Source organism: Anarhichas minor, unplaced genomic scaffold (assembly GCF_050575085.1).
Source record: "Anarhichas minor isolate MPS153535 unplaced genomic scaffold, ASM5057508v1 ptg000010l, whole genome shotgun sequence".
NCBI classification, from domain to species: domain Eukaryota; kingdom Metazoa; phylum Chordata; class Actinopteri; order Perciformes; family Anarhichadidae; genus Anarhichas; species Anarhichas minor.
Genome location: NW_027466456.1, coordinates 3,134,685 through 3,278,863, shown reverse-complemented (window position 1 = coordinate 3,278,863; position 144,179 = coordinate 3,134,685). Strand labels below are relative to the sequence as shown.

At 42.7% G+C, this 144,179-nt stretch overlaps 6 protein-coding genes across 11 annotated transcripts; 2 read left to right on the top strand and 4 right to left on the bottom strand.

The window, feature by feature from the left end:
* Positions 1 to 5,070: 5,070 nt before the first annotated feature.
* LOC142946926 (Rieske domain-containing protein) lies at positions 5,071 to 9,372 on the top strand. The gene is made up of 3 exons (XM_076088556.1): positions 5,071 to 5,491; positions 6,468 to 6,583; positions 7,066 to 9,372. Exons 1-3 carry the CDS (start codon positions 5,302 to 5,304, stop codon positions 7,162 to 7,164), a joined length of 405 nt encoding a protein of 134 aa, XP_075944671.1. The 5' UTR covers positions 5,071 to 5,301; the 3' UTR covers positions 7,165 to 9,372.
* A 4,867-nt stretch (positions 9,373 to 14,239) lies between these two features.
* Positions 14,240 to 33,515, bottom strand: cilp2 (cartilage intermediate layer protein 2). The gene is made up of 9 exons (XM_076087293.1): positions 33,452 to 33,515; positions 22,343 to 22,420; positions 21,369 to 21,638; positions 20,940 to 21,122; positions 20,149 to 20,304; positions 19,739 to 20,056; positions 19,114 to 19,222; positions 18,525 to 18,682; positions 14,240 to 16,653 (listed from the first exon to the last, which is right to left on the bottom strand). The coding sequence occupies exons 1-9, from the start codon at positions 33,513 to 33,515 to the stop codon at positions 14,240 to 14,242; spliced, it is 3,750 nt and encodes a 1,249-aa protein (XP_075943408.1).
* A 4,316-nt stretch (positions 33,516 to 37,831) lies between these two features.
* On the bottom strand, positions 37,832 to 79,892 carry yjefn3 (YjeF N-terminal domain containing 3). The gene is made up of 6 exons (XM_076088555.1): positions 79,825 to 79,892; positions 52,451 to 52,559; positions 44,201 to 44,311; positions 39,309 to 39,422; positions 38,314 to 38,464; positions 37,832 to 38,028 (listed from the first exon to the last, which is right to left on the bottom strand). The coding sequence occupies exons 1-6, from the start codon at positions 79,890 to 79,892 to the stop codon at positions 37,832 to 37,834; spliced, it is 750 nt and encodes a 249-aa protein (XP_075944670.1).
* Positions 79,893 to 82,470: 2,578 nt separating this feature from the next.
* Positions 82,471 to 105,027, bottom strand: gatad2ab (GATA zinc finger domain containing 2Ab). 4 transcript variants are annotated; one of them, XM_076087578.1, is made up of 11 exons: positions 104,894 to 105,027; positions 91,844 to 92,152; positions 88,237 to 88,360; positions 88,026 to 88,157; positions 87,754 to 87,822; positions 87,427 to 87,543; positions 87,117 to 87,317; positions 86,194 to 86,443; positions 85,696 to 86,084; positions 85,370 to 85,595; positions 82,471 to 85,132 (listed from the first exon to the last, which is right to left on the bottom strand). In XM_076087578.1, exons 2-11 carry the CDS (start codon positions 92,137 to 92,139, stop codon positions 84,999 to 85,001), a joined length of 1,938 nt encoding a protein of 645 aa, XP_075943693.1. In that variant the 5' UTR covers positions 92,140 to 92,152; positions 104,894 to 105,027; the 3' UTR covers positions 82,471 to 84,998. The 4 variants fall into 4 exon arrangements, with proteins under 4 accessions (XP_075943693.1, XP_075943692.1, XP_075943691.1 ...); XM_076087577.1 differs by lacking the exon at positions 104,894 to 105,027 and adding an exon at positions 104,630 to 104,809 and having other exon boundaries at positions 88,026 to 88,154; XM_076087576.1 differs by lacking the exon at positions 104,894 to 105,027 and adding an exon at positions 104,630 to 104,800.
* Positions 105,028 to 107,509: 2,482 nt separating this feature from the next.
* mau2 (MAU2 sister chromatid cohesion factor) lies at positions 107,510 to 116,692 on the bottom strand. Of its 2 annotated transcripts, none has more exons than XM_076087574.1 (18): positions 116,420 to 116,692; positions 116,014 to 116,097; positions 115,773 to 115,868; positions 115,420 to 115,514; positions 114,474 to 114,501; positions 114,211 to 114,366; positions 113,982 to 114,128; positions 113,381 to 113,471; positions 113,133 to 113,236; positions 112,916 to 112,993; positions 112,247 to 112,312; positions 112,012 to 112,104; positions 111,505 to 111,554; positions 111,296 to 111,373; positions 111,088 to 111,199; positions 109,951 to 110,041; positions 109,678 to 109,805; positions 107,510 to 108,766 (listed from the first exon to the last, which is right to left on the bottom strand). In XM_076087574.1, exons 1-18 carry the CDS (start codon positions 116,651 to 116,653, stop codon positions 108,692 to 108,694), a joined length of 1,806 nt encoding a protein of 601 aa, XP_075943689.1. In that variant the 5' UTR covers positions 116,654 to 116,692; the 3' UTR covers positions 107,510 to 108,691. The 2 variants fall into 2 exon arrangements, with proteins under 2 accessions (XP_075943689.1, XP_075943688.1); XM_076087573.1 differs by having other exon boundaries at positions 112,021 to 112,104; positions 116,420 to 116,691.
* Positions 116,693 to 117,272: 580 nt separating this feature from the next.
* On the top strand, positions 117,273 to 123,040 carry LOC142946388 (mitochondrial coenzyme A transporter SLC25A42-like). 2 transcript variants are annotated; one of them, XM_076087572.1, is made up of 8 exons: positions 117,273 to 117,517; positions 118,016 to 118,152; positions 119,495 to 119,606; positions 119,825 to 119,850; positions 120,463 to 120,629; positions 120,834 to 120,950; positions 121,147 to 121,298; positions 121,919 to 123,040. In XM_076087572.1, the coding sequence occupies exons 2-8, from the start codon at positions 118,066 to 118,068 to the stop codon at positions 122,242 to 122,244; spliced, it is 987 nt and encodes a 328-aa protein (XP_075943687.1). In that variant the 5' UTR covers positions 117,273 to 117,517; positions 118,016 to 118,065; the 3' UTR covers positions 122,245 to 123,040. The 2 variants fall into 2 exon arrangements, with proteins under 2 accessions (XP_075943687.1, XP_075943686.1); XM_076087571.1 differs by having other exon boundaries at positions 117,274 to 117,643.
* Positions 123,041 to 144,179: the final 21,139 nt, after the last annotated feature.

Below are 144,179 nucleotides of genomic sequence, written 5' to 3'. Positions count from 1 at the left end.
AGCTAACGAGGGACAGGTGAAACTAATCAGACAATCAAAACTGGCAGGAAAACACTTAAAGGCACGAAGCAAAGTGAAATGTGAGAAGTGAGTAACAAAATAAAAAATGGAAACTTGAATGGTATGAATGAAATAAGGCAAAACCGAGGAGCAACACAGATTATGTATGACAGCAGTGCTTCACATAAAAAAAAAACATCACAAAAGCAACATAAAAACCTCTAAACATAAGAGACATTTGACAACATTTTGACAACAAAAGAGACAAGAAGAAAAGAAAAGTGTATTTATTGCACTACGCTCGATTGCAGATTTAGCGTCAGAGTTCAGCGGCTTGATGGAGGCTGGAACAAGCGAGAGCTTCAAGCTGTTTGATTTGCCCTTTGGCCCACAAAGTCTTCTTCCTGATGGAAGAGGTTCGTATTCAGAGAAGAGGGGATGTTGAGAGTCCGCAATGATTTCCGTTTTTGTTTTATGACTGCCCACTCAGGGTACAGGGTCTGCACGGGCTCGTGGTCTTTCTTCTTGGTTTCCTTAAATAACTGTTTAGGGAAGCCTGCTTTTCAGTCAGGCTGCATAGACTGTGTGTCATATATATATATATATATATATATATAGTGATGGACGACGCATCCCCACTGCCTCCCACTGTGCAGAGGTGAAGCCAAAAATATTCCTCTGCAAGAACGCAAATAAATGTTGTATTATTGCGTTACCATCACTGGTGTGATCAGTACGAGTGCAAGACGGTGTAAGGGCTTACAATTAGTTTGAGTACTTTACCAGGTGTCTATATGTCTGTCTGTGGACAGATTTTCTCAGTGTGATAGCGTTGCAACCGTACGTGATGCAACCATGAAACTTTACACATGTGTAGTTCAGCTCAAAATGAAGGCCATATGTGAAGATGGGCAAGGTCAGAGCAGGGGGGGGGGGGGGCTAGTTTATTTAAGTTTGCTGCTCACTTTCCAGATCGAATAAGTCCATATGGTACTATGTTTAATCAGAGTAGATTAATACAAATCAACAGGATAGAGACTTCATAAAATGAAGAACTAGACCTCGTGCTTGCTGTTGGGTAAATTGTTCTTGATTTTTGGACCTCCTGTTTTGCCCATTTTTAACATGAGAATGCTTTGAATTGTGGGTTAGTCCCTGAAGCAAAGTCAGCAGCATTGCAGACTTGTATAAAATGTGCATAAAGAGCTTCAACGTTTATTAAAGTGCCCTTGACCACTTATCGTTTTCACAGTGGATCCATGCAGAGCCTTGGGGCTTTTTGGGAATGCTGGTGTGTGTGAGGGCAGACATCGGGAATGGGCCCAGGAGTCAGATGTGGGTTCAGTTCCCTGTCCACTAAACGTCAAAATTGAGTCTGGATTTGCATTTGAAGTGACATAACGACATTATGGCTATTCACGTTCCACAGTTATTAAAAAAAGGACATCAGGTACTGAGCAAAAAACTGACTTTATGCTTATATGAGCTCCTTGTGGGAGCTTTAAATCACGCCGCCCTCACATCGGTACATGAAACAAGAAGCGCTTGAATGACAAGATCTATTGGAACAAGGAGCAAAGCAAGCAGGTAGCGGCGTTTTGAGCTTGGCTGAAACATTTGCTGGGCTAATAAAAAAAGCACATTGGCTGGAGAGTTTGTCTTCCATCCATCCTTGGCGGATGAGTTAGGAGACATTTGAAGGTGGTTTGCTGGGTTGTGGACAAGATGAGGCTAATGATGGATGAGTTTGGGCTTCGCTCACGGTCTAATATCTCATCTGAGCCAGACTTTCTCTATACCAAATTTTGCCTGACACAAATAACTGCACTGTCCAGTAGTCGAAGCAGAAGTCAAAGAAATTTATGGACAGCGCTATCCTCATTTTGGCCCGTCTCTCGCTGTCTGCACCTTTGTTTACTCATCCAGCCCACTGATTCAAATTTTCCACAGTACATCATTTCGATGTCTGTAATTACTTTTTTTCTCCCCCTCTCTCCCTAAAAAAACCTCAAATCATTTGGAGCTCATTTAATTTGATTCACAACGTGTGCCTCGCCGTTTTCTCACCTTTCAGCGTGCCAAAGCGGAGCTGTTGGCAATGACTTGTCAGTTTGTCAGTGGCACCTCAAACCTGCAGACATGCCCACTTCACTGCACAGCTGTTTGGCTGAAATACTCTGAAGTCCGTTTCCTAACCTCAGGACCCCACCCTCTCATCAGTAATACTTGGCCACATTGTCAAAAATCAACACCTTTGGTGATTTTCCAATTAAACCCTGCTGTGTGATTGGAGGCGGCATGATTCAAGCCTACCTGTGCTAATCAGCACGCCAAAATATCCCCATCTGTGTCTCCCTGCTGCTTGTTATTTGGGTTTTATTCTGGGTATTTACATAGAAACGCTATGATGATATGCTGATAAACACTCATTGTAGGTAACTTAATTATTTAAGTTTGTTACATTTTTGTTTGGTATTGTTTCATTTTCGTTGTAATTTTAAGCCAAACCATAATATTTTTTACAAAACCTAACAAAGTACATTTGTTGCCTAAACTTAATGAGGTAGTTTTGCTGCCTAAACCTAACAGAGTACATTTGTTACCTAAACTTAATGAGGTAGTTTTGTTGCCTAAACCTAACAAAGTAAATTTGTTGTGTTTTTGTTTAGTTTTGTTTCAATGTCTTGGTCATGTTAAGCTAAATCATGTTTTCTACTAAACCTAACAAGGAACATTTGTTGCCTAAGCATATAAGCAGGTACTTTTATCGCATTTTTGTTTAGTTTGTTTCCTTGTCGTAGTTATTTTCAGCCAAACCATGATTTTTATGATAGTTTTGTCGTGTTTTCCGCTTTATTTCAATTTACAACAAAAACCACGTGTTTCAAACTGTGACCGCGATGCGCGAGAAAATAAGTTTGCCTCAAAACGCAACTTAGTTATATGGGAACTTAATTTTATCAGAGACAGAGTTACACAGTTATGACTTAGCACACAATAACCTATTTAAGGTTATACAAAGTGATGCTGAGCAATGGTCAAGGCAGAACCAAAGACTCAAAGCAGCCAAACAAAGATGAGCACCATACTATTACATGACATGTTAGTCCATAATATTTAGTACCTAATCCAAACTCTTGGCATGTAGAAGTCTTTAGTCAGCATTCACACTTAACAGAACACATCAGGACGTGTGTAGCATGAGTTATAATGATGATAACCTGTCGGTCTGCGGAGGCTGTTAGAGGCCTAGAACACAACATATTTGAGAATTTGTTCTCTCAGCTCAGGTTTCTTTACACTGGCTCTCCTCATCCTTCTGAGATTTTACTTCACATTTGCTCTCGCTGAGATCCAACTTCTGACGAGACGCAGTGCACATTCCCTCTTCCTGCCCGTGACACGCTTTCTCGTCCTTCCTCCTGCTGTAAGGGCGCCTTACATGAGTCAGTTTCTCAAAGTCAGGAATCAGAACAAGCGGCCTCTGTTATGCATCACTCCGGTCTAGACAGTAACTCGCATTACTTCTACCGCCAGCGGCATTATTACTGGCACAATGAAGCGATGGAGACAAAGTGAATAAAAGTTGAAGAAATACAGATCAGTTTTGTCTTTTTTTTTTTTTTGCAATTTGCCAATTGGATACATTTATATGTGGCAAGAAATCTCAACTTCAATGCTACTGGAAAGGTCAGTTTTATACTCTGACGATAATTATGAGTAATAAATCTACTTTGTCATAGTCATATGGCACAAATATAAAAGGTTGAGGTTAAACTGATTGACAGAAGTTGGAGATCCTGTTTATTGACGTATGTCTCTGAGGTTAGATTTTATCTGTTCCATCGACTTTTATTTGATAAAGTTCTGCTGACTGTAATGGATTTTGTTGTTGTTGTTGCAGCAAGTGAAAACATTACACCGTTGACATGCAAGCTCGACAACTAATAACCTGGCTCACAAACAACTTGTAATAATGTTAAGAACCTGCACTGTGGAAACATGAATCAATCAGCCAAATACCTGTATGGAGCACCTATGGAGTCTGCCATGTAAGAACAATAGCAGGCTTTATAGCTGATAGTTAAGAAATGGTTTTGAACTACTTGCACAGTACATAAAAAAAGTAACGATCCTCATTCACCGCACTCTTTGGGAAGAAGTACAACGCTCTGTGTATTAAAGGGCTCCCAGTGAACTCAATAGGTCCACCAAGAACGCCCGGAGGATTGGTATGTTTGCAGAGTTTTATTGTTTGAACATAAAACAGAAATGTGTGTCTGGGTGTGTTCATGTAGCCTGTTTATTATGATGGACAGAAGTCCCCAAATTAAGGGGAAACACCTCATGTAAATAAGGGAAAAAATGTAACTAACAGATATCACCATGAAAATTCCCCAGTTGATTAATTATATTAAGACAATTGTTTTTTGCATCACACGTTTTCTTACAAGTTCGTATTTAAATATGTGCTAATTTGCTCCCTCCGTAAAAACCTTTAGAATATAGAGAGCAATGCAACTGGAAAGGTTGCTGTATTTAAGTGCTGCTGAAGTGCAGACTTCTGGATCAGTGTGAATACAAAAGAGGCCTTTAAAGATATGTTTTGTAAAATTGCATACATTATGAAGGCACTACAGGGGAATAGGGTGAATAAATGAACTATTCGATGAAACTTCAGTTGATTACTTACATTAAGACAATACATTTTTTTTGTTACAATTTTTCTAAAAAAGGAATGTTGAATTATCAAAGGCATTATCTAATGTTAACTTTAGGTGAATTTAGGGGAAATAAAATGACAAAGTAGTAAAATAAACACCTAAATGTATATATTTTGGATGTTTTCGCTCCACTAGTCTGAAAGAACACATGTTCTGTATTTAAGACGCAGTATTGTTTACCCGAGGTGTCTCTAAAGCTCTTTGATTTAACACGAAAGGCCAATTTCTGCAAGCTGGATCTAGCTGCTGCCTCAGCTTTGTGATTATTTTAGGGGCAGCTGTATATTAAAGCGATACAACTAAGAGAATAAGGCTGTGCTGCTCGTTAGCTGTTAGCAGCCGTGCTCGTGCCTCTCGGTGTGACAGCGTCACGGCTCGCCGGCAGCAGGCTGCAGTCAGCCCGGATGGATGCAGCTCAGTCCCGCACCGCTGACCGTCGCACCGCTCGGCCCGGTGGATAAAAACGGAATATATTCTCCACCGAGATAAACTGCCAAATTGCATTTGGTAGCGCGTACTCCTACCCGAGTAGTAGCGCAAATTAGAAAGACAACCTCGGCTCATTTCGCTGTTCTTTATGGCGTCTGGCTCCGGAGATGAAGAGGGAACCACGGAGGGCGTCTCATGGAGACTCATAGGCCCGGTAGCGGGGCTCTCCACGAAGCGCTGCCGCCTCATGTACTCCTCGCTCGGCCGCGACTCTGACGTCTGCCTCTTCTACGTGAAGGAGGAGTTCTTCGCCATGGACGCTCGCTGTTCACATTCGGGTAAAAAAAAAAAGAGCATCAACCTTATCAACCTCTAAAAATACAGGGTAGTGCACAAGAGGCTACAACACATTTAAAAAAAATTATAAATAATAAGCGAATTCACTGTAATGCGCCGACAGTACATCTGTGCGTCACTTCCTCTCACAGAGTATGAGGTTCTGGTTAATTTATCTCTCAGCTGGTACTGAAAGCTCTATAAAAAGTGGCAGCCTGCTGTCCTCTCATAGGTTTATCAGCTCCACACATACAGTATATAGGAGCTTCCACACCATGTTAACAGGGCCGTGCCTATACAGAGTGAGGGCAGAGTGGTTGCTTTGGGGCCCCTGGAGCAGAGGGGGGGGGAGGAGGCCCTCTAACGATGTGTTATATTGGGTACACTCAGATATATGCCTGTGTTTGAGAAATAACTGTTAATATTACTGTTATTTGCTATATACAATAAAAAAAAAAAGAAAAAAAAACATCTCCATGGTTTTAATTTAATTTTTTGGTTAAAAAAAAAAAGAAGTCAGTGGCAATCTAAAATGTAATGACATGCTTATTCTACATAAACTATTAAATCTAGGAATAAATTATTTAAAAATATACTATTTTCATATTTTTGTCATATACAGATATACAATAATGATTGCTCGTTGTCCAAAGTCAAATCTCTATTTCATCATGTGACGATACTCTCCATATAACGTATCACAGCTGAGGACATCTGCAAGCCGAGCCGGCAGTCGTGCATTTTAAATATGAACGATGCAGTGAGTAAAGACGAGAGAGAAAAGAAGAGGAGACGGTAACAAAGCTCCCTAAATTAGAGTCCAGCCCTCGGTGTGTGTTTGTGCGTCATAACGACCCTACACCACTGCTTGTTATGCAAACCTCACAACACAATCACATTATCTCTAGAAGGACGACAGCAAAAGTCATTTGTTTTGAGAAGACGGTGATTAACAATTTCCTGTCTTGCGTGTCCCAGGCGGTCCTCTGTGTGAGGGGGACATCGAGGAGGCCGACGGAGTCCTGCAGGTCTTCTGTCCCTGGCACGACTACGACTTTGACCTCAGGACGGGGAAGTCAGGGACGTCCTTACAGGTCAGTGAAAACATCAGTTGGCCCCAAAAAGATGCCCAAAATATCATCATTAAGTACATCATAATCGTCCACTTCTATCAGAAGTAGGAAGTTCCATTTATTGACACGGCATGAAAAAAAAGAAATCGCAGCTCATGAGTCAGAGTCAAGATTATATTTCCCCTTTTTGTTCTGTCGAACATCTTTTCTGTTCCCACCGTTCTCTTGTTTGGTTGCAGTGAACGGTCCCAAACAAGAGCTTTACTTTCCGTAAACATCTTGTTCTCTTTTCCATTAATCACTTTCATAAACTGATGTTTCTCTCGTACATAACAAGCAGCAGAAGAAACATAAAAACAAACGGTTTTCGCAGCAGGGTTCGCTACATTGTTTAACATTAAATGCACTGTAAGCTCACTTCTGTTGACGCATTAAGGCGTGAGTTCTTACTCGTGTTGTTATCAGCTCCTTTGTCTTCCTTTTTTTTTCTTTTTTTTTTACAGCAACAAGTGTATGAAGTCAAGCTGGAGGATGGCAACGTGTACGTGAAGCACGCCAGTCGTCTCTCCCTGGAGCCTTTTCCTGCGGAGCCGAAGAGTTGAACAACCTCGGCGTCTATTTTTAAGACTTGTTCTACAAACCCAAGCAATCTGAAACATTCCTCGGCCTTATCTGTCTTTTTCACACACCGCTTCTACTTTGATTTCTGTAAGCTCAGGATGACGTCGAAGAGGATCGTCTCGAAGAGGATCGTCTCGAAGAGGACGTGACATCATGAAATTTAGTTTTTCCTGCTTCCATTCCAGGTAGATTCTTCATCACAGACGCTGAACATGGAGAGCACCAGACGGTAGCAAATATGCAGATATGCAACATGAAAACACTAAATGTTATTTTTCCTCACTAGATGTTGAGAGAACTCACCAGCATATAGTATTTTATTATTGGAAGGATAAAACAATTTGCCACTTGATCATTCTAGATTTTTAAGGATTCCTAAAGATATTATTTCTGATGAAAATATAACCGAGTCTATTTATTGCCCGTGTTGTTGCGCTTGTATTGCAGATCATTTCTGTTTTTGGAGTACAGAAAATGCTCCCAAATCTTTAATTTAAAGCTACTGCAAGGAACTTTTATTTTGTGTTGATTTTGGCGGTCCTTGTGGACAAAAGCGGCAGTGTTCCCGAGAGCCAGATTCCCTTAAGAAAACCTAATTTTACCGCAATAGGGTCTGACAGTCGGCTTCCGACTGCAGGTCGAAGGCGCCAGCGAAGCCGGATCTGTCGGCGGTGGGCCGGTCGCTGCTGGAGGCACCGCTTGAGTCTGAGCTGAAGGAGCTTTTGGGTGAACCTATCGGACCAGATAACGGGTATTATATCTATAAAGAAATAGCCGATCTTCTCGCTGAAGGCCTCGTTTACTTACGTAGGTCATATAGTGGCATCAGTATTAAATTAAGACAGTTAAAAGTTTCTCACGGTAACTTTAATACAAAATCAAACCATAATTGCAATGAGGGGATGAATTCACAATGCAGTCAGACATGAAGCCTTTGTGTCATTAGAGGTGATATTAGAAGTCATTACAATACATGCAAAAAGCAGAGATAATCTAGTGATTTGTAACTGCAGTTCAATTGGACAACATGCCAAAAAGCAATAGTACAGATGAGTGAAAAACTATCTTTTTACAAAACAAGTAGATTTGAATAATCAGTTATGTTTTAATGTTGAGCTCCTAACAGACTGCCAGTGTATTTCAACAAGTATTACATCCATGAGTATAAAGCTTCCACTCATTTCAGTGGAAGAATCGGTACAATCATGTAACAGCGGAGACGTAACAGCAGCTAATGTCCAACTAAACTAAACAGTCTCATTACCATCAATAACCCTCTTCCATGTTTTCAACTCACTCGCTGAGTTGTGGCCTTTGGATACATTTAGACACTTATTCCAGTGATGTCGCGCAACAGAAACAGAATTTGTATTTCTGAACAGGTTTAAAAAAAGAATAAATAAAACAAAAACAAATAAAGTTCCAGCAAGTAGAACACACATGAAGGGCACTGCAATTAGGATTGGTGGCGGTCCCGGAGTCAAGACGTCTCCATCAGCGTTTCCCTCCGTTCGTGGTCTGTGCACTGACAGGTTTGTCTGTTACTGACGCAATGGGACTCAAAAGAAATGGTTAGTAAGGCGCCGGAGGAAGGTTCACGACCTGAAATGCACCATTGACTCAAGAAAAGTGTGTTTTTCTAGCTTTGTGTGTGTGTGTGTGTGTGTGTGTTTCTCTTGATGTCTCAGCGGTGTGGGCACTCACTCACTATATTTTCTGGCAGAGGCACAGCACCCAGTCACGAAGGTGTCAGTAACGGTGTGACATAACGCTCTCATTTTCCTCCCTGCTGTGATTCCTGCTGTGCAACTTTATTACAATAATAATTCCACTGGCTAAAAATATCTGTTGTGTGCAGCATAACTCATCACCTGCAGGGTAATGGGCGTACACAACGGGGATGCAGCTATTTTGTGTCGGTAGAAAAGTGAAAGTAAAGATTGTTCAGGATGCTGCACAGGTCGGGAAGCTGCTTCGTACATTCTTACCTCTTGAGATCTTGAGTCTCGCTGAGAAACAGACAGCGTTCAGTTTAGCCTTTCGCTACATTTCCTTAAAGGTTTTACTGCATTTTGCTTCTTGTTTATGTGAATTATGTATCTGGTCTTTATGTTAATTTTAACAACCTTATCACTTGTACTGTAAACTGCTGTTTGTTGTTCACTATATTTATTGTTGTGACTCATGCAAAGCTGAATATTTATCTGTGTTGTTTAATTCACAAAATTATAATATCTTGTATTTCAAAGAAAAAAAACATTTTCATCAGAAATGTGAAATTGTTTATTTTTTTGTGTCCTTAATACATAAAACACAACTCAGAAAATATGAATCAGAAGTTTACACAAAATCATTTATTTACAGTTTCTTGTTCGTACAATAATAGTAGATTTAATACAATACACAATTTACACATAAAAACTCGGAGAGAAACAAGATCGGCAACACCATGCAATAGTTGAGAGTATTATCAGGAGAACATTTATGTAATTCTTTAACTGGAAGTTAGGAAGTCTTCCTAGAGAACAGTGGACAAAATCAAACTCCAGAAAGTGGTGGAAAAGGTTCAAAGACCACCTCCTGAATAAATTAGGATCTCTCTGGACTGTACAGAAGAGAAAATGGATGAATCTGATCATGCTTAAGTTACGGATAAATTGTTGGTGGATTGAGAGTAATTTCTGCATTTCAAAGTATTTCAAAAGCAATTAACTTCATCAGATTTTTAGTTTCAAATTCTCTTCATAGCAACAACAATCTAAGTTTAGCTCGTAGATCTACGGGATTGAAAATACAAATCAAGACTTCAGTCCGGCTGTAATCGGTGTTGGGCACGTTACTCAGGAAGTGTAATCTACTTTTCACTCCTTTAAAAAGTAATATTTCTTTAAAGTAATTAGTTACGTTAATCATTAAATTACTTTGGCTCACTTGATTTTTGCCAGGAGTTAGGTGAGTAGTTCGATACCACTTTCATGTCTGTACGGTAAATATGAAGCTACAGCAAGCAGCCGGTTAGCTTAGCTTAGCATTAACGCAGCTAAAAAGAGCCTGGCTTTGTCCAAATGTCACAAAATGTACCTGTCAGCACCTTTAAAGCTCACTAATGAACATGTTATATTGTTTGTTTTCATCTGCAATTTCAGAACCCATCAAATCTGAGGGCGAGGGGCTTTATATCTGGGGATCCGTTGAAGTCGGAGGATATCCAGGACAAGACTCTTCATTGTTTACACGACGATTAGCAACTTGAGATGAGACTGGAGTAGAGGGATTACATCAACTAATAACGAACAACAAGCTTATTTTAAACCATTAAAAAGCTAAAGATTGCATTTTGGCTCGTTCTACCTCCTTTGCTCTCCACACGGATTATTTACCCGCATTCAACCACAGCCTGCTCGAACGTGATTGGTCAATACTACCCGGACTATAAACGAAAACCAGAATGCTTCAGATGCCGAAATCTTGTCCCATCGCCAACAGATTCTGCATGTATGGAGATTATTTTATCTGTACAACCAGTTGTGCTTTTACAGTGACTTCCCAGAGTCCTGTTGTCACCATTAAGTTGCCAGGCTGGCTGTTCCCAGTCTTTATGCTAAGCTAAGCGGCTGCTGGCTATGACCTCATACCTAACAGACAGAAAAGAGAGTGCAAGAAGACTCTCTGCAAGAAAGCGCATGAGCTTATTTCCCAAAATGTCAAACTATTCCTTTAAAAGGTATAAAACTAATGTACATGAAGCTCCATTAAGCCGTATTCATAATATTGACACTGAATGATTCCTCAGTGAGATAAAACGGTTGCTACTTCTACTGCCAGTTCAACAAGACAAACATTTTCTTTTCCATTGAACGTGTTTTATCTTTTGGACTCAGGCTTAAACTCCCTTTTCTTTGATTCTAAAGACTTTGGAGACTTGTTCTTAAGTCATTAAAGCAAACTTTGCAGAGGTTGTTTAATCTCCTTTTGAACTTCCCCAGAAGACGGAGTAAGTGTCTGGAGAGCCCCGCTTACTTTCCCATGCAAAGCCTTACATAATGGTTTACTCAGCCTATTATTGTTACCTTGTCCTTCAAACTCCCCTGATAACTTCTCCTCATGAATAAGCCAATTCTCCTGTCAAAGCATTCTCCTCACAAAAACCCTGCATTCTTCCACGTGCAACCACTTTTGAAGCCCGAGATTCGGTAAGTGATGGACTGCGAGGCCAAAGACCACAAATATTTTCCCTTCCCTTTTTCTACTTTACCAAACAGTTCCCCTAAAAATGATTAAATCCATCACTTGATAATCTCGCTCTTATTGCTCTTGATGTCTTTGCTCTAACATTTCCTCCAGTTGCTCTCCAGCTGCTGGGCCTCCTCAGCTGACCTCACACAACCACTGCATTTGTATGGGACTTATCTCTTCCAACACCTGGATTCAATCATCTTTCTTTTGTTTACAGGGTGGATGCTATGCGTCTGCTGCAGGGAGAGGTTTGTTTTCATCTGTTGAGTGGCGGGCAGCACTCAGGCCTGTGATTAGAGAAGTCAGTGATAATAGCGATGGTATCACATGTTGTCACCCTATATTACTCCGGTTTAATGAGTGTTTTTCTGGAGTGTGCTGCTCCTACTACATAATGGAAAAAAGATTGTTTTTTTCCGATGTGGAGTCCAGTACAACTGTTGGGTTACAGTTCTCTTTTGGTGGCCCACCATGGGACCTTACTTCAGGAACAAATAGGTACGGTAGTCAACGACGAGAGACAATAATTCTATGATCCTGTTTGAATTGTGCCATGAATTACACGTAGGACCAGTCACAGGATTGTCGTGGAGTCATTTAGTTTTGTGTGATGTTCGGGCAGCTTTGTTGTAAAACTGTATAAGTATATGACTGACGATATGTAATTAGAAGACTACGTTCCCAAAAGTCGCGTACCGGGATGTACTCACACTGGTCTTGCTTGTTCTTTTGCTTCCCAGCTGGAAATTACATTTTCAAATTGACAAACGTGGAATTCATCTAAAAAAAAATTTGTCTCCCGTTAACTACCGGATTTTTTTCCTTCTAAAATTAGAGCCCATGGGGGTCACAAGAAGAGGAAGAACTTTGCCTCTCCATATATGGTTTTCATTTTATACATACAACTTTACATTGTTAACTTTTAGGCACACATTTAAATAATGAATCTGTGGCACATTGTACAATAATAAATGTAATCAGGCTTAAATGGAGTTGCCTGTACAGTGGGCTGGGTGCCATTTTAATTGTAAATATGTTTGACCACAATCCTCCTGGGCTCAGTATATTGTTGATGACATAAGTTAATTTTGCAGGATGAAGTTGTTTGTCTGTTTGTGAAAGTCAGGGTCAAACTATTTTAATAGTTCTCAAGGGGATATGTAATTTATTTTCTAATTAACAGCAGGCTTATATTTACCTGTAAGCCTCTCCTGGTTTCTCCATGGACCACGGCCCCCCTTACAGTACATGATTTTGGATTAGTTCAGCTTGAAGAGCTCTTCCCATGGGTCTGCAAGTTCACATTTTGCAGATAAACAAGTTTGGCAAACAGATGGAAGTTTCTTCCAATCACCAACCTCAATTAAATTGCCTAATATTTGTTATCCAAGTCTAATAATCTGTCTCAATATCTTTAGTATCAAGTTGATGTTTTAAATTGACAGTAGAATTTCTTAAAACGTGGCCAGTAAATTCACAGGTGTGTCACTTTTTAATTACCGCTCTCATGTGTAAGAATCATACAGTGGGTTTTGTTAATGAAGAGAAGTCTCCGCTGAGAGTTTTAACTCCCTCTAAGAAGATTGCTCTCTAAAGTAAAAAAGATTACTGGGATGTACAAGTTGTAAAAAAATCAACTGAGTCATGCAGCAAAGTATGAAAAGGTTAATAAACTCTTGACAGTTCAGAGACTTGAAGAGTGATTACGTAGTTAAATTATTTGCTTAAAATGAGTCCTGGGCCAGGCCTCGTTGGAAACACCTTAACCACACTATCTGCCACACGTACTGAAGGAGTTGTTGCTTCATTGTACTGTAATAGTTGGTTAGATGCTGATCTTTAAGAATTCTTAAGTTAAATTATATAGTTATTGCACTTCAAGATACAAAACGCAGCTCACAAAGCACATTACCCAACAACAAAAACAAAGTTAGACCCTAAATGACTGTCCGAAAGGTTTTCTGAGAAAGTGACATATTTGGGGTAATTGACTTTTAAGAAATGTTTCTCTGGTGATGCTAATTTGGAATGTGCAGAGGACAGAAGGAAACTATGTCATACCTCTCAATCAGCTATCCTCATTTTGGACTGCCTGCCTCTCGTGAGATCCCTGCTTTTCTTGGCGGAGGCCTCGGTCTTGCACCTTCTAAGTGTGAAAGGACGTTTGGCTGATTCACAGATGGCAATGTGGCATGCTAATGAAAAACATTAGGAAGCATGACAGAAAACATCCTCTGTTCCCTGGGTGGCATGCCTCATCCCGCTGCATGTGTCTCTTTTGGTGGAGAGGGATGGATTCAAGTTGTTTCTGATCTTTAAGAAAAGTTATGTGGAAGGGAATGGCTAATTATGAAGTGTTTGGGGCCTGGCGTAGTATTTACAGTTTTTAAATGTTTCAACTCGTGGGGGAAAGTGGAATGCCACTAATTATAACTATAAAAGTTACATTCTCAAACGTCAATTTAGTCTATTCATACATAAAATTAGACCAAAGCTAATTAAGTAAATGCCAGTCACCTTCAGAGGGAAGGAAGAAATGAATATACCAAACCCTTCAAGTAAATCGAATGAATATCTTCAACCACTCATCGATGTCGCTGAATTGCCGTCTGCCTCTGTTTTGTGGTTTCGATAGTCAAGAGGGAGTTCATACTCATCAACAGACGGGCAACTTTTACTTCCTTGATTCGACGGCATCATATCAGTCTTGATGGAAGAGCTAGAAATTAAAAAGAAAAGGACATTTAAATCATTCCACTATTACTGTCAATGTAAAGACACTTCAAATGATCTATATTAAACCTGCCTACCTTGGAACATCTATTGCCGTTGCTGTGTGCGCATGGACACTCTTCTTCTGGTTGTAGAGGTGACTCTGCGACCCTGGGTCCTGCCCTGCTGGTCTGAAGGATAGGCCACAATCCGGGTGGGTAACCTCTGCACCTGCATACCATCCGACTCCCTCATGCTCCTCCCCATCTGTGACAGAGTCTGAGCCGGGTTGGTCTGCAGGCGTTGGAAAAGGCTTTCTCTGTTAATTTTCCTCTCTGGACAGCTGAAGGTCAGCGCCACACCGGAGTCCGTCTTCATCTCCCTGGAGAAACCATCCGAGGTGCCGTCAAAGCAGCGGCCGATAGCGATCTCCTTGGCCACCCTGGGGTTCTGGTCTGTGACTGTGTAGATGCCATAGTTGTGTCCCAAAGGATCAACGGGGGCCAGCATGGTGAATCCATGGGACTCGTTGTTTTGAGCGACTGGTGGATGTTTGAGGAGATACTCTTGGAGGAGGCTGTTGGTGCTGGTCCTGCGACAGTTCCCCTGTGGAAGCACCGAAATGATGGATCTGTCCACCTCGGCTTGATCGAACAACATGCCGCTGCATTTGAACTCTAAACAGGCCGCGGAGGTGTTGGCCTCTCGCATGTCCCGGGTGCTGCGGATGTCTCTTATGCCATAAAGTTTGCCCTTCGTTTCTCGGTGTGTTCCTCCGAGATTCTTTGACCTGACCATCACTTCCTTCTGTCCATGGATCTTGATCTTAATGAAGCATGCTCTGAACTCCTGGGGGTTGGGCCACCAGGAGAGGTAGTCTCCCATCCAGGTCGTCAAATCGTTCTCCTCAAAGGGAACAACATTGTACTCATACTTGTCCTTTTCCACTCTGAAGAATCTGAAATGATTCGCATCAATAGGGGCATTTTCACAACCTATTAAATTCTGATACGGATATATTGGCCCATTCGTCTCATCGAGATTATTTTGGTTAGGCTTTGCTAAATTGATTTTGAAGGCCGTTTTCTTCAGAGCCGGATCCTCGTGGTCGGAGCGCTGGTAGTCTAGTTTATCCAGATACGGCTGGGACACGCCAATGATGTTTGGATTCATTTTGGGGGAGGACGGAGCTGCCTCAAGTTCTTCCCCACCCATCATTGCTGTGACATAAGCTGTGTAAGCATCGGACCTTTGGGCATCGCAGAAAGCTGGTAAACAGGCCCCATTGTGTCCAGTTATGACGCTGTCGAAGCGGCCCCACGCCCTTGGATTAGAGGAAAATCCAGGTTTAGGTTCCAAATTTATCAAGCTGATCACAACGCCCTCCAGCTGTTCACTAGATAGGAACTTGTCGCTCATGTAGGCACGTACTTTGACGTAGCAGCGTCTGTTTTCAGGCACGTCTAGATTGAAGAGCCTACGTTCTCTGATCTCCATGTTGCCTATGAGGAATGTGCGCTCCTCTCGTTTGCTTCGCCCATGACCACCAGTTGTCGTGGTGTAGGAGAAGTCACTCTCCTCCTCCCAGACTCCCGTGTCTGGGTTTAGAGACCACAGTTTCATTTTGGGGATGTGCTCTGGCATTTTGACGTGCTGCGTGTCGAGAAGGACCTGAACAGCTCCAGCTCCAAGCACCTCCTTGTTGGTCTCATCTCTAAAGTCCACAGAGAACATGCCATAGGTCCTCAGAGGGAGCATGTCACCCTCACTGTCCACAAAGGTGAGATCACCAGGCGCTGCGGCCGCCATGGTGATATTTCTTGGGTCAATGAATGTGACGCTGGCTTTCACGGTTCCCTCATAGATTTCTCCATTGTCCTTGTGGAAGGAGTTGGGAGGAATAACCAACTGACCAATGGGGTCTTCGCCTTCAATTTCCCCTAGGTTAATAGAGTTGGTCTCTCCTGCATTGATGTCAATTGGTGTCTGCTTTCTCATCACCTTCACATTGTGGTAGATGGACCCACCTTTCTTATCGAGGATGAACACTTTAGGAGTGTCAAGAAACTTCTGAGTGGGGTCAACAAAATTGACCACTAATCTCTGTGTGTCAGGAGGAATTTGCAGTGTGAACCCTCCTTGGTATCCAGTGGTGCCCATCCTCTCTTTACCAATATAGATGTGCCCAAAACGCAGAGGCTCATCATTGTCAGCTGTGACCACTCTGCCACGGACCAGCACAGTTGGCTGCAAACACTTCTGACAGCCGCAGTGAGTCACAGCCTGGATTGGGAGGCTGTAGCTCCCACAGTCGATGATTCGACTTTCCGTATTTTGGACCCCGCAGCAGAACCCGGCTTCGTCTCTGCAGCGCATATCAAAGTCTAGGGAGCCAGAGCATTTGTTGTAAGGGCAGCGGCCGGTGTTGTAGTGCATGGAGTCAGTCCCATGTTGAACACAGTCCATCGGCAGTCTGATGAAGTGCGTCTCAGGGGTGGAATTGCACGCTGGCTTTCCTTTCGCTGTGAATAAGACGATAAATTACATTAGGCTGGTGTTGAGACGACACATATGAAAGATAAAATCAGTTATCTGATGTACATAAAACATGAAAGGCTTTTACTCAGTGCAAAAATTAACAGACTTGCCATGTTGAATACTGAACTGTTTAAGTTGTACTTTCTCTAAGATCTTAAAAGCCTGTCAAATCAGTTTGATTGTAATTATATTAATTGTATGTCAATGCATGAGTGGAATAGGACATGTGTATAGGGAATAAATTGGAACCTGCCAATTGGGTATTTGAAAGATATTATTTCTGCCCTTTTCACACATAGATTTTATACAATGTATTCATACACACACACACCGAGTCTCCATGGCCTGAAAGTACCTTTGAGTGGCCAAGTTGAACGGTGAAAGGTGCATGAAACAGTAATTAGACATGAAGTTGAAGAGAACATTTATTTACCAACCATCCAGTGGGAGTTGGAAAGAAAGAATTAGTGTTCACCCAGACATTGGCAGAATAATGAATGTGCATGATATCATGGTTGACTTTATAGTCAAGTAGCCTTGTTAAGCTCCCAATCTCCCAAGTAAGTCCATAATTGCAGACACATGGAGCAGAGCGATTCCTATGAACCATTACTGTACTGCTGATGACTTTACCAAAAAGGCTTAGAGTTTCCTTTGATGACAAATTATGTAACTGTTAGTCATCTGTATGAACTGTGATTAAAACATTTTATGAGAAATCAACTTAAACTTCTGCATAATGTAAAATAAGAGAAGAAATTCTGTGTTAGAAGGAGTAAAGGTTTTTCATCCTGCTCTGAGGTACAGGTGACTTTTGGAGTGCAGGGATTTGTCTGTGGCCTGGGATAGATTACTTTAGCACTCTTCCATGAAAGCCCTGTTTGTTAACCTTGTCTTAGCTAACAAGCACCTGAAGGATATAAGCAATGTGTAGCTCGCCCACGCGGGTGTGGACACGCATACTCTATGCGTCATCATAGACTCCGAGAGAGAAAAGAAACAGGATTTATTGACAAGCTTGGATTTCGCCTCAACACCGGGTGTTCTGGAGAAATTGTGTTTGAGGTTTTACGGTGTCCAGAGTCATCTCACACAATAAAGCATCCCAGCTTAGGAAGTTGTGGCTTCAACCAACGTCAACATAATAAAAACGTACTCCAAGACGCCACAGTGTGCCAGCCCTGATATTTTTATTATCCTTTTTTTTTTTGTCTGTAATAAAATGTTTTTTCCCGCCAATGACCGACATTCTATCAATTGACTTTTCTCTCTCCCTCAAGTTGTAGCACACTGTGGTTTTGTTTGAATCCTCTTTATGCATGGACATGGCTCATGGATGATTTGGCGCTGACATTCCTCTTGCAAGCTCAGAGGCAGCTGCTTTTTATCCAGTAAAGTAAATTGTGGTTGTTTGCTTTTTGTCAGCGGTTTTACTTGAATCTTGTGTCGAACTTTGACTTAACACGTCATTGTCAAATGCACTGGGATAGCAGCCATCCTGAGCGATGATCCCCGTGTGCCGCTATCATCACACTAAATGGTTTTCTGTCCAGGCCGATGATGATGAATTACAGTTGACATTACATCATTGTGCCACTGACTAGAAGGGAGCTTTTGTGTCGTTTTGACTGTGAGAACAAATTAGACCAAATAGAAAGGATACCCCCTCTCCCCTTTTCGCCGCAACTTTTGTGCGTTTACTTGTACTGATATGTGTCATCAAAGCGGCCCTCAAACCAGCAGATTAAAGAGGTAAATACTGTCCTATGTGAAGGGGTTTATGTTTAAGTGGAAACATCCTAACTACGGTGAAGTCGAGACACAATTGCTTTCAGTGAGAGATCCAAGACTTTACCGATTACAGTGAGGAGGGCTGGAGAGGACTTGATGCTGCCTGCAGAGCTGCTGGTCTTGCAGTAGTACTGCCCTGACTGCTCCGGCTTCAGGCTCCACAGTACAAGGTCCTCTTCATACTTGTACAACTTCCTGTCCAGAAGAGTCCCATTGTGGTACCTTGAAAAATAGTTACAGAAATTAAAACTTTGTTTAAAAAACTTTTGATTTTTCGATTTATACCATTAATATATCAAAAAGATATGTATAAAATGTTGATGATGGTACCACTCAAATCTAAAAATATGCAGATTGTTGTAATAATTGATGATTTCAGCCAAAAAAGGCTTTGATAAACCTTCTATATGCTACCTGCCCAGCACCAAATAGCAGATTGGATAAAGGCTCTAACTGGTGAACATAACGGAGTATTTAGCAGCTACAGAGACATTATTCTCAAGACCGATTAAAGAACAAACAAACTGATTAATGCCACTTTAATAAAAAGGAACCTCCAAATATAAATTTCCCAATATGTCAAAGTAATCACTCCGCTCTGTTGCTAGCTATTTCTGTGATTAATAATGCACCAGCACAATAATTCCTCTCACCAATAGTATTTGTCAGGTGTTGGTGATCCCGTTGCCTTGCAGCACAACATCACCCGTCCTCCCTCAAAACGCACTTTGTCCTCCGGGTGCTTCACAATGTACGGCTTTTCTGTGGAAAGAGGAATAAGGGCAAACCCTCAAGACCTTCCTCTGACTGTTGCGAATGTTACCGCAGAGATTTGAGACCTCATAAAACTCAGTCAGACATTGCTTTGTTCTGAGATTGGTCCCTGTGCTTATGAAAAATGATTGTTGGGGGGGATTACTTTTTCAAAAGCAGCACTGGGTTATTTTGATTTGGTTTCCATGCAACCAAACAAGTAAATGCTCCAGACAATGTGAAGTCTTACAATAGGCCAGACTGTTTATGTTGCAGCTTTGACAATTTCCTGTTTTCTACAGTCTGCGAATATGACTGGAGGATTTACTGGCTCTGTAGAATGATAACAAAGGAAATCAAGAAACTATTTCTTGAAAGTGAAAATTGTTATTTTAAGAAATAGCCAACAATATCTTCAATTAATGCTAAATTATACTTGCTTTGTGTTTGGTTTGATTGAAAGCAACAGACATCAATAGAAAAAGATTCTTTTTTTCATTAATAATCTTTTTTATTAGCACTCACCGGCTGATTTGAGGACCACTCGTACCCAGGACAACCCTGTGGCGTTACTGGAGCTGGAGACGGTGATCGGGGCAAACTTATCCTTCCTGATGGAGATCAAGGTGGAGCTGGAGGAGCAGATTCCTGTGAGCCTGAACTGACCTTTGGCATCTGTAAGGGCACGGATCACCTTGGGCTGGCTGTCCAGAGCCACCCAGGCTTCTGCCACGGGGACACCGGTCACACCGTGGACTTCTCCGTGCATCACGTGGTCCTCACACGTACACTGGCTGCAGTCCTCATTGGGGCGGCCCTCGGAGCACACAAGCTGACATTTGGCTGTTGGGGGACAGACAGAGACATGAGCACAAACACACACACATATAAAGGAAGATTTCACAATTTAAAAGCCTTGACTTTGCATACAGTACCTTGGCATGGACTCTTCCCACACTTCTGTATTTCAACAGGCCGCCCGGTACACTGAACTGTCTCTGAGGTCCTCACACAGGTCCGTCTCCTAATCCTGCGACCACCACCACAGGTCGCCGAACACGTCCCCCACCGACCCCACGGACCCCACTTGGCTGATCACACACAGAGAGAGACAGGAATGACGTGAGTTTGGAATTCAACAAGTAATGCATTCATATTTTCTGTTATTTCGTGATTAATCTATTCATTAACTCCATCATTCAAACTTTAAACAAAGTGGTCTAATGAGAGTCGTTAACTCTCTTGTGTATAGGGCATATATGATCAGTTAATAAATAGTGCAATTATACAGTATTGCCGGCATAAAAAGCACAAGAAAGCAGATTAAGTAGCTGCAATTGAAAGATCGCTGATTACAAGAAGCACAAAATTCTGCTCCAGAGGGTGCTGAATGAGACCATACAACAGAAAATGGTATTTAGGCATTTTCAATGTCAGAATGAATACCAAAACATAAGTTTTTATATAATAATCTCTGATGTAACAATTATATATAAAGGGAGAATGTATTCCCAATTAAATGTTATTTCTCATGTAAGAATATTTTATTCAGATTGACATTTATTCTACAGTACACTAGATTTATTTTACATTGCTGTACAAAGCAACATGGTATTTTATTCACCTCCATAAGCCTTCTGATTATTCTTTCACATGCAATTCAATGGCATTGTACAATTTAAAAGGAACCGGCAAGTTAGGTTCTGGCAAATCCTGTTATTCTCACCGGTACACGGCGGGTTGGAGCACTCCCTCCTCTCTGAGTGGTGCCCGAGGCACGCCGGCACCAGCAGGAGAGGCATGGGCTGAGTGTTCACACATTTCCTCTGGCGGACCTGGATGCCCACGTCGTTACAGACTGTTGTTGAACACGGACCCCACTCACTCCAATCAGTCCAGTAGCTCTGCACTAAACACACACATTGAAGAAGGAAGTGAGACATCCTGAGCTAAAGCTGCTATTATGTGCTGCTGTTTGCAAGCAGAATCAGGAAATAAATACATTATTTAACATTATTCAAGAGCATTTATTGAGGGTGAGTCCTCCAGTGCTTTCATGCATGTGTAAATGTGTATTCATGCATGTGTTTGGTTGTATGCTCATGTCTGTGAAGTGACAGCTTGAACAACCCTTAGCTGCTGTTGTCAGAGCTACCTGGAGGACACTGGAAGCGGACATGATAGTTGGAACAGATGCGGCCCTGAGGCTGTTCCCTGTTGATGCACCAGAAGCCCTTCTCCAGACTGGAGTGGACCACTTCCCCGGTGTCTGCCGCTGCCACCCAGTCTGTAGTGCGAGCCTCCATGGCGGCGGGCCGAACGCAAACCCTCTCCCTGTAATAGAAACGGATCGCCTCCAGGCGCTCATAGTCTCCATTCCCTCCAGGATGGTCGATGTTGAACCAAGACGTCCACTCTGTCACGCCTGGAGGCACATGGAAGGGAGACATGAAGGAAAACCAAAAGAATGTACGGTTAGAAAATGCATAAAAAAATCTCAGGATACAGAAATAAAGGGGGGGGGGGTTGGAGGTAGTTTTACATGTAAAGGGGACATGGGTCAGAACCTAGAAAAAGCAAGAGGGAGGAAAAGAGAAAGGATGGGTTACAAACTTTAAGAGGAGGTCTGCTACCGCGATTTGAAACTGACTTCATACACCCAAGGGAGCTTTGCATGGTCCAGGTTATTTCCCAAGCCCCGTGCCTTGACTGATGAGGAATATTGTCTCGTTTTTTAGTCTGCTGCATGCACTGAAACCTGAGCTCTTCCTCAGGAGAAATACGAGTGATTCAGAACAAAAGAATGTATTAGCAACAAACTGATTATTTATTTTGTTTCCAAAGTAATGCATAACTCTGATGAAGCTATTTGGTGATGGGACAACAATCTGGCCAGACCAACACTGCTGCTCTTTTGTTCCAATAACAAATGTTAAGTCATCACAAACCTCCGCCAACAGATGACCGTATTGATAAGCGAGACAAACTACAATAACCAAATTCCTGTTTTAAACACAGATGTACACCTGTCCCTTTCATCTCACACACTCGACCCCCCTTCGACTCCCACAGATTGAGAACCACTGCCATACACACAGGTCTGAATGTCACTGCTGATGGATTCGGTACCTGTTGTCTGCGTGTCAGTGAACGCGTTGAAGGCCCCTCTCCTGCTCCTGTCTGACGGGCTCCTGGTCCTCACAGGTCCTGCAAACAGGGAGAAAAACATCTGGATATAAAGCAACACGCACATAAGCTATTCAATGGAATCCTACAGCTTATAGGATGTCCTTGAATGTATGCATGAAGTAACACTAATAAATTGGAAGTTGGTTAAACTTCAAAAACAAAAGCTCATCTGCTGCCTTAAAAACTAAACTCAATTTGAAGATACGTTTTGTTTTAACTCAAAAAGTTAAGTTATACAAGTTTAACTAATGATCATTTGTTGTTTGCACTTGATAATCTGAGTTAAAACAACCACATTACATTATCCATTTAAAAGAAACATTTTATTATCTTGTCAAACATAGAATTTCCCACAATATCAACTCACAATTTCAAGTTAAGATCATTTCAACTACAATCATACAAATTGCCATTTCAAGCTAAGTGGACTAATGTTTTGAAATAGTTTCATCTTTATTCCATATTTTGACTAATAATGGTAAGTTTGCTAGGTTCATTAAACTTCACACCGAGTCAACGTACAATTCATCTTTTATATACAGAACAATATATTTGAACACGATCAATGACTTTAACACAGTTTTTTTGTTAATATTTTTTACAAATGTCCAGAATTCCTAATACACAATAAAAACTAAAAACATTTCCATCCTTTTTTGTCTATTTTTTTCATAATTGCTCATCAATTACTCCAAAGCTTCACGTGTCCTTTTCCGATGAACCAGCTTACGTACCTTTCTGACCACTGAATGGTTTGGAAAATGAATTTAGTGGCGTTACGAATATTCTGAACACTACCCAAGTAGTAAACACTTTTCTAAGAACAAACATGAGTAACGTTTCTGCCTCTAGTCAATGCCCAACAGTGCAAAATGAGAATGGTTTCCTCAAAGTAAATGCTTGAGGTGTTAATATAAATCTTGCCCAACATTCAGCCTTGAGAGGTCAGGAGGAACAATCGTCTCCACCACCACAGCCACGTTGAAGATTTCAAGATGAAAAGCATCACGCAGGACGCCTTCATGTCCAATCACCAGTCCAAGGTTTCACCATGAACCTAAAACATATGGACAGATTTAATCATGACCTACAGAGCTTGTGCAGAGCTTATTATTCATAATTTGGAGTAAAAGAAGAAGGAAAAACATAGAATATAGAAATTGTAAATATTCTTTAAAAAACAACAACTAAGGTTTTAGTGAAAAGAAAGGTTCTGTGATTATTCCAACAAAAATGGACGTGGAAAACATTTGCTTCAGTTACTTTGAAAATGAATACCAGTGAACCCAGTGTGATCATTATCTTATCAATGTGTCAATAATATTTCCTTACATCATACATCCGGATTATCTCAGAAGTATCCTCGCAGCAGCTGTTCTTCTGTCCTCGTTTGTGTCCTGTACAATTTAAGAGACAAGAGTGAGTGAATGCAATATTATACTGTGGTAGAAATAATGGCTGCCCCCTCTTAGTCGACTAATCGCTCGTTTTGGTCTCAGTCGACTAAGATTGTTTTAGTCTATTAGCTGTTTTTAATGCTTTTTTCAGGCTGAATGACATATTTCCAAGACACTTGTGAGCACATCTCTGGTAAATTAAAGATTTAGTGTGGTGCTTCTTTTTTTTTTTTTTTTTTTTTTTTACAGATCTGTCGATTTGACAAACGAATCGCTTCGTCGACAAAATCATGAGAGTTGGTTTAGTAAGAATTTCTTTGGTCGAGGACAGTCCCCATAAAAATCCTTATTTTAGTAAACATTGCTAAGTTTATTTCGATACATGGCTGCTTATGATGAAGTCACTGCAGAACATTGCTAAAGGTCAACCTCCTCCTTGATGAAACGGCTGCTTTGTACAGTTCTCAAGAGACTCGGCACCAAGGCATCTAGTCCGTTTAGCTGCAGATGCATGATGTGGTGGCCGTCGCTGTATGACATTATATAAATCCATATAAAGACCAAGGAAAAAGTGAAATGGAATGAATTCATCTGTAATGTTGAAAACACTTTGAACACATATTTGACACACATGCAGCACAAGTCCTCCGAGTAAATAAAATAAGTGCAGGCCAAGCCTCTATTGAGACAAAAGCAAAACTATTTACATCTTAGCTTTTTCCATGATTAGTGTCCACTCCTTTGTTTTATTGGTGCCAGATAGAGGAAGGGGCATGCCATGAAACAAACACAAATACAAATCCTCAGCAAAACTCTGGGCAGCATCACCATGTGTGTTGACTAAAAAGTAAATCACTTCTCTAATATTAAACATAACAGTGAGGGGAGACAGTTAAACAGCAGCTATGGTGATGAATCAGATGTTTGCGCGTGCATGCACGTCATGTCCAGTAACGCTACTCGCAATGAATGCAATGAATTAGCACGGATATAATGCAGTGGTAATGCAGTCACATTGGCAGAGCACGGAGAGCTTCAATGTTATTGAACAACACATATTTATTAAAAGAAATAAAGCACACTCACCTCCTCCTTGTCTTTGGGTAAACTTTTGAAAACTTCATGTAACGTTCACGTTACTCCTGTTTGCATTTGCGCTTAATCCGCCGAGTCCGCCTCAACTTGCAACTGTCCTCCGTAGTCTGACAAAACCCCTCCGCCGCTGGAAGTAGTCCACTGTTGTTTTCTATAGTGTCAATATTTTAGCTTGTTGTTGCAAAATTATCACCGTATCCTTTTTTATTACAGTTTAACTTTCTAACTCACTTGACTTTCTGTCAAACCCCACAATGGTGGCCACATCTCCATTCCTGTTTCCATTTTCAACGAATAATTTAAGGTTCAAGGATTATTTATTGTCAATATGCAACAGAGGGATGGACAACGACAGTCCGTTTTTAGCCCATTTGTAACACAACAAACACATGACAAACAAAACAAAAACAGTACTATACATTCCTGTGGTGCATTTTTTTAATTAGCATCATAAGGAATGTAAACAGCAGCAACAAAAAAAACCTCTCTGGGCAGATAATATGGCCGACATCTTCACATTAAAAACTCAACATGAGGAAAACATTGCCCATCAACGTTGACTGTGTTTGAGCACCAAGCATCTGTAAACACAGAGTCCACGTCCTCTCGTCCTACTGGAGTCCTGCTCTCTGTCCTGCTGTCCGCCCGTCAAGTGTAGGCATGAGTTACATGAATGGTAATAATTAGTAGACAATGGATAACTTTATGTCAAGAAAACGTATAAACTTTAACTAATTATCAAAACCTTCATCACGGTGATGGAGTTATAGTGAAGAAATAAGTTCACATAACTTAATGTGATGTAAGATGTGACTGTATTTTATGTTAAAAAGTTATTGAAAATTAGTTTTTTTTCACCACCACAATTGGAAAAGAAGGTAACTCAACCAAATCAATTGGTTTTGCTTTCTTAGACTCTGTGTTATGTTTTGCAGAAACGTATTACAATGTGCACACACACACACACACACACACACTCACACAGTCTGAGCACGTTTGGCTTTTTCCTCACGGCATGAAAGCTTTTCTAATGACACACCTTCCCTCTATTTTTTACTCTCTCCATTTTTTCCACTTTGTTCATTTTAGTCAGACCTTCATGCGCTGAAACAAAGATTATATGAATAACTCAAAGATGGCAAGAAATCTTTTTCTTCGTTGTCCATTTTTTTCTGTATTTCTTCTCTTGCAAGCTTCCATCGTTCTAATGTCTCCACTTCCATCTTCTCTCCCTTCTCGTCCTCTATCTGCTCCTTTTCCATGTCTTTGTGTAGATTTCTCCTCCTGCTTCGGCGACACCTCCCACTCTTCATCCAAACTGTGGAACATCCTCTCCATCCATCATCTCCCCCATGCTCTTCGTCATACGTCTTCCCATCCGTCAGTCCTCCCTTCTCCTCTTGATCCATCACCAAGCAGCTGCTGTTGAGGATGCTAATCAAGCTCCAGCTGTGATAAATCAGGGCATGCAGTCATCTGTTCACCAGCGGCCGAACCAGAGAGCTTCACTTTAACTCGCTCCATCACCTCTCTCACACACACACACACACACACACACACACATTCACACACTTAATGCAGCAATTTGTTGTCGATTTCTTTTTTTGAGCTTAATGATGTATGATTATAATGTATACACATACCATGCACACACATACAGCATGCCTGTATCACTGAGTCATTCTTACATCATCTTCCCTTTTCATGCACACAGCAGCAGTGAGGATCTTGAAGAAGGCAAATGTTGCCGTATTAGAACGAGAAAGATATTCAACCTGACTCGTCAATGTAAATGTGTCTCTTTGAATTATTAAACGTGCAGTATGATGTGTTTTCCCTCCTGCTTTGAAGCTTAATGATTCATTTTCCTACAGTTTTTTGTTGTTGTTGCTGTTTTCAAAAAACGTCAGTTGTTTGCTTGACATTTCATCTCTGAGTTTAACTTGGGCCGAATAAAATTCATGGTGCGTGACAGAAACAAAAAGTAGCTTGTGTAGCCTCCCAGTGTGTGTGTATGTGTGTGTGTGTGTGTGTGTGTGTGCAATAGGTGCAAGCAGTTAGCACTTTCGGAGAGACACTGCTGAGTTTACGAGCAGAGACTCCCAGCACAGAGGCCAGTATTGATCCCAGTCCCCACTGGTTTTACGGCTCACTTGGAGTCTTTATTGTCCTGCCAGCACATTTCTTCTCAACCCTTTTGATAGATTTAGCAAAAGAAGGCTAGCAGCTCAACAGAACAAAGATCCTCTGTCCAAAAAATGTATTATAAGTTGTAGGGGCAACATCGACAGTCAGCTGACCGTCATAACTTTTTTTATGCCCCTGCCTTTAAAAACCATTGATAGGTGTACATGTCGGCTTTGACTCTCTGATACGCTGGAATAGTTGGGTAAACAGAAGCAAATGCTTTCACACTGATCTGCTAGGCAGATGTGTCTCTGCTTGCAGGTTCACTTTAGTAAATCAGATCAAATAGTTTTTCCACCCTTCTCCTTTTGTCTCCTGAATTCTGTCTTGATTACATTTTGACAGTTTTTCTGCCAGTTTTTCTCTCTGAGAATTTAAAAAAAAACTTTTCTCAGGGTGAGTATGTGGTGAGGGAACACAAACAACCCTTTTCTTTCACTTAATTAACACTGACTTCCAAACGTGTGGCTAATTAATTACCCTCCACACTCTTAAAGGGCATCCATTTATTTCCAAGCCATTATAAACCCGTTTTCCTGCCCTTGTCAAACAACATTTCGTCTTCGCTCACACCAAAAACAAAGCACAACCATTCGGCTCCTGATTATCATTTCAAGATGTTTGACTACGAAAACAAAATAGCAAACGATTCTTAAAGTTTTAGGAGGCGATTAACGGTTTTAGAAAGTCAAAAGAGGAAACCCAAATGTTGGGGTAGTGACCTCAGTCGTGATCGGTGTGAACTGGCGCGGTTCCCGTGACGGACTCACTGAGCTTATTGTGCTTCTGAGTGGCTTGTTAACACTTTATGATTTTATTGGGGCACTGCTTCATGCAGCTGGTATGTGAGGAAATTTACCTCATCAAGAAGCAAGTTTTTCAAGCCAGAGGGAGCGAGGTTAGAATTTATGATTTCCTTAATAATCCACCCTAAAGTGCTCCACTGGTACACTTTATCTTGTTTGTCCTTGTTCATGTGCTCTCTGTGGGTTTGGTTTTGTGCTTTGGTGACACAGCTCTCTTTACAATTACTGACTTTTCACAGCTAATGTGAACAAGTCCTCCACAGAATATGTCATGACGGTGTTTGTCTGTGCCAGCTGTTACAAATTACGGTTGAAAAGTAAATCCGTTTTATGACGCGAGCGTGCTTCAGTAAAGGTTAGGTTAGGTTTTGCCGCAGACACAACTTGGTTAACGAAACATTGTGGTTTAGGTTCGAATGTGAGACTGTCCCGCATCATTTCAGCAAATGCCCCAAAACAACATACTTTCAAGTAAAAAAGCCCTCTACCGTAGCATCCGTGGGAGTTACAGTATGACAAGAGCAAAGGAGGAAGTCAGGTGTGAAGAGGAGGTCAGTGTGGTTTAGAACAACGGGTCAACAAAAAATTGAACTTTAACACGAGGGACTGCTGTTTGTTTCCTGTTTCTAACCATGGGTCAGCATTGGCATTTTCTGTGAAGGCTTGACTACAATCGTTCCTTCATCTTAATAACCTCGTGTTTATGACTTCGTCAAGCTCCCCTGACCTTAACGAAGTACGTATTCAAACACAAAACATGATCTTTCCCTAAACCTAACCCTCAGATCTGAAAAAAGCTTTCATGAGTTGTTCTAGAAGGCAGAGACAACATCTTTCAATTTGTAGGACTTGTTAGACAATGAGTCAGGTTGGGGGACGCTGTAGGCACCGTGTATGAGACACGCCTGGCTTTCGTGTAACAATACAATAAAATAGTACAGTTTAAACCCATCCACATCATTATTAGACGTAGGACTTCCCACGTTGGGGGTTTCAGCCAAAGGGGTAAAATGTGACAAATAGGGATGAGATCCCGTTCAATAAAGAGGTGGTTAGGGTTATGGAACGATCTTGGCCAAAACAATGTTGACTGTCAGTTAGAAACGTCAAGCGAACATTCGTCTTTTTTGTATCCGATATTTAGTTGACATATCAATTCTCCATCCCAATCTCCTCCCTCTGAAGACTTTGTTGCTCCAAACCAACATCACCTGACTTCCTCCTTTGCTCTCGTCATTGCTCTTTTGGCCACTAGAGGGCTTTAAATGTAAACATATGTTGTTTTGGGGCACTTGCTGAAACAACTGATGCTGTCGTTCTTTTATTGAGGACAGTATCCCCTTTGTGGGTTTGGTTTTGTGCTTCGCTCACACAAAACTCTTTACGAGTTTGACTTTTCACAGCAAATGTGATGGAATGCACATGCAGATGTATCCATTTTCTCTCTCAGTTCCACCTTTGACATGAACCCTGCCATTTGACGGTTATTATAAACCTCAGCCAGCATCACCGTGACCCTCATAAACCATGCACACGGTAACAAGATACATTACAGTGGCACTGGTATATTAGAGGAGACCTGCATCTGTGGACTGGTTAGCATCTCGGTTCCACATATAGCCCCATGGCAAGCACCTAAATGACTATGACAGCAACATGTCTGAAACATAAAGCCACTGGACTACTTTGTTTCCTACACTGCAGTCATTGTCATCTCTACCCTCTCTGTTGTGACAACTGCAATTCTTATTTTAGGGGACTATATTTGGATTTAACAAATTACGTCACAGTGGCTCCTTCTGAAATACAGCCGGTGTCCAGTCAGGCATACTTCACACACAAAGGTAAATCCTCAACCAATAATTATCAATGCCTTTACAAAGGACTGCCTCTCTCTGGTTCACTTTACAAACCAGTCGCCATAAAAAAATGTTGGTATTGTACGTTTCTGCAAACTATGGATACGTTGAATGTCGACGTTTCTGAACAAAAAAAACTTACCATCAATATGTTTCATTTCAGCTTCTTATCACGCATGCAGAAACGCACAATGCCACATGGTTAGTGTGAAACGTAGGTTTAGGCAACAAAATTACTTGGTTAAAGTTAGAAAAAAGATCAGCGTTTGTGTTAAAATAATAACGTAACAGCACAATAACATAACAACACAACAACGTAACGTAACAACGTAACAACACAACTTAACGTAACAACTTAACATAACGTAACGTAACAATGTAACGTAACAATGTAACGTAACAATGTAACGTAACAATGTAACGTAACAACGTAACGTAACAACGTAACGTAACAACGTAACAACGTAACAACTTAACATAACGTAACGTAACAACGTAACAACATAACGTAACAACGTAACTAACGTAAATAACTAGCAAATTTCCGATGTAAAGATGAAGTTAAACGTAACAAGTGTAACAATGTTACCTGACCTGCGTAAAGTTAACATTTACCTTTGTTTTTTGATTCACATTGCACATGAACAGCGACCTCCTGGGTGACAGTCTTGTGTTTGTTTGACTGATGCAGACTATTCAGGACTTTCTTGCTTGTTGTATTCGTTATTATACCACTTTCAATAATGGTCGCTCGTTTTACCTCACTTGCTCTGACCGAATGCAAAAATGTTCACGTTCAATGTAGCCGTGGTTTGAAGAAACACTTTTTTCCTGGCGACTGGGCTGCTCTTTCTGAGTGGGAGTTTTCTCCAGAATCTCATAAAAAAGCTGCCGAGGAGAGGAAGAGGAGGAAAAATAAAGGACTTCTTGAAGTTGCACCCAGAAGGGTTTCAGTCAGATTAGAGCGGCACGGTTGTACCAGATGTATGTTGGCAGAGAGACAGGGCTTAAATAGAAAGTCTGGGTCCTGTTTATGATATCCCAGATCCTTACAAGAAGGGAGAAGATTTGAAAACAAATTTGAGAACCAGGTTGTACAGTATTTGGTGTTTAAGTCAGCGGTATTTAATTCGGTGATGTGAGTGTATGTATTTGTGTGTGTGTGTGTGTGTGTGTGTGTGTGTGTGTGTGTGTGTGTGTGTGTGTGTGTGTGTGGGCGGGCTTATGTATGTGATGATCTGTTTGCCATGTCATATGGAAGCTGTTTATGTGTTTGGCCAGATCCTTCGCTGAGGTGTGTGTGGTTGCAGAGGAGTCTGCTTTTTCTCTCTGCATCTATCTCTCTCTTTACTCCGGTGTTCCCAAAAATCCAAGACTGAATCCTAAAACATCTGGAGCTCATTAAGATCGGCAATGTTGTCCTTGACATCAACCACATGATTTAAGGATTTACAAAGGTATAACAAAGGCGTTGTGCGCTCAAGCATTTTCTCCCCGATGCTATTAAAAACACAACTGGGCCGCTTTGAATTATTTCTGTATTAAAAATGTCTGGAAGTCCTCGCATGAACCACCGCACCTGTGCACAGGTACAGAGCCAGGAGCTGGAAATAGCTCAAATGAAAGAAGCTGATTAGTCCTGCAATAAATAACATCTTGGGTCACTCCAATATACACATAAATAGAAGAAAAAAGAGAGATGTGAAATGGCTTGAAGGTTGTTATTAATGGGAGTTTGCGGATTTTCCCTTTGATCCATTGTAATCCCTGTCTCAGTCATTAAAGTCAGCTGGCCAGACAGCTCTGTGTTTGGAGCAGACAGTGGTCAGCATCTGGAGAACTAGCCCCTTCCTTTGACTCACCACAGCCCTCCAGCTGCTGCTCGCATACACCACCTAGCTTTGCCTTTATGCAACAAGAGAAGAAGATTGGAAGTCCTCTGGCTAAAGGCATGGAGCTGGAAGCTTGCACTGAGTGGTGGTAATGCCACGGTGGGCATCCAGCAACAGCTGCCGCCTTCAAATAGGAAAACAGCTCATAAATCTGTAAGCTCTTAGGTGTATGGAGAGAGTGACAGAGAGCAAGGCGAGAGCATTTGACGGAGGAGGGCAGAGAGAGAAATAGACGGAGAGAGGCGATGGAGAGAGGCGATGGAGAGGGGTGTGATGGAGAGGGGTGTGAAAAGTGGGGAAAGTATTTGTGAAAAAATTCCTGAGGGAGGCAGATTAGAAATAAAAGAGGAACAGATGGAGACAGATGGACAGATGGAGACATTACTTAAGTGGTGGACTGAATGCAGCTACGGTGGTGAGACCATCAAGAAAGGATAAACAAATGGAAAGAGCGACATGCTGGCCAAGTAGACGGGGGAAAAGAGGACGGTAAAGTAATTTTACCTGCACCCTTTGCCCCCCCCTTTTATATTCCATTTTCTCATTTAGCACAAACCCAGCAGGTGGGAGAGTGGCTCGCTTGGTTTGCAATTATTGCCTCTTGTTTCCAAGGTGACAGGGTTTATATCTTTAGGGGCGGCTGGCAGCGCGTTTCGAGGGTGAGGCGAGGACAAAACGCTCCACCTTATTGCACGATGTGGGTGTACCGCTTAAGGAGCGTTGGGCAGACTGTAAAATTTTACAATCCGTTTTAAAGGCCGGCATTCACTCTTCACCTGCTCAGAGTCACCATTTGTGCATTTACGTTCTTCCTTCCCTCAAACTGTCTGTGATGTACTCATCGGTAAATGGCACGAAAGCCTTTGCGAGACAGTTACGACTCTGAGGCCTCCAAGTCCAACGAGATATGGAGAGCTCCCCTTCTTTAAAAAAAATAAAAATATGTAAAGTTAATGGGGAGCAGCTGTGATGTGGACGGAAAGTGACAGCTCTGGAAAAACCTGTCGTGTCATTCAAGAAGAGTGATGAGCTTTCAAAGGGTTGTAATTATCTGGGAGAACAGAGCATCATGGGAGCTGACAGGATTCCACAGTAAAAACTGTGAATTAAATTGAGAGAGAAAGTCAGTTTTAATTGGCTCTTTGTGAGATCATAAAAGTCAGTGGAGCACTATGTTTGCGTTGAGATACTCACGCCTTCTCGTTGCTGATAGCGACGGCAACTGTGCTGCAGTTTTTCCATAAGAATACAAAGTGCGTGTGCCATCCGAACCTTTAGTCACCTGCAGCACTTTCACCGTCATCGACAGAGCTTTTTCTACTCTAAAACCACAGGGACCTCCTCCTCTTAACCTCGTCCTCCATCACCACGTGTGGTTGATTAGCTTGGTGCTGAAATGTGCTGCTTATTTTAACAAGAGAGATTATGAACTACAGAGGCGGTCTGTAAAATAACACTCACACACACACACACACACACACACACACAATGCCAAACGCACACCCTTCTTATCACATGAGCTCACCACCAGAGTCCTGCATGCTCTGACATCCTCGGGGAAATGCCGTCAACCCAGAAAACCCTACAGTTGTGTCAGTGGTGCACATGTGTGAGCGGTCATACACTGGCCGTCTGTTCCTACAGTGTGTCATTTACTAAGAATGACAACAGAGATAAAACTCTGAACCAAATTCATGTTAAAATTGGCGGGAATCTCTATATTTACAGTTATTTTCCTGTAAAATAAAAAAGTGTGTTTTTAAAAAAAAAATAGCAATAATATAAATAGGTTGAATTTTCAGTCTTCACTTACCTTGGCCCAGAGCCACTGAAGCCAGGACAGACAGCAGAAGCACCACCTTATTTAATTCCAACATGGTACCACACCTTCAGTCACAGAGGGTTGGTTGCTTTTCTCTGATCCTCTACAGAGTTGACATACAATTAAAAAAATAAATTAAAAAAAGAAAAGTGTTGATTCTTCAGACAGAGCTGAGCGTAGCCGTCAGGTGTGAGTGATGCTGCTGGCCGAGCTGCTCGTTCCTCCTTTGAGTTTAGTTGCTGAGTTGGAGACGGGAGCTTTTTAAAAGAAGGGGCATCGGGAGTGCACACCAATCCAGCCCCTCTCTGCTCGCCATTGGCCAGTGAAATGTAACATCTGGGTCCCCCATATCATCTTCCAAAAATAGGTGAGGGTTTGGTGGGGGTGGACACAGAGAGGGAGGGAGAGACTAGCAGAGAGAGGGAGGGATTGTGAGTGCGAGTGTGTGTGTGTGTGTATGTGTGTGTGTGTGTGTTTGGGTAGGTTTTGTTACTGAAAGGTGTTTTCCTGATCGTCAAAGCTAGAGCTTAGTAGTTTTGACTTGTTTTGCAACAATATTTCCATATTTCTTTGATGTGTAATCCTCTTTGGCTCCAGTGTCGTGGTCTTTATCCACACAGCAGGTGTGTGCGTGCTTCTATGCAAACACAGAGCAGCTTTGTTATTTTATTGCGGTTTATTTCAACATTCAAAATAAAGGAAATTGGTTTGAAAAGTAACATATGATATTCCAATCATCCATGATACCAGTTTGAGGCTTTGTTAACTATTTATTCTGTGTTGAGTAGGGGAAGCAGTTCTAATCCCCCCCCTCCCTCCCTCTATCTCACTCTTTTTTTATCTCCACCAGACACAGGACAGTGCCAGATGCTGCTCTGCCTCTGGTTCGACTTCTGGTTCAGTTTTGTAACTTTTTAACAGTCACTGATTGCGGGGCGATCCACTGCCAAAGAGTGGAAGTGGCGTCATATGGCATGCCATTCAGGAAAAACTCGCCAGACACGCCAGACACGAGAGGCGCTTATGAGGTGCAAAGTACTCGGAATCCTTGAAATATGCCAATTGTTGCAATTTAGCGACTATACGATTGTAAACTAAAAAATCCATGGCAAATAAAAACATTGCCTATCTTCATTTATTTTACAAATTCCTCTGGGTTCAAAATTTGAAAAGATGTTAATAACAACATTTGAAAGATTTTTATTTTTCAAAATAAAGGAACCTCTTGAGGAAGTTGTTCACATATTTATATTTACATGAGTCAGAGACTCAATGTCTTGATAAACGTTGGGGGGGGACAACAATGGAATAAAGTTCAGGATATTAAAGTTCAAACCCTGACAGAGTTTTCACACTTCAGTGGTGGACCAGTTAATGTAACCAATTACATTAACTGAGTACTGTACAATTTTGAGGTACATTACTTGAGCATTTACTTCATATTTTAACTCCACTACAATTTGGAAGGAAACATTTTTATTTTTCCTCCTCTACGTTTACGTGACTGATGTATTTACTGGTTCCGATGCATCTTGTTTAAAATGCCTCCACAAATATATCAGTCACAGGCGACGTTTTAATACAAAGTAAATACTTTGAACGTTGAGACTTTTTGTACATTTTTACTTAGTGCAGGATTTGTACTTCTAATGAAGTACTTTTATACTCTTCAACCACTGTTATTGCGAAGTATCATTTAAAACTCATGTTAAATCCATTTTCAGAGATAGATCATGCAACGTGTGATCACCCGTTCATATTGTTTTTCTCTATATTTGATTGTATTAATGTCTGCGTTTTGTAATGTCTATGTTTTCCTGTAGAATTAAGTGTTCTTGTCCAGCAGCAGGTAATTTAGGAATAACAAATAGCCCACCGGTAGGCTATGAAGACATACTTATCGCGATAGAAATAAAACATTAAGTTGTATAATAGTAAAAAATAAAATGCTGACAATAGGAGCAAAAGTGAAATCTTAAACATGGAATGTTTTGGTTTTTACATGGAATTATGTGTTTGTCTTTAACATTTACCACGAAGACAGACAGCTGGAACCCATTTAGAAAAAGCCTTTGTAAATAGCTTTTGTGTGTTGTACAAATAAAGCACTTTAATAAACTTTCTGCCTCACTCCACTAAGTCTTTTGATCGCATTTCTTCTCCATGTAAGACTCTCCATCTCTCCCATGGATATTACAACAAGCGCCTCTGTCAGATATGATTGTTCAATCCTACGGGCCGCCGCCAACTCTAAAGCTCATCACTCAACGTCTCTGGTGAAAAGTCCAGGCGACAATGCGGTGACAAGTCCTTGTTTCCTGACAGGGATTGGACAGGCATGAAAGACAGGACCACTGAGCGCTCACACATATTTCTACAACCCTCGACAGTTTGCTCCTGACAGATTTAATACCGCCGATCGACATTCCTTTTCACTGACTTCCCTTCACCCACTCACACATGTGCGTTAGTGCATCAGTATTCAGAAGAAGCACCTAAACTTCGTACAAATACACATGACCTCATTCATAAACAGCACAGCAGTCTCTCTTAGTCATTCTCATCGAAGCGCGAAGCCCAGAGCTCAATAACGAGCCGCCGTCCTCTACAGCCGATTATGGCCTGATGATCACACCTGTTTATGGCTGTCATTACCAAATCAAATCCAGTTGAGAACCAGTAAACAGAAGCAACGGCATGCGCTCACCAAGAACACTCAAAACTAACTGCATGAGCAACGTGATCTCATCCCTACTCGTCATATTTTGCCGCTTGAGCAACCTTTTGTTTTGTATCTTGAATTTAACAATAACGTAACGCGTGGTTAACGTTGTCGAGGTTTAGGAACCAAAACTACTTGGTTAGGTTGAGAAAAAAGATCACGGTTTGTGTTGACATGGTAAGAAAATAAAACAAAACCTTTGGTTTCACACGGGACACAAACGGCATGTAATTTACGGTAGTTTGACTGTTTTTTGTGCCCACCCGCATGCTGGGAAGACCCGCCCTACTTTGCCTCCGATTGGCTCGTACATGTTGTCTTCTTTGCAGAATTTCTGAAGTTTATTGCTGATGAACAAGATTATTGGAAGGTTGGTATGTAAATAAATAATAAATAATTACCGATAAGTCCTGATTATGGGAGAGAAATGCATTCTTTAGATAAGATTACAGATCCGTTGGAGATTAAAATTTTGATGTGTCCTGACTAAACTTAATGTTGAAATGGCCCACTGATTAACAAGAAACTGTTAAAATGGCACTTCATTTCAAAAAGGTTGCTGACCCCTGCTTTAAAGCCTTAATTTAGTCTTAGAACGTAAAAAACATAACTTTATCTCCATATAAAGGTGTTTGAGAACATGTTAGCAAACAGTTGCCCATCTACACATCCAGCAAACACGGATCAACAATAGCTTTCATTTGGACCCGTGTTTTTGTACACCACTCTGCTTTTAGCTCCGTTTTAGTCTCCACCAGAAAAATACCGTTATTGCTGAGCAGGTAGAGTACAGTGATTTTATTGGACCTTTCTCGCAGAAAACCGCTGCCTGTGGCGGGCGGACACGTGGTTGATGAGAGCAGAGCTGCGGGCAAGAAAACCAAAACAATGATCCAAAAAAAGAAGTTGAAAAGCTCCATGGAAACTGCAGTTGGTCTGTGATTCTTGGTTGGTTATCACATATAATCGTTTTATAGTCATATAAGTTAATACAAAATATACTGATCACTGCAACTTTACATGAAGGAAAGCAAAACACAAACTGAATCCTTTAAGAGGTTTTTTTTTTTTTTATTATTGGACAACAAAAACTGTCTGGGCCTTTTGTAACAGCTAATGAAGTAACTGAAACAAAAGTAATGCAGAAGTGCAGGCCGACCAAACAAACAGAAAACACTCGAACAGAAAAGTTATAAATGGCCAACCTCCACAACGTCTCATCTCAGCAGCACGTTTCAGTAGAAAGTTAAACATAAAAGCATCCGAACATGAACATTAAAAAAGTTTTGAAGGAAAAAAAACTACAACATTCCAGTGGCGTCATAGAAAATTAATCTCACTGAAGGAATTTCTGTCTTTTGCAAAGTAATCAGTAAACAGTGTAATGCTACAGCTTTTACAAGTTAGACTGACACAAAAACTCATGCCATTCCCTAAAAAGACTCGACTGAAACCACAGCTTCTAAATATCATCCTTCTACAGTAGCTCAACAGCACATTGGGCTAAAGGTGTAGCCTGATCTACACAACTGAGCTGTTAAACATTGAATCACATGAACAATCTATAAAATACAAAACAAGAAAAGGGATCAACCGTACGTTTTTGAAAATGAGGAGTGCTCACTCTGGCTCTTATGTTTCCCCATGTGTTACAATTCTATGAGACAGTCTGTGCCGGGGTAGTCTGGGAGGTTAAGCTCGTATTTTTTCTGGATGTCATAAGGCAGGAAGCGTCCGGCCAAGAAATGCTTCCCCGAGAAACTTATGGCGCACTTCTTTGGTGCTGTGAGTGAGATGAGAACTTCTGGGTTAATGCCATCCTGACTTGGTTCTTCTACGTCCCAACCTGAGGAAGACAGAAAAGAAGGAGGAGGAGGAGAGGAATTTAGGGCGAGGAGGATTGTGATCATTTTCTGCCTGTTGTGCTCACACCCAGCAGGTGGTGTATTCGGGGTATGATGAGCTCACACTGAGTCGGCTGTAGTGTAAGATTTATCCTCCACGTGTGCCTCCAGACTTGGAAAACTCTTGCCTTGGAGCCAAGGCTCCTAGGGAGCTGCCTGGAGGCACATTTATCAAGTTGTGTTTCTGAGCCTGCAGCCTGATATCTACAGTTTGTGCGAACACGTACCTGAGGGCACATCCACACTGGCAATGGGGACCTTGACTTGCTTCAGGGTGACCAGAATACCAGGGTAGGGCTCTTTAATGTTGGCACAGTCTGCATCTGGGCCCAGCATGGCATCAATCACTAGGTTGTAGGCATCGTTTATGAGCTGCACCTGAACAGATTGGATCCCAGCATGAGTAATTGGGGGGTTGCAAGATGAATAACAGCAAAAGGAAAGCAAATCAAGTAATCTGAAAAGACGACGTTTCATTTTCATTCAAAAGGGTCACAAACTAAAACGGTTTTTGGACCTTTTAGAATGATCTAATACAATGCCACACTTTTAATAAGCAGGAGGATTGGGTTACCTTTGGACAGAGCAGGGCTAACAGTTTCCCCCCGTTTCCAGTCTTTGTGCTAAGCTAAGCTACCCAGTATGTTACATATTTACCATAAGAACATATCCCCCTACAACAGATCGTGTGATATCTTACATTCATTGCATTCATTTTTCGTGGGATTGTGCAGCATAAGTCCCTGCTCTGCAGAATCTGTTTGAGCAACACAACTACTTGGTTGTGTTTATCAAAAGATTGTGGTTTAGATTAAATAACTGCGTTTGTACTTCCTCGATGAAAGTCCTGCGTTTGTCCTCCTTCCTGTGTAAACTCTGTCGCTCTTTTTACTACATCACCTGACTTCCTTAGAAGTGGGTTATTCATGGATTACATTGAATTACTTTTCATAGGTTTAACCACGAACAGAGAATGAGAACAGCCGACCACACAGACGTGAGACTGGTATCAATCTTCTCATTTAGCTCTTAAAGACGGCATACGAGCGCATCTCCTAAAATGTTGAACTACTCCGTTAACAAAAGCAACTTTCACTGTTACAAATGATTCAGTGCATGCTTTATAATTAAATGATAGATTGTGTGTTAATTGCTGAGTCAATCAAATGTGACAAGCTGCAACATCGCTGAAAATGTGTTGCTCAGTAGAAATGCTGCTGACCTCTGTGGGGAGATAGGAGAGGGAAGGGATGTCCATCTTCTCACACTGAACCGTGAAGTCCTGGTGTAGACTTTGAGAGGAGCGTTGAGGGTGGTAGATGGTTGGCTCATATTCCTGTGTGTGATGAGGCAACAGAGAAAAACGACGGAGAAGACGTGGGGGTGGCACAAAGGAGGAGAGAAACACAAACATAGAGAAAAGGTTACTCAATATTGACACTATAGCCTGTAATATCGGCCAACAGTGACAATGTGTTTGATACATTTCTCCTGCAGGTCAAGTGAAAATACTGATCAGACGTTGTGGTTTTCTACGGTCTGGCTCCTGAATGAATACTTCCCTTATAAACCGGGAGCTGAGAGGAGTAGAAATCCAGACACTCGCAGTCTGAAAGGTCTGTGATGCTCAGCAGGAAGCACCTGTGACCCTCGACCTTTACATGGTCTCAAAGATAAATCCTAAAACCTAGGAACCACTGTCAGTAGTGTGTTTGATCATGGAAGAGGTCATCTTTGTTCTCAAAAACAGAATCATTGATAAATATCGACATAATGACCTTTAAAAAGGGACAGATTACCCAATATTTTTGTTAAGCAAAGTTTAAGTCAACTTTTGGAAAAATAGCAAAAAAGAAATGTGAATTAGGTGCGTTTCAATCCGATGGGTTGAGGTTATGAGGCTATGCAAGGCTGCAATCCGCCAGTAAACAGAGTAGAAGAAGAAGTAGAGGTTGCGAATCGATAACCAAACAAGTCGCCATGGCCATCTAACTATTTACGATAGAAAAATGGAGAGAGGTCTTCAGGAATTTCTTTAAATTGGGCAAGTTTCATTTTTTTCTTTCATGTCAGCTAGTATTGGCCATTATTCATGCTGACCAGAGACGAAGACAAGCGTTCGAGCATTACGGGAATACCCGGGAGGACGCCGTCAGCAAAAAACAGCTTATCAGACATGTGAGTTAAACGTCATGGGGTGTAATGTTTCAGGAATTCCAGAATCTTAAAGAATTTTGATCAAGTTTATCAAAGTTTATAAAAGTAATCGGGTGTATTAGGTTTTGCTTTATTTGCCCAGGCTTTGAGATATCCATCCATCCATCCATCCATCCATCCCAATACAGTGGAGGTGAATTTGCATTTAATCTGTTGCAGTCAGAAAGTGAGGAACATCTGATTACAATAAAACAGGATTTCACAGGAAGTCATTATTTGATCTGTAATGGTATTATTCGGTACAGTACTCTGTATTGGCTGTACCCACATGTAAGGTATTGGAGCATCTCTACCACAGGGTTCACATTTGTGTTGTTTTAGTGAAAAACACCACATGAAGGTAGAAATAAATAGAAACGGTTTCAAATGTGGCTGAGCTGAGGCTGCCCCACAAAGGAAGTGATCTGTCATGTCAGACAGGCCACTGCTTCCTTGGGGATCCTAAACCAATCAGACCGCCACAGACCTTCATCACCTGACGTCATCTCCATCATGATCTCCACAGAGCGAGCAACCAGGCCGAATACAACCCACCATGTGTGTGTGTGTGTGTGTGTGTGTGTGTGTGTGTGTGTGTGTGTGTGTGTGTGTGTGTGTGTGTGTGTGTGTGTGTGTGTGTGTGTGTGTGCAACCCTCGGGGTTAGCCAGTGGCCCCCTCCATGCCCTTGACCTCATCAACACCATCTAACCGTGTGAAACTAATGAAGGGCTTCGAAATGACTTTCAGTGTCACTGAGCATGAGCCGAAATGAGGCGTGAGACAGAAACAAGCAAAGGGTAACAAACAAGGTTGTTGTTTTTCCCAGTTCTTGCTCACATCTGACAGGGTTACGCTTCTCCTCCCTGAGGGACGATGGTGTCTCGTCTTCACATACAGCCTATTAGGAGGAGGTATATGCAGCAGCACAATAAAGTCTTTAACTAGTGAAACAAGCAACATTTTGACATGCGACAAGACTTTAAAGACGAGTGTCAAAATTAGACTTCACCGTGTGTCGTCCATTCTGTTTGAGTTATTATATGTGACTTAAATTATAGTGGAAACCTCCTGTAGTGATCATGTCCATCGGGGGGAAATTTATCACTATAAGCGGATGATCATTAAAACCAAATTGTTTTTCTTTGTCATTATTTCTCATCTCTACTTAATAATTGTGTAATAAACAGATGGACGTAATGAAATGGATGGCTTAACAATTTAATGAATTTTATTAACCGTTTCAAAACTCTGTACAGCTGTTTCAAACCCTTTTCAAAATACTGTAAAACTTACTGCACTGTGTACACTTTAAATACACTATAATACAGTACAGTACTGTAAACACAGTAACATCAGTAGTGCCAATTAGATACTCGGCCACAGCTAGGTGGTGGATTTAGTGCGTGTCTACATGTTTAACAGGCCTAAAAATAAACTGAAGGCAATCAATACCAAGTAGCAGAACTTGAAAACAGACATAATCATAAAATACAGTACCATGGCAATAAAGTAAAAAAAAATACAATAACCGTGTTTTTAAAAAAATAAACGTGTACGAGAAGACCTCAAATGAACTATCAGCGATGACTTAAATATTATTTGTATATGATTCCGTCTGAAGCGGTTAATCGCTGTAACTGTGATCACTATCAGCGGTTTTCTTTGTAATCTTTTTTTGCTTTAAGGTCGTGTATACAAATAATTATATTGTGACTAGCATCAAGCAGTGATGAGCACAATGTAGTGAGCCAAACGTAACATTTTGTCCGCTTGTTTAATCGGAACAATACACCAGAACTAATGAGGAGAAGACTTGTTTTGTTGTTTTATAATCATCTAACATTAGCTTTGATCAAGGAATATCTGTGCCTTCCGGTATGCAACATTGGTTTGTTTTTTTGTCCCATACCAAGCAGTGGAAATAATCAAACAGTCTCGGACACAACCAGCCTTTGTGAACACGGATGTCCTGGAGTGACGCGAGAAGCAAGTTGGCCCATTTGTCTGCAGCTGATCATTCATTCCTATGCTCTGTCTAATCACATTCACAGCTCTGCATCAGGGGCTGAAGGCTGTGTGTGTGTGTGTGTGTGTGTGTGTGTTAACGTGCGTGTCTCACGTGTATGCTTGCATGTCTTCCTGCTGACAGGGATCACATCGCACCATGAAAAACACACACTCTTTCACAGTCCAAAGTAAGTACTCGAGTTTCTGAAGTTAGAGCAGAGAGTCAGACATGTGTGGTCCCAGTCGGCCTACTGTAGAGCGCAGTCACTTTGAAAATAATAATAATAAAAACGCACAATTTTAAGATCCAGTCAAATGTTTCAGAATAGGCGACAAAAGCAGAGAAAAAGACAGGAGCAGATGGTGAAGACATTAGAAACAAAGACGTGAAATAGTGCAGAAAAGATATATTTAAAAAGACGGAATCAATGCCTAATTGTTTTTGCTTTTTTAACGTTATGGATAAGCTTCGTTTCTGGAATGTCAGGGTAAAATATATATCTCCCTTGGAGCTGACCTCTAACCTCTTGTGCTTGGCCTCAAGAAAGAAAAAGACAGAGGGAAGAGAGAGAGAAGCTCCACAGAGAGCCATCAGAGTCCATCCAACATGGTTTTAATCAGAACTATCAATGCACAGTAAATCAAGCGCGTCAGACACATATGGTAAAGTGCATAGATGCATTCCGCTCTAAACCAAAGATCCCAAAAACACATATCCAATATTTCCCTTCCAACAAAGTCATAGACATGGGCGGGACTACAGCACCGAGTACTGAAATAAACTGTGAGAAAGAGACTCCTTTTTCTTCAGGTCATGTGATCTGTAATGAGTTTCAAGGGGATGAATCTCACGTCCAAAAACAATTAGTCTTCAAATGTCAAAATGTCAGTCAGCATGTGGCCTGAAGGGCAGACATCTTGGTCATGACATCATATTGTGGCTGCTGAGCATAAGAGGCAGACGGCTTTAACGAGAGTAACAATAGCATGATATCATGACTGTCTAAGTGCCCTTGCAGGGGGGGGGGGGGGGGTAATAGGATAACTGCTCCGAGCCGTTTACAGGAGCCGAAATCAAACTGTAAAGCACAGAGGGCCCGTATATGGGGGTCCCCTGTTAGTCCTGATGCAAGTTTGTTTTTTCTAGTGTGATATCATCTAAATGACTCAGACTGTGTTTTCCAATGGATTATTAGTGGTGTGGTTGAATACAATAGCTGGTTTTGTGCACTGAAAGAGTTATTGTTGGCGTTGATGGATTACTGAACAGGCCTACTGGGCACAGGCCAAGAGGCCAAAGTGTCAGGGCCTCCCCTGGACTTCACCGACAATATGTCGCTCAAAGAGACATGGACCAACCAGGAAGAGGCCCAAAATGACCACAAGACAAAAAAACGGCTACAAAGAGACTGGAAAAAAAGAGAAACACAGCTGTGAAAAGGGTCAAAACAACCACAAAGACCCAAAGAAGCAACTACAAATTGACACCAAATGAACACAAAGAGACAAAAAATAACCAAAAACAACTAGAACGATAAAATAAAAGAGCTGCAAAGATACCACAAAGACACTCACAAACAACTGTGAAAAGGGCCAAAACAACCACAAAGATTCACAAAATGACTACAAAGACACACAAAGCAACTACAAACAGACTTTAAATGACCACAGAGAGACTCAAAATGACACACAAAAACACTACATAGACATGAAAAACAACAAAAAGACCACAACAATTATAAAGTGACAAAGAAATACCACAAAGAGAGACGAAACAACAACAAAAAGAGGCTAAACCACTATAACGTGTTCCTACTGTTTGTAGGAGAGGTAGTGCGGCCTTTTTGGGGCCCATTGTCTCACAATCCACTGATGATTGTTGGCTACACTTTGTGCAATAGTTTACTTACATACATGCGCAGGTGTCGGGCACACACCAGGCCAATGGAGCCGTTTTGATCTGGACCACAGATCACCAGCACTGTTGGCTGCTTCTTTGCTAGAGAGCTGAGAGGGAAGGCCTGGTGGAGAGACAGAAGAAGAGGCAGGCTGTTAGAAACGGGAGTGGATTACTGAGGGAAAGGAGAAGCACAGGGATACAAGAGTCAGGGTTACTAATAGAGATCAACAGTGAGACAACAGCAAGGGGGGGAAAAGATGGTCGTAAGGATTCAGCAGAGGTGATTATGACTTGTTTAGCTTCCTAAACAAGTCATAATGCGCTCTTCACCAAATGTAAGGCCATTTTAACAAGAGCAGCAATATATTAACAAAACCGATGAATGCTTTTTAAAATGTCTATTTATTTGATGCGACCGTCCTCCACCACATTCACCTCAAGTCTCCATCATATGCAGTGCCCAGTCCTGCTACTCATCCCCTCACTGGATCTCCAGCATGTGCCTTCATCACCACCACCACCCGTGTCCAGACTCCAGGGGGAATATTCGCCATCCAACCACAGCATCAATACCCCGTTTTAATATACTACGTCACGATGGAGTCGGCAAACACTCCTCACTAATCATTTCATTATGCATGTGTAATAAATTATTGTTCAACTCTAATGAAGTCTCTCCTGATTGAAGTGGTTTGTGTCACACTTTTTAAATAACATACTTGTAATGCTTTTGGGCTTCGGAAAAGGTATCAGGTATTTTAAAGTCAAGAGGCTCAAGTCCAAGTAATCGTCGGTGTTCAAGTCCAAGTCGAGTATAAAGTCATAAAAATTGTGACTCTACTGACTCGAGTCCAAGTCATGTGACCGGAGTCCACCTCTCTGGTATCCAGTGTTCATCCCCGAGAGTCAGGCCTCTTATTCGGCGCAGGTCATCCGATCTCTGCCTCTCCATCACACTCAGAGTGACTGACTGCAGCATTCCAGTCATGCCAGACGAGGGTGGAAATGGCACCAGCTACATTGTCTCTTCTGTCTGCCAGAAAAGGTCCAATCTCATTAAAATAACCCTGGTAGCATGTGGAAAAAATACCAGTGTCCTAGCCACGGGACGCTTCCTCGTATGTAGTACACTTTCCGTCTCGGCCCCGGCTGCAGCGAGCTGCTGGCAACTGCCTCGCTCGCTGGCCGCATAATCCCTTGTAAATCACCCTGCACATTCTTAAACGAGCCCGGTATTCGCCTGAGGAACTGTCAACCTGAGTGGCTAATTTTCCATCTGCAACACCTACCGATGTGCTGAGTGTGTGTGTGTGTGTGTGTGTGTGTGTGTGTGTGTACACGCACTAATGATCATTACTGAAAGCCCCAAAGGTGTCTGCCTTCACTTTCCACAGATTCTTTAAAGCAACGAAGTCGTTCACCGAGAGTTTCTGCAGCGTTATGTTAAACAAGAATGATTGCTCATCATCGTGAAGGTCACAGCAGCATCTCATAGAAGGAGAACTTGAACTGAGGGAGGCGGTTCACGCTGCCTTCTGGAAATCCTGTCCAATTAAATATGTCGGAACACAACTCGTAAAATCAATTAGCTCAGTTTTGTCACCGCCAGAAATAGTCCACGACTGCAGCTGACTTCAGACATGCTTTGGATCACAGCCCTCAAATGCAGGGCAAACAATGAGCTCCTCGTAATAAAGAAAAATATTGCTGGCCTTCTTTCTTGTGGTTTCTCATAACTACATCACTGCACCCTGTAATTATTTTATAAATATCCTGTAATTCATCATCATTTACAAGTTGTTACTCCTTTATTATAAGATGTTCATCCATAAATGTTTTATTGTACCCCTTAATTATTTTTAAATGATTATAGTGTATCAGTAGTAGTATATGAGTGAATTGCAAAATAATTACACTATAATTTTCAGGTTGTCATACGAAGCTAGTGTTACGTTATTGAAATTAAGACTCTCGTCATTGTTGATCCTTGACCTCCAAAGTTTGTAGATTAGCTTAAAATAGGCCGAAATTCTTCCATAAAATCCATTTACTTCCACTAATGTATTCAGTGCAGGAGAAAGTTCTCGTGGCGAAATAGGCCATTACCCACATTGTATAATTGGATGTAACGAGACTCAAGAGTGCATTAACTAGAGCGATGAATCCAGAAGGGGAGACAGCAGCCGTTACCTCCATCATAACAGCTCAGCTGAGAAATCATCACACAGACTCAATGAGATGGATGGGGGGGGGGGGGGGGGGGGGGGGGGGTCGCTGAGGGCCACAGGGCTGATGGCAATATTAGGAGAGGGGAGTGATTGAGTGGAATGGAGAGAGACGGAGAGTGGAAGACAGGACAGTGTCTTTCATTTTCATATCTAATGAGACAGAAGCTCTTAGTGAGTTTCACACCGTGTAATCTGATGTTAATCCCATTGAGTTCATTATAAGTGGCACCCTCTGTGGATATGTGCATATGTGTGTGTGTGTGTGTGTGTGTGTGTGTGTGTGTGTGTGTGTGTGTGTGTGTGTGTGTGGCATAATGCCAAGCACTCTGTTCTGAGCTGCTCCCTAGTGGGAGATGCCAACAGTAATTACTGCAACCAGCTATTAAAGGCTAGCCACCTCCGATGGTGCCGTCCCCCCACTCTGAACTCGCCCATATAAATTATTGACTACAATAAAACATCCACAGATTAAAAAGGAACAGAGGAGTAATAATGATCCAATAATAATAGGATCAAATAACTACTTGGTTGGGCTTCAAATAAGTACGTAAACTAAGTACTAATTTTGCTTTCTCTGTATTTGTTTGACCAATATAAGCGTCCCCCCTCTTCCCCCGTTGGGTTAAAAGAAGTACGTTTGTTGCGTCAAATAAGTATGCTTGTTATGAAACTGACCTTTATGTACAAAACAGAAGTTTGGGAGTCAGCGCGGGTTGAAGCTAATGTTACTCTGCGTCTCCCGGATTTGTGAATGGACAACAACTTGCTAACCCTTGAGCCAATACATCTTTATAAAAGGTGATACAAATAAATAAAATATTGCTTTAAAATGAGCTTGGTTCCTCTTTCTCCGTTTCTTTCTGCCCTTCATGCAACATACAAAGACTCACATCAGTTGGTTTAATGGCCTTTCCTCTAACTGTTAAAGGCCGTCTGGAGGATCAGTGATATCAATGCTGGAGCCATTTCAGGCTGCTGGTGGAAGCATTAGAGCCACACACTGTTGAAAGGTAAGCTGCTATAAAGGGAGCAGGCTGGATCAATGCAGGCAGCGCTCTGATGTCTTCTGAAGCACTCGTCTAATCTTGTTTGGAACAGGAGCTTGGTTCACTCCAACACGTATCTATCCTAACGCATTTACTCCGATATTAAGCCTCCGGATGGATGAAGGAAACGGAGAAAGCAAAAGAGGAGATAGATTTCTAATAGGCTTCAGTCTCACGTGTTGGTGTTAAAAGTGTTCTTCGGCTCGTCCGTTTGTATTTTAAATGAAGAAAAGAGGGAATTCCAAGGCACTCTCCAGGTAGATACTGAATTCCGTAGTTACTTTCATGGGGGGGGGGGGGGGGGGGGGGGGATTTTGGTTGATATTGAGAAGATACGACGTAAAATGGATTTTGTAAATTAAGAGGGTCATATCAAGTTCAAAACTGTTATTAAGCCAAACGCGAAAGAGAGGCCACGATTCAGAGATGTCGGGGTAATTCTCCCACAGCCTCTATTCTGGGAGGATTTGTGTTGACGATTCAGAATGTGATGTAAAGAGGTGGCAGTCGGAGCATAACGTTACAGTTACTGACACAAATGAAGAAGGAAGAGTAGCGAGGAGGGAGCGTGATTCACCAACAAAGACGCCAGAAAAGAAGCTACGCCAGAGAGAAGAGCTCGTCAATGGCATTAGTCCCGCCCCTGGCATTGATTGGCTAATCGCTAGCCCCCCTGCTGCGCTTATCGGTGGATTGCTTTTTAAATGAGATCCGCTGTTTCGACATCTGATGAATCAAAACACTCAAACTCGGTGGAGCGGGCGTATTCAAATGTCTGGACCAGGAAAAAGCACATCATGGCCAAAAAACGCCCTAAAGTTTAATATTAGCAACTTAAATATTGTGATACACTTTATTCCAGAATGACGTCACCGTTTTATATTAATATTCTCAAACGGTTCAAACTGCCTTGGCAACAAATGACATGCTTTCACTGTATAGTTCTAGATAAACAAGGTTTTATGATTCCGTTTTCGGTTAATAAACTTGTTGAAGTGTTTTCCAGTGTTTGAGCTATTTATGATGTTTTTGATCTGGAGGAGATTTCTACAAGTGCAGACAGATGGTTTGTTGCATCTGGTCAGCAGGTTTGTGGTCTGCTTGCTCCTTTTTTTTTTTTATCTTCTCTTCTGTTTGACATTTTCTTAGTTTGCTGAGGACATGACATTTCAGGCCTACGGAGAAGTTTTCCATAGTTCTAAAAATAAAAATGAATTACAGGGAAGAGGGCATACTCTTATTTTTACAATAACTTGTATTAAAAACAAATACTTTGAGTGTGCGATTAAGGAAGGTCAGGATAGTACACACAGTCACACTCAGAGCTACAAAGTATGGCTGTCTTGATTGTAATAACGTCTCCTTGAGAATACTCTTTGAAATAAATGTTATATGCACATGTTCTTTCACCTCCAATCAACCTGAAACACACACTGGGCCTGAGAAAACACGACCGGGGTCCTAGAAACACAAATAAACTCACATATGCAGAGAAACAGTGCCTTTAATATTTGTATTAGAGGAGCGAACTACAGTCCAGGTACAGACTAATTTATTGATGTGTGTGGTAACAAAAACGTCTCCTGTCTCCACTCGGGTGTTGAAAAGCCTCAGACTGACACAGAAACACACACAGACAGTCTGGACCTGGTGGCTGCGGGCTGCTGTTGGAACAGTAAAGGATTTACTTACAATAGACCTATAATCTATCTGGCAACCAGAGGTGTAGCTGTGAGTGTGTGTGTGTCTGAGACTGAGCACATGCTTGTTTGTGTGGTATACTTGGAAGCCAACAGCAGTAGGCCAGCAGTGAAACCAGCAAAATCAGACTGTCTGCATCTCCTTCTACTGTAATTTTCCTTAAATAGCAGTGATGTCATGTAAGCAGTAGCGTGCTGTGGGCAGCCGCGATCCGCAGCGTCCAGGCCTTGTTTGCCTAGTAAGGCTATGCTGCTGGTGGAGGGCCAGGCAAGGGGCCAGCGGTGGCTGATGATAATAGAGGGGAAGTGGATGTGGTGGGTTTAATCACACACTCCCAGGGGAGTCTCTGATGCTGCCACTCTGCCTGTCTCAGCTATTAGTTCTCCTCTTTTCCATTTCACTTTCTTTAAATTGTTTGCTGCGTGTTTCTCACCTCCCAAGAATGCAATAGCTTTATTTGGTTTAACAGTATGCAGTTGTAGTGTTTAATAATAATTCCTATAAAATCAATCACAATAGACTCATAAAATGACTAAAATGTCACACTTAAACACTAGTTAAACCTACATTCATAGTTTTTTGTTTCTTGGACACTTGGTGGCAGCGCAACAAGCTGCAAACACAATATTGACTTATTATCGCCTTATAAAGTTGATATGATGCACATGTTGGCAGACCGTTGCTTATTTACACATCCAGCAGACAAAGAGCAACAAGACGTTACTTTTCGTTTCACACGGGTCACGAACAACGCAGACTTTGATTAGAACGTATTTGTGATACGTCAAAAACAAACAAAATCCAGGAGAAAACACGTTCCCTCAAAACGCGTTTGACAATGCAGTTTTGTAACATGAGAATGTCATTTTTAGTAAACCAGGTTGCCTGGCGATCACTCTTTTTAGCTCTGGTTTGGTCTCCACCAATTGCTGAGGGACATATCTGGCTTATTAGCTCGTTAAATGCTCCATTAGATAGAAAACTTCTTCCTGCGGCAGCTGGAAACAAGTTTGGCAAAGTGTAACGTTAAAGTGTCACTCCTAGTGATGGACCTACAGATATTTATCCCCCGAATCTGCAGCTCTCCTCAGCTTTTCAGAGCTTTATAGAAAGTTTCAGCAACTTTACCGTTTGGGTTCACCCTCACACCTCTCATAGTGTCGTTCCACGTCTCCAATAGAACGCTAACGCTTCTCTGTGACTGCTGGATGCGGAAATAAGCAAATGTTTGGTTCGGCTAAAGTTTTCCATTTCACTTTAAAGCTGGTGATATGTCCATGTTGTGAACTGCATTGTCTTTGTGGTCCAAAAAACAAAACAAAAATAATTGCAGAAAACAAAATGATATTTCTGACATTACTGTGTTCATTTGCATTGCCAAAAACAATGTTTTTGTCTTTGTCTTATAATGCCTATTATTGTAAGTATCTGCATGTCTGTTCCCGTTTCCCTGCTTCTGCTGAGGAGAGATATTTAAGCTATCCGATTAAACTGCTGCCATCACATTTATCATTGTGTTTTCTGTAACTTTTCCTGTAAATCACTCATTCGTTTAACCTCTCTCCTTCTTTTTCTCCTCAGCCTTCCCTCATGACAGCAGCGCAGGGTTTCATGTGTCTTGCAGCTCAGACTCTTATTCATCACAGCCTGTTGAAGAGCCCACTGAGGAAACCAGTGTGCCGTTAAACCAAGCCAGTGGTCTGGTCAAAGGGAACCACATGTGTTCCCAACAGCCCTCCACTGACACACACACACACACTCTTGGCCTGCCACAGTCCAGACCACAGAGAAGAAGAGCTGTGGTGGAGGAGCGCCGCCACAGAGTGAGCTCAGATGTTCTGCCCCGAGGTGTTCTGAGCCGCTTCAAATGTTTGGAGGCTAATGTCACAGAAAGTTAGAACAGTTCCTCCACATAATAGTTAGACATTTTAGTACGGAAGTTAATGCAAATTAGTAAAGTGTAAGTAGCAGCAGCTGTGACTTTTTGCCCTCTTCTACTATCAGACATCACACCAGCATACTGCTGAGTTTTCTCCTGATTACTGAGGCCCACTGTGACAGAATGTGGATAAAAAGTGTGACCTTGACCAAGGATCTGCTGAGTGACACACAGTGTAGGCTATCAAACTGATTTTGCACAGCATTGCGTTGGTTGAGACCACAGTTTGCTTTTATTTGACTTGAGCTTGTAGTGGGTCGGATGACTTCATGCAGAAAAGAACATTAATTGGAAAAAAATTGCATGACTTCCCTTTATTTGACCCTTTTTGTTGATACTTACAGCTATGAGATTGTTGAAAGGACAGAAAGGGACAGAAAGCTTTGTGGGTCATTTTCAAACAGTTATTAATGTTTATAGTGGTTAACTTTCCTGTTTTGTTCCAATACAAAGACAGAGCAGAGCTGGAGATAAATGTCTTCAATTAATGGAAAACATATCACAAAATATAATTGCTGGTTTGTAAGAGCACACACACACACACACACACACACACACACACACACACACACACACACACACACACACACACACACACACACACACACACACACACACACACACACACACACACACACACACACACACACACACACACACACACACACACACACACACACACACACACACACACACACTTCAAATGACAACTGCTGTTCAGTGTGACTGGTTTAATGGTCCAAAGATAAAAGCATTGTGCACATAACATCACATTAAAGCAAAGGTTTATTTCAGAATAAATATTAAATCTGCAATAAAAAAAATGTTGTAATGATGTTATTTTACTCTGCTTTTATTTTTACAGCAACCCTGTTGGCAGAACATTTTCTGTCACGCTTGCTGAAACGCACAATGTCACACGGTTAATGTTGTGAAATGTTTGACAAGGTTTAGGCAACAAAGCTACTTGGATAAGTTTAGAAAAAAGATAGGTTGTGTTCAAATAATACTGTAACAACGTAAGTTAAATCGTTGCTAATGTAAATAAATAACAATCGCCCTTAGTGGACTTTCTTACATAACGTTATGTCACAAGTGTACTAATGTTACCTGACAAGGTCTACTCTTGATTTCACACAGGACACGAACAGCAGTTTCCTGGGTGAAAGTCTTGCGTTGTTATACCCATCATCGTACCACGTAACTTTCAACATACGTCACTCGCTCTGACCAAATGCTAAAATGTCGACACTCAACGTATCCATGATTTAAAGCAAGAAAGACAAAAAACAAAAGACATGCAGGCTAACAATAAAGAAGTTCTGCAAAATAGAAGTGGTGCAGACCTTAGTGATGGCGATGGCGCACGCTTGTCCCCAAATCTCTATCAGCTGCTGTTGTCCAAACCTGTAGTCCCTCAGTAGCTCCGTCTCGATGGCTGCTGCCTCCCCTTTACTGTCAGACACAGAATAAGTCAAGACGTAGTGTTATTCCATATTCATCATCATCACCATCAATAACAACATCAACAACAGGTGTTCAGGGAGAGAATCATGTGGTTGTACAGGTCCCTCGGGCAAGTTTGCCGAAATTTCACATTGTTGTTGTTTTTTTGAATGCAGACCTCATAGTGTGTGAGACGGCAGCTTTAGGGTTGAACACTTGGTGGGAGAGGGCACATGTCAGAGATCGTGTCACAAATGTCTATACCGCACTCAAAACACTAGTTGACTTTAGCTCGTAATACATTTTTTTCCTTTTACAGTGGAAATTCTGGGTTTTTAAAATCAGGCTCGGCCAAAATCTGCTGCTGTGGTTCAAGCTCGGGTCGGGCTCGGACAGAATCTATGCGGGTTCCCTTAGGGTCCGGCCTGATTTGTTTTTAGCTCTATTTGCCACTGGTTCACACATAAGCTTTTAGCCAACCAGCAGAAATGCAGTGAACTCAAAGTGTCTGTAGTGTGGATAAAGTGGCCTTCATGCCTGAATGCAATATACAAACGCAGTGCTGACAGCAGGCCAACACTACAACATACAGCCGGCATTTACAAGGTAACATTCGTCTTTTACAGGACACCAAGATTACACATAATGGAGTGGTTGATTGAACAACACAGTGACCTATGATACACTAAGAAGGTATTTACAGCACAGATTACTTGCTTACATGCTTAAGAGGTCGTCACGTGTCTGCTTAAGCAGCAAGTGTGGCTGTACGTGAGTTTCTAAGACTTTCTATGGGTCAACGTGTACTCATAACAAACATTAACAGCTTCTGGGAAGCACGGTCATGAAACTCAAAACAGAACATGTGGGTGAAGTGAAATGTGGCCTTTACAGTAGCTACGTACATACGACGGGTTGTGCCTGCACAGCAAGACCTTGTCAGATCTAATCAGTAGCTGTCGCAGCCATATCAGCAACTGCTTTTTCAATAGTTACAATCCCAAACATGCATTATGTAATTCTGAACAGTAGCGATTTTAATTAAAGAGATCTACAATTCATTCCTCTCACACGTCAAGATGTTTATTTATGAAGTCCATCATTTCTTACTCGTGGACATTTTCATTGTAGATATCTGTAACCTAATCACAACTAATCAACCTTTACCATTGACTTCTACTCAAACTCAATGGCAGATATCTACATTACAATTTCGATGTGTTATAATTCCAAGTTGACATATCCACAATGTTATTTGACTCAATTCTCACCACTTCGACGTTTATGTTGGTTCTTAAGGTTTACACACCAACCACAACCCGTTGCTGTTCGTACGTAACACGAGCAACCCGGATAACGAGGTGGAGCCTGTTTTTGCAGGGATACAACTTGGAGATGACGCCAAATCATTTGCCCGATTTGAATCTACTGCAGGGCCTGAGCTAAACGCAGCTTCCTCATTAATGTATAGTTTTGGTGTTTTAAATCCCAGCTTAGATACATGTATTTGTTACTTCCTAAGTTGCGAATGTATAATTTTGGATACTGGGAGGCAAGAATCAAACGAAAGATCTGCACACGGCAGTAAAAGCTCCCGGCTATTTTAGTTGTGCAACATTTCTATCCGACAGAGATCTTCGTCAGGCATCATCAATTTACCATCACAAAGCAGAACAAGCAGTATATTGACACAAACACACTCATCACTCAGGTGATGGCGATCTGCATGTTTGAATCACTCTCAAGTTGGTCCAATCAGAGCAGAGTTAAACGACGCTGTGTGGGAGAGAGCAGGTCTCTCTGACAAAGGAACTACAAACATCAAGGTCAATATCAAACAAGCATATATTAAACATAACAAAAATGTCAATTATGTGTAAGAATCACATAAATCATCTGGAAAATATATATAACTATATAGAAAAATACATGTGAAAAAAAGAAAATAATAAATACAAGCAAGTTTAAATCAGCAATAGGCCAAATTTAGTATTAATACCTGCATATCAAATACATAAAGGACGAGTCAAAAAAGTAGCATATTACTCGCCCAAAGTAATATTACTCGTTCAGTAACTCAATCATACAAAATCTTCTATTTTTGATCTTACGTTACACAATCAAAATAGCAAGGAGCTTTTAAATACAGTTTGCAGTTGTTGTTGTTTTATACCAGCAGTTTTTATAAGTCGCTCCTCGTCAGGCTTATTAAATGCTGAAATGGCTCGTTGTGTCTGTGTGTATGTGAACACAACCTGATGTGATTTCAGCATTAGTTATAATATTTGTAATCTAATCTTCCCACATGTTGGTTCAGAACTGATTGTCCCTTTGCTTCCTCTGGCTGCTCTCAGCATGGTGACAGTGTGACTAATTATGCTGTATTGGAGCCTGCTGATGCTGCTTTTAGCATGGAGGTGTGTGTGTGTGTGTGTGTGTGTGTGTGTGTGACAAATGCCATTTTAAAACAGCACAGCAGTGGGCAGCAGAACGGGTCGGTTGAAAGTCTTCATTTAGTGTCCGATTCCGTTTCTTTGAGTACATCCCTTTTACTCTACAGACACCTGGTGGTCTTCCTTGGTACTGCAGCTCAATAAGAGAAACTGCTCTATTTTAAAACCTCTTAGAGAGATGCGAGTCAACTGTACAGCAGAAGGAACAATACAGCAGCTGAAATAGGATTTGGGAGTGATTGTACATTTGTGTCTCCCCTATTAAAGATAATTTATAAGACTATCGCAGTCCAACGGGAGCAGATGAGAAGGATCGATGCACAACATCAATATTATGCTTCTAATTTGCACTAACTTAACAAGGTCTACTCCGCTAAAATCTTTACCTCTTTAAAGAGATCAGGAGCTCTTTGCATGAGTGCACGTAAGTGTGTGTGTGTGTGTGTGTGTGTGATTTTCTTTAGGTTGCATTGTGCTTATACATGATGTACTTTCATGTAGTAATAATACTGTTATTATGCTAGTCGCTCTCGTGTGTGTGTGTGTGTGTGTGTGTGTGTGTATGAACATTCCCTGTCTCTATTCTCTGTGGTGACAGTGTGACTAATGCTAAGCCTGCTTGTGTTCCTTTTAAGACGTAGCAGTGTGTGTGTGTGTGTGTGTGTGTGTGTGTGTGTGTGTGTGTGTGTGTGTGTGTATGTATGTATGTATGTATGTATGTATGTATGTATGTATGTATGTGTGCGCGTGTGTGTGTCTACTTGCGTGTTCACAAGCCAGTGTATATCCAAGGGGGGTTTCTGGCATTTACCTGAGCCAGTGGAGCAGCAGCAGCTGTCACCCACGGCTCACCTCAGGGATGTTTCCTGAGTCACTGTGACAAGGTGATCTTTGGAAAGTTCAGCTGGGTCCACAGGGTTCGCTCTGTGTACCTTGCACCCGGCAGCACTGGAGCTCCTCGCGGTTTTAATTGAGTCAGATTGATTTTACATGGGGACAGGGTGGTTTTCTTTTTATATATGTTGCCTTTAAAACAGAGACGGGAAATCCAATTTGTGTAAAAATCCCAAATATACTGAGCTGTTGTGGGCTGGTGGAGAACTCGGAGTCCAGGACTGCTACTATTGCAGTAACACTACTGGTGCTGAACAGGCACTTACCATTGATCCTTAACACTTCTGACAGAGCAAAGTGGCTGTGGGTGTACAGCTCAGCTGCTAGTTTTAGCCAAGAGGCTCCACCACAAGGGAGCAGCACACAGCGTTCAGGACGACTAAAGACAGATGGCCGTTTCATGCCACATATATTGTGTTTTTTTCAATCACCAGCTCCTATCATAATTCTTAATCCAACATTCACCTAAAACTACTGAAGCACGCTAGAAAAACCATGTGTAACCACCACCAGTCATTTCTTGCATTTAAATGTGCAAGGACCTATAGCTGAAAGCTACAACACCAAATTGCTTCTAAAGGAAAGCAGGTGCGCAGATACAACTCTGCCCTTGATTTTTTTTTAAAGTGTGTGTGTGTGTGTGTGTGTGTGTGTGTGTGTGTGTGTGTGTGTGTGTGTGTGTGTGTGTGTGTCCAAGCATGTACATGGCAGCTGAAGGAAAAAAACAAGGTCTTATGAGCATTAGCTTGTGTTGCACCTGCGGCCACAGCTGTGCAGCAGCAGCAGCCTCTCCCCCCAGAGGGGGGGTTGATTTCCCCATGCTACATGTGACGTGCTCCTGCAGAGTGTTACCTTCATTGCAGTGCTGCTCAACTGTGATCATAACTTGCTTAATGAGTCTGTTTACCTTACATGAGGTAAGATACAATGAAACTTTAATGGTCCCTGAAGGGAAATGAGGACCCTGCAGTAGCAAAGAGGTGAAGGCAATACGGAAAAAAGATTAAAATAATAACTAAAATAATAGATAAGGGTCATACAAACATTACAATGCTAATGTAAACACATGAATAAATCTTGTGTGGATGAAAATGTGAAAAAAGTACAAAATATTCATCCTACCTCCTCATCAGCTCAAGAAATGAATACAACTTATGAACCTGTTAGATATAATGCAATGCAATGCAACAGCCCTGCCACAGATCCAGTGACTGAAAAGTAGCACACAAATGTGCTAAATTTACCCTGTAATGTCAGCCAACGAAAGACTCGTGAACAAGGTGTTACTTTATATAGCCTGCAGCTGTAAAGCATCCTTATTCTCCACTAACATTGGAAGCCAGATTTTCCGCCCCCTCCCTCTCAATTTGCCTCATTTCCACCTTTGCAGCTTGATCTGCTGGTGTGTTAAATGTGATTAAAATAACTGAAAGTGAAATATCGCAGACGACGTCTTTCCAACCTCCCATTGTACACGTCTATGATATGAAGTTAAATCCTATACAGACAGACAGATAATGTCTGTTTTCTTTAAAATACCAACGAACTCTAAACAGATAAGATTAAGAGGACATAAACATAAATCTATTACAAACTCCAAACTTCATTCCAGTTGGTAATGCATCATAACGTTCTTCGCCTGGAGTTCAACGCCATTTTGCTGTCTTTGTACGAGACGCATTGTATAAATGTGGGACAATGGAGCATGCCCAGTCGGCGTGCACGCTACGCTTACAGCCCGCAAAGTCATACGTGGACCTTGAGGACACGCGGACTTGGAGAGAATTAATTGGCCTTAAGCTGTCCCCACTAGTAGCAGGCCATGTGCGTCATGAGAACCGCGCTGCTCTATTCAAGAGCAGGGAATAATTAGTCGAATTCCTGCCTTGGAGTGGACAGAGAAAATGAAAACAGTGTTGATTAGGTCCACAGCCCTTTTCTCTATCCCACTCCCTGCCTGTCCTCTCTCCCATTATCTGTCCAACCCTCCGCTCCATCTAATACTCAACCGATTATACTTCAGGCCTTTTAAACACAAATGAAGTGCTGCATCAAATAACACATATGGATATGTTGACATGTTTTATGTCTGTTTCGGTCCTCTCTACAGTACTAATCTGTGGCATTTACATCCATTTTGTTGCCGTCTATCACATTTAATAGAACACAGATGATGATTCAGCCTGAATGCAGTGCAGTGAAAGCTTTTGTGTTTTCTACCAGTGCAGTCGATCCGTAGTCTGTATTGAGTACGGTACGCCTCTCTCTGGAATAAATCCCTCAGCACACAGAGACTGACGTGTTCTACATTTTTGATGAAGAGACAAAGAGCAATATCTGTAGAAAAACTTCATCATTAAATCTAAGGAAACCAATGTCTTAGCACAAAAAAAAAGGGTCATATTCATCCGGTATCGTGCCTTACTTTAATGCATAACAACATATCAGGTATGGAAATTAATCTGCAGATATGTGCTTCAAAATGAGACCAAACTTTTCTATGGATGTCAGTTTTTGAACCATGACAAAGGCCAAAATGTGGCCTGCAACAAGCTTGTTTTTATCCTAGAAATGTCTTTCGCTACTGAAGCATGTTGTTGATCGCTACTGACTGGTTACAAGGAGCGGCAAGTCGGCAGACAATGGCGGTACATAACAGTCAATAGGATTTTTCAAAAATTGTGAATCACCTCACAAGAGGTCCTTGAACATATAGTCACAAATGAGCAAAGAAAATATCAGACTGCTGGGTCCAGTAGTATGTAAGACTAACTGCGGACAGACAAACACACACGCACACACACACACACACACAGCCAAACACATGATCCCCCAAGGATTGCGCTTGAGATAATTATTCATGGACACTATTTATCAACTCATAGCTGTCAGTTAAAGATGATTTCAAGTCCAATATGTTCCCTTTATAACCACAAATTGAATGGCACAAACTGTACATGCACTTTCTTTGGTGTCAAACAGTGATCAATACATCATCAGACTAGTTATTAAAGCTTCACATATCTTGTTCATCAAGCATTGTATTGCTGATGATTCACTCTCTAATCTGTCAACATGTCAAAAAGAAAATTTCTATTGTGAGATGGAATCCCCAACATAATATTTGTATGAAACAGCGGGCGTCCTCTTTTCACAGATGTTGATTGTGTCTTTTCATGCTTAAGAACAAGGCAACAGCTGTTATTGATACAGCTGCTGATTTAGTATTGTCTTATGTGCAAAGTGTGAGATAGACTGTGACTGTTGATGTATGGACAACGAGTTTCTATGAATTGCAAAGCAACAAGAGGAGCGGTGGGCTGCATGGATTATACGTCTTTTTATTTGTTTTTCTGTATTCATAGAAAAGTAGTTCACAAATAAAAACGTGAAATAAAAAAAAGGATCTTTCACATAACCATAACTCAGCCGAGCTATTTGACCTGCTTCACATTCTGCGGTACAAAAATGCACCCTGAAATACTTCCTGTCTCCTTTCATTCACCTCACCGATGCTTTCTCTACACTTTTCTCTCCTTTGATCTCCAACTTTCTCCGATCTCGCCTCATCATTCGCCTCAGTTTATCCTTTTCCATTTTCTTTCCCCACCTTACTCTGCCGCTCTCGCCCTCCTACTCCGCCGCCCTCCGTCTCTTGATGAAGGTTCGCACTTCACTGAAGCAGAGTGATTGCAGATGGAAGGGCGACAGCAGAGAAAGAGAAAGCGGAGATTGAGGCAGCGAATGGGAGATGACTCACCCTGGTTTATATTTATCTGTCGTGTGTGTTTAGAAGAAAAGTGCAGAAGGTGAATGTAGCTTTATACCACTGTACGAGCAGAGAGGTGAGGCTGTGGGCCTAATATTAAGCCTCCCTTTCATCAGTACCCTGCAGATAATCTCATTATGGACACTCAGCCCTGTTCCAGCTAAAAGGTTTTCGTCATAATTTTGGCATCATGCTGATAGACGGCCATGCTTATGTCCTACCAAGCCCTGCAGCTCGTACTATGGTGCCGAATGATGGCTCCCCTGCCGTTAACACAAGATCATCAGCGGGCTTTCCCAGGTGTACGTGTACGAGTGCAGCTAATTTCATACGTGTCATCTCAGGACACCTTTCATCATCAGACACGACTCCCGGAGTGTGACTGCGACTCCAGCTAAGAGACGATGTAAAGGGGAAAGGTCGAGGGCGGGGGGGGGGGGGGGGGGGGGCAACAGAGAAATGCAGGATGGTTCAGATCTAAATAAAGTTTAGAGAACAGAGACCTATATTTGTTAGTACAAATGAGAATAACATTTAAGACGACTACGAGCAGAGAGCGACACATCAGAGGAAAAGAAATGCATGCGATGACACGAGTGCTCACTACTTTATTAAACAATGCAATAACTCCAGCAAAACAAAACAGGAATTAGGTTGACGCACAAACGTATCTCAAATGAAAAACCTGTATAACTGGAGATGTTGGAGGGTTACAGCAGGGTTGTGGTGGTGTGCGCTCAGGTGCTCTTTGGGTACGCCCGGCCTAAAGGAACCTTTGGGCTACGCCGGAATGGATGGCTGCAGTTTTACAATAGGACATTTTCAAATAGAAAAGTTTAGTCTTTTATTAAAGATCTTTCCAATGACTGCAGATTGGAATTGTCACAGCTGCTACGACAACCTCCCTGCGAAACCAATCACTCATCCCCATGTTCTGTGATCGTGCACCAGCTAGTGCACACAAGATTTTCCTTCACCCGTTGTAGCCCAATCATACGACATGATATGAAGCCGTGACGTCTCCTCTTTTAACCTCTGTGCGAGCGAGCAGGGCTCATAACGAGCTGTTCACGGTGTTCCACTGCATTCAAACTCACATTTGTAGATTGCTGGAAGCTTTAGGATACGCATTACGTTTCTCTCTCCATAATTCGATGACGGGCAGGACGATCAGGTGCCGCAGCGGTGGGAGTGTCTCATAAACGGCCTCAGCTGGCAGATAGGAGCTGGCCTTGAGCCTCCATATGTTCCCGTTCTAACTGCCCAGCGTGAGCCCCTTCATGCTGCTCAATTCTTATCAAATCAGGACGGCATGATTCACTTTGTTTCAAGTCTCCTTTGGCAATCATTTTGAAGTCATGTGTGTGTGTATGTGAGTGAGTGAGTGAGAGAGACACAGTCACATCCATAAGACTGTCTACAGACGCATCATTCATTCAAATCAGGCTTAATCAGTTTAGCCGTCTGCTCCTGTTCCTCACATCCGGTACGACGAGACAGACATTCTCTCTAGATAATCCCAATCAGTGGCTCCTGCGTTTTGCTCTCGTAACTCATTTCCATCCCCAGCCACCACGCACCACGCACCAGTGGAAAACATGAACATGGATCACATTTACCTAAAGCCACAGGTGTTGGTGGTCTGCTCATCTCTGCGTTATATTTCCCGTGAGTGTGTGTTCTTGTGAGCTAAAAACGTCCATCCATGAGTCAGGTCTACTTATCCCTGGTGCATAACTATCACCACGCAGACGCACAAGACATATATCCCCCCTAGTGGTCTTGATCCTTTTACCCAGTTATCCATTTATAACCTCCGCTTTAAACCCAGATCCTTCAGTTTGAGGCCGGGGGCTTTCAGCATCACTAAATACGAGGCGTTGTCACATCCGATCCGTTTCCACTGAGCCAGGGTCTCCGAGTACTGCAGGCAGAGCAGAATGTCTAATGCAATATATAAAGGCCGCTGGCCAGCACATGTCAGACTGACCTGTGTTACTAAGGGACCTGAAGTTTAATCACAACAATGTATCAGTTGCTCTGTGCTTTAGGACGTACAGCTCGTCTACGAGGAGAGATTTGGCCCGGTTGTGGATTCATTTCAATCAGTCTTCCTACCTCCTGTGTATCCAGATAGATCCACATTAAACATGAGGAGGCCTGCACGCACACGCAGCGTCAACATCTGTTTTTAATGACTACTCACGATGTTTGCTTTTCAAATCAATTATAAAAATCCTCTATTGTTCTTTGCAGCCAGCAGACGACGGTTCGACTGAAAGGTGACCTCATTTTCTTCCCTAGTGTGCCCCGTATGGACAGCCCCGGTGCCATAGCAACAACGCCTCAGAGTCTCATAAAGAGCAAGCGAGAAAAAACAGGGAAGTATATATATAATATATATACTTCCCTATTATATATAATATTATTATATATATCAGTGGTGGGCCGTATTATTATTATAATAATAAGGTAAACACACAGAGCCATGTGTTTTACAGCTGGAGTTGTGTCGCTGAGTGGCATCATGGTGTGGAGGAATCAGACCTCAACATACAAGTGAAAATTAAGAAAATCCCCAGTAAAAGAGGTCTAGACTATTATGGCAACATAATGAAAATAAGTGAAGGATAGATGAGGAAGGTGGGGAGGCAGCAGACAAGAGGAACAGAGGAGGACAAAGAGAAAAGGCATAATTAGAACCGCTGCCGCCGCCGTCCTGAGATACAAAGGAAGAAGTCAGACTAATAAAACCCTGCCATGAAGACGACAATCTTCCCACAGCCCTCTCTGCTGTATGTGGCTGATTAAATGTGTTTTCTTCAGGGCTGTAAACTCAGACCGCCATGCTTTACTGCGGCAGCATGAGGTAGTGTTGAATCAGTGAGCTATCGTTATGTGGCTAATGTCGACGGGGAACTGATAGCGCCTCTGAGAAGGGCTGACAGTGAACAGCACAATGTTTTGCTGTATTTCAGGTCGTCCCATAATCTCATGAGGCCCCCGTCTGCAGCTTTTACACCCATTTGGCTCCAGATGTCACGGTTGGTTAGTTACGGTACACAGTGTAACAGAGTGGGGGAAATATATCAGAAATGTGACGGAGGAAAGAATGTAACCACAAAAAAAAAGGACACAGAATACATACACAATTCATAACTACATGCATTTACATACATATTGCTACAGCTACAAAAGAGATACGAAGATAACTCTAGGATGACTTTGTCAATGACTGCTTGTGCACAAAGATAATCGCGACCAAACTGCTTATCACACAAATATATAATGTTGTCTAGGGCAAAGTGTTGGGATGGGTTGGCTCCAAACCTTCAGGGAGAAATAATCAACAATATTCGAAGCTTTGATGCAGTCACACATACAGAGTGAGCGAGGAAAAGAGGGAAGGAGGGCGCGAACCTCCTCTTTATGCAAGTCAGGAGGAGAAATACATAGTCAGATATACAGCTGCTAGGAAAAGCAAAAACCCCGCAGACATTGGGACACAATCGGATAAAATCCGTCCACTCCAGGGAAGAACATTTAAAGGATTTTATCGTTGTTTTTAGTGGATGCCCCTGCAGTTTACTGGTATTAAATCGTATCAGCTCAAGAGAGAGCTGCAGAGATACCGCACAGATCAGCTAGCAGTTAGAAGGGACGTCTTCTGGTAATTCTTTGCAAGTAATGTGACTTTGAGTCGTACAGGTTACGTTGTTATGCTATCACGGGAGGTATGCACCGAACTGCACTCAGGCCTCTGTTCAGACTGACAACCCACCAACGTTACGATTGATTTTAGAATGTTTGCATGGCAAAAAAAACAACACATGAAATGCGAATGAAAAGGCAACGAGAGACTACTTGCAAGGCGACACACACAAAGGTTTGTCTCGGTATGTGTGTAGCGTAATCACGTATGGATGAACCCATCAGTTTTCCTCAGCTCTTTTAGCATCTTCCGGCTGTTTTGGCAGCATGCAGGTGCTCTTAGCAAAGAAAGCTCCATTAAACATGCTGCCTTCCCAGCACCAACTGCTGTCTAATGGGAAGTAAGTGACTAGCTGGGGAACACAGTGGAGCTTTTAGCAGCTAAAGAGACATATATTATTATATTATATTATATTATAGAGACAGATATTTCCCTCAGGAGTTGGGGCTAGAAAAGTGAATATTGGACCAACATTCAGCCAGGTGGCCAGAAACTAGACCCCAAATGAATGCTAATTATGCTCCGTGCTGAATGTGCTAGCACCAAGTAGCAGAAAAACAGTCATGGCAGGTTTAAGAACAAACAAAGACGCATCAAAGGCAACTACCAGCTGTCGCAGAAACGCAAGTTTTCTCGACACAAATAGAGGTTCAAAAGAATTCTCTGAGGTGGCAAATCAGATTTCACTTCTTTACTTTGAGAAAGTCCGAACTAAAGCACTTGAGAGGCATGCAGGGAAGAAAAACAATATCGTGATCAAACATATCAGACGCAGAACTCAGCTCAATTTAAACCACAACAGCAGCAAGGAAGAAATAATTAGTAGCGTTAAAACCAGGGCTGCAGGTTCCAATTAAGGTGTTTACATCTACTGTATCTACTGTAGTGAGGCGGAAATAGAGAGCTATGGGTGAGATGTTGTGAACCAACAGGGCATGTCTGTTGCATCCCTCCCTCTCTGCTCTCAGAGGGGCAGGTTCAGCTGTCAAACGAAGGATGCAGAAAGGGCCCACCAAGGGGTCTTATGTCATTCTCTCAGTGTTTGCTGATTAATGATTGTATTCTCTTCTGTTCTAAGATCAAGCTAATGGCCCCCATGATGTGCATGTGCTGAAATAAGAGCCTACTTCTGCAATGCGCAGGGAACATCTGTAGTAATTCTCCTTCAACATCTCAAAGATTTGCTTCTGGGAAGGATGAACAGTTTTGAGATCAGCACGGTTGGTGCTGAAGATAACAATTTGTGGGAAAGCTAATTTCATCCGTTCCTGTTTTTTGTTAGCAAGTGTCCCCACTCCAGCAGGAGAGCACAGGGCCTCGGCTCAGCTCTGCTCCTGTGGATACAAAAGACTAATCTGTATTCTGCTCGCACCTTTTTTTAAACTCTATTTTGAAGCATTGCCAATAAAAAGGAAAGACAAGGAGACTCCTCAGGCAACTAACAAGGGAGGACAAAGAAAGAACCTGATGCTTCTGCTGCTGCTGAAAACTCTCCAAAGCTTTCTTTGAACCCCCTTTGCATAAATTTAATTGCTCTCTTTCTACCTAATCATCCTGCGAGTTTGTAAGTAAGTGTGTGAGTGTGTGGTTGTATCCTGTCACTCCTGGCTGATTTCTCTTCCAGTCTGCAAACTATGGAGACTGTTTCATAAGGAAAAAGGCAGGTGGGTCAACTGAAAGGCAATTAGATACAGAACACAAGCAGCACACAAACAACCAAGAGCATTTTAATGAGAAAGCACAGCCTCAAACCCTCACCGCCAGCGTCTCCCACCCTCATGTTCTGCCAGAAGCCTATACACAAAGCAAGGTTTTGTTTCTGACACAACAACATCCTCGCACCTGCACACACACACACACACACACACACACACACACAGTGTATTATTGATGAGCACAGCAGTAGGGGGAACCATGAGAGGGGTCAGAGAGCCATCGAATCGAAACTGGCATTCGGCCGACCTTTCGCTGCTACGTTGGCATGTGTGTATGCATGCATGCGTGTGTGTGTGTGGGAGCATGTGTGTGTGTGTTTATGATGCTTGGGTGGCAGGCGGCGGAGCAGAAATGTGTGAGAGGTGCCAAGACAGCAAAGTTGATGGCAGAGATGATGATGAGAGTATTCTTCAGAGACACTTTAGATTAAAAAACAATGATGATGAGAGAGGAGCGAGAGAGGAACACTCCGGGGAGTTGCCTCTCATGAGAGCAGAGCAGCCAGGTGTTAGGATAAACATGGACGAAACGGTCTGTAAAATGTCAAAAGACTAAACTCCACACTGAGAGACTGATGTGAGTAAATCACGCAAACATGAAAAAGGTTCTTGCAGTCAAGTGGCGTTTTCCACGAGCAATTATCCAGCTCCCGTGGCACGGTGTTATTGACGCGCACTCTTGTTACTGATGTAGCAGCCTCATGACTTCAGATATGGACACTAAATTCCAACTGCTGCTCAAACTTTCTCCCGGCTCCAGACTTGCCCTGGGCGTCGTCCCTTACTGACAGACGACTTTGTCTGGTAAAAAGGTCCAATGCGTGCAGCTGTAACCTCCGGCTACCAGCGGCAGGCTTAGCTGTAATGTATGCACATGTGGCATTTCCCATACATTAGGAACAGAATGTCACACAAGCTGTGCAGCCTGTGGAGCCTGGAAGGGGGCAGTACACGAGGATTGTGTGTCTGCGTCATGTACACATGGCACTGATGTGTGTGTGTGAGTGTGTGTGTGTGTGTGTGTGTCCCCGTACGGTCAATCTTCTTCACCTCCCTCTAAAATGATTAGGAAGTGAAAGAGCAACAGCAGCAGGAGGAGGAGGTGCTGATGTGTGAGAGGCCCACCACAGAGGTGTGTTGTGGAGGATGGGCCGTCACGCAAAGCATGCATCTGTCACTGCTTCCACACACACACACACACACACACTCATCGAATCAGTACAGCCATTCGTTTTTATTCACAGATTGTCATTCATGTCACTACAGCATAATAAAACTAAAGGCTTATATTTTGCATGAAGATCCACCACAGTGAACATCATGGCCGCTAATAATGCTGAAGTTATGTTACCGTTAGTAAAACTCACAATGTAGTCACCTTTTCATACCTCAATTAGGATTTAAATATGCTAAATATAGAACAGCCCCACAAGCAACACCTTTATCTCCTGCCGATGGTCACAACTGGTCAATGCAATTATGCACAGTCTAGAGCTGCTGACCCTTTCAGTAATATTAAGAACAGCAGTATTTGTAATATAGTCTTATGCATGACTGAATCGTTGATCATTATTAAATCTCAACGCTGGCTAATCTCATTACCTCAACCTTCAATGTGCCGTGGAGGGAAACTAAACGGACAGAGGAACTTAATTTAACTTTTTTCCCTCTTTTTCCTCTCATATCCATTATTATAAATATTTATTCATATTCACTTGTTAGCTAATCCGTTGATTAATTATTTGTTACTCTTGTAGAATACATGAAATGAAGTTCATTTGGTCATTTAATTCTTGACACTCAGAAGGTAGATACCTGAAAAGTAAAATGTGATACGCGAGTTTGAGAGAAGAAGCAGTTGCTCAGAGTTTGTGGTGTTTATTCAACAAACACGCCATTTGAAATAAAACTAAAAAATAAGTCGACATAAAAAACGTCCTACATTTGGAACGGGTGATGAACCCAGCTGGGTCGTTACAGTTTCTACCAGATTTTGTGCCAATCCCCTGGACAAAACCAACGCAAGTACAGAACAGGAGCCAAAGAGATTTAGCTTGAGCGTTTAAAAAGATCAAAACAAAAGTAAAGAGCTGAAGAATGATAAGTGAGCCTAACGGACCACATCTAGAAAGTGCAACAATTACTGATTTAGATGCAAACACAGCTGGAAGTCTGCAGGCGTGCAAATCAGTGTTGGAGTGGGTGGATATTCATGCGTTAATGTACACATGCGTAGCCTGTTTGAGTGTGCTGTGTGCGAGCTGTGCAGCGATTACAGTCGGATGAAGACATAACTATAACAGCAGACGCACTCGATGGCTGGAGTTTGGCCTTTCTGCTCTGACCATCGACTCTCTTATAACAGGTAGAATGTGTGATGTTTACATTTTGGGGAACTTTGCCTCCAGGGTCCAAGGCAAGATTTTACTGAACAGTACTGCAATCAGCAGACGTACTCAGCCTGTATGTCCCTGTTGGTAGGTGTGATCAGTGGCTTGGAATCACATACAGTACTGATGGTTTGCTTTTCAGATTTTCTTTGGTGCATCATGTTTGTCTAGTGTACTCCTCCATCACAACTGTGTGTTTGCGGGAATCGAAACCACGTGTGCTTGTGGCACTGAGGGTGGTCTATTTGACTTGGGTCAGTGTGACCGTTTGACCCGCCACAACTAATTTGGAAGTGTGCTAGAGTGCTGCTTTTTACCCAAAGTCACAGCCTCTTGCCATGTTGGTGTCACAGCAGGGATGCATTATTGGCTTTGCTCTCTTCAAGCCAATAGTCAGTTAGAAGAAAGGCCAAGAAGGCCAAGACTTCAAGTGTTATCCATGACAATCTGGAGAGCTTGTCTTGAATAGCATTAAGTACATGCTAATTTCACTGGGCTCTGCCTGTGGAAACACCGTAACATTTAAAGAGATCGTGTTGTGCATTAATTCCGTTTTGATTTGATTAAAATTGGCATTAAATGTGGGTGAAAACTTGACTGATCTGTTATTCCTTTCCCGTCACATTCTCACCTCTCTTATCCCTCCTTATACGCTTTTGTAAAGCCCAACAATAATGGTTTCTTGGCTGTCTAACATAAAAAGCCCCTTGAAAAATGATCTCCAGCGTTGACAATTTGGGTGCCACCCACTCTGTCTATGGTATTCAATAAGCCAGATATTTGGGCTTCACATTAATAATCACAGTGAACCTACAGAAATTTTAAAATATGGTCAAAACTCATGTGCATCCCTCTCTGTCTGCCTGGTCATCAATACAGCAACTATCAGATGATGCAAACAAAGAAAGTAGACGTTTGGCTGTGAGAACGAGAAAAGAAGACACGTGTAGAAAATACAACACATGCAACAGGGTTTCAACAAATGAAAAAGGCAAACCCATTGCTCCCGTTTGTCTTTCATTTTCCTCTTCTCGAGAGGTTTGATTGGCTCTGTCTGTAAACCTTTAGCCGATTGTCTGCTGCTTCCTTTGTCTGGCTCTCCAGGCTGCTGTCGTTTTCACTGCATGCCTGTCTCAGCACCACCATTAATCTGCTGGTTCACAGGTCACGGGGGACGCTGTCCATCAACGCATCCAAGGTGCAAGAATTCACCTGCACCCCCCCCCCCCCCCCTGCGATCGTCTTATAACGAGTGCCGGACTGAAAAATAGATGTTAGCATGGGGAGCCTGGGCTGAGAGGCATCATTAGTCGTTAGGTAACGCAGAACACAAGTGTTTACAGTGAGTGGGTGATTGAATGGTTACGGTAGTTTTTATGTTACGTTATGTTATTATTGTAACACAAACCATGATCTCTTTTCTAACCTTACGTAAGCCGTTTTGTTGCCTGGTCCTCACCAATCGTTTCACAACATTAACAACGTAGAATTGTTTCTTTTATGCAAGCGTGATATGAAACATATTCATGAAACTTTTTTTGATTCAGAATCCTCAACATTCAATGTACGCATGGTTTGCAGAAACCTACAACACCTTTGGGTGATAATCAACACGTGAGCAAAACTACGATGAAGCTCATTAAATTTGTACATTTTTGTCCTCACTCCGAGTATTATCTTGACTTTCAAAAGCCAACTTTAATTGCTACGTGGTAAACAACAACAGAGAGCAATATAAAAGACCAGACATTTACATAATCAGGATTCAGCGACAGCGTCCTCCGATCGGAAACAAAACAGAACTGCAATCAGGACTCGGCAGAGCGAGACAACAAACCTAATTAATGGAAATTGGGAAAGCCTTCCTGGCTGCAAACCTGTGTCGCGCGCACACTCAAAATGCTGAAAACAAACGCACACGAATAAACAGTTTGCGACACAATACCAAAGTACAGACGCACAATGTTCCCTTTTTAAATTCACAAGGACACAAATTATTACAGACATTTACAGACAGAAAAATACATCAGTTTAGACTTTATACAACAAATCAGCTTCCTGCTTTCACAGTCAGTTTCATCAGTCTCTCCCTCTCTTTCAGCCATTTCAATTTATTTTACAATCATGCACTGCTGGAAGTGCGGAACAGAAAGAATATGGAGATTATATCTTTATCACAAACACACTCTCACTCAGAAATAATGCATTGTTTAAAAATCTGTTCAATAAAACCTACAGATTAACTTGAGTCCTGCATCCCTACAAAGGTCTCCAACAAACTGTCACGTCCCTGTCTAGTCTAGGGTTAAGGGAGGAACATAAACCGGTGTAATCAGACGTAAAATTACCGCTTATTAAAGGCCACAGAAAATAAACAATATAATAGCAACAAATACACCATTACGGATGAATCAACGGGACTGAAAAAGGACAATGCAACCCACAAAACAACTAAACCCTTAAGTACCTAAAGGGAATGAAACACAGAGGTTCTAGTACACAAAACAGAGTTCATAAAAACACTACCTTGCATGTCTGAGCCACCCGGCAACATCTCTTGCTGAAGCTGATGTGAGTGACACGTGGTAATGGCCGACTGAAAAGTGAGTGCTAAGACAACAACCTCCGTCTGGATCTTATTACCCGTTTTCTTTCCTCGCCCGCTCATTTTTCGTTCTTCCTCCTCTCCTCTATTTGTGGTCGGTCTGCACCTTTTCTCACCGCATTGATTTTGTTTCAGTGGAGAGGACATAAGGCGAGTTGCTAGTGGGCATCGCTCCCATTCTGTCACCATGAGAACACTTTGCTTTCTGCTCACATTCCTCAGAATAGCTCTGACCACTGTCAGCGAGTCGCCCACAAGGGGTTCAGAGGAGACGGGAGAGGGGGAGAGGAGGCTCCTCGCCCCCCCCCTCTGGCCAACAGCATGGCTCCGTGACCCAAACAGATTGCATGCTTATTCATAAGACTGCTGCAAGCCGTTAGTTTGTTTCTCTCCAAGTCACAGTTATAACATTTGACAATGTTTTCATTGCTTGAATCAAAGTTTGCCTAAACTAAGTAGAGCATTTTTTTCATTTGCTGTACAAAGTTTTACTTCTTTTCCAAGGACAACTGCGTTCCATGTAGGGCTGAGATTTATGAGAAAAAAATCCAATATCACGACATTTTTTACTAAATACCTTCATTCCCATACTGCGACGATATTGTGACAATGCTATACTGTGCGTTCACAAAATATTTACGCTGACGTGGCGAGGAAACATTTTTATATGCGCGTGTTTCTCCTCGTGATGAACCAACATTCTCAAAGCTTTCAAAGTTCTCCATTTTATCTGCCCATCAGTTAGAAAACGTTGGATGTGCACACGGACAGACAAAAACCTGCTGCACAGAGCCCACGCAAAGGGCCGTGTCTGACGGTGTGACGTCACTTTGGCAAGCATAAATCACACTTCAGTGGGTAAAGGCAAATAAACAGTCTGATAAGTTGAGAAAATTGCATCTCTTTGCTGTAATGCAGCCTTTAAAACCAGGAGAAAACAACACTTATGCCACATTAGTCTCATATCACCATATTGATCTATTGCCCTAGTTCCAGTGTCAGGAAGAACAGACAAGCTAACAAGGCGTTTAAAAAAACATAAGCAAACAAGGCTACAGAACAGTAGCTTACCGACCTCGCCTTGCAGGTCACAGCGGCCTGTCGAGGGTCTCACGGGCAGGTAACGGAGGAATGAGACACGGGTGTAGAGGGGTGGGCTGGGAAACAGGTGGCTAGAACCAGCGGGGCTCACCGAGAGCTACTGCTGGTATGACTAGGAATGACTGGAATGTCAGATAAGTTATTGTCTGGCAGGTAAAACAGACTGGGGGGAAAGAAAACTGGCTAATGGCGTGACACTGACGGATTGGTGGCAAACATGAGCACAAGATAGATGGAGACGAAAGTTCTCTTTAACAAATAACATAAAGTTTACTCATGGTTCATTTCAAGGACTCAAGGAAGGCCATTGTTGCTGTGGAGATATCAGATGATTGAAACTGCGGGAATCTCAATCTTTGTGATTGACTCAGTGCTCTTCTGACAAGTGATGGATTAGTCCTGCACGCTAAAGCCACTCAAAAACAAATGCCTGGGCACATGTGCACACAGCTCAGCCAGGGCTGGAGGAGAAAATGTCTGACAGACAATTATAATAATACATTTCTCACATTTTCCCTCCCTTGAAATCAATAATCAAAACAAGACTGGCGCTCATGCTGGATACAGGGCACTAATGACTTTTTCAGAGAAAAGTATTTTTTTCTCTTACGGTGCACAATAAATCATCTGTTTGAGATAATGTTTCTTTCTTCGCAAACAAATCCCTTCACGCTTTAACTGAAGCCTATGAGAGACTGTGATGAGGTCGGGAGAGTTCATGTTGAAATCCGACCCTTTATTGTTGTAAAGGGAACAGAAGAGCGAGGGCGACAGTTGCAGCATTCACAAACTATTCTCACATACCTATAATCCTTCTGTTCTACGCCCTCTCATGCCCGTCAGCTTTCTAAATATCCAACCAACGCTCACACACAATGGCTATGCATCCCGTCTACACACATTAAAGCCTGTATAAATATCATCATTTCATATAAACAAACCCACACATGGCCTAAAGCTCACATTTACACATGTTGTGACTCAGATCTTTCATATTATATACGACCACATTTTCTATTGTCCATCAAAGCATTTCCTCCACTTATTTAATTGCTGCGGTCTTGGGGGCAAACGTCCTAAATTGCAGGAAATACAAGAAGCGGAAGACACTGTTGAAGAAGATCATCATATAACTTATGATTGAACTGAACACATTTGATTTCACAAGTAAACAGTTTATATAACTTCTTATGTTGAAGTTTGACTATAAGAGTAAGCTGTGAAAAGTAATACGTTGGATTTGCTGAACTTGTATGTCGGCTTGTTCTTATTAAAACACTTCCGCTGGGTTGCAACTTCAGTTCGCCGTCTCTTCTCGTCATTTTGCCACAACAACACCTAGGACCAGATCAGGCGGCAACCTCCGGTTCTGAAGTGAGGCCGACGTGAAAGTGCTTTAAACCGGCATTCTTTCTAGTGGCCATCAGGGGGCGACTCCTCTGGTTCCAAAAAAGAAGTGTGACTCTACTTCTCTCTTGATTTATTACCTCAGGAAACATTGTAACCATGAGTTTATGGTCTCACTCTGTAGTTTCAAGTCTTCTTCAGTACAGCATGATGTTCATTTAGTAAATTACGCTCCATTTAGAGTCAAACAGACCATAAAGCAGGGGATGCTTTAGGGCGGGGCTGCCTTGTTTTTGACAGGTCGCTGTCACGGCGTGGTCTGGTTTGGGTGTCCGTGTTTTTGTCTTAGAACTTTAACCCTTTCACCGTGTGCTTTCAGTTCATGAAAGTTGGCTCCTAACATTTAGCTCGCCCAAAAATGCATTGCAGCAAAGACACAAAATCCTCCAAAAATGAAAAAAAAAGAAGTTTACTGCACAAGCTTGCTTCTTGACTTATATTGTCTCCACACACACACACACACACACACACACACCTATCTGACCTATGAGTCACAGAGCAACATCACCACGGCAACCTTTGATTGTTGCTAGGCAGACAGGTGAATGAGATGAGGTAATTAGTGCAGTTGGACACACACTTAGGACTTGGACATTTTCCGACAAAACATCTTTTCCCATCATAGCCCCTTCTCACGGTAAACTCTCGCTCCCCACCCCTTCAAAATAAAAGTACAATAGAGTAACCAAATCGTATCAGGAAGCACAGCGATGAGGCTTCTTTTTCAAAATAAAAGACCCCAACTCTCACTATATGTTAACGGAAGAGTATTTATTTAACCTTTTTAACTGTTTCAAGTTATATTAACCCAATACACCTGAAAACTTCCATCACAATCCTCTAAGTACAATAAAAGAAAATGGATGCACAAAGTACTTCTAAAATTTGTAACTAACACTTTGTAACCAACACATTGTAGTAAAGTTTGCAGTTTGTTGAATAGTGATGCAGCCTATGTTTCATGAATCAATTACAGAAGAGGAAGCGTATCACCTCTAATATCAGAAAAATTACTAAAATATAATTTAAGCAGTATAACAGTTTAATTAACGTTTGTTAAATGAGGCATACTGTGAACCTGTAAAATTAAATAATGGTCTGTCTCCAATAATAGCCTGGTGCTCAGTCAAATGGAAGCCTCTGTCATCACTGTGAGTTTTGAGTACTTCTAAACCTTGGCAAAGGAAAATGGATCTGAAAATAGAGACTAAAAATCAGCTTCCACATGAAGTACAAAGGGCCAGCCACACATTGTAGTCACAATTCAACATATGATAGTGTCAGGAAACTGTAATTCCTGCACTGCAGAGCAAGGGCTTTTAATTTTAGAGCCCACAATCTGCTTGTGGCAGCGTTAACACTGTGTAATTTTGATTATGTCTTTTTATTGTTAAGTGAGCAGTGGGTTTGCTATCAGCTCAAAATGAAACACACAAAACATCATTGAAGACACAAAGTGGTTCGTTTGCATTATGGCCCCAAACCACACTTTAGACTTTTACACTACAAAAATAGGTCGGTACGTTGGTGTGTATGTGTGCGAATTTGATGAAAATTTAGCAGTGACGGGACCCGGGGCATTTATATGAGAACTTCTCGGCAGACGCTGTGCTTGAACTGCCACTAAAGAGGCACACCACTGCTCACTTCAGTCCTGTCAAATCAATCTCACAAGCACCCTCACTCACATTCAAACATGGAATTTTGTGTTTTTTGTGACTCAAGTGTGTCGATCTTTCTGTCTTAAGAGGCTGCTCAATACATCTTGCCCTTGAAAAACATCCCCATCTTCACGTTCTTACTCCCACTGCCTCTCCACTCTCCTCATCTAGACACTGCTCAGTGGCATCCATCTAATAGAGACAGAGCCCATGTATTATTCCACATTTACCGACATTGTTAAGCACAAACTGTAATTAAGTGTGAGAAAGTAACCATTAAAAGTCATATACGCAGCCTCTTTCTTTAGTTCTGTCATCATTATCCCGTTGGATGTAAAGCTTGTTAAAGCGCTGAAGGAGGTAAGAAACTGATTAGAGTCCAGCTTACACATCAGGGTGTGTTGCTGTATGTTCATTCTCCATTACAATAACACGCACACAGAAGCACACACTTAAAGAAACACAACACTGGATGAAGGTTGTGTACAGGTGACATAAAGGGGTTAAATACTTGACATATTCTGACCCTATCTTGCCAATTTAAAGCACAAATGATTAGCTCTCCGAAGATAGAGTCAGAGGTGGTTTCTCTCTCTTTATCACCGCCTCTATTCATTGATGCATGTTCATATGCGCGCGCGCACACACACACACACACACACACACACACACACACACACACACACACACACACACACACCATGAGCAACTGCTGCTGTTTGACGGACAGCAAATCGTATAAGGTTTGTCACAGAAAACCCAGAGCGAAGATAAGCAAACCCAACTCACCCCCGTCATTTCAATTTACAGGAAGTGTTTGACCTTTTCACACGGCTCTAATCTCCCCTCAAGCCATCTTGAGCTAAAGCAAAACTAGTTGGGAGATTATTTTTTTCTGAATGAGTCATTGTAAATGATTAAATTGAGGCACCTTGGGGAGATATATATATATATATATATATATATATATATATATAGTTTTCCTCATCTTAAAAACAATTTAAAATCCTTAAAATGATCCACAAAATGGACGTAATGACAGTCTTGGCTCGGCCTTCCTCAAATGGCTCTCTTGTGTTATTCATTAACAAAGGCTGCTGCCTAGAGACTAATTTAAACCTGAACGAACAGGGCTCTCTGCTGTCGGGTGGTCAAGCAGATTAAAGCACGAGCTGTCAAACCCCAAGTGAAAGAGAGCTCAAAACCTCAACAGAGATTAAATTGATTAGACAGATACAAGTATAACCAATACAGTAAATTATAAATAAATACATATTATGTTTGAAAAGGAGTAGGCAGAAGTACATTTTTTATGACTTCAATTACTTAAATAACGAACTTAATGTTTATCACGTATGATCATCTTAATATACAATATTATACAAAAACAAACAAAACAACAAAACAATTGATGAATTCATCAATTATACACCAAGGCCCTGCTTTTGTCTCATTATGCATTTCCCATCAGCTGCTGTAAATACATTAACTCCTGTGCAGAATAATTTATGTAAATACAGATTTATTTTACATACTGCATGCAGATGTTAGCATTTAGCTAAAATCAACCGTTGTGCCAAAGTACGGCCTCACGGAGCCACTAGCACGGCCACTTGTGTGACTCTATGGCAATGTTGGTGGGTTGGTCGAGCACTTTGCTCCAGACGGAAATATGTTAACAACAAATATCTGCAAAAACAAATGGCATTAACATCAGCCTAAGCTGTGTTCAGTATTACGAATATTAGCATGCTAACACGCTAAGATAAGACGTTGAATTTGGTACACTTCATATTTGCCAAACATCAGCACGTTGTCGTTGGGAGCTTGTCGACGTTAGCATGTAGCCTCACAGAGCTGCTAACATGGCTAGACTCGTAGCCTTGTTACTACCAGAGAACTGCGGTTTCTGTAAACCATAAAAGTGCCATAATCTAACTCCAACCTCAATCTAGGTACTCACAGTAACTAAATCATTTTGTATGAATGCATTTGGAGCAATCTGGCTGCTTCTTTAATTCTGTTAGCTCACACGTAGCAGCCATACAAGACCTCTTATACTACTTATGCTACTTATGCTACTTATGAAGCAACGATCAGAAACAGCGGGCTTACTGTCGATCTCATGATTCATCTGAAACCAACCATCAGACCTCATCCTGCTCATTCTTCAAACATGGTAAATGAAGAGCTCTTACAGCTAATCTGACTGATGGAAGAGGACAATGATGTCCGAACACTGCACTGGTAGCAAATCATCTCCCCCCGCCTTCTATTCTCCCTCTCTGCCCCAATCATTACATTCGGCCTATAAATAAATGCCGGAGCTGTCACACAGGCAAATGGAGCTTCCAACATGGGAATTGGTGGCAGGGAGCTGAAAGGAGGGAGGGAGGCAAGCCAAAAAGAATAATGATAAGCCACAATATGAGTCGTTGCCATGGTAGGAAAGAGGCACTAAGGAAGAGCAGGTAAAGTCAGACATCTTGACAGCTTGACTCAGATAGACAGGTAGGCAGAACAGCAAATGGAATGACAGACGGAAATATCTCTGTACGACTGGCTTCAGGTGTGGTGGGCAAAGGGGCAAAGGTGGGCGAGGAAGACAGAACATTCATCACCGTCAGAGCAGAGAGGAGGAGGAAGAGGAGAAGTCACTCGAGAAAAATCCAGGAGGAGAAAAGTGTCTCACACACCAGAGCATCGTAGATATAATCAAGTTGAATTGCTTTGATTCAAACCAATGTGACAACTTGTGCTGGCAGCGTTCACTCCTGGAAGGAAATTGCCACCGAGTGCAGTTTCTAAATTCAAAGTTGCTTTGAAAACAGGCTTTTGTTCAAATATATTTAAAGTTCTCTCCTGCTGGTCAGAGGTTATTATTTGACAGTAGATGAAACAGAACAACTAGAGATGTAGAAAAGGAGCACTGCCCTGTTAGAATTAGAGGCGCAAGCTTTTTATACGCCCAAATAAATCACACAAGCCCAACATTTGCCTTGTACGTTTTACCAAGTGAAGAAATTAGATACCGTTCCAGAACCAAGGTGCAGTCATCAGCAGCTCATGTTATTTACGGGTTATCCACCACCTCGTTGTGTCTCGTCGGCTGAGAAGCTTCACACTACCTGCGTGTTGACGTCGGTCTAAGTTTTACATTCTGCCAACGTGTTTGCAAGCCTGTGTTGTAATTCATTTTTAATCCAGATGTGGATTAATTTCACATTTTTAAGAATTACTGGGTGCATTATGCGTTTGTTTAATGTGTTATTTAATGTGTTTGGGTTTTTTCTGGGAGTCACACACAGAGAACGGTATAAATGCAGCTAGCGCAGAGAGCGTAATTACATAAGTTATCGAGAAGCGTAAAATAAATAGCTCCCAGAATAGATTTAATATGTGGGTGCATGCACTGATTGACAGGGCAATAACATGGAGACACTATAGAAACACGAGTACAGTATACTGCATAAAAAGGTCTTCAGGCACCGTGTTTATATTGTAAAATCAATCACAGGCTCGCAGGGAGATTTGTGTAAATAAATGCTCAACAGAAAAGGAATGAACCATCTGAAGCGCATCATCCTATTTGAAGTGCTCTAAAGGAAGAAAGGCAGCAGCGATGTTTCCTCCTGAGTGACAAAACACCTCATTTATAGTAAATTACCCAGAGACACAAAAAAACAGGAGGGCCACAAATCATTCAGGCATTCACGCTGTAATCTCAACATAACACAAAGAAAACAATTTTTCTTTAAAAGGGTTTGTTACAAATGCATACTACTGTCTGTGTGCAGGCCCAAGACAACAGGGGACCCTGCAAGATATCCCTTAGGGGGCCCCCTTTACTTTGTGTGTGTGTGAAAGAGACACACAAAAACATTAAAATTGAACTAATTCTGTATAAATCCACAGTTACGAGAATCGTGTCTTTAAATATGATTGCAAATCAATGTTGAAAAAAAGCAGACAAACATTCATTTATTTTTTTCAATAATTATTGACAGCATGAACTGTACCAGAACTGCATTTTTGAATAGATATAAACGGTTAAACATTATATTTAAATATAATCTGTCAGCGCTATCATCTTGCTGTTTTAAAAAGGTGCCTCATCACCCAAACAACCGTCCTCTTCCTCCTCAGAGCCCTCAAATGCACAGGGACTGACCGTTACAATGAAACAGGGAAGAGGATCGTCCATGAAGATTGATGAAGAAGATGGGTGATAAGACAGTGGCAAGATCCAACTCCAGATTTCTTATTTGCATAACAGCAAGAGCCTGCTGCCCAAAATGAAATCCCAACTATATTAGAATATATTTGATGTATCAGTGGACATTTTCTGGCATTTGGTTGTGCAAACGGTTCCTTGAAGGAATAAAGTCATCTCCGTTTATTTCAGTCCATTGGCTACAACTTGCATATTTCTTTTTACATCACTAACAAAGTATTTTTAGACCGATTTCCTAAATTTCAGGTGATCAGTTTCGGATGATTTCAACACAACAGTACGGGTCATTTTCGACCACATCAACACATTCTAAATCTGCGATGAAACCACTCATTGGTGGAGCTTGCTCTGCCTTAAATTGGCAACATGCCCACATAAAACTTAATCGCTGAAATAAAATACTATCTCCATGTTGTTATCCGAGCTGCATATTTTTGGTGTCACAAGTTTGATCATGATGACCAAAGGCTGTGCACTTAGTGTGCATGCCAGAGGGGCCACATACTGTTGGATTTTAAGTGGATCCAAACACATTAACCAATATCTGCATGTGCAGTTTTGTGTGTAGACTGTATATGTGTGCGTGTGTGTGTGTGTGTGTGTGTGTGTGCGTGTGTCTGTGCAACATTTTGGAGAAAACTGCTCACCTGCATTTCACCATCCAAAGGTCAGGAAACACCAAACCCATTGAGAGCAGCTCTCTGTGTCCCCGTCACTCTGAGAGTGAGAGTGGCGCTACACACAGAGAGCCGGGCGGCGCACCACACAAACCTCGGGTTGTATAACAAACCGATTACACGTCTCATCTCCACAAAGAAACTGAACCATCAGATGATTGGCTTGGTCCGTAATATGTGGCCTGATAATGCCAAATTAAACACAGCCCTCCTAATTCAATGAGAGCTCACATCTGTAATTCAATTTGAGGCTTCAGTGGAGAGGAAAAGAGCAACGAAGGAAATTCAAGCAGAGTTGGAGTTTCTTTGCGGCGCAGCACTGTCATTATCATCATCATACAAGTCAACTTAAATAATAGATATCTCTTATTACTCCCTGTGCTCTGTTTTCCTTTCTAACAAGCGTGCTCTGGTTCAAACAGAATGCCAGATGAAAGCACTCTAATGGTCTCATGTGAAGACTTCTTCTCTCGGGACTAACGGGATGAATCTGAAAAACGTTCCTCTCTAATTCTGCCCGCCGTTATATCGGGCTCCCTCTCTCTCGCGCGCGCCTGCACGGTGCATCGATTTGAGAGCGCTCCGGTAAATCGGTGAACCAAACGGGATCGGAGGAGAGAGACCACGAGAGAGACATGCAACAGAGAGGTGCCTACCTGAGGTAACGCAGGGGTTCTATGGTCTCCGCCTCTGCTTCCGCCGAGCTGTGGTTCATCTTGTCCATCTGGTTGTTGTTGTTGTTTTTCGGTTTGTTTTTCTCCCACACGGCAAAATGTGAGGGACGGATGAGCTGCGCCGCTCCAAAAGAAAGAGACACTTTCCGTTCCTTCTCCCTGACTCGGATTCGATAAGCGCGCACTGTCTACCTCTTTGCCTGCGAATAGACTGAAGAATGTCAATAGACTTCCTCCCTCTGTGGCTCTTGATTGGTTCAGACGCTGGAAGGTAATTACTGGCTGCTACTCGCACACTCTGATTAATGCCTCTATATGATTGTCTGTCTCTCTCCCACTGTGGCCCCGGATCGTTCTCTAATAAAACCAGCTGGCTCTGTGTATCAGCTGCGCTCACCGGGGGGAAAGCCAGCCAATTAAGACTCAGGAGGCACGGAGCTCGCCGGCTGATTGGCTCAGGCTGCCTCGATCATAGCCCCCCCCCCCCTCAAATTGTCACAGACACACGCACACACACACACACAGTCCTTGGTGGCAAAACACTCCCTTGATGTAGAATCTAGAGCAAGCATCGGAGTGAGGAGACACTTTTCATTTGGTGGTGGGAGGTAAATGAAGCCCAGTAAAACTGAGATTTTACTATTACGGGACCTGAGTGGGTTCACAGCAGCACTTTGTTGCTCCAGCACACAGATGATGGCTGATCTGAAACAGAACCACTGTGAGCTCACAAAGGGCTTTGATGCATGCAGGCTGATGGTATGGATTTTGAGGGGGGGGGGGGGCAGGAGAGGAAAACATGAAAATAGTTTAAACAGCACTCCAAACAGTGTCTATCTTATTCAACTGTACATTACTGTATCTCTTTGACACAGAGGTGGCATATGTACAGTAGTATCATGGGGAGGGACCACAGGCTGCCAAGGAATGGAGCTCATAAGTGGGTCGTGGTGACAAACAATAGCTCACTTTCTTCTAGAAAAGTCTCGCTCTCCTTTTTCTCTCCCTCCCTCCAGACGCCATTAAATCTCTTTACTGCAGCTCGACTACCAGAGCAAAGTCCGAGGACTTATATTATATAGATGAGGGTCTAAGTCTTTTGTTTTTCTACCACATCACACAAATAAACCTTTCATTCCTGTGAGGGCTACTGAAGACTAACAGGTTGAATGAAAAGTTGGCGTACCCAGCCACCTAGGGGTTATACATTGCTGCTGCAATTAAAGCTGGAGAGTCAGCACTGTGGTCTGTAAACTAATCATGACTGCATTTTGTAGTCTGTAAAATAAATGCTCACATGCCCTATTTATACATTGAAGGCATCACTGGTCATTGTTCCTCCATACCCCACACATGCTCCACCTCTAAACAGTCCCTACTTCCTGCTTAAAGATCCTCCAGATTAGCTATTCAATGCATTCTAAAGGTCAGCTGATTATTACTGGCGTGATGTGCATATGGGTTAGTGGGTAGTACTTTATTATACACTTGAATATGTGAACAAATCATTCAACCGTGATGTTCTGCACAGAAGAGAGGCTGCGAGGTCTGAAGGGTTATGGATGAATGATTAAGTTCCTTTATGCCAATCCAGTGCATTGGGGGGGGGGGGGGGGGGAGGAGAATGTAAGATGTTGAAATGTTTTGACAGCTTGTGATTTTACAGTCGGATAAGTTATTTTCTCTGCGGGGTTTTCCTTCTCATTTTTTGACTTCACAGGCTGGTGATGATGTAACTGCTAGAAAGGATCCCACTTTCTATGTGCACTCACGTATTCTATGCAGATGCTTGTGAGCAGGAGGTTACAGGCTACAGATGTATGTTATGAAATCCAGTACAAAGGACATGCAATAGCTACTGTCACTGCAAAAGTCTCTATGTTGAACACTAAAAGCTCTAAGACTAGCTTTAGGGAAGAAAATCAGGATATTTTTTCGTTGATTAATCGTTTTTGCCCCCCAAAAATGTCCTATGCCCCATTATATAAGCGAACGCTTTTCTGTTTATATGACTAAATTTGTCCTGTCTTGTAGCATCCATTCTGTCCAAATGTGGAGCTGCCCCGAGGTACAGAGTCTGTGTGCTTTTCCATAGTTTTTTGGATTAAATCCAAAGAAAGATGAGAAAATGACTCTTATTCGAGGAGAGTGAGCTGTGACTTCTAGCTGGGGTTCTGCTGGCTGAGTAACTCTGATAATTAAAGGTTCTACTCCTGGAGGGGTCCCACGCGCTCCTCCCGGCGATGTAGTTCCCTGTTGGCGGGAAGGAAGAACAGAAAATACTTTTAGATTGAATCCAGTAAACAAACTATCAAAACATACACGGGCCGAACAGCATCTGGTTAGTGGCACCAAAAACACACAATAAAGGCCGACGTCACACATGAAGATCGTAAGATAGCAGCGTTACTTTGACCAGGTCTCAGTGTCGGCGTGTTCTTGCCCTGCTGTTAAGTTAGCAAATGGCTTTTTATTTTTTAGAACTAATGACTTTAGAAGACATATCGGACGGATAGTACGATAGTTCAGTGGAGGTGAAATGCTGCCTCCTACTTGTTCGGAGCATGTGCACACATTACACATCGCCCCTTTAAACATTATGAATGAACAGGCAACCCAACCATGACAGAGGGGTTAAAATTAGTTTTATTATTATTTGATAGAGCAGAAAAAAAAATCAAAAACAAACAAACACTTCTCATACATTGTTATTTTTTTTCCATTCGGGCCGCACTGCATTGTCTTAGCAGAGCCCCGACCCCAAACAAAACGGAATGGTGATAATGTTGACAAAACAGCAGCAGGCAGTAGTCAGGACAGCACAGGGTTACACTTAGCAGGGCACAAAACGAAGGGCTCGTTCCAGCGGGGGGGGGGGGGGGGGGGGGGGGCTATCTTCTGCCTGTCGGGGAATGTACAGACAACCTGGAAGATTTCCGATTGCTACTTCGAGACTGAAATACAAAAAAAACTTGAGCAATCTTAAATTAAACTTCGTCTGCTCGTATTTCTATCAGCAAATGCACGTACTGCACTGTTGCACCGTCCTAAATGAAACCCCGAAACGTACAGCGATGACACCCCGGTACGGAGGGGTGAACGTCAGCTGGTGCCCGGTTACCTAACGCAGTGCACCACCATCATTCAGTGTGGATCCGGATAACGATGGGTGAGCTAAAGAGTGCACGCTGGATTACAGGACACAGAACCGTCAGATTATCACATGACGGACGAGTTGTGAAATCAAAAGTGAGGCAAACAGGGCAGCAAGACTCCAGGTTTGTAATTACAAAGTGACGAGATCATCATCACTATTGTTTCAATGTGAAAATGATGAACAGATACAGGATAACTGCTGGGATGGTCAGAATCTTCTGTCAAATGATGGTTGTTGTTTTTTTACACATCGCTTGCATCCAGAACATTTCACCCTCTTTTTACTGCTTAAACTCAACACGTCGATGTTTCTTTCTTCTTCTAATGTAGTGACACTTTGCATCAGACATGTCTGAGTGGTAGGGTTTAAGAAACGTGGACAGAAAGTGACAGAAACTAAACACAGCACGTTGTTAATAAAATAACTCCATGAGCAGTTAGGATTCCCCTGTTTAATGTAGCTTATCCTGTGCTGCTGCAACCTGATAAAAATGCTCATGTGAAAGGCATAGATAGCTCAATCCAAGGACCTGACATAGACCGTACACACCTTAATGTTAAAGACTAAGAAGTTTCATGTCATTTGTTGCTATAGGGGTTTTTGCATAACTACATTCTGAAAGCTGTCCAGCTTCTCTAAGACCAATCGTAAGCTGAGTGGGAGCCACTGGACGCACGAGGGAGTTTAAGTGGTGATCCATTCAAACTTAGGGCATAAGCGTATATCTTTACTAACATGACCCTATAAATAAACCCAGAGACAGTTCGTCTATAGAAGAAAAATAATGCACCACAATCTATGACTAAAAGCAAAAACAATGTCAATAATATGACATTCCTTACACCCCCACACCAGATATTTATATCCAGAGAGGGTTCAAATAAACTAGACGCCTTCTAGCAGAAGGGATTCCATTTGGGCTCCACTAGTTCTTTGGAAGTTTTTTTTTTTTTTTTTTCCTTTCTTCGTTTTTTTTGTTTTTACAATATTCAATACGAATAGTCCTCCAAACATCCACTCCGTGTCTTTACATGAGTTAGTGACACCTTCATCTTTATTCTTCCTCTTTATCTTAGAAAAAACAAAGTATTTAAAAGTAGGCCACAACATGGAACCCAGCAGATGTAAAACCACCTCAACAGTAACATTAGCCTGTAAATTCAGACCTCGACAAGAGGCCACTTCCAAAGTATCAGGGAGCACAATATTCCAAACACAGTATATGACTTACAGATGAAAAGACAAAAAATCCTAACATTCAGCCATAGAAAACCATCCGACACATCATCTTCTCTGCTAGACGCGCTGTGGGTCAGAGAGAAGAGGAAGTCTGTGTGCAGATAGATCATTTTTAGTCCTTTTTTTTCCTCCATTTTCTTCGTTTTTTGCAAAGCTGAAGCAGTAATTGTTTTGCGGATGGTCCTTGAAGCTCAACAACAATCCCCGTGGCGAGGTCTTCAGTTAAGTTCGGTTCGGCCGCCACACGGGCCTGAGTCAGAGCGGCTCAGACTGGAGAGGGGTAGGACGTAAGGCGAAGATATTAATGTGTGTAGTTGGTGATTATGTTGGGTTTTTTTCCCCAGCCTAATCCAGAGGCAGGGGAGCTTGGGGTTTATTTGTCTTGGTGCAACACGGAGGTTCAACCAATTTACAGGGAGGGAGGGAGGGTGGGGCCACATCGCCAGAGAAGTTTGTAAAATTGTACAAGCCCATGTAAACCCCCAACCCTCCCAAGTTCATAATCCTTGATCTGGATGTCAGGAGCCTGAGCTGTCGCAGCACAACTCCACTTGAAGGACTCGGGTAAAGATAGTGGTAGCAGAAATATCTGAGGAAGAGCTGAAGGGACAAAAAAAATAAAAAAAATAGGCTGATTCTCCCCAGCATTATTTTGGGCCAGAAGCAAAGTCCATAGAAGGGATTAGAGTGATCATGAGAATGGCGGTTATTGATATTAGGAGGGGTAATAGTTATGATGTCAGTAGGGAGTGAGATTGCATTATTTCCATGTGTTGGCTGCTTGGGAGATAGAACGGGAGGGAATCATGTCCAGCAGGTACTCCCGCTGGCGCTCCACAGCAGAGGTGGTCTTGTGGGCAGACAGGCTGGGGTTCACGTAGGCCATAGTCACACCTGTGAGGAGACACATCAGGGGTCAATGTAGTGGAGGTCCAGCTGTTTTACATCTATTCTACGATCAAGTATAATATGACTCGTGTAGTAAGACGGCGAAGAGAAAAGGAAGAAGTTGGCATTGAGCAACAAATATTTAGCTGGTTTTAATTACCTGATGAAAATGTATTTTAAGGATACAAAAAGAGAAAATGTCAACGATACATTCATTCTAAAACCAAAAAGGAGTTTATCTACCTGTGTTGTTGCCGCCGCCCTGCTTCCTCCAGGCAGCCACGTTGCCCTGGTTGCTGCTGCCGGCGCTGACCTTCGCGCCCTGATGCAGCGGGCGCCCTGCAGCATGCTTACCCGCCCTGCTGCCCAGCGCCGCTGCCGCCATCGCACTCTGCAGCTGAGAGGAGGAGGTGAACGAGTGGGTCACACCACGAGAGCTCATCGACTGGATGTTGTGCGACAGGTGACTCTGTGCGGAGAGAGACGTGCTGGGTGTTAATTAACATGCGAATGCTTTTTAAAACCAGCGTCGGCCTATCGTTAACACACTTTAAAGAGGCCATGCTGACCTGCTTGTGGGAGTGGTGGGCAGACACAGATCTGTGCTGCTGCATAGCAGCCCTGACATGCTTGTACTGCTGGGACACCAGCACCTCACTCTTGGACAGTGAAGGAGAGGAGGTTTTGGAGACACTGGAGGAAGAGGAGGCCGCCTGCTGGAGGATACGCTGCTCGATCTCCTGCTCCTGTTGGAGTGCCTTAACGAAGGCCGCCTTCAGCCGGTTGGTGTGCTCGGCCTTCAGGGCCTTCTTCTGATTGGACGACATGCATTGGTCACAGAGGATGGTCCCAGCCTTCTCCTTTCTCCAGCGGGAGGTAAAGTCTGTCTTACACTGGGCGCAGGTGTATGGCTCTTTGGGAATGGAGCTGGCAATGGCAGCAGCTGGGCCCAGATTACCTATTCGGAAAACAGAAAGCTGCTTTAGACCAGACGTAAACATGTATAATATACCATGTTGTACTACAACATCTCCAAACTAGCGAACGAAGTGGAAAGATCTACCCACCCCTGCCGTGCATCTCCAGAAGTTTTTGCACCACCTCCTCCAGCCCCAACAAGTAGATGAACTCATTATTGGCTGCTGAAGGCAGGAAGTTGAACTCTGGGGCGGGAGGTTTAGGCGGAGGGATCTCCAGCAGCGTCTTCTCCAGCTGCTTACGCAGAGCTAGCTTAGCAGCCGCCTGCCGGCTGGCCGGGGAGTCATTGATGTTCGAGTTGGGCGACACTGAAGAGCCTTTTAGGCTGGTTGGAGAGGCCTGGACACAAAACACAACACAACGCATGAGGCAGAGGCTTCACATGAGGAAGTCGATATGAAAAGATAAACATTCGACACGATATTGGTTGACCACGATAATGATCCTCACATGTCCACAATAACAGATCGATATTAAATTAAATAATTAATTTGTCAAAAAAAGGACAACATGCCAGCAAACATCTAATTTTGTGTTATTGTGGTTTAATAAATGTCATTTGCAGTGCTGTTAAGATTGCTGCTAGACCGCCCCGTTAACAAGTGTGTGTGGGAGAGTAAACTGTTTTTGACTAAAGTTAAATATAGTTTTTAAAAGGCTGAAAAGGCTTTTCAATACATTTTGACTTTTAGACTGAGGTAATTACAGAGTCGAGGACAAAGCCCTGCATTTCTCGCTGTGTGTGTGTGTTTGAAAGACGGAGCGATGAAGAGAAGGTGGAAGCTGGTGGTTATTAATAATACAAACTTGAACGTCGACGTTTGAATAGTTTGAATGAAGCTACAAACTATTCGGTAGAGCCCGAGGTAGCCCTAACTGCAGTCGGAATGTTGTCCACTCTGACCATAGCAGCCTTACAATAGAGTAGCTGGAGTAGATATGAAAAGAACATTTTCCATTGCTTCCAATGAAAATCTCTCTCCAGATGAGTGGGTTATGCGCGCATGTTCACCTGAGGGATGTTGACCATGATGTTACTGTTGGCCACATTAGCCACCCGGATGAGTCCCTGCTGAATGATCCTCTGGCCCTGGATCTGGACATTGGGCACAGAAGCCCTGGGAGCCAGCAAGAGTGGCGGGGGCCCTGAACCGCTGTGGTGATGCTGCTGCTGGCGTAGACTGGCTATCTGCTGGGGAGTCACTGCAATGGGCTGATGGGAGAAGACAAAAGTAAGAGGTTAACAAAGAGCTCTTCAAATCTTAACTTCTTCAGATGAGTACACTTTACATGTGGCTGGCTTCAGAGGCCCTCGCACTCACCTGGGCCCCTCTGACCAGGGGTGGCATGACAATCTGAGAGTTGTGTTTGGACGGCATGTGTTGCCCACCGCGCACCAAAGGAGGAGGGATCACCGTGCCCGAGCTTCGACCGGTCACCTGTAAACACAACATATACAGCTTTTAAACATTGAGCTACAAACGCACTTGATTTAGCTTGATGGGAAAGCCTCAGAAAGAACAACTCCGCACTTGTGTCGCTCGGCGTTCGACTTTGTACGAGCTACAACGTAGAATTGCATCATATAATCACTCCAGGCTCTAGAATACGAGTTGTGGCAGGAGGATCTATCAAAATGTAGCAACTACCTGGAGGGGTCCCCTGCTTGATGTGATGCTACCTCGCACCAGAGGAGGAGGAGCTACAGAGCCAGTCGACTAGACATAAAGGATACAGCATTAGTCCAAAAGGTTGCAAGGACTTGCAAGAAATGAATGTTTAAAAGTCTTCATTAATGACGTACATTGGAAAACAATAAGACGGTCTTGTTTTATTAATAGCAGACGCAACAATTCCCCACTGATGAATCTATCAGCTCCAACAAAACAAAAACAACACTCTCCTCTTCTGGGGTGTTTACCTTCTGCACAGTGCTCTCCTTCTGGATCTGGCTCTGTCGTAGTTTCTTGAGCAGCACCAGCTTGGCCTCTTGGAGTCTCAGTTCCTCCTTCAACGTTTTGATGATGCGCTCCCTCTCCTCAGGAGAACTCTTCTATAGACACCATAGGAGATTTAGCAGATATCCACAATGACAGTGTGTTGTATGCAAAGTCTAAACGGAGTTCTCTTACCATAATTTTATCTGTGTCAGTCTTCGAGAAGCAGTGGCCGTTCATGAGAGGACTGGACGACTCATTGTCTGACAACACGATCACATCATCCGGCGACGGAGGCTGACGCTCACTCTTTACGTCACTGAGGGGAGAAAACGACTACATTGAGAATGTGTTTCATCGTTCAAGATGCAACACTGCAACCGACTAGTAGTTTTGTCTTACAGCCAGTAGATGGCAGTATCTAATAACGACTTCATCGTCCCTGTTGGAGTGCAAATGTGTACTGGGACACACAAGACGACAAGAACCAAGAGATCAATAATGGAGTAATGGCGGCAGGGGAAGATCGCAACCACCCATTATCTACCCAGGTAGCGTCAACGACATCCTGCTCTCTTCCTTCCAACAGACACAGCAGAGTCAGTCACCAACCACATGCACACAAAAGGGCAAATTAACTGCATTTCTGTTTTTTTACAGGAGGAAAAGACTTAAAGCCTTTGATAAAATGTTAAGTGGCTTTTCCTGAGGACTCAGGAGAACAAAGGGCGACTAGTGGCGAGCTACGTATGCATCAATCTGGGGAGGGGTGGAGATTAGAAGTAACGGGTGGCTGTAATTTTACAGCGCGTGGACCATGGCGGAGGAATAAATCTGCCTCCATCACAGCAGGGATCCTGTCGGGTTGTAAGAAAATAGAAATCGGAGTTGTGAGGCGAACTGGTGGAAGATGAGGTAAGGTAGGAAGTGTGATATATGACGGTATGCAAGAAGTCATAATGTAAAGTTATGCATGCAAACAACTTCTATAATTGTTCAGACACTGTCGAGCATGAGGATTCAGGGCTTCCAGCTTAGGCCCAGTTTACCACCCAGACAGGGCCTCACCCCTCCCCTGCCTCCGCGGTGAGGCCTAGGGCCTAGCCGGATCGGCACAGCCTGGGCCTCGACTCGGCCCTCCCTCCCAGCTGCCGACACCAGAGTCACAAGCGGAGGTCCGCTGGAGACACTGGAGAGGGTGACAGTGAGGGGGGGAGGGGAATACATGGCCAGGAGCCAACCTATTGTGTACACACTCCCTCTCTCTCTCTGACTCAGTCACTCACTCAGTCACTACTTCACACACATACACACACCCCTCCCCCATCCTGGCTTACTTGTTCACCTTTTATACTCCAACTCACTGACTCACTTCTTCACACTTTAGCACGCTCCAGTCTTCAGACACATTTCTCCGCTATCCTCGACTTCCTCACAACAGCTGTCCAACAGCTCCCCTCAACAGAGACCGCACGCTCGGTTCAACCAGGTCAACTATGTGCAAATAAGCATGTTATTTATACTTACATTGTGAGACTGAGCAATAACAACACAAACAGCAACAAACATGTACTGTCGTATACTTTGCCCATCTGCTGAGAACACGATGAAACCTCGTTCATACCTTGCACTGCTACTTCCTGGAAAGTACCTCCTCGATACGTTTCATTTAGATCTGTTTCGATACAGCCCAAAATGCTGCAGAGTGGATCAGCGAGTATGTGGTTCTTTGCACCAACCTGCTATCACATTGTCATATCATTTATCTGATGATTTACATTACACAGGAACAACACGTGTCACTCGCTACCTGATCCGTACTGCACATGTGCAAACTAGTACTACACACCTGCGGTTCAACACTCTTGTGCATCCTGTTTCTTCCCAGATAATGCTACATTCTGAACATCAAATACATGTTGTAAACGGCATGAGGAGAGCCACTTAACGTTAGCGTCACATTCAAAATATATATTCAGATACCATAAAAACTAAAAATATATATCTATACATCTAAAAAGAAAATCGAAACTAAAGATGTTCAGATACCATGAAAATGTTTCTTGGTATCGGAACATCTCTAGCGTCATTTAGATTCAGATAGAGCTGAAGCAGCAATTTGTTTTCCTCCCCAGTCCTCCTGTTTACATTCCTCACACACGACATGATGAACTATGTCAGACACGAAATGAAGAGCTTCATCATCTTTCACGAACAAAAACTTAGTGGCGACCCAGAGCCGCGACTGGTTTGGCCTCTGTGACAAGATGACAGGGACTAGCTTGTGACGGCTGCTGTTATACTCTATATAGAAGGGCTTAAACAAGCATCACAACAACACACAGCAGCTTGGTTATGTAAGGTCCAGGGTTTCTGCATGCCTCTGCCTCCCCAGTCATAGCTTCCCACTGACCCGACTATAGGATTTGGTCATTTAGTCATTTTTAGGTGCAGTGGGGTTCACTGAGAGTCATCTAAACTACGTAAATGAAACAGCTGGGCTATAAATAGGCAACAGGCCTGGAAAAGAGTATTCAAACATTAAGATGTTTATTCAAATTCATGCAAAATACCACAGCAGAGAAGGGAGTAACTCTTTCTATACCTGAACATACTCAACACATTCTCCCAGCGTGTGTGCAAGCGGGCTTGCATTACATTTCATTGATGGTTTTACAAAAACGGGCCTTCACGAACAGAGTCTGCTGCAAACTAACAACAATAAGGCTTTCTCACCTTTGCAGTGAGTGAGCACACGCTGTGGGTGAAACAGGGGTCAAAGGTGACACCCTAAACACTCCGAGCTGAATCCATCTCTCTGTTCCACTTTAACTGCAATCACATCACATAGTGTGCATCTATCAGGCCTAACAAACACGTCACATGACACATCAGGCATTGCTCTGCGTGGTCGCGTGGTCACGTGACCCCCCCCCCCCCCCACCCTTCTTCCAACTGCTCCTTCCAATGTGGAAACCATGGCAACGGCCAGTTGGAACCAGTTTGTGACACGTAGCCTTCATTTTGTGTGAAGCGTGAGGCAGAGTTCAGGTGCTGCTGTGGTGGAGAAAATGGAGCCCGGGCCTCAGGAGCCTCAAAACTTTTCAAAATGGGGGCAGGCTGCTGCTGCCGACGACCACACAGCAACTTCCTGCACGGCTCCTGTCAGACCACTTCGCTGGTGCAAAAGTTGAGAGAGAAACCCGAAACTCCCAATAGACACGTCTCTGCGCACAACCTGTGCATGCAAGTGTGAAATCCAGGGCCTGGAGTCCATAAATAATCCTTAAGACGTTTTCAAGCAAACTCAAAAACGCAGAGAAGTATTTTCGCCTCAGTTGTCAGCTTGTGTGAAGTCCTGCTCGACCATTCACGTCCCCTCCCTTTGACCCATATGATGATCAAACATCAGTGAAGCATGTCCAAACAGAAGTACAGCAGCATAACCATTCTTTGCATCTTATAGCCTCACAGATATAAACTATTTAGGAAGGAAGTTATAGTGCATTTTGGCCAGCTGGAAATACTTACAAAGGGTTTATTGTGTTTATTGTGGCCTCAGACTCGGTGTACAGGAATAGATGTAACTGTTTAAGGTAAGGTGTTTACAGCATTCCTTTCAGTGTTGTTCACAGACTAATTGCTTTGACAGTATAATGTAAACGCAACAACAATTATGTTCTTTATGAGCAACGAGCTCTCAGCCCCGATGCTGTGAAGCCCTGCTAATATTATGAGAGTTCAATACACAAAAACAGCTCGGTGACTCAATCAAACCCTGTGATCTCTTTCCCCGTCTCACCTTTTAGTTGTGCTCATGTCGACGGGCTGGTCTCCAGTCTGCACCTCCACCTTGATGGTGGCCTTCACCTCCCCGCTTTTTAGGATGCTGGCTGCTACCTTCGCAGCGTGCTCGCTCTTCAGCTTGACGCCCTCGGCTCCAGACTCCACCACGTCCAGGGGAGCTTCTGCCCCGTCGCCTTTCTCCAGCTTAACCCGTTTACTGTCCATGTCGTCCAGGGGCTCCGAGGGAGCTCCGTGGTCCTTCTCCAGAGCCCGCTTCTGGCTGCGCGTTAGACGCACTGCCTCCTCTGACATGGCTGCTCTCACCCTGGAGAGAGAGAGAGAGAGAGAGGATGGTTGGATACAGTTACACACTGTGTAAACACGTTAGAAAGAGACAGGACACAAACATTGACAACAAGTAAATTAGTCTATCTTGGGGCTATGCATGGATTCAAATTAGACAGCAGGGTACCAGTTTGGACTATACATACACACACACACAGCATCATTTAAGTAGAAGTTTTACTTTAGGGGAAAGTGCTGCTTTCACCAGAGCAACACTGAAACTGAATATTACTTTTTTCTGCTTTACACTTCCGTTTGGGTTTCTACAGGTTTTGAGAGTTCCCAAGTAGAACCGCCTCTGGCCTTTAGCCAATAAAGTGTGTTTTCATAACAACCCTATAGTAATATGTAAATGTGGTGCAATTGCAAAGTTCTGGAAGGCAGTAAATGAGATACAGAACATCCGAGTGCCCCATCTAGTTATACTTTACGAAAAAAAATAAAATAAAAAAAAAAAAAACTTGTAAATATCATCACAGTAGGTAATGCTAATTTGGAATTTGGACACATGCAGCCACTTTCCCCAATACATAAAGTCTTCACCGCATCACTTAGTTTAGCTGCGAGGTTGTAGCTTGGCGTGACGCTAGCGAGGGTTCGGTCCGGAGAGAGTGCGTGTGACGAGGAGTCAGAAGTAGGTATTTAGTAGTCCATTTGTAGGTAAATAAATGCTACAAGTCCCCAAGACCCACACAGAGTTCCCCTGTTTTGAATACCAGCCACCTGCTGATTAAAGTGTAAGTTAACCACAAGTCCCGCTCAGTTGGACTTAAGGTGGGCTGGCAGTTAAGGTGGACGAGCTATTCTCCTTTAAATGACAAGGCGCTCCTTCTCATTTAAAGTCCAGCTTTCATTTTCAAATTTGTAATATTTCTTTTCACTGTTTAACTGATAGCATTAATAAGTACCAGTCCAGTGAGAAATAAGTAGTCGTATACAACTTGTGAAGTGAACTGTAACTCTTGCTGAGGTAAGATTAGGACCTCAGTGCCTGCAGTAAACAACGTGGGGCATCTATTGCAGGAGTACAGAATCTTATCCCAACCTCAAGATAATGTGAGTGAGAGGCTGCATTTGTGTTGGAAGCTACAGAGGAAGGAAGCTAAAAGATATTTACAATATCACACAGGTGAAGATGTCATTTAGTAGGTTTAAAATGACAGAAACTTAAAACAAAACCCTCCCGATCAGTCCCTCCTACGTTATGTGAATATACACGTCTTCCCATTTCAAGTACTTTTAAATCACATTGTATTCCACCCATTGCCATAACATTAAACCAAGGGACTATGGTTACGCAACCAAACCTTAAAATATGACATAGAAGCAGTGCCACTATTTTTTTTTAAAAATGAAGGCGTCCGAAATGTGTTTGTTTCACTGGATTCACAAAACAAACCTAGCTGGTGAGTCCATTTACTGCAAGTAACCTCAGAAATAATCCTCATAAAAAAAGTATTGTGTTTGAGTCATGTACATGTACATGAACATGTCACCACCAAGCGCACCAGATGCTGACCCAAATCCCACTCGGTACAGTAACAGCAGAGGACAGAGAGACCACTTAGATTTCTGGGAAAACATATTGCACAGCAGAAAAATGGCACAGAAGCTACCCGATGTAGGACATGCAGACTGTCTTGAATAAGCATTTTATAATAAGCGTTTATAAAAATGTTAAAGATTTTTGCATGAGGATGAGCGCATGTCTATCACAGAAACATCGGATACGACAGCCCAACATGGCTGAAACAAATGTACACCATACTGTGCATCTGATTCAGAGCGCTGACTCAAGGTCTTCATCGTCCCACGTGACATCATCACGTCACGTGACCTTATCGCAAGATTCCATGAGAGGCATAAAGTGCTTCCCTGAAAACCGGTTCAGACCGGTCTCCGTTTGAGAGAAGGCGCAGGTTTAACCCCTGGAGAGACAGAGTGGCAGAAGGGAGGGAGGGAGGGGAGACCGCAGGCACGTCCCACAAGGGGGGGAGGGGGGGGTGATGACGTCATCTTCGGACATTCCAAAACGTGTCTACTCACCGACGTGACTAACTTCTGTTGCAATCAAGAGTCAACGGCTGCTGACGGGCATAAACATCTTGTCATAATCTTCTTTAAAAACATATCTCAAGATGTTTTCTCTGCCTTCTTTTAAGGCTTGAAGATTAAAAAAAGCAAGGGTCATAATCTAATGTATACAAAAACTCCCACTACTGTCGACCGTAAGGCAAAGCACTGAGAGAACTGCACAGTAAGGTGGGGAAAATGAAACTGCTTTTCAGCAATTTCAACAACTCACTGTCTGCAGTAAGGTTGCAGTTACACTCCACATCTGTGAATTCAGCCAAGTTCTTATTTTCCACTGGAGATAAGACACAGGCATCCTTGACACTGTGCAAGATGTTGAGCTAAAGAGATGCTGCTAACCCAACCAAAACTAAATAATAAAGAAACCACACAGCTAAACATTCAGGTTTGTGTTTGCATAGGGAGCCTAAAACGCTCTCTCTCCCCTCTGGTACACAACAAGGACAGATGTGCCCTGCTGTACCATCCCTGGACACAAAGGCTATCTATCTGCCAGAGATGACAGTGGGCTGCATATACGACACACACACTGCATCAGAAACCGCACTTCACTCTGTAAGATTGCAGAAAAAGAAGAAGCTGCTACACATTGCTGGGGCTGTATCAGTAAACCGTGTCAGGTACAAAATGACTCAAACCCTCGGGGACGACGCAGGGCGATCAGATCTGCACGTTACCAGGACGGCTGCGGTTGCTAGTTTAAGGAGGTCCGGAGACACGTGGCTTCCTTTTGTCCCAGAAGAGACGGACGGCATCATGAACCCAATGATTCATGTGCTGGATGCACTGCTGCTAAGCAACACGGGTGGAAAAAAACTAAATGAAATTGTTGTCCATGATGCATACGTGATGATTATGAGCGTTGTGTGTGCGCACTGGAGACTGACCCGGGGATGTGTGTGTGTGTGCTCGTTCTCATTGTTGCAACTTGCATCACACTTCGTTTCACTGGGCCTTTTTAGTGAAGGACCACGTCTCACTGGAGCCCGTTTTCTATTCAGAGCCTTGATTTCTATCACAGAGCCCTGAAGCCCTGTTGTGTGATAGGAGGTCATTCACAACCTCCAGGTTATCCGAGACTCTCGGGTCTGTAAAACTGTAAATTCATCAAATTCAGTGCCCAACGCCATATTGATATTTTCTTAGCTACTGTAGCCTTCACGTTCGTCATGCGGAAGTGGCTGTGGTTTCGTCTCTTAGCTACTTGCCCTCAAGATCATGCAGTGGGTGGACTTAGGCTCATACCTGGGGGAGAAGTCACACTTCAAGCTTGCATAAACCAATTTCGATTGAAATTTGACATCGGGAATTTGTATTCTATGGCCAGGCAATCAGCTGAGAAAAGATCCTTAAATCACTGCTAGTAGCATTCCTGCCCGTTCCAATGCTCCCAGAGCTCCATCCATCCATCCAGCGTGTCAAACCAAATGAAACTGACACTACAATCTCACAAACAAGCCCGACTTGTCCATCAGGAATCCACCGGGAGCTACTGCTGCCCAAAACCTTGCTGCCTGGGACTCAACAAACCCCCTATTAACGTCCACAATAGTTGATCAGAGGTCCACTCCGGTATCCTTTTCACAGCGTTCAAGCCTGCCGGCCTCGTCACAGTTCTCTGATTTACACGATACACATGGTCCATGTACTCGAGGCCAGGCTCAGATTACGGGAATTAAAAAAAAAAAAAAAGCTGACTAATTTTGACGAGGCTCATAAATAATCTGTTCCCGAAGCAAGAACACGTGATCATTTCACTGTTGATTTTGTATGTGTGTCACATCTTATCTGCATGGCGTGCTTCCAGTTTGTTTGGGAGGAAATTCAAGCACCTCGAGTTCAAAGAAGCTGAACTAAACATCACCAAAAGAATCTGCATAGTGCTGGCGACACATCGATCAAACATTCTCTCCACAGGACTCAAGAACTTTTAAAAGTAGTTGCCAAGCAGGAAACCAGGCATCAGTTTTTGGTTGCCATTTTTAAGTCATCTTATATTCTGAGTATTTAAGATGCTATGCAGTTATACATCATCTAACTAATGAAATTGTGATGTCATGTGTATGTTGTGCATGCTTTCCCATCCAGCTCAAAGATGGCAGGATACTTTGTTTGGGTTCATCTGGTTAAATTTGCACATTTGTGATGTTTCTGGGTTAGGGTTATAGGACATGCAGCATCGCCTGGTTCCGATTTAAAAAATTTTAAACAGCATGTTTTGCTGTCCCTATTTTTGGTTGCCACATCACGAAGATACATCACTTTGACACGCAAATGTATCGCCACATTACAAGAGCAATGAAAATGGCGAGAGGAGGAGAAAGAGAGTCGGAGAAGGCAGCCAGTGATTAGTGATCTGTGTCTGCTCCTCTCAGGAGACCATGGAGGAGGAGTACATGCATGTCCCTCTCGTTTTCTTCAGAATAATAAGGCCTAAGGGCAGCGCAGATCTTACATCAAAACAAAAGACGGAGGAGTTTCTACTGCCCATTCAAATTAACCTAAAAGAAAAGGTTTGTACCAAGCCGTTTCATTTCCTACACAGTAACTGCCTCAAAGCAGGCCGGCTCAAAATCAATGCACTTAATAAATGTCTCTTTAAGAGCTGTATATGCAAACATTAGGCTTCTTAAAATAAGGTGTATGCAGAAAACCTCCCGACCCGGTGTGTGTTGCAGCAGGATAAGATGCACTTGCCTGAAAGCAAATGGAAATCTTGTGACCTCGTCTGACACTACAGGTTTTATTCTATTGTGTCCCGTAGTTCATCAATGGCAGAGCAGATCAATGGCGAAAGGCTCATCATCCCCCTCGAGGTAGCATGCAGGGCTCTCATCTCCAACACTGTAATGATCTCCCCACTGGGACCGGACCCAGCCAGCAAACACATTAACAGCCATTTTAAAAATACTGAGGCTTTTCAACCGTGTCCTTAGGGTTCAATGAGAGGGGAAACAACAATTATATTGTCCAATAAAAGCAATACAAGTATGGATTATTATTGCCCAATAAAAGACAGCAGTGCGACAACTCTTTTCTTCTTCTTGTTTGGCTGAAGGAACCTGGCCCTTGTAATATTGAATTAGCTCAAAACTGCCAATTTTCTCACCAATACATGACAAAGCGAGGATTATCTTAATTTCTGATTATTTACTGCTCATCGCCATAAAGGTTACTTCTACTGCCTTAATTACCTCTTACCCTACTTATAAAATGTGTTTTTCAATTACAAAAATAATCTCCGGCTATCAAAGAGCAAAGTTTTTTTTCCTTTGGGACATCGCCTAATTAGAATAAAAATAAAAATCGGACTACCTATGCTAATCTGTGCTCACCACACTAGGAGTGGGGGCAGGGACCCAGCTGAGGTGGTGCCATAGTTGGGGGAGGGAGAAGGGTGCAGAGGCGCATGTGGTTAGCCGAGCCATAATCAAACTGTACCCAAGTGAAAAATACTCTTCCTTGTCTTCTCTGTCTCTCCTTCGTCCTTCCCTCTACCCCTCCCTGCCTCACACACTCCCCTCCTCCTCCTCAGTTGTTCTGTTGTAGGCTCGGCCAGCCCAGAGTGTGTGTGTGTGTGCTCCTACTGGTTGTGTCCCGAACGCCAAGGGTTAAGCCCCTGCCATTTTAACGCCACTGACAGATCAGACCATTAGGGTGTTACCTAACAAAATGGAAGCCTTTAACCCTGAATCTGCCAGGCTGCCTCTGTGTGTGTGTGTTCGTGTGTGTGTGTGTGTGTGTGTGTGCGTGTGTGTGTGAGCGAGAGAGAGCGAGAGAGCCCGGGCCACACAGAGTGTATGTATGTGTGCGCATGTCTCCACCTGGATTCTTCCTTTAGCAACGTGACAACGACAACAGCAGTAAGTCCAGGAAGTGCAAACCAGGCTTTTGTACACAAGCACTCAAAGAATGCGTGCCCATACAGCCACATTAAAACGTATATATGGCTCTGGATGTTTTTAAGAACACACCGATGTACTTGTTAACGAAGCCTTACAACATACAGAACCAACTAGAAGCAGAGCGGTACACAAAACGGTATGTCACTTGATTTGGGGTCACGGTTCGGTTATAGGTGCGGTGGGGAAAGCCAAATTTTAACGAAAACCTTTTTTATTTTAAACATTCAACAATGGCTCATTGGAGAGAATTCTTACTGTATCAGTAACAGCCAGGCACTCGAATTCTGGCATGCTGTCAGTAAGAAAAAAATAATTAAAAAAATATAATCACAAATGTCAAATTTAAAGGCTGATGATAATTAAAACTAACTGCGCTATCTGACTAGCATGCAACAGCGCTATGATAGCTGATCGGCAGCTTATAGTCAACAACTGGTGCACTGGCAAAACATTTCCGGTGAACTCGAGCTCTAGAATTGTACTGTTCCACGCATGCGAGTAGCAGACAGCTGCTTGGGTCACACGGCATACCGAAAGGAACCGTTCCACCCTTAGAACCAACACACAAATAAAAAAGGACACGTCATTCCCACATATCTTCCGGATTTTGGCAAGCACGCATAGACAAACATGTGCAATGCATAAAAGCCTTCGGTGGTATTCCCAGTAATTGAACAGAACATAATTTACTGACCATCAAAAAACATGAAGAATGTCTAGATTACGACGTTGTTAAGCACATTGAAATCGCAAGTCAACCGTCTCTAGTAGTGTTCAGCCTAAAATCAATGGATACGTTTTCAACCACAGATGTTTACTTGCTATAATAAAAAAAGAGTGAAATGTTTTCAAAAACCCTAGACAGGGATAATCTCCAATTTCAGCCAAATTGCTTCCAAATGGTTACTCCATAATCCTATAAAACCAGAAGGCCATACCCACATGCAGACTGGAGGGCCAGGACACAAGCACGCTGCTATCAGATTACATTTCTCAGAAATGGATGGTAGCAGGAAGTGACCAGAGTAGGAAGAGAGAAAAAAAAAGAAAGAGATTAAAGGGTGCAAAGTAATACTGTGAACGCCACAGGACAACGAGGAGCTGAGCACATCAGCAGTGAAGGAGAACACGACTGGCTAATGTGCGTTGCTTGCCACATATTTTTTGAGTTCAGTTGGCAATCATAACTTTCAGGAGATCCTCTTCAGTAATGGTTAGTACACAGAGAATAAAGCATTCTGTGTAGCGGAGACATCCATAAGACTCCAGATATGGGGAAAGTCATCAAGAAAACTGCTGCAAATTATAGCTGGGGTAGACAGGTCTATTTTTGGCGTTATTGGGCAATAATTCCACAATAACCTTTCAGCATATTGAAATTAAAATGCTATGCAAGGGAAGGCTTTTTTCTGGAAGAAAAAAAAAAGTCAACATTTAAAAATACAGCTCACCCCTCTGTCATAAGCCCTTCCCCAAGACGAGCACTAGCACGTGCACACGTTTCATCATCCTTCATGCTAGTCATTCATTTCAGATCATCTTGATCATGACTGTGATCCCATTGCCCTTATATAGAGCCAATTATATGAAAGTGACGGCCCAGTTTTCTTTGCTTGTAGGCCCGTAAATCCCTTTGAGATGACAGACTGCGATTTGAGGCTCTAGTGAGCTACGATATCAGGCGAAGCAGCGTGAGCTCACACAGAAGGCTTAGCCATTAGAGAGATGGAGAGAAAATGTTGCTAATAAAATAGCCTTCTGCTAACCACAGCCGTCTAGATACACAAAACACACAAAGACAGAAAGTGAAGAGTGTGTATTCAGTCGGTAGACAAGTATTCTTTTTCATGATAATCAATGCCAAACTGGTGATCACTTTACACATTAGCATGCCTGTTTTTACCAGCATCATGACTGGCGTGAACATTTACGCATCAGCCTCTGATGTTCAGCCTTTTTTTATGGCCAAACCCAAAACCACCGTTGGGTGTGGCCGTTAAGTGTCTGTTGGACTTGTTACCAAACCTAACAGTGATGTCATGACTGTGTATTAACACAATTCCACCACATTAAAAATTCCATTATCAAATTTGACACATCGGCAAAACTACAAACTCTTTACAGTGACCTTCCAGATCTCACGTATCACTTTAAAGCCCAAAACGTTCACCTGTTGGATCTACTTTACAAACGGCAAGAAACAATAATCGAACGCCCCCGGTATAAAACAATGACACGTGACACCATACCCAGGAACTCTTGAGGAGACTCCTGCTGGTTTAAAATATGAAGATCCAAAAATCAAACACAATTTGCAACCAAAGTCATTTTCCTCCAAAAGGCCACGTGACATTAGCCTGATGACGGGCTCCTCCAACAGATTTGGGGCAGTGGGAATGACAGCGTGCTTCAGGAATGATAATCAGGTCATTTTTTTCCTATGTAGAGCGACGTGGCGTTAGACAATCAATGCAGTGTGTCCAACACTTCACAGCACCCTGGCACAAAGACCATTTCAGGACTATTTTTACCGTTGTTCATCTCACGTTTCACTATAAACTTCACCCGATTCTTCGTCCTGGCCCCGTCTAAACCCACAACAACAGACCATTTTACAAACGACGTCATCAAAAACATGTGCGTGCATGTTGGCAATAAAAAACAACGTTTTGCCCGAGCCTGGCACAAGACTTAGCAAGCTTTCAGTGTTGAATTCAAACTTTTACCAGCATCAAAATGTTATGTTCAACGACGTACCGTGTTAACTGGTGACTTTCAGCCAAATGCGCCAGTATGCATTTAAAACGGATCGACTACTTTTACGAGGACACGTACATGTTTTGTTCGTGCACAGATCTGGAAGGTCAATTTGTTTAGGATGCACTCAAGATCTTTGGTGGTTCACACCCCTGCATAGCATGACAAGCTATTGCACTCCGCCATACTTCCGTACGTAAAAGTGTCTATAGCTGGGATTTTATAAATACGCTCTGTATCTACTGCTGCACACTTTCTACTCAAGAAACATATCACTTTGCTAATGATAAACTGGGTAAGTCAGTGTAGTTAACCCTTGTTTTGATGACTTTATGGTCAGGCATGACATCTATACACAATGCACACTAAACAGTCACGTGTCACAGTGTCGGGCAGTTTGTCCCCTCTTGGACACACATGCCTTGATGTTGCATGGATCCAAGTGGCCCGTCTGCTTGTTTGCTGCACCGAGAGTTGCCATGTTTGCACTGGCAACACAGTGGAAGCAATTGTTCCAGGCAGATTGAAAATTGTACCTCTACAAGTATGCAGGGCAGTCTCTTGACAACAAATACCACTTCTTACTATTTATTCAAGGGCCAATTCATTGTTAGCCATATGGCCCACCTGGTCAACAGGTGGCTATATATTGAAAGAATACCAGAAGTCTTCTACATTGATGCATGTCCAGTCTGAACCAGGGGACAGGATTTTTTTTGAGCTGAAAAGTATCGAGTAGGGGCGTAGGGTGGAGGCTATAAGCTGGTTTTAACTCAAAGTACGTTGTTTGTAGTGAACCTAAAATTTGATGTGGTTAGCATACCTCTCACTGTCTCAGACAGGTTGGTCACACTGTAAACACGCACGTTTGAGTCAATATGAAGTCCAACAGGATAAACAAGAAAGAGTTCATTCAGCCAAACCTTGGAGAAGTGCTCGCCTCCAGCTCCATGAATCGCCCAAGGCCTTTGGGTGGGACCCCGTGGCCGACAGAACTACTCCTGTCCAACAAACGGAGAAACTGACACAACAGGCAGTTCTCAAACATCCAGATCTCTAAATAACTATACAGATCTGTAGAGTTGGAACACATCAGACTTTAAGGTACTTCTGATGAGATAGAAAGTTGTCAATGGGCACGCCCCTTTGTACCGGTCTGATCTCCCTAACCCTCTTATTCCATCCTGTGATCTCTGCTATCAGACTATACAGGGCTACCGTCTGTCCCCGAAGTCCAAAAGAAGTCAGCAGTCGACAAGAACACTGTAAACCTTCTGAAAGCCACTGCAACTCTCTAACCCTCTGTTTGTTGTTGTCCCTCAAGCGTTCAAGCTGTATGCCTCTCTCTCTATTTCCTGCACCTTGTCCTCTCTTTTCACCCAGGCTTCTCTGTGCTGGACCATTGGCAATCCTAGGACTTCTCGCTCTCCCTCCCCTGGCTGTCTATGCCTCATTCCAGATGTTTTGGATCTGGATCTTTATCCTCCAAAGGATTCAGCATCCTCTCTAGTCTCTCTCTCTCTCTTGTGTGCATGATGTCCACGTCTCTCTCTCTATCTATCCGCTTGAGTCCTTTCTCATATTTGTTTAAATTGTGTGCTCGAGCTTTGCATGCCTGTCACTTTCCTACCTTTAGGAAAAGTGAGTAATTCAAAATGGTGATGAACTTAGCTCAGTGTAGCATTCGGTATGTAACACAACTGAACGAAAAAATGAAAGCAAAACTACACTACCCCCTACAAGACCAGGGGTCATTTATCACTTGCAGCAGCATCTTTTACTTTTGAATCTTTTTTGATTTACAACAAGTGAAGAATCCTACAGTCATTATTTTCCTGAGGACATCACTACAGCTTAATCCGGATCATAAAAACTAAAGTACAACAATGGCCCCTCGACTGTCATCCACGATAGCCGGTCGATTTTAGAGAGACTTCGTGGTTGCCCCAGCATTTCCTGTTAACATTTTCACAGTGGCTGAGCTCACACTCGACCAGACCCTACCTGCTGTGTTTAAAGCGTGTCCTACAGTGAGCTACACAGATACTATTATGATAACACCACAGACAGACTTGGATGGAAACAATATGAGCTATGCCATACTACCCTGCAGGTAGCAGCAGTATTAGGTGTAGTTACTGTGGTTTATTATTAGAATACGACAGAATAATATGGTGTGTGTGTATCTTTTTCCCAGGGTAAATTTGGAAAAAGATACACCACCTACAAACGCTATATTTAATATAACCATAATAAATTGAACAGTGGCAACAATGAGCAAGGTGCCTTTGAGTCTGTGGGACACACGCAAAAAAACAAAACCTAGTGGGAGATGGAAAATACAGATGTGTTATCAAAACGTTTCAGTCTTGATACAGCAGAATAAAGAGAGGATCTCGAGTTATGCCCGTCCGGTTGAATCACTCGCAGTAAGGTTTTTCATAAGAGGCAGTAAGGTTTTTCATAAGAGGCACCCCTCCTCGGGCTAAGCCAAGGCCCCATCATAAAATGCAATGCGACATGTGTCCCCCATCACTAGCCAAGGGTGCCAACTGTCTACTTGCCCTAAAAAAGAGGACACTTGTTTAGCAGACGTAGGGATATACACACTGATGTATGTCATCCTAAACACATCTCAAAGACAGGTGAATGTGAAACTGACTTGAACCGACCACTCAACAACATGACCCAAGATTCATAGCTAGCTCGCTGTAGATGCTGTGCCTGCCTTAAAAAACAAATGATGAGCCCCAACAGTCATTACAAGACATAATAATTCAGATATATCTCACAATTAACATGACATTATTATGTCACATGAGTGCCTTTAAATGCTGGACTTCAACCGGAAATGAACGGTAAAGTGGGCATAGAGCTTGCCCTTAGACGTGAGCACAAAACATCTCATTTACATTCATAAAGTGGTGAAATTTGATATCAGTTACACAAACATTAGTATTATGGTGCAAAGTAGGCGTTTGGTTGTCTGTAGTCTGGCGTAGACAGACAGACAGACAGACACACACCCAGACGGAGGCACCACCGTCCACCATTACGCCTCCATAAAAAGGCTTTTCACGGTTGAGCTAATCTGACAAAGTTCTGAGATCAATGGCTCATGAAGCCATAATCATAGCCATCCACGGCTAAGACCAGTCGGCTTAGCAATAACCGGTGATGATACTGGTTTGTAATGTTTACAAACTTTCGTGCACCCCAACTTTGCAACCCCAAATAATAGCCCTCTTAATTTTCAACTAACCCATCATCAACAACAACAAGCTATCTCATGCTAACGTTAACTTGGCTTGCCCAACAACAACCTGTCCATCTGTCCGGCTACAAAACGATGGCTAACTCACGCAAAGCTAACAGCCTATTGTGGTTGTAAGAGATTAAAGTAAAGTCACTGAAGCACTGGAGTATATATTTTCCCTTTACATGCGAGCCTGGGTATTGTGATATTTAGCTTCGATGACCAAATAGCGATACACGACAGACAATGAAACCGACCCCATCTCTCAGTGAGCTGCTAGTGTTAGCAAGGCTAGCTAGCGAGCTAAGTTAGCATGCTAACGCTAACTCCCTCTGGACACTCGCTAAATTTATTCACAAATAATCAAGCGTTGATTACACACAGAGAAATTACCGTTTTGTCACAGAGCTTTGTAGCTTAGGGTAAAACATAAATAATAACTTACATTTATATCGTACTAGTTGTGCATCCCAATACAAGTTTTGCCGGGGAAGTTTGTTTAAATATTTCTCGACTTTTGTAGGTGTGTGCGTGGAGCCGAGCGACACACACGAACTGTTACCTTAGCACGTTCAGCTAAAGCTAAGCTAAGCTAGCTCAACTTAGCCGTGGCTAACGCCGATAGAGAAACTTCACTTCCGTCATAATAATTTAATTGAATTTTTTAATTTTGGATTAGTTGATGCGATAATGTGATGTGTTAACTTACGAAGTCTAGGAGGAGCTTGACCGAGTTTTCCCCCCCCTGCGATTTTCAGATGTTTTGATGTTAGTGTTGCGCTGGCTTCGGTGTAAAAACTCCCGGGGATCCCCTCTTTTCTGTCCTGCTGCCACTCCGGTTGATCATGTAATGAGCCACCACAGGCGGCGTCATGCTGCGTTCATACACACCTCGGAAATGTTAAGTTTCCAACTGCTGAGAAAAGGAGGTAAAATGCTGCGTTTGGAAGTAGCCGGAATAACTATAAACACAGTAAAAAAAACACAAGGAGAAGACAACTAGTGACTGGAAACCCAAATACTACAATTACTCTGTCTGTATGTATAATATTGCAACACAACAATCATTCTGTCTGTATATATAATATTTTAGTTATTGTGGATTTTTTACTTTTTTACTTTTTTTTATATTTAATATTCTTTACTGTTTGATTATTATTATAATATGTATTTATTATTATTATAATAAAGCAGTCTGTTTGTTGTTGGTTATCTGTTTAGTTAGTTAATTTAATATTATTCTATTTCATTGTATGTATTGTGCATTTTTTTACATTTCATATTTTTTACTCTGTTATTTTTATTTTTACTCTGTTACTTTGATTGCTAACCTGTATCATAATGCTGCTGTAGCGAACAAATTTCCCCTTGCAGGATAAATAAAGTATCTATCTATCTATCTATCTATCTATCTATATATATATATATATATATATATATATATATATATATATCTTACTATAAACATAGTAAAAACTGGGAGAGGACAACTAGTGAAATGGGAACCTAAACTCCTGCGGGGCTCACATTTAAAGAGTAGCCTAAACAGGTAAATAAACACCACAGTTTAATTGTATGATTAGAAGCTATTATTGTAGGCTACTCATTAACTTTGGTTGGATCTTATTACAGGCTTGTGTAACGATGACGTGCTTGCTTGTGACAGAAACTTCACAGTTCCTCTGTGTGCTGCTCGGCCTACTCCAAGAACATGAAATAAAGAATTCAAATAATAAGAACATTTCTTGCTGAAGAATTGTAGCTAGGCTTGGTTAGCCTATCCAAACTTACACTTCTTACAGTCTTTACGACGACACCGCAACTCATGATATGGAAACATAGGCAAACATTCAAATTTGACCCTTATATTCTTGTAGAAGTTTTACTTTCTATGACTTATCACAGTCAGTCACACCTATGAGAGTTCCTTTATCTAGGTGCTTTAAAACCCATATAATCCTCTGTTAACTTACATTTTGCATTATTCATATAGTTTATTACCATGATAGTATGTTATATGGCATATGTGTACTTTTCATCATGCAATACTTTATATATCTTGAGGTTCTGCATTGTACATGGGATGGCAGTTGAGGCAGAACAGAACTATGGTTGCAAAGTGGACATTTCCGTGGATCTTTCTGCGACCCCAGAGGACCCTGTAGCAGCTTCAGGATCAATGGATACTATAAATACTACTTTTGCTGTTAAGAGTCCAGTGCTAAACTAGACTGAGAGACACTATCCGTCTCTGAGGTACATTGTTGTCCTCTGGGGCTACCTGGTCAGTTTGCCCCTGAAGTACACTCAGACACAGGGGCGCATCATGTGACATCTCCAGACCACATAATTAGCTCACCATGCAGGGACACTTCTGGCTTGGGATCTGGTGCTGGTGTGGGAATTCCTGTGGTTATCCTCGCTAGCCGAGAGCCCCCCCCCAATGTTTCCTGGCTAATTGCAGATCTGCTCAGACTGCCTCGCTAATAATCACCTCTGAATTGCAGTGTACCACCTGGGTTGTGGAGGTCGGGGTTTGAGGCAGGGAAGTGATGTTGCAGAAGATCAGTGAGTCTGTAGCTCTAACACTATGGGCACACAAGTCCTTGTCAGCTGGGATAACTCAACACTGGTTCCTAGTTAGCACAAAGCATAAAAGAGTGTAGACTTATTGTAATGTCCCACACACGCCTCAAACAGCGTGTTAAATCTACTCCCGAGTGGGCACATATCAGATCATTTCCTTTGCATTTCCACTTATTTATATTAGTTTGTTGAATATTTTTTGAGTGAATCAAGCATCACAAACACAATGAAGAGAGTTCCATAACTTCAATGTGAGCTAGCTTTTTAAAAATACAAATAAATGACAACTCTTGTTGAAAAGCATCAACTCATGAATTTGGTTTGACTGATAATCATACAGTATGATTGTTGTGGTGGTACCTTCTAGGCACGTAGTGTTTACGTAGCATGCAAATGTTTCTCCTAGGAATACCAGGTTGTTCGTAGCTAAAATACATAAAGTGAAATACACACACTTCAGCATTTTGCCCTAAAATTAAGATTTGTGTATACTTTGTCTAGAAGAAAGGATGTTAACAGTACAACTGCATCCATGTTAACGCATTAAAAAACTCTAGCACCACCTACAGGTAACTTAAAACACATGATCGCCACTAACTCACTGTATTGCTGTACAACCGATTTGCTTAAAAACCGTCAACAACCTCGATATTTAAATCAGTAAACTACAATTTTTTCAATCATATTTTTATTGGAAAATTATTGAAAACAATGTAAGCATTAAAAACATAGGCATTGGATAGAATATGGCTAGTACTCAAGCTTAAACTGTGTCCTTACAGAGTGCCTTAAATACCAAGCATTGAGATTTCTACACAGGATAGCTAAAAATACATTTCACACTTTACTAAATCGCCTTTATAAAATGTCACTGTACAATAAAGGTTCAACGAGTGGCAAATCTATACAAACATACTGTAAAGAAACCTTTTAGTAGAACTATCGAGACAAATGAAAATATAACAAAATAAAATAAATTTGCTTTTTTGAATATCTGAAGATTACCGTAAGCTCCAAAAGTCTAAAACTGATTTGTAAAAATGAATACATCGGCAGGGAATTCGTATATTATGGAAAAATACATCAGTTGTGTTGCTTCTAAAAGGGTACGTGGCAAACCTGGCAGCCACCAAATGATATAAAACTCACAAGTATTTAAACACCGCTCTCCAACAGACCCAACAGAGAAGTATTTCGGTCCACAGGCGAACTCACCCAATGCAATGTTCGCTGCCAATTTGTATCGTGACATTTTTCAACTGATTAATGTGTGAAAATATATTACAAGATGACTATTCTTTCGAATATGGATTTTGTGCAAAAAAATGATCGACCAAGAACTTATTGTTACCAACCCAAACTATTGTACAGGGAGTCCTCATCAGTAACTTCCATGCATGAAAAAAAACAAAAAAGAAAAAACAGGATCCATACAAAAAAGGCAAGATGTAAAATATTTACCAACAGATACAAAAATATCGACATGAATAAATTAATTTCTTCTACATTTCTTTACTGCCCTCCCCTTTATCTAGCCCCTCCTTTTTTTCTCCAACAAATGGAAGAGAAGCTTGGCGACCGTAGAGAAGGGTCCGCTTTATCCGAGGCAAAGAAGCCCGTTTATACGTCGCTATGTGTCCTTCTCTACTCTCATCCAGAGTCAAGACCCTGCCCTGCATCCATGCCATCAGAAAGTGTGAAATACATGCACGACAGTAGTTGTAATTGCTTTACAACAATTAAAGAAGTGATAGACAATCAGGAAGCAATCTTGAGAAACTAATAAAGTGAAGGCCTGAACTCTGTGACCTGTTAAAATCCTCTCAAATCTCAGCTACAGCGGTCCGATAGCAGTTTGTTAGGCGTCTGTCGCTCGTGATAATGTACCAGCTTCCGCCGCGGGCGAGACCGACGGGTTTTCTCATAGCAGGCTTGCAAGGCTGGTGGTCGGGCCGTTCTGGGCTTGGATCTGGACAGGAGGAGGGCCATCGGTCCACTGAAAAAAAGAAACAGACAGAAAGAAAAATAAATCTCAGCACTGCAAAACTTAGATGCAGGAAATAGAAACAAGTGAAGAGAAGACCTGCCTTCCACTACAAGCGAAATCAGAAACGTTTCAACATGTGTTCCAAAAACAGTGCTTCTCATATATTCGTGTGCCGCTGCTAAAATGTCACACAATCATTTATATCTTCTGCTCTCGTGTTAATCTTTGTCAGAGCCGTTTACAAACAGGCTCGGGAGTGAACAACACACCAACGTGCTGACGGAGTCTGTGTTTTTAGCTGAGCTACACCAGAGAACGTGATGCTGTTTTGCCCTCGTTGTTCTCCGTTATGTCTGCTGGAAGTCATTTAGTGAAGCCCCCCCGTGCACTTCATATGGAGTGAGCACTGCGCCAGACTCCTTTAAAAAGAAAGTCGCCTTTTAAAGTGCTACAATGCTTCTCAGCAACCAGCTTTAAAAGTGACGTGTTTTCGTAAGTGCTGTGGATCTAATTATGCCGATGTGAAGAGAGGTTAATGAGGTCGTCAAAAAGTGACTGATAAACATGTAAAGAAACCATAAAGTGTTACATTTGAGAACAGAAGTTGGTGTTGTGGCAGAATGAGTGTTTAAGTGAGTTATTTTTGATCGCTTTTACAATTAACTAAAACCTCTGTTTACACAATGAACTGTCATTTCAAGAAAAGAGAATGTTCACACAACAATACATTTTACATATAGGAGAGAAATGAGCTGAACATAGTTCTACTAATTCGGCTGTGAGGTTTTCATTCACACAAAGTATCAGAAAAAGTATCGTGGTGGTATCGGAATTACATTTTTTGATATCGGTATTAAAAAGTGCTGATGAAGAGTAATGACATGTGAACGTTCAGGACCACGTTAATCCGTTTCACGTACACTGATGAGGTTATGCTCGGGGAGGCTGCAGGCGGCGATGTGGTCCTGCAGCAGCTGCTGGGAGAAGTTCTGGTGCATCTGGGCCGCTTCATGGGCATCCATGGTGTTCCCGAGGGCCTTGTTCAAGTCTGCAAGCACAGCATTCAGTCATTCAACCACAGCTTTGTGATGGAAGAGTCAGGTATTAAAAGCGCTGTGAAGCCCGTGTAATAAGTAGAAAAATCTAACAACATAACTTATGGACTTTATAAAGGGGAAAATGTAATTATGTACCTTTCAACAGTGCCGAAGACCAGAGCTGAACAGACATGTCGGGGATCTTGCTGGCCAACTGCATGGCAGGTACCACCATGTTGTTGCTTTCCTAAAAGACAAAAGAGGAACTTTTTTTTTTTAGAAATCAAGATGGATGGAAGCCATGACTGGCATGACTGTCAAACACTCAATAGAATAAGACCATAATTCATTTGATTAATTACACCTGTGTTCACAATGCAATGACATGCCAAAATGGCTGCTATGCAAATTAGCCTTTCCCGTGGGCATTAAAAGGCTTGTATGTGACTTGTGTGTGAATGCCATCGCATCCGACAGAGCAAGGGGCATTTTGGATCACTCATGAGCATAAAACCGTCACCTGTCCTCCCCAATTAATAATTCATGCACAGAAAATAATAAATAATTTTTAATTGTGGCTTCAAATTAGCTACTGTAGAAAAAATAATTTGTTTTGTTGAGTATGTTTTAGTATGAAAGTGGTATCCCTTGTTTTAAATTAAATTCTTTATATTGAATTAGTACATCTATAACTACAGTATTTTGGATCTATATCTAGTGGCTTCATAGAAATGATTTTTGCTTTGTCATCTTACATGAGCACAAAAATGGAAGGGTTGAATTACCTGCAGTGCACCACAACAGGCTTCAGCACCTCAACTGTGAACGTCTGAAAACGTCTGAATGTCTCGACGAGTCAGCTAACCTGAGCTGGCTTCATTTACTGCTGCTAAAGAACGAGCTGATTTATGTGCATATCTGTACTCACCATCAGACGCCACATAAAAGTTAATTTAAGGTTGATTGTAGGATCTAATAAAGCAGGACATGAGGCACGGAATCAGAAAAATATCTTCAAGTTCATTGGGATTTATTATAGAAATTGTTTGCGCAGAGTTTTATAAACCAAATAAATTTTTGCAAAACGTATAAACTGTTTGACAAATGAAGCCCGAGCTGCTCATGGAACATTGTTGGGGTGAACAAGAACCGGAACATTAGAACAGGGTTTTCTTATCTTGATTCAGGTAAAGAAAAGACAGAAAGGTTCTGGTCGGGTGACCTAGTTGTTCCAACACCAATCAAAGTTTGTGTGAGCATTCGGCTAGTCTGTCATGTACTCGTTGGTCTTACTCTGTGGTTGCCCAGCACGTAGAAGATGTGTCCCAGCAGAACCAGGGAGCAGGCAGTCAGTCTGTTCAGATCCTCAGCATTAGACATCTTCAGGGTTTCCCTCAGGAAGCGTCTGCAGGACAACAAGATGTGCATTTATATAAATATGTACAGACGCAGGGCGGCTGTGTAGGCGTGACTGCATTTAGCCATTTAAGATCTGACATACTTGGCCTCGTTGTAGCGTCCTTGAAAGAAGGACAGGAGTCCTCTGATGTAGAAGGCTGCAGCACGGAGGCAGTGAGAGCTGGATCCCAAAACAAAGATCGTATATTTAATCATCTGAACCAGTTTAAACAAAATGCATTGATTCAATGTATTGTGCTGCGTTATATACACAAGTATACACACAAACTGTAAAAACCGTATGCCTCTTACCCTACTGGGAAGTTATGGTCTGGGTTTATTCTCTCTAGGAGGCTGTACAACTGAAGAAGAGAAACAGGAAATACATTTAAGGGTGTTCACACTGACGTTACACAAACCAAGAGGAGTAAACATGATTGATCGGACAGTTCTGACGATTGTCATCCTGCACCATCAGCACCGACGTGGCAAATTCAAATTTGATAACTGTACTAAGCAAGCAATGAACCAGAGTTGGTTGGGTATTCGTCATTATTAAAAGAAACTCATGTTTCCTTTATTTCAAAATAAGACTAAAATTATAATCCACCGACTAAAGAAGACATGGATCACTTCATAGTATTGTGCTGAGTAGGACATTTTAGAGGTGAAAAATGTACTCATAAGCGATCTCTGGTGGACAAACTATGTAATGAGAAAACTGTTTCTACATCACAAACATGAGGTAATGAATACTAACCACTTCTTTGTAGAAGTCGCAATACATTGTTGTAGTTTAAAGAAGTGACCCGTTATTACTTCACTGACCTCCTGGTGTCGGTTCCCCTCCCTTATGTAGACACTGGCCAAGTTGGTTACGATGTATGTCCACAGTTCCTGGTGTGTGGTGAGCTGAAACACAACGACATCTTTGACATAAGAGGAGAGAGCGGCTACCGCAGAGTAGAGGAAGAGAGAAGTAAGGCGAGTGAACGGGAGGGAAGAACAAACTACTGACATCATCCGAGGAGAGATTCATTCATCACGTACTCACCCGCAAGGCTGTGGTAAACTGGGCCTCCGCGTTATCCATACAGTTCACCGAGATACAGTACAGACCCTGAGATATAACAAGAGGAACAGATCGACCATTTATAACAACACAAGGAAAAGAAATCCTTCCTTCTGAAGGAACAAGAGAGCTTTTGGAATGTAGAACTGCTGATTATTTCTCATAGAAGTCCACAATGTTTGTACACACACACACACACCTACAGTTACATGTTTGAAATAAATCTAAATCTATCCATCCAATAACAAAAATGTAATAAAAACAATATTCCAACATCCCGTACCTACGTTCATTATTTGCATGTCTACTGTAAAATTCTCTTTTTAAAAGACTCTTTAAAAATTAGATTTTTTTAAGGCGACCGTATTTTAAATGAGAAGAGCTATTTTTTTAAACTTGAAATCCTGAAATATAAATGAGGGATGACTCGAAAATTACAAAACTTTTTATTGTAATAGAAAATTAAAGACACTTGACCGCTGACGATGTCTTGATTTGTGTTCAGTGGACATTATTAACTTATTTTACTAGAATTTGATCTGAAACTTTTAGTTTTTTTCTGGCCTTGCACTAGTAACCCCCCCCCCCCACACACACACACACACACACACACACACACGCACGTTGACGTAGGTTGTGAAGGATACTCACTAATAGCGTGTGGAGCTGAGCAGCGTGGTTGGTGAATAACCTGGGCGACTGTTGGCACAGCTGACACACCTGTGAGATCTGGACGGACAGAACACAACGTTCACTTTCACATTCTCGTTCGAGCGTTTGCTTTTCTTGCGACATGCTACAAAATAAAGCTGCTGGACTGCATATCTTTTCACACCGCCACGTATCGAACACGACAGAAACAATGTACCTCTTGTAATGCGGTGGCCTTGTGGCCCGTGACGAGCCTACACATGATGATGTGCTCCAGTAGAATGACTTGAAAGGTAGAGAGGATGGGGCTGCAGTCCAACACTGACACATGGAGATAAACATTTAAAATCATACACAAACAAGTGGTGGAAAAATGACTTATTTTTACAGTTTAAAAAGCACAGTTCCCTTTAATATGGTTTAAATCTGTTTTAGAGAAGCACAGCAACACGTTGGGTGACTCACTTTTTAGTTTCTCTAGCTGCATAAGAGCCTTATCTGTGTACTTCTGAGCTTTCTCCAGGTAGCCCGCTTGCATGGAGTGCATGACCGTCACCTGCAGAATGACAAGGAGGAGATATTAAGCAACGTGAACCAATTCCTAAAAATGCCGAGCATGTTGCGACACTGCAGTTGTGTCAAGCTATCCAGAAGGATAACAACTGTGTCATTGTTGTTTTAGTGATATTAGTTTGTCTTTTAATTACAAAGTTATCAGATGCATCTTAGAAGCAACCTAAATGAATAACGAGAACACTTCATCGTGTTGTCTTTTTATTCTCTATATTCAAAATGCACTCATTCTTATTGTAGTAAGTGAGATGTATTTCCAAAGGCCTCGGAGGACATCCAACCTCTCCCGCCCACGACAGTGTGCATCCTTCAAGAGGATAAAAGCACGAATATAATAGAAGAGTGTTAAAAAAAAATCCAGTTACATGCCCAGGAAGTGTTTTCTGTTATTGTTGTTGTAGGGAGGGTACTTGGCTGCATGACCTAAAATCACTCAAACTAAAATTTAGAGATGACCAGATTGGAGGATTCAAAGAAAGAGAAGTGGCATTACCAAATACACGAGGACACACATGTGCTCCTTGGGTAGCCAGTGGAAGAGGTCCGCTGGGTTGCTGGGCAGAATCTCATCGTCGTGGAGTGTAGAAATGGTCTGGATGCACTGCTGCAGCTGCTTCAGACACGGCTTCACACTCTTCACCTGGAGAGACACGAACGAATAAACAGTCATTTAAACCCTCAGAAACAAGTCCGTCCCACTTTAGAGGTACTGGTTTTCCTACCTGTCCAGCATCCAGGTAGTGTGTGACCTGTAGGACCAGGAAGAAGACCCTCAGGGACTCCTTCTGGATCGGGTTTCCCTGCCAGTTTTCTACAATAGTTCCGCACAGTGTGAGCAGAGGATGCACCTCCCCGAGCTTCCTCTCCATTAGCAGCAACTATGGGTAAAAAGAAAATCGGCATAATTAAAACCTATCCTTGTTTATACTGTCATGGTGTAACAGTACAAATAGCATAAACAAGTGAAGGAGAGCAGATGACTCACCATTCCTTTACTGAGGAGAAACAGTGCCCTAGAAAGCAAAAACACAAAGTCAGCTTTTTCACCAGTCAGTTCTCACAATCAATCAATCAATCAATCAATCAATCTTTCATATATCATGAATCAGCACTTTGTGCCACAGTTGTTTTGGGAGCAAAGAATGCTCCAGCGCGAAGGCGTGTTAAAATGTACTCAGAACCGGTTGAACCGTGTCGAGCACCAGTGAAGGGTGCCATTATCACGACATTATCACGACACAAGAGCAACATTTTATCTTCGATGAAGATGAGGAACAAGGAAATTATGTTCTTTGAAATGGTATTACGGGATTTGACAGGTGAACAATGTGGCAAACCCTAGAGGGCAGTGAATCAGTCAGGGTGCAGTGATTGAGACGGATAAATTACTCATACGTGTCCTTCGTCTACAAATATTTTGTTTTTGTGTGAGTAATTAACCGGAATTTCCTGTGCGAACAAAATGTTCTAACCCTTACTCTTAAAAGGTGTCTCTATTCAGTCTAAACATTAAACACCATATTGATCATCTCGAAAAGAAAGTCAAATTCACACTGGGTTTTGTGTGTGTCCCTGTTTTTCATGGCATCGAGAAAACACTTTTGATTTTGTTGGCACTATTTATTCACAGGTTTGTCACACCCTCCACCTTGTCTTAACTTGACCCACTGGATCACTCGTCCCTGTAATACGTCACTAATTCTAACTTCAGGACCCATCATTGATCCTTATACCTCATAGTAGGATGTTATATCATTTAAAATGATTTAAAGCTGCTATTTCATGTCTTGTTACGTGTTGGATGGTGATATTTGACACGGTCTCGGCTAGGACTCATAATAGAGATTTTAATCTCAATATAAATAAATGTCAGCTGCTAACCACTGAAAGCCTTAAATATGCAGTCAACCAGAGGATTGTGGGACATGTACCTGGTATATTCTGACCCCACCACTCGGGCGTACTCGGCTCCGACCCCCAGCAGGTCACATGCTGACACCAAGTCTTTCTCCAGTGTATGAAGTTGCTGAAAGAAGCAATAAGAACATTCCTGTCTTTTTGCTATTTGGTCACAAAGGCTGTACTCTTGCAACAAAACAAAAAAATCCAATTAAAAACATACAAAGTACAAGTGTGAGCAAACAGCACAGGGACTAAGCACCCGAATTGGCTGCTGCACATGTGTTCTCATGTTCAACTCAAACTATGTTGGACCTGTGTCCGAAAATGACTCTGTGAGTGCAACAATGTGACCCCTGTTCAATGCTGTCGCTCCGATACATACCGCCAACTGGAACAACAACCTGCAGTGCCAGTACGGAGTTTGTTGTGAGATCTGGATGGCCTTGCGCAGGAGGGGTTTTGCAGAGTCCACCAAATTCTAGACAATTGATTCAAAATGATCAATAATCAATCATTTAAAAACAAACTATGCATACCCTATCCTGCACGTAGCATCATAATACAATGTCAATTTCACGTCGTGGTAAGAAGTGATGAATGTATGTTACTTCAATGTAATTTACCTGTTGGCAGAAGAGTTCTGACAAAATGCTGGCGGCTTCAAATTTGACATCTTCAAACTGAGGGACTTGTTGAGATATGAACCACTGCAAAACAAGAGATAGCAAACGTTAGCGGCGTTATATTGTCGGTGTTTGTTTGCTATCTTTATGAACCAATAATAATCCCATACAGCGGCTTATTTTGGCTAACATCAGTGAAAGGACGGAAGCGGCCGGCCCGGGACGAATATTTCACAAAAAAACACTTAAGAAATCTAAAATTGTAACTTCTTCACACATTTAACCTTCCCGAATTGACAGCTATGTAAAGATTTCCGCCATTCTCTGTGTTTTGCTGCCCGCGGCCTACACCCCGTCCCGCTTCTCCGCTGCATCCCCGCTCTTTCCTGAATCGAACGTCCCTCACCGCTTTCTCCAGGTGGCTGCGGGCCAGCTCGCTGTTCTTGGTGTGGTGGTAGAGGACCGAGCCCAGCTGAAGATGCGTCCGGGCCTCGATCCTCTGCGGCGGCTTGAACTGAAACACCGCCTGTAGACAGTGCACACAGAGCCGGATTTTGGGCGGACTGGAGGTTCGGAAATGCTCCGCAAAGCCGAGAAGGGCGAGGTACCAGCGCTCCGGGGCCTCAACGTTTGACGCCATTTTCCCCGACAACAACAAGTTTTTCAGCGCTATGGCCAGAATCCCGGGTTGCCAGGTTCGGTCACGTAGAACCCATAACCAGAGTGTTTAAACCCCCAAATCCATCACTTTTTAGTTAACATTTAATTTAATACTTTCTATTTCTATATTTACAAAACATAAAAATAAAAAAACAAAGTACAAGTGATCCAAATTCCTCAAGGGCTGCAACAAATTTGGTCATAATACACTGGTGTTTTGAATAATTTCCATTTTGTGGGATATGCTACTCTTACTTCATTCTGTTTAATTGATACATATATGATTTTTCATTTTTTTGAGTGCAAAACCTACAATACACGAATGCTGAATCTCAACTAACTATATGGAAGATATTCACATTAAAAGTACTTTTTAAATGTTCATGTCCAGTCAGTAAATCAAACCTCTGAAATTGATCATTCTTGAAACTAATCATAGGGTTAACTGACTAGTCATAACCGTAATTAACTTAGTTGTTTGAGTTGAAATGCTCCTAAACTCAAAATATTCTGGCAACAGCATCGACTGAACACAGTTTAACTTAGATATGAACAGAACTGGCAACCCAATGTTTTAGATAAACTCGCGAGATTTCATCCGACCAACGGGATTCGTTCATGGGTTTTGTAGTCCAAAACACTGGCCCAGTTTAATTTTTTTTAAACCGTTGAAAAGCTCAAATAATCTTGTGCGCAGAACCAGGCAGCGGCAGGAATTCCTCGCAGCGCTTCATCTATAAATATACAACACAGTCTGCCGCAGCGCGACACCTGTCTTTAACAACGTGACGACAACGTGGAGGGGGAAAAAAGAGACAAGACGTGCAGGCGGCGGAACGCACAAGTTAGTAAATGCGACTAGTCTGAACAGCACAGCTCCAGCGAGCAAACAAGAAATGTGTGCAAGAATCTGCAGGGGCAGAGTGGCGTCAGACTTGTAAACACGGGGTCCTTTTAAACACAAACGAAGGTAACTAAATGCGGCATGAAGTCCTCGATGAATATCTAGATTTAACTGCAATAACGATTCATTGTGCCTGTTTGTTCATTTTTTCATTAACTCTGATTCGCAGTTTTATTTACTTCAGGTGTGGTCACTGACATTGCGTTGTTCTTTTATCAGCGCCCAGTAGTTTAGGATAACATGCAACATTGGTGATTGATACATGTAGACGCTTTGTTTGCTTTACGTGCTGGAAGTAATCGTATTGCACAGCAGAGATTGTGTTTACAAGCCAGGCTGTTGTGTTTAACTGAGGCAGTTTGTGTCATGGCGGCTTGTTGTTCCGTCTTTTCATTTTTTTTTGAAGTGCTCCTCCATATTCTTTTAATTCCTCCTCAGTGGGTTTTTACTGAGTGTCCGACCGCCTTGGTGATCCGTGAAGGGCACACATGGCCCCCCGTGTGAGCGACCATCAGAGCCCCCTGCCAGTGTCCGAGGCCACCGGGCTGGCTCTGCCCCCCTCCAGCCAAGCAGAAGTGAGTGAGCGTTGTTTCTCTTCATACTCATGGCACGATACATGACATAATAGAGCAGCTGGTGATACATGGACGAGTTATGAACTACAGTATGCTTGACCTTCTTTACAAAAGCTGCATGGGAATTTATAAATCTTAAGTGTTTTACTTAAGAAGTTGGAATCAGAGAATTTAAAAAAATAAATTCTTTAAAAAATTACACAAACCGATAAAGGGATTATCAAAATAGTTGGCAATTCATTTAATAGTTGAAAACTAATCGATTAATCGTCGCAGATCTAAACACAAATCCCTTTTTAAAGGGCACTATTTTTTTAGTTGTTCCATTATCCTATTGTGATTTCTCCCCCACAACCAAACCAACCTGTGTAACTGTCAGGCTCTTATCATTGTAATGGAGCCGGTGTGACGTAGAGACGTCCCGGTTCTCTGTCCCAACACACAACTCAACCGGTGCATCGCTGGAATTAGCCGGGCGGTGACAGCTGATCTAAGTCTGGCCTCAGTTTACAAAGAGACACTGTCTGCAGTATTGAATAAGGACAATCATGACAGATGTTTACAGTAGTGTCACAGGGTCACGGTGTGTCAGTATACTTGACAATATATATATATAAATAAAAAGACACAAATATACTAAATAATACAACTTTTTCATTTTAAAATGTCCAATAAAGTTGGCAACAATTGACCCCAGACAGCCTTTGTAGCTACAAATTGATTATATCAGAATCAGACTTTATTAAATACGTGTGCACATACTACATAATACTTTAACTCCATCATTTTGCATCTCTTTTGATATATATGATAAACTATAGTATTTAAAACCTTCTTAAACGTGTAGATGAGTGAAATCCAAAAACTGTGTCATCCCTCCTGTGGTTTAAGTTGTGAAATGTGTTTGTTTATTCGTGCCAAATGCTCTTCTTATCAGTCGCTCTGATTTGCTTATTGGGTTCAACTGTCCCTTCCAGCAGAAGAAGTTCACACAAACTGCTCTGCTTCAGCGGCGCACCGGTTGGTGTTATCTCTTGTGATTCTGTCATAACAGTTGAGTCACTCCGGCTCTAATCCACGTGCAGATTTTCCTGTGCCAGTAACTTTACTGAGTGAAACACACAGGAGTGTTTGGGCTGATAAGCGCATGACGTCCCTGTTAAATGTTTGTGAGGATAAAAGAGCCACCGAATGATAAGATAAACGATTAAACTGCCTGTCTCTGTCCACACCAACCAGCGTCGGGTCGTGACGATATCAGTGTTTTGCTCTTAGTTGTTACTAGTCTTATAATGTGACAACAATGTCTTCTAAAGCAATGACATGCTGTGTGTCCCAACAGGACTTGAGGCCCAGATGGACGGTGCTGGACTCCCTGCTGTGTGGGGCATTCGCTGGAGCAATAGCCAAAACAGTCATAGCACCTCTGGATCGGACCAAGATCATTTTCCAAGGCAAGAACAACACTCCATACACACAAAGATCTCTTTCCAAATATAGAATCTAGTGCAGAACACAGGCTGCTGTGCACTGATAATGCAACCACTGTTTTTCTGTTTTCACTGACTGTTGTAAGTGTTCTTACCTCATTGCTAATCCTCTTAGTAGATGTTTAGCCCGTGCGTTCTGTTCTTTAACCCTGAGCTCCACTGTGTTTCTTGTTGCTCCACAGTGTCCACCAACAGATTCTCAGCTAAGGTGAGTTCAGCAAATCAGTCAGTGATGTATTCTAATATGTAGCTACACTGGCGGGACAGAGTTGAAAGGCGTAATGTATTAATGCTGGAAATGAATCTGTGACAATTTAAATAATTGATTTATTGCTTGTTATTTATCAAGTATAAATAAATAAAAAAACACTCATTTGGTGGTTACAGATTCTAATATGAATAATATAGTAAAAATTATCATTCTCTCTAATATTGTAAGTCATATCGAAATTTCAAAATTGTTCAGCCTTATTCTAAATCAAGTAGTTTTTGTGACAGAGAAAACAAACAAAACAGACAAAATATGTCACGTTTGGCACCTAATAAGATGGAGAATGTTTGTCTTTTTGACATTTTATATATTGAACAATTATTAAATCAATCAAAGAAATATCAAAAACAACCCTAGTGGGAGCTCTGGGATGTATCTGGTAGATCTTTGCTCTCGTATTACTTTATAAGCCTTTATGTCACAGTCACACACATTAACTCCTGAAGACTACAGCTCATTGTGCACTTTGAACACATCAAGTTTATTAGATGTGGAAGACATGAAGGGCGTCTGTCTGTGCTCCTAACCCAACGTATCCATCACCACCAGGAGGCCTTCAGGCTCATCTACTGCTCTTACATGAAGGACGGGCTGCTCAGCCTGTGGAGGGGGAACTCTGCCACCATGGTGAGGGTCATGCCCTACGCTGCCATCCAGTTCTGCTCTCATGACCAGTACAAAAAACTACTGGGGGGCTACTACGGCTACCAGGGGAAGTGAGTAGAGCCTTTGTCTTTAAGTAGCAGGGATTTTATTCATGTATTTTAAGATAAAACATGTTGGATAAGTTGTTAGCCATGCTAGCGGCGTAATAATGTTTGTTATCAACATGTTGTTATTGTCGGTTTTAGCATGCATTCAGAATGTTTTTAAATGTTTTTATTATTATTTACTACAGATTATTGTGTTGTTTGTTTCAGAGCTCTGCCTCCTTTCCAACGCTTCCTGGCTGGCTCTCTGGCCGGCACCACCGCCGCAATGCTCACCTATCCTCTGGACATGGTGCGAGCCAGGATGGCAGTCACAGCCAGAGAAATGTAAGCACCCATCCCCTGATTGTGAGAGTCCCATCACACCCACTACCCCTGTACCGAGGGGTCTCTTGTGTGTATTGGTCCCATTATTGCCTTACCACTACAATAAAATGGTCTAAAATGTCACTCAATGTCCTATAATTCCTCTCATAAAGGAATTGGTAAACGATGTCTTGCCTGGTGCTTTTTCTTGGGACAGGTACAGCAACATCATGCACGTCTTTGTGCGGATCTCCCAAGAGGAGGGCGTCAGGACCCTTTACAGAGGCTTCACTCCCACTATCATGGGTGTCATTCCATATGCAGGGATCACATTCTTCACATACGAGACCCTCAAGAAGCTGCACACAGGTACCGATCGTTTTACTTCTCTTTTAAAGGGACAGTGGGGGATTTAGTGGCAATCTAGTGGTGCGGTTGTAGATTGCAATCAGCTGAATACCCCTCCACTAAGCCCTTTCCAATGTGAGCTTCCGAGTGCAAAACGGTGGTAAAGCCGTGGTATCTATCAGCACTAACACAACATAACATTGCCTTAGCGGCAACAGAAATCAGGCGGTGTTTGGCGATACAACAGTCTAGCACTCTGCTCCTCACATTACCGCAGCTTCACAAACTTCAGGTAACATGAAAACACTGAAGGCCCTCTCTAGAGTCAGTAGCTACTGTAGAAACATGGCGATGCAACATAGCAAACTCTGCAGAAGAGGACCCGCTCCCTATGTAGATAAGAAGGGCTCATTGTAAGATAATGAAAACATAACAGTTCTTAGTTTCAGTTGATGATACACTCGTGAAAACAAAGCTTTCTGCAAACAGATCCCGCTAAATCCTGCATAATGGTCCTTCACTGTCTTCAATACGTTACATTCATATTATAGTAAAGTGCCATTTTCGATTTGAAGAATGAAAAATGTGTCATTCAGATGTTGAACTCTTTCTTCCTTTGTGTTTTCTCCCCCCCGCTGTAGAAAAGACTAAGCGACCCCAGCCGTACCCCCTTGAGCGCTTGGCTTTTGGGGCCTGCGCTGGCCTCATTGGACAGTCCGCCTCGTACCCTCTGGACGTGGTGCGTCGCCGCATGCAAACGGCCGGCGTCACCGGCTGGTCGTACGGCACAATTCTGGGGACCATGCGTGAGATCGTAGCGCAGGAGGGAGTCGTACGTGGACTATACAAAGGCCTGAGCATGAACTGGATTAAAGGGCCCATCGCCGTGGGAATCAGCCTCAGCACGTTTGACATCACGCACAGCCTTCTGCTCAAACTGCATCAGATGGGCTACTTCGCCCACTGAGGCCCATTTGGGGCAAGAAAAGCGAGAAAAAAGAGCTCAGACTGACTGTGAGGGAGGTGGTTAACCCTGTCACATGGCAGCAATGAGGGGCGGAGGTGGTTAACCCTGTCACATGGCAGCAATGAGGGGCCGTCCAGCTGCACACTCCTGTTCTTTCAGACCGGAGGACCGGAGATCTGTTGTGCACAAAGAAACACAGTTCCTCACACTTACGTAAACGCACAGTCGGGATTCACTAACGGAGAAGGAGCGCGAGAGGAGGCCGGGAAAAGTCTTTAAATCGTTGTTCACACAATCACGACTTTGTTTTGAAATCACGTTGCCGTCGGGGCGAAAGTGATGAACAGAGCAACAGTGGATCGAGAAAAGATTAGTTCTCGATGGACAATATGGAGCACTTTGTGTCGTGTTAATAAGATAATGCTTGCACTTTACTAGACCTACAAGAGAGAACTTGAGTTTTATTGCTTTTAATTTGGTGAGAAATTTTATTTTAATTTGAATCAAGTTGCTTTGTTTTCCTTTTGATCGTTTGAAATGAGCCTGATTATGCAAGGGTGTGATTTATAATGAAACGGCGATTATGCAATATGTTTTGTTTTCATCTCTAGTTATACGACGGTGCCGCTGTGGGTTTGAGATTAACCAGGCGATGGATTGCAGGAGGGTGATCATGTCAGCATGACTGCACACTTTCACTGTCCGTCCTGCAGTGAGGAGGCGTTGTATTGTATTAATATGTCTAATAAGCTCAAATCAAATGTATGACAAATAAATCTATATATACACAACAAGAGTTTGTTTTATGTGCATATTATTAAGATGTCATTGTTGTGCAGCAGACACTTTAAGGAGTTGTTTGCCTGAAAATGTTTAAAAATGGCCAAAGCACTTCGATCAATTCTACGTTTCCTGTGAATGACTTGACTTTCACTGCTGATGTACATTTGAAATCTACAGTATTTCCTTTCACAGCTGTGAGCAATGAGTCCTTTTGTCCACTTGAGGGCGTCATGTGATAAGCAAAGCTAACTACACCATCAGCGATATTAAAAACTGCTCTTAATTTGAGGTAGGAATGGTTACAATGATATTGTACTGAAAGCACAAAGATCTTCAATTTGTAATGTTATGATCAGTGACTTTTATTTGCATTGTCACGTGGTCTTAATTACATAACCATTCTATCAATGACAGGTTGCTTTTTACACTTATTTCCCTCAAAGACGGTGATATTTAAGATAAACTTAAACTGTTAAGTGATTACATCCAATATATAATACATAATGTAAAATGACAGCATAAATACAGTATCATTTGATGAATCACACCTGACCCACGGGTGTGTGTGAGACCACATATCCCTTTACTTCCAGTAGATGGCAGCATTGAGTGGCCCCTCGTCTCTGTGCGTCCTGGTCCATCATGGAGGTTAGTTCGGCTCTGATCACCTCAGTGGCCTGAACTTGACCCGCCCTCCGCTCCCTGAGACGCTCTTACTCTTATTTTTACGGTATTGTTTTATTTCACTCAAACGTTCCGTGCAAACCGTCTCTTACTGGAGGTCTTCATGTGTCAATGCTACGAAGCAAAATATTGTAACACATACATTTGTGAATTCACACCACAAAACACTGCAGAGGGAAATCACACAGGGAAACATTGCATAAATAATGTATGTAATGTGTTGTTTACATGCATGTTTTATACGTAGATGTCAAAATGATGATCACAGTGAAACTGAAAGAATTATAATTTGTTTTTAAAGAAATGTAAAGAAATGAAGAACTCATGCATGCAATCCTTCTTTGAATGATATTTTCATTTTTGTGTTGTTTATATGGAGTCTACTACAAAGCAATTTATTTAAAAAACAGACCAAACAAATACCCCAAAATTTTTTTTGGTAAACATGAGAAAACTAAAATGATTTTAATCACACACATTTAGGACGTAAATAACATTGTCTTTTTTACCCTTCCATCAGATAGATTAAAGACTGATGCACACATCTACCCAAATCTTAATATCAGAATTACTTAATACTAATACTTTTTGCATGAAACTTTACTTAATACTGCACTTACACTTACTATTTAAAACATTTTTATTTACTCGTGACATCCTGATAACTGCTTCAAATAAAATAAATCAGGTATTTGAGTAACGGTGTGCTGCATTCATGGGTCATATCCTTTTTCCGTGCTCATCCTGTTTTTGCTGCACTGGTTAGTGCGCATGAGCTGTGACTAAATCTGAATAGGAGGTGAGTGTGTTCCGGCTCCGTCGCATCGTTCACCACCTGAGATCGTTGCCCTTTCTTTACAAGTCGTCTCCTGAACTTCACGTCTGAGCAGCTGGAAGGAAGGAACTCTGCCCATCTGTCCGTCCTCCATCCCTCCATCTCTCATCCTCTCCTGCCCGTATGACCTTGACTATGAATTATGGGATATTCTGCCACCCGACGGTGTGCAGCCACCCAGCCTGGTATTGCAACATTCGAAACAATGCCACTGGGTGGATAACATGGTCGGAGGGCGGGTGCCTGAGAGAAGCAGGAGGAGGAGGAGGAGGAGGAGGAGGAGGAGGGGTGGGGAGAAGATGCTTCTTGAAGGCGCCGTTGCTATAGGTAACCTGGATCTGTGCCAGGAGAGGGGAGTGGACCATTTGCATGTATTCAAATCTCGCATGAATAATTCACTTTGAAGCCCCCTGCTGGAGCACTGGCAGACAATAGCTGTTCACACACACAAATGCACAATATATGGGCCAAAATGCACACAAATACAGCGTTCCCAGCACACACCAACCCGGCCGGATCCTGTGTGAGAAAGGTGAGGAGGTTACTCTGGGGGGCACGCAGGAATAAAGCCTCTCTCACATCTAAATCAGACCCGGATGCGGTGAGACGGCGGCCTCGGCTGTAATATCATTTTGCATGTGTTTTCACAGCTCGTTCTGTTTCTGTTCAGATGCACAAGCAGGCATAGCTGCTGTTTGACTTTGAGCTTATACCGGGGATGTCACACCCCGGGAGTCTGAGGAGGGAATGTATAGTACACAAATGCATTCACACACACACACACACACACACACACACACACACACACACACACACACACACACACACACACACACACACACACACGTGTTCACACCCCTGTGGTGCCCTGCAAACGCCACACTGGCTGGGATCCTTCACTTTGAAGGCCAGCTTCTCAAGCACCTGGCTCCACTGCATAAATTCACTGGCGTAAAAAAAATAAAGAAGCCTTGAGAGGCATTTTATCAAACATAAACAGGCCTGTAAACGTTTCCCCGTAAACTCGCCTTAGAAAAGCAAAAAAGCAAAAAAAACAAATCACGTGGCCGTGACTATAAAACTCAGTCAAGAAGAGCTATAATCCCTCTCCATGCATGCATGCTGATATTTACAAGTGCTACAGGGACGTCATCCTCTCCCTGCCGCACAACCTCGCAGCTCCCTCTCCCCATAGCTCAGTCCTGTTAATTTTATAAGATCCAGCATATTGCCACTTATCGGCTGGCAGCGTTGTAAAAGCTCCGGGGTCAGTGCATTACTGAGCTGCTGGGCTCCACTCTTCCATTAGAGGGAGTGTTCAGGCTGCGTTGGCCTTCACTCAATCAAATGCGGGCTGCAAACGGCTGCTCCAAGTGCAGATGAGGGGGCACAAACACACATTTTCTCTCTCACACACACACACACACACAGAGAGACTCCTTCAATCCCTGGTTGTGAAACTATAGGGCGCATAAATCTGAGCACATAAATCCAGGCACACACACACACACACACACACGCACACACACACACTCACACTCAGTATGCGCTTGTCCTCACTGTTTGGAGCCCGGAGGGGGGGCAACACATTCATTTGCATGGAGTGTTTGCATTTATAGAGAGTAAATGCATATAGGTGTGGGTGTGCTTGTATTGCAGCTGACATTTTCACCACTTGGCATTTGAACAGATTCCACACTAAATGAAATGTAGCTCCCCCCCCCCCTCATCCCGATCTCTGGATCAGGTGAGACTCATGAGAGGTGGAGACGAGCGAGCAAGCGAGGAGTGAGAGTCAGGGAGAGAGAGGCTGATTTAGTGCAGATGCTAAAATAGAAATTTAAATAGGATTTGTGCTGGTTGGAGTATGTGCAGTGCAAAAATTATTTTTCACAATCAGTCATGAAATTAGATCAGTTTTATGCCAGTGCCTGTCAGGGTAGTGTCAAGGTCAAAGGAAGAGAAGATGGCTGTTAATGCGAGCTCTGCTGCATTCCTCCCTCATAACTAATTATGATGATATAGTAAGTATGCCTCTGACTTCATTCTCCTTCCTTTCTCTTGTCTCAATGCCGCAGACTCAAAATGCTTCATTATAATTCAAGGGAGAGTTGTTAATTCAAATGTGACATGTTAAGTGTAAGTATACAGCCTCTCGTACAGGAAAGCAGCAGGATGACAGCGTTAGTTGTCGATTTTCACGTCATATATGTTTTCACAAATGGGTTTCTTTCCATCCTCGCCCCATGTTCGCAGACCGAGCACACATAAAGAAAGGGGCACTCTATGGCCTCAGTGAATGAGTGTGTGCCCGTTTATAAACATGCATGTATTTCTCCTGCAGGAGTAAAAGGCTGGGGGGACGGAGGGACGGGACGGGACGGGACGGGGGGGAGAAGGAGACAGACTTTGCATGAGAATGGGCCGGGGTCCTGTGAACCTTCTGCTCCCTGTGTCCACACTCAATGGCATCTCTGCAGTTAGCATGACAAACTAGGCTCCAAGTTCTCGGACTTTTATTCAAGCAGCAGACCCCCCCCCCCCCCCCCCCCCCCCCCACACACACACACACACTCCCCCTCCCTCTCATCCCATGTCCTGACTCCACCATAACCCCTTTTTTGCAAAACCCCCTAACCTTGCTCCTCTGTGTGCACCGTGGGCTGAGCCTACAGATTTTATGAGGTGTCTGGGGGGCTACCAAGTTCAGGGGAGCCAAGGAGACGATCCCTGCACACACACACACACACACACACACACACACACACACACACACACACACACACACACACACACACACACACATTTAGCTACACAGAGCTTCAAATTAAAACAGCTACTGGCAGATCATTTCAATAACTTCTCTTTTTAAATTCACCAAAATCAGAACTGTGAACCTGCAGGTTTCATTTCGGGTTTTTTTCCCGTCTCTTAAATCTTTGCTTTCCTTTACATTCCAACGCCACATCAACACGATTCTGAAGTCAGCCTCTCATGACACGTGAGCGTGAGAACATTAAGTCATTGGGGTCTGAAATTAGAACGCTTACATAAGAATTTTATTTTGTGCGGTTGCATGCTGGGATGGCACATCAGTGGGCCACAGCGGAACTCTGTGGACTCAAATTCCTCAGATATTTATGCATGAATACGAAGTAAAACAACAACACATCAACTCACTTCACATGCTTACCTTTAGCAATGTTAAAAAAGATGTTCTGCACATAATACACTTTTTTTTAAATCACATGTGCTCATTGGAGACACACACAAGCTGTTTCTTTTTTTATCAAACAGCTCTGGCTCCGGTCGTTTTGCTCGTTACTATTATTGCCCGCATGCAACACTGACCGGCCATTTAAGCTCATTGCCTTGATGAACTCATACTGAGTCAGTATTACATAAATGAATGTAATGTAATTGTAAAATAAATAGATTTAATTACCGTTGTTATGTAAATGCTATATATTACCGTGGGTTTAATGTTCTCTTGTTAATCATTATTGTATAGTGTAGTGTATTCTTGCAGCGTTTGTGTAGATGTTATTATAAAAGATAATACAACACTGGTGTCCTCTTTCTCTGTTATGGTGGACAGTTCAGATACTATTAATTAACCCAATTTGACCAAATTACAGTGTATAAACAATTAGAAATATAATTGCACAATATCTGAAATCTGTTGACCGAAGTGTAATTTGAACTCAATAGTTTTTATTCATCAGGACCAATGAGCACATTTGTTTATTGTGGTAAAAAAAAGAAATCATTCATTGTGCTTGGCTGATTTGTTTCTTCTTCTCTTTCTAATTACTTACATCTTTCTCGCTTCCTGTGCCATTTATGCAATTTGCCTCGAGAGCAAATTCAACCCATCAGAGAGTGTGTGTGTAGAATAATGAGAACAAAAAGGCCGACATTTATTACAGCAAAATGTTGGGAAATGTTTTTATTCTTCGCATCACAGTAATAACATGATGTGCATTATTCTAACTTTGTTCATGTAATACAAATTGCACATTTGAAATGAAACCCTGTTGTTTTATTCCAGCCTGTTTATTCCAACACATTTATCTTGTCGCGGTAAAGCAAATCAAAACAATGAAAGGATAAATTACATTATCTTCACTGCTCTCTTGTGAGACAAGAATAACTCATTAATTGTAGTTTACATGCAGTAAAAAGAAACACACTCCTCTCCATAAATTCTCTTTTTTGTTTTTACTGCTAGTGAGCTTTATGCAGCTCCGTCCTGCTGTTAAAGGCCTTTGTGTTGCAGGATGTTAGAGACTCTCCATCCACAAACAAACAGCTGAGCAATTAAAAGACAATTAGTTGACCCCTGAGGGTTTGTTAAGGCCAACAATGGGCGGCTTTTATTACTAACGGGAGCTGTTACAAACCAGTGTGGTGGATAGGTCAGAAAGAGTTTCAATAAACTCTGAGAGTGTGTTTGTAATCATTTATCTGTGAGGTGAAAGCCTGGAAGTTTAAATCACAAAATCTAAAATATGAATGTGTTTTATTTACTGTGTTTCAAGCGGTAAAGATAAGTATATGTAGAACAGTGAAAAACAGGGAAATTCATCAGAAGGATGTTATACGGACATATTAAACATGAAACAACGAGAAGAAATATAGATGAGTAAGAACTAAAAAAAAATAAGAATAAAGAGAGAGACACATGTAATTTTATCTTTCGACACAAGCTAACAATGTTTCACGCAGGTCTTTTACCACCAGGCCTCGCTGTCAGAGTTGTCCGCTGTACACAGACTGCATGTGACATGATCCGTAACTCTATCTATAGGTGTTATGGTATCATTCCCACCATTAAAGAGGTTTTCCACCTTCCCAATGACCTCCGCCTCGCCTCACAGGACACAGAAAACGACCTGATGGCAATGTCTTTCACTGTACAGAGGCTACTCTGAAATGTGTGTGTGTGTGTGTGTGTGTGTGTGTGTGTGTCCCTGTGTATGGAGGGGTGGGTCAGTGCGCGTACAGACTCCAGTGTCTTTGGAAAGCGTCCACCCTGTAGGGTTTGGCCTTCTCCCCGGTGAGAGTGGGGGAATCTAGCATGGCCAGTAAGCATGTATATCAGGCCATCTCACGGCTGGCTGGACGCTCCCTGGGTGGCCCACTGTGGTCAATACTGCACTGGTGACTGGACACACAGAATGGGATAATCTCCTACTTTCTTTCAGGGCCATGATGCACACACGCAAACACACACACACACGCACACACACAGCAGCCTTTTATGCCGGCCTGGCCGGGGAGGCTTGCCTGGCCCTAATTTTCAGGTCAGGACCAGTCAGGGGGAGGCCGAGGAACCCGGAGAGAGCGAGGGGACAGTGTGGTTGGGGCGAGAGAAGGGGGGTGTTGGACAGAGGGGAGCAGGGAGACCATTTCAGCCAGAGCAGTGGAGCACACTGGGGGCACTGGGGCATCGCCTCTACTGGCTGCTGGGGGAAAACAAAAGGAGGTGTGATCCCCACAAAACATAGGAGCCGTGTGTGTGTGTGTGTGTGTGTGTGTGTGTGTGTGTGTGTGTGTGTGTGTGGTTATGAATGTGTATCATTGTTCAGAGTTTCCTTCAGGTCCAGCAACTCGCTTCAACACCCCTGCTGCTCACACACAAAGGCACCTAATTGACACCACAGATTTAGGCCACTAGGTTTAACTGTTCCCCTTCCAACCCTTCAGCCACTGCTGGAATAATCAGAGTAATCCAAGAGAGCACAGCTCCCACAGCTTCTCATTCCACATCTTAGATGATACGAGAAGCGACAATGGCCGGCAATATTTCTGTATTATTGTTATTGTCTACAAAACCAACATAGATCATCTCTTAATGCTCTGACTTCTGTGGCTCTCAGCCCAAAGCCCATTGGTTCACACTGAACAGGGATCGTCAAATATATAGTTTCACTTTTTTTTAAAAGGCAAACAAAATTGCTAAAACAGCTGGGTGCTGCAGTTTCATTTCAACAGGAATAAATGCTGTATTTTTTAGGGACTACTTTCAGTAGCCAACTAATACATATTTAGAGTATTTGCAGCTCTTAGACAGTATGAGGGATCGACTTCAAATAAACCCATAATGCCCATGTTCATTGTAATGATGGGAAATGTCCCCCAGTCCAATGACAATGTGTTTAAACAAAAGAATTGACAACAATGAAGCCGAAGGCACAGAGGAATATCTGTGCCTTCGGATAGAGGATTGGATAGAGGATTGGATTGGATAGACAGGAAATTCTTGATGGTAGATGTCAATCCATCGTTGGTTTTGGTCTTTTCGTGGATTTGATGACTGTTACTTGAGGACGGTTAGTAGTGTGCAGGCTTTGATATTCCAGAAAAGCAAATTTAGTGGGGTGGGGTGGGATTGGGGGGGGGGGGGACAGCCCAATCAGTTTGCTGTCTTCCGAGACCTTTTATATCCTGTCAATCAGGGAGGATCTCTAAATTAGTGCCACTTTAACTCAGGTGGCATCAATCTCCCATCGTTTGGAGACAATTGATCGTCAAACACACTTTGACAAGAGATATGAATCAAATGTTCCGCTCAAGAGGCATAAACTAAACATAATTATTGTTAGTAAAGTAGAAAAACAAGGAAACACTCCCTTCTTTACAACTATACTTTGAAATATTACTGCAGGAAAATGACCCACAAAGACAGTTCTTAAAGGGTCAGGCAGGTCAGGTATTTAGTGGTCCTGACCTGATTTAGCTACACAAAACGTGTGTGAGAAGAAATACTGAACACATTAGATGAATATGTTTCTCAAACTTCATAAGTTCACAAACGTGCACCATCCTCTCAGCATACAAACCAACGTTTACTAAAGGAAATTACATATTGGTAGTGGAAAAAATAGGCTCCGTGACATCGACACTATATACATATAAAATATCACCAAAGTTATCCTGCAACTGTAAGTTTCAGCTGCTTTATAATCTCAGCAACAAAACCAACATTACTGACATTTGAATATAGAAACAAGAATCAAATAGAAGAAGAAAAAAAAGAACTGAGACAAATGTTCATTGCACATATCGTTCAACTTTATTGAAAATATATATCATATCAGGGCAACACTTTCAGGATTCTGCAATCATTCGTTAATAAACGAGTTCATTAACTATGAAAAAGATAGTATGAATTTGTATGTGTACATAATGACCCACGGAGAAGAGGAAAGTAATTCAGCAGCGATAAACTCTTGTCAAACGAGTTTCCAGTCAAATACTAAAAGGTAAATTACTGAGTGAACAGAAGGACCCCTTGGGGTCTCATCCAATCTCCGACCTAAAATTGGTCTCAAATACAGTAATTCATATCTAATGAAACTAATTTAGGAAAATATTACTCGGCTGCTCCATTTTACACTTCAGACAGCTGTTAAATTGATCCAACCTTTTTCAACTTACCTCTTAGAAGCGGTTTACGACTTACCTCTCCGCGTCCACAAAGACTGCGCGCTATAACTGATAATCAGACTGTAATAACGTGCGTCTAACCGACTGTTCGTGTGGCCGAGGCCGGAAGTGGTCGGAGAAATCGCTGTGTGATTTGTTGGACTGAGGTCCAATGGTCCACTCTGGCATCTGTGAAGACATGAGCAAATAAATAGCGAGTGATTAGTGAAAAGAAGACTCCTTGCATTGTGTAATTAGTCCAGTAATTGTATCTCTAAGTCTGGGTGTTCTTTAACAACATTACATTAAAGTTAATGCAGGGAGTAGACAGATTGTGGCTGTACGTCTAAGAGGCGGAATAACTATCTGTGTTTATTAAATCACATGCACATGAGCTCTCTGCATACAGCCTGCTGGGATGACGCTGTTTATGTCATCACGACTCCAGACACACCAAACTGTTAATGTTTACTACCAGGGAGGGGGGAGGGGGCTTTGCTTTTGTGCATGTGCGTTATTTTGTGCGTCTATCAGCCGTCTGTATCAATGGTGTGCATGACCCCTGAGCTAGCAGACAGTCATGGGTCAAAGGTCTAGGTAGAGCCTGTCTGGGTTTCCTTGCTGACCCCAACGCCTGCAGCGCAAACGCACACATAAACACGGGGGGGATGGGCTGCCCCCCGACCAGACTAATATCACCTTTGGGATTAGGATCCAGACAGAAACACATTGACCCCAAACACACACACACACACACACGCACACACATCGAGTGTCTCAGACAGACCCTAGATCTGCTGGGTCATAAAACAGGACACGCTGCACTGCATGACGCAGAGATGCTGAGTCCGAGGAAGGCCATCTAATTATCTCTCAGCGCTGAGTTAAACCGGAGAGCAGAGGAGACCGGGGAGATTCAAGCGTCACCACGGTGAGCAGAGGCAGCAGCTAACACGGTGCTAGCTAGCTACAGCGTTACAGTGATGCTGCGAGGATGGAGGAGCCCCGGGAAATACAAACAGAATCAGAATCGCATCTATAACAGCTGGAGAAATCGAAGATGTGACGGTTATGAATATGCACGTGTAATTTTATGGGTAAAAGAGCAGCTAAAAGAGCAGCTACAAAAAGAGAGCATTGTTTGTTGCTAAATCTCCCGGTCGTATGTCAAGTAGTTTAGCTCTGTAATTGCATTTAATCCAAGCACTGATGTAGCTGCAGGAAGTGAGGGCCCAGAGCACCAATCTGGATAAAACAACATCAGCATTCAAGAGCAAAAAACAAAGAAAAAAGAATCACAAATCAAAGAGGAGCGGGACGGCGGGATCTGAGCACAGAGTGAAGCAGAAAAAAAGGTCAAATTCAGAGGAGCTGACGGGCTTCACTGCCAGGCCACCGGGAAAACTCCCCAAATAAGCCCCAGTGTTAAGCTGGCTAATCCCCTGTATTATTGCAACATCTGTGAGGTCTAGAGAGGCTCTGCCAGTGATTAGCAAGACAGATGTAAACAATATCCTGGCTGAAAAGGAGAGGAGAGGAGAGTGCTTGGTTGATCTGAGCAACACAGTGCTGGAAGGGTAAGAAAAGTAGAGATAGATGGAGAGAATGTGGTGAATATAAAGCAGGTAAGGTGGGGAGGGAGTGCGTCAAGGGATTTAGGGGAAGAAAAAAAGAAGAAGAGGAAGTGGAGGATTGATGAAAAAACAAGCAGGAGAGTGATAGGGATTCTGGAAGAAATTAAAAACACAAGAAAGGAAATGAGATGTAAAGAAAGGAGCGCTGTTGGCTCGAGGACGTCTGGTCAGAATAAGTCGAGGATTGATAGGATACAGTAGATGGGGGAGGTGGAGGGAGACAGAAGGTGACAGCATGAGGGGGAGAAAGAGCAGCAGATTGGGAGACGGCGGACCCGAGGCCAGGGGTGCCCCGACCGGCTGACGAGACACCAGGGAGACGTGCCTAATTTATGCAGAGTTGGGCTGAAGAGTGGAGGATGTCTGGGACCCCCTCAATAGCCCTGAGAACCAAGGGGAGCAGCTATGGGTGCTAGCCGTGTGAGCGCAAGAGGGGCATGGGGGAAGGTAGGGGGGGGGGATGGGGGGAGTCTCTCTTTTTTTTTTTTTCTTCAGGAGAGACAACAAGGGGGGTGGAGGCTGCTCTCCCTGCTCAATTCAAGCAGGGCTGTCCGTCTGACGTCCCATTAAGGTTTGGGACAGGGCATGGGGAACGAGGCGATAAAGGGGAGAGGGAAGGGAGAGGGAGGATGGGCGGGAGGAGAAGTGAGGGACAGGCCACACTTAGCTCCCTCCCTGCTAGATATGCCCCCCCCCCCCCCCCCCCCCCCTCCCTCCTCCCCTCCTCCCCTCGACTTCCCACCCCACTCCAGTCTTCTTCTCCAGTCTGGCTACCTATTAAATCCACAGAGCCGTCCGTCTGCTTCTCTGCATACTAATTCCCCATTACGACAGCCTTGAACGTGAGCAAAGAACAGAGTCGGACTAAATCAGAGACAAGTAGGCCGGCTGATGGGTCGGCGGTATGAGAGGCTGGAAGAGTACTTCAGCATCTAGGCAGGAAGATTCATTGGGACAGAGCAGTGTGTTGTGGTGTTAGCCCAATATTGGCCTTTGGTGAAATTGGCATAATTTCTTTCTATTTATATTTTTTATTTAGCATTTTCTTTATTTATATAAATTCAATACATTGAATTAACTTAGTTTATTGTTGTTGTTATTTAGTGAATAAAAGCATTAAAGATTGCAGTTGAAAGTGGAAACCTTGCCTTATGAAACTACTAGAAGTAAACATTTGGTGTCACATAATAAGATGCACAAGTCGCTCCAAACCTGGGGGTTGGGACCCCCTAAAGGGTCCCCATAAAAATCTGAAGTGAAGGGCTAAGAAAGAATTATATGTCTTTGTTCCACAAAATTATATATATATTTTCATACTTTTCTCTATTTTTTTGGAGCTTTTTTTTCTAATAAAATAGAAAATAACAGTTCATAGTCTCGACAAAAGGGGTCAGAAGTAGACATTGCTTTATTGTAAGGGTCTGTATTGTATGCTGGAACACTGTGATTCTATTGGTATGAAAAAAAAACATACTGGCAGAAAGTATTAGCTATCTGCAGCTTTAATATCAAAATATCAGTTTTAATATCAGTCTTCCAAATCATGTATCAGTTGTGTGTGGAGTGTGAGGAGACATTGTGTATGCTTTGTGTAGGTGAATCCTGGCTGATGGCCAAGTGAATCAGTTGGTGTGTGTGTGTGTGTGTGTGTGTGCGTGTGTGTGTGTGTGTGTGTGTGTGTGTGTGTGTGTGTGTGTGTGTGTGTGTGTTGTTCCAGAAGCAGAATGGACAGCCAGGCAGGGTGATGGTTGAGGCTGGTGATGCAGGCAGACAGTTTAATGACAGTCCTCACCCCTGAACATACAAGCCAATGAGCGGCTGGCACGCCCGCAGATGTACACACACCGTATGACACCTGCACATATATGTGTGATGTATGGTGTGGCGTGCTCTGAAAAAAGACACACGACGGTGAAAATGAAAGAGCTAAAAAAAAAAAAAATCTCTCTCTGTGAATGACCCCGGAAAAAATAACTGGAGAGGCTAGAAATGGCTATCAGGCACTTCTGTTGACCGTCACTTTATTCTGCTGAAAACAAAAAAGAGTTTTGAGCACATTCACACGCTTTCAAGCAATTCTGTTAATTATAGAGTACGGTCTGATATGATTTATGATATAAATAAATTGAATTGACATCTTTTAAACAATATTTATTCAGACGAAACGGCACAAAACACTACAGAAACGAAACTTTTGTATAAATTCTCAGAATTTGCTTGCTACCAGTGAAGTTCTCGGCAAATTCACTGGCTCAACAGAAGCTGAGCCCTGTGATTTTTTCTTTTCTTTTTTTCTAAGTTGTGCCTGGCCACGGCCTTGCATCTTATTCAGCGGGACCCGCTAAGGTCTGGACTTGAATGTGGTGCCCAAACAAAGACATAGAGCCACCTCATTAAAAAAACATGTCATTGGATCAGGCCTGGGCTGAATTGTGTGATTTTCCCTCCTACCATAAGTGGCCGTGACTGAGCGTTGGGCTGAATGAGAGGCCGGATAGAGGCCTACCAATGGAGCGCCACGCCACATCCCTATGGGAACCACCCCCTCACAGAGGGGGGCACATTTAAAGCTTTGTTGGTCTGTTAACACAGCTTTTTAAAACGCCTCTTTTATGGACTCAGCTAAGCAAACTGCAGCCCCTGGTTTTCTTGCGCCAGACGGAGAAAGTAAAAAAAAAAAGAAAGAAAGAAAGGAGAAGGGCAACAGAATAAGAGGGGAAAGTATGCTGAAGAGGTTGTTAAAAAACTTTAACTAACATGTTCAAGTTTGGGATATGTTCTTCATTTGGTTTTATGTAACCCTAAAATCAGATTTTAATATTTCAAATCCACCAAAATAAAGACAAAATGAGTTCTATGCAGAGGACTCTGTGCACCTGCTCTCACTGCATCTAACCACCTGAGAACTGAACTTTGCAGTATAGTCGGATGCAGCAGAACCAGGTCATTGACAAACTGCGCCGTCTCACGGTGTCCTCTGATACAGTCAGCACACGCGTTTACCCAGAGGACTACAGACATCCTGCTGCTGAAACAATAGGTTTGTGTGTGCCTCTGTGTGTGTGTGTGTGTGTGTGTGTGTGTGTGTGTGTGTGTGTGTGTGTGACAAACACACTCCTGCCTATACCTGGGCTGGAGACTAAGTCAGTCTCCCAGGGCGCTCGGGATGACAGTGAAATGAATAACAATGAACTTGCTGAGAGTCAAGTTCAGAACATTAGAGATGAACCAGAACTGAGGAGCACAGCTGTACACAAAGGAACAGTGTGTGTGTGTGTGTGTGTGTATAATTGTGTCAACGCGCTCAGAAAATATCTCACTATGAGCAGAGCACTGTGCTCGAAGAGCACCCACTAAGATGAAAATGCACACACACACACACACACACACACCTCCCCATCTCGCTCCCCTCCTCTTCCCATCACGCCGCGCGCATGCAGCAAGGACCCCGTCCTCGCAATTCTATTGCTGTCTGCTGCGCGCCTGATGAAAAAGCAGAGCGACACAGGGGGTGCACATGCCTAAAGGCAAGAAAACGCACATTTGTAAATCACAGACCCAATATAAACATAGGGTTTAATAGGGGTTTCTGAGGCGCGTTGGCAGGGGTCCACCTCGCCGTGCTGCACGTTTCTCAGCCTGCTAGCCTGCTACAGGAGAAAATGTGACTGAACAGCCTCCACCACCACCACCACCACCCAGCCGAGATGATGGTCGACGGGGCTGGGAATGCATCTGAATACATTTACATAAAGATTGTGCTACGTTGACACAGGCGACTGCTGAGAATGCGGTGTGCTCGTCATTGTCCCCAAAAATCAGGGTAATGATTGAAATGTGGTGCAGAGAGAAGGGGAGGGGGGGGGGGGGGATAAAACGGGGACTTTATTCTGGGAAGAAACCGGGGAGCTGCTGGGAGCTCAGTGTTCCCTGTCCCCCTTTATGTTAATGACATCAGCAGTGTATATGAAGCAGGGATTGATGCTGGGGAGTGATACAGAGGACAGAGTACAGCACCATGAGAGCAAAATAAACACATATAATTACAACACATTAACTGAGACTCCGGCTGGTTGGAGATTTGATCAAGAATACGTTTGTGACAATTTACACAAACAAAAAAAATCACTTTGCCTTAGAACTGAGATGCTAAAATAAACTCAAAATTGCGGACAAATGTGCAAACGCTCATGGGTCGAACACAAAAGCTCTTTCTCGAACAGGCAAATCTGATATTCATAATAAATATCTTAATCACAATGTGATCCTGCTGGTTTTGTTCAAAATGATGGTATAACTGAGGTAGATGCAAAAGTATACAAGCATATCATGTAATATCTACAATTTATCTCTAAAAATGTATCAAAGGGAAAACTTGAAGAGTGTAAGAACATTCCTGGGTGATTTTTTTTTTTTTTGCTTCCCTCTGGGAAAAATAAACCCTGCAAGGATATTTGGTAGTAGAGTGACTTCAAAATACTGCCGATATGAGACCTCATTCCGTAACGCACAGCACAGATATTTCAGCTCCAGATTTTATTAGGAGATAAACTGACCAGTTTTTGCTGTAACAAATTTAGAGGATAGGTTCCCAGTAACCTTTTAATCAAATAGACGGGATGTAAAGGTGAGCATGGCCTAAGGTACGGAGCAGCTTTTGGAAAAAAACTGCACTTTCATTTTTGAAAATAAAATAAAATAGAAAAAGCTAGGCAACAGTGGAGCGTGGTGAAGCCCTGTGATAAACCTCTTGCAGATATAGTCAGCTAGCCAAACCATCCTGTCAGATCAGTGCCTGAGGAGAGGCAGAGGGGGGAAAGAGAGGCGGCGAGAAGGGGAAGAGAGCAAAACACGGGTGAAAAGGGTCAGTGGGGAGGAAGGCTAAACCCCAGAAGCAAGCAAAAGATTGCGCGCAGCGCATTTATATTTCAGCATGCGTGTGTGTGTGCGTGTGTGTGTATGTGTGTCAACCCCAGCTGGGCAGACATTTACTTGACATGCTGATAGGGATTTAAGCAGTGGGTGGGTGGTGTGTCTGACCAAGGTGAGTGAATGAGTAGAGAAGGGGAGCTGGTGGGGATCGGAGGATGATAGGAGGCGGAGGGTTTGTTTCGGGGGGGGTTTGATTTCAGCGCGAGTTGAGACGATTAGTAGATGGAGGCAGAAATGAGGAGGAAAACACGGGGGTAAGGGAGGTGGGTTGTTATGGGAGAGCCCTCCAGGCTATGGAAGAGAAGGGGGACTAGTCTATTGAGGTGATGAGGGAAAGCGGGTCTTTCTTTCAGACAGTCTAATGAAGCATAAGTCCCCGATGAAGAATGGAGGCAGGCTACCGCAGGGTGGGTATGCTCGAGTCTCTGCTCCCCTCCATCTCTCCCCTTTCTCCCCTGTCCTCTCTTATCCATATCCTTCCTCCTCTCCTCTCCTCTCCTCTCCTCTCCTCTCCTCTCCTCTCCTCTCCTCTCCTCGTGTGCTGCGGTCCCTCCTCTTAAAGGGCTTACACTGTTTATTTCAAAGAGGCGTAATGTGCCGCAAGCACACGCACTCGCCTCTCAGATGATTTGATGAAATGGCAGTGCTACAGTGGCCAGCTGCATTTCACCAATAAAGAGGATTGCTATTGATGGGAAGGCTTCATCAAGAAAATGTGACACGTGGCAGGGGCAACATATGGAATTAGCAAATGGCTCAGCCTGAGATAGAGTGCACTGCATCACAACTGAATTTTGATTTGGAATTTTTAAAAATGGCATGATTTCAAATGATTTCCGCTTGGATCAAGCCAAAGCGTTCACATGTAATGAATGACATAGATTTGGGATTGAGGCGTGCCGTGCACGTACGGTGAACCCAGAGCCGACATGTTAAATTACAGGAGGCAGCAGACTGAGAGACAGGGGGGCTGTCAAAGTGTCTGACTGGGTTTGTCTGTTTTGGGCTGGGGGGGTTGTTTGACCAGGGTGTTTGAGTGGGCTGCAGGACTGATTCCTGGCTCGATTTGGCTCAGGGCCGGCTGGAGACTGGCCAGCGGCTGACTGAAGGGGGTTGGGTTCCCCTGCTTCTCAGCTCAAGTTGTCCCTGAAGCGAAGCAATAAGGAGCAGCTTATAAAATAAGCAAACACGGAGGCAGCTTACCGACAGTCAGCCAGCCAGCCGGGGATGAACGGCAGATGAACCACACACACACACACCCCTCTTACGCTGCACTGATACCCCCCCCCCCCCCTCCTCACACACACCCCTGACCTTGACCCTTGAGGTCCCTTCTAACCGGTTTCTGAATGGAAGTCAGTGCAGCTGGGGCGTCTAGCCAAGAACTAACCGCAACCCCCTCCTCTGCACAGACTCAGTCCACTAATCACGCAGCCCGTTCCCACGCTTGACGACTGATGCCGTCTCTGCATCTGAATGGTGCAATTTAATATTCATGCGGGCCGCCACGGTCCGGTTTCTAAGGGCAACAACAATCCCAGGATGTTCTGTGGTTTGTAAGAATTACCTGCTGAACATTAATACCAATGTTTTCAATGTAATTCAGGAAGCTTTTCTTTGATTCCACACAATATCATTCCCCTCTGCTTTACGCCTCAAATTGCAATCCGCAGTCTCACTCGATGGCGCTCACTCATATAAACCATTCAGCCTGAGCACATACATACGCTGTATAATGAATGTGTAAGGGTGTGTGTGTGTGAGTATGTGTGGGTGCTCATACGCGTCATTGAAGGGGTTCAACCCCATCCACCTTCACATTTTCATTACGGCCAAATCTCAGGCCTGTGCTACAGCAGCGTGGCCTTTTGCAGGCGAGCAGGCAGTTTAATCACACATACAGCACTACTCCATTTTCATTTCCTTTTCATACAGCCTCCATTCCACTACGGCTTCATAATTCTCCCCTCAGAGCTGTCTAGGCCGTCTGAGTGTTTGCAGCCTGTTGAAATGACATAATCAGTGACTTGGATAAATGCCTGACTGTTTTTCCCTGAGTCTATAATCAGACTTGGGGCTCAGTGTTGCAGCTCCGAGGAAGCAGCAGCAGCAACACTTGACTCAGGAATTGCTTCCTGAGGAGGGTAGTTTCACACAAGGAATTTGGTTGAGTGTCAATGGAATTCATTTATTTTGGTCTACCAAGTGCATCTCGACAAATGCGACGGTTGCTGTTAGTTAGAGAAGCAGGACAAAGTGCCGCGCTTCAAATAAATATGGATCGTTTAATTACAGACGGGCAATGTGTTTCACAAATTGACGTCTTAATTCTCAGGATTATTGGAAAGATTACCGACACAAATTGTCAAAGCATTTAATTTGTCAGAAATAATATGCAGAATATTTATTGCAAAACAAAGTAAAAGTCTTCTTTCAATCTTTTCAAAATGAAATGTCATTCAATCTCATTTATAGTATCACCTCCACATAACGAAACACAGTTACTGCAACATCATATGAGGAAAATCTTCACATGAAGGACCAAATTACCTATTTATCATCTAACCACCTATTCAAATTCCCTTTTTTAAATCCGAATGATTAAGTGTTTGGAGACAGAAGCGATCACTTATTTGTCTCAAAGAAAGACAGACGTGGAACGGGCCAGGGTGAATTGAGTGACGGCTGTAAATGCTTTCAGCAACTATTACTTCAGAGGGTGGAACACATTCAATCAATACCTAAGCAAATAAAAAGCAGTGGGCAGTCTGAAAGCGGCAGCGGACTGGACGACAATCACACACACAAATGAAGCGTCCACATTCAAGAATCTCCACAGAAATGATTAGTAAATACACGCCTAAAAACATGGTTTGACAAAACTGTCTAAGGGTTGAGGCCATATCCAAATTTTGATCTTCATTGTTCATGTCGGGAGATCATTTCACTCTCACGAAACAATGTTTTTAATCATGCAACAATGTTATTAGAATGTCTTTAACATAAGGATGCTACTATTCTTTCCTTCAAATGTATAATTAATCAAGAAATATTCGTAAAAGTCATTTGGTTATAAATCCTCAAGCAGGTGAACAAGTCCTATATGTGACTTTGCTGCTGAAGGTCTTTGGACTTGAGGCCAATTAGAATAAATAGAGTGGATATTGTGCTCTGACATAAAAATATACACACACTACTATATTCATGCACATGCAGTACGTCCACCTAAAGCAAGGTCTACTGTGCCACCCTGCCGGGTACTCTTTGTGTTGAATTATGCATAATTGCAGCACGCACATGGCTATAACTGTTATTAGCATAAAAGCTTTCTGCAGGAGATGGTGTTGGGGTGCGTGTCCTTTTTTCTTCCTGAGAGGAAGAGTGAATGGACACATTCCTACCGCCGCGATATGGATTAGCATGCGTGTGTGTTCATACGGTATGTGTGCATTAGCGCGTATGGAACGGTTATGGCGGCTGACTAGCATATGTGGTCGGGTGTTATATTCATCTGGTGCTTCATAAAGCATATGCTCCCCGTGTTTGATCCAAATATGCAAATCAGGAATTAAACGACTCCACCCAGTTTATCCCCCAATAACCAGACAAACTACCCTTTCTTCTTGGAAAGACTTAACACCCACCTCCCTGGGTTTGTCCTCCATCCTTCTCCCTCCACCAAGAGAACCTCGCCCATATAGTGCACACACGTACATTCTCATTCATATGACAGGTTTAAATTGTTTTTAACTCCTCTTTTTTACCTCTTTTATTTGATTTCTTTCACTCTGTCTTATTCTTGTCGACCTGGTTTTCTAACTCTTTCTGAAACTTGCAAAGCAATCCCTAACTTCCACACGATATATTTACCTGGGGAAAAAAATGTGCTTAGTATAAATAGTCAAGTTAAAGAACAAATAAAGGGATAAATTCAATGAATTCAATAGAGCGCGTCTGGATTGTTGTTGAGAGCAGATTTGAACCTTCCTGTAAGTGTTCTTGACAAAATGCCCCTCCAGGCTAACTACAGCTAGCGTGGGCACTTTGCACTAACCTGATCTCCACCTCAGCCTCATCAGTGTCACTATGGGCTGATTAGACAGCGAAGCTTGATTAAAACTGCCTGAGTCTGATAGAGATGACAATAAGAGCCTTTTGTGGATTGGCAAATGACAGCGGGGGTTACCACACGACTTAATAAGATAATTTATTTCCAAAATCTCCACACGGCATTTAAGGGCAGAACACAGCCCTTAATTTGCTGTACCGTAAGCAACTATTTAGAAATATTAGCCTTTTGCCATGAGCATGTTGTCCTCCAGTCCTTGCTGTGAAGTTCAAGGCTACAGGGTGACAACAGATAGCGTACAGCAGGTCTTCAGAGTGGATGATAGCCTATTTCCAGGACACGGACAATTCACCTAATCGCTCTCTCCAATAATTAGCACTGGCAGGTGATAACGGCCACGAATGCCACGGGAGTTCACAATGAAACGGACAATTGGCCCAACACACAACTACACACCAGAGAATCTCACATACACACACACACAAACATAAACACGCACATGTCAATGCACAACAGCAGCAACAGAGGATCCATCAGCACAGCTAACACCACATTAAGACCATAAAGCAGCAATACATCTCCTGTTCCACGTACACAGCCCGTATCCTGCTGCTTCTGCACTGATACCCCTGATCCCCCTGCGCTTTGACAAGGCGTAATAAAGCCTGTATGAAGCGCCGCATTGTGTGGGGAGAACACAATGTTGCATGCTGAGTGCTGTGAGAAGGGCGTACACCGGTGGGTCCCACGGCGCAGCAGCGCACCAGGGCCTATAGCAGGGAGTGCTGAGCATGCTAATGAGGTCATTATGTTATGCCTCTCCCTCGCTCCTGCTCTCCTTTACAGTGTGGGCTTTGCCTGTCAGAGGAGGCAGGGCACCCTGGTAATGCAGCCAACCACAGATGTCACATATGGCACAATGAGAAGACACATGAGCGTCTCTGAATGAGTCGCGGAGAGAAAGACGGGGTGCCGCTCCATTTTTCAGCTGGCATCAAAAGCAAGAGCACGCCACCAATGATTTGCATAAGGTGAGCTTAAAGCAAAGTAAAGAGGAGGGCAACAACAGGCAACATTCATTTGCAAATTGTTCCTGCTGCATATTCAATCATGCAACCACGCTGGGTTGTGTATCCTTCTGCTTTTTATTTTTTTATTTTACGCTAGCGCTATTATTTACAACCGAGAGGGAGGGGCTAAGTATCAAACACATGCAAATGCAATTACAAGATATTTCCATAGCCGTTAACAATTAGAAGGGCAGATGGCAAACAGCGGGCATTAAAAAGCGACCGAGCGCCATCTTGGCTGAGGAGACAGCTGGCAGACAGGAATCGGCCATTTTGTAAGCATGGGTCGGTGCCAGTCTCTCTCTGTCTGTGTGCCAGGAGATTGGCAGGCGAGGGGGAATTGTGCTTTAGTACCCTCCCTGGTATCGGCGACAACAAGGAGCTCCTCCAACAGCCGGTGACAGTGTGATCACAGCCCAGGGCTGCTGTTCAGAGCTGACTGAGGAGATCAACTACAACATAATGTGTCGGTGTACCCTTAAAAAACGCACACACAC

Excerpts from the sequence above, each read along its gene's own strand:
- LOC142946926 (XM_076088556.1), top strand. The coding sequence starts at position 5,302 with ATGGCGTCTGGCTCCGGAGATGAAGAGGGAACCACGGAGGGCGTCTCA. Across the intron at positions 5,492-6,467 it reads CGCTCGCTGTTCACATTCGG|GCGGTCCTCTGTGTGAGGGG; the intron begins GTAAAAAAAAAA and ends TGCGTGTCCCAG. Across the intron at positions 6,584-7,065 it reads AGTCAGGGACGTCCTTACAG|CAACAAGTGTATGAAGTCAA; the intron begins GTCAGTGAAAAC and ends TTTTTTTTACAG.
- cilp2 (XM_076087293.1), bottom strand. The coding sequence starts at position 33,515 with ATGTTGGAATTAAATAAGGTGGTGCTTCTGCTGTCTGTCCTGGCTTCA. Across the intron at positions 19,223-19,738 it reads AGTGGTCCTCAAATCAGCCG|AAAAGCCGTACATTGTGAAG; the intron begins GTGAGTGCTAAT and ends CTCTTTCCACAG. Across the intron at positions 18,683-19,113 it reads ACACCTGACAAATACTATTG|GTACCACAATGGGACTCTTC; the intron begins GTGAGAGGAATT and ends CTATTTTTCAAG.
- yjefn3 (XM_076088555.1), bottom strand. The coding sequence starts at position 79,892 with ATGGACAAGATGAACCACAGCTCGGCGGAAGCAGAGGCGGAGACCATA. Across the intron at positions 52,560-79,824 it reads GAACCCCTGCGTTACCTCAG|TAAAGGGGAGGCAGCAGCCA; the intron begins GTAGGCACCTCT and ends TGTGTCTGACAG. Across the intron at positions 38,029-38,313 it reads CAGTGTGGATGTGCCCTCAG|GTTGGGACGTAGAAGAACCA; the intron begins GTACGTGTTCGC and ends TGTCTTCCTCAG.
- gatad2ab (XM_076087576.1), bottom strand. Across the intron at positions 86,085-86,193 it reads TCTGGAGATGCACGGCAGGG|GTAATCTGGGCCCAGCTGCT; the intron begins GTGGGTAGATCT and ends TTTTCCGAATAG. Across the intron at positions 85,133-85,369 it reads GGGCGGCGGCAACAACACAG|GTGTGACTATGGCCTACGTG; the intron begins GTAGATAAACTC and ends GTCTCCTCACAG.
- mau2 (XM_076087574.1), bottom strand. The coding sequence starts at position 116,653 with ATGGCGTCAAACGTTGAGGCCCCGGAGCGCTGGTACCTCGCCCTTCTC. Across the intron at positions 114,129-114,210 it reads ACTACCTGGATGCTGGACAG|GTGAAGAGTGTGAAGCCGTG; the intron begins GTAGGAAAACCA and ends GTGTCTCTCCAG. Across the intron at positions 110,042-111,087 it reads ACGTGCTGGGCAACCACAGA|GAAAGCAACAACATGGTGGT; the intron begins GTAAGACCAACG and ends TTTGTCTTTTAG.
- LOC142946388 (XM_076087572.1), top strand. The coding sequence starts at position 118,066 with ATGGCCCCCCGTGTGAGCGACCATCAGAGCCCCCTGCCAGTGTCCGAG. Across the intron at positions 119,607-119,824 it reads GACCAAGATCATTTTCCAAG|TGTCCACCAACAGATTCTCA; the intron begins GCAAGAACAACA and ends GTTGCTCCACAG. Across the intron at positions 120,630-120,833 it reads TACTACGGCTACCAGGGGAA|AGCTCTGCCTCCTTTCCAAC; the intron begins GTGAGTAGAGCC and ends TGTTTGTTTCAG.